The following is a 144,179-nucleotide window of genomic DNA, read 5'->3' as shown; positions in this document are numbered from 1 at the left end:
GTGTTTGTCCTCTAATGGTAGGGTACCAGTGTAATTGATGAGACTGGTCGGGCAGACTGTCACGGTGATGACTTGCTCAGTCGGGGGAGTGGGAGCTGTCAGGTGATAGATGACTCGCACATCTGCTTCATTCACTCCTGGGCCACTAGTTGCTACAACAACTCCAGTGCAGCAGAGAAAATGTGGGGCAGTCTCCAAGAGAGGCCGGCCAACGTGTCAGGGAAATGTTAACGATGCTAAAGCCCACAGTCGTTACAGATTCCACTCTCATTGGCCTGGAAGTGCTGTCGGGAGAGGGTCCCAGAGGTGTTGACGGAAAACCTGCTCCCAATAATCTCCTGGGATTGACAAATGTAGCCTGTAAAGTTTTCACCTGCGCTGTATGTTAGAACATTTCTATGTGGGTATTTTCCTTGTAAAAGCGACTTTTTTTTTTTTTAACTTCCTAGTGAATGAGCTGAAACACATGAGAATTCAGGTTTAATTTACAGTAGATTAGCTGTATCATGTGTCATTGGCAGTGATAATCTGCCCAGAATAAAGAGAAAAGGGCGTGAAATGGATAATAATAGAGGCTTGTCTCTGTCTGACAAAAGCTTTCAGCTTTCATAATATTGATACAAAAGACTCACGCATAAGAAAAAGGCAGCTGCTCCAAAAGCACTGGTTAAACCTAAACTAGAGGTTAGTGTGTGTGACACACATCACATTATCTCATGAACAAAACAAAAGCAGTCCTTTACATGTGTCACCTATTTATTTTCACCTGTAGTAATCGAATATTTGAAAAACAAGGGCAAAAGCACAGGTTTGTGTGGATACTTTGAACAAGGTTTCACTAATGTGGATCAATAACCAATATTTACACCATCAAACCTTTGATGCCATTACCATTAAAACGGTGATGTTTAGCTACTTTTCAGGATAATCCACCTGCAGTGTTTTCCAGTCAGGTGCAAAACACTACCGCACAGAGGCCACAGTCACCTCATCTCCATTGAGTCACAAGCACAAAATACCACCTTCTTTGATATCACAGCCTATAAGTCAGACACCCTGCAGGATCACTGAAATGCTAATTATACTCTTAGCTGTGTTTCTCCATAAACAGGAGCAGGCCCATGCCAAGATGTTCAGGGGTGTAATATCCATGTTGCTCTGAAGTGGGGTTTGCTTTACTCTTTGGAGTTTTGTTTATAAACACATAAATACACACACGCGCGCACACACACACACAGAGAGACAGAAACACACACACACACTCACACTCATCACCTGTGGTGGTTGGAAATTGGTGGTAGCTGCAGATTTATGGTTGGTAGTCTGGCTCACTCCCTGTGTTATTGCTGGAGGCCTGCCACAGCTTCCATATCTTCTCTCATGACCCGTTACATCAGGGCGGCCCAGCAGTGAGCCCCAGCCAGCAATTAGTGTCAAAGCCAACAATGAGTCTTTTAAAACATATTTAAGCAAGACCCATCCTGCTTTTTGTTTTATCATTAGACTGGCTTGTCAGCGACCAAATTTATAACTGAAATTAAAAATTAGCTGATGATGCAGTAGTTAGTGAATAGAATGATAGAATTTAGGATTTATTTCCAGTTCATATTGCGAAGCTAAACCTAACTGTACTGTCCACAGTGGTCCGATTTCTTTATACAGTCGTACCTGTTCATTTCTGATTTGTCAGCATGGCAGCTAATCGCAGAATAAAAGTTACACATGAAACATAGATAGCATCTTGCTTTTGCTTTTCCTCAGAAAACCTGTGGCAACTAAGAATATGCCACCAGTGAATAAGGAAATGACTCATAATTTCACAGTAAAAGACTTGTTAAATCATACATTTTACTGGGCCTTCGTCAACACAAGGCTCTCTGTGTGTGAACTATTCCGTTTCAACAGCTTCCAACATTTCACTCAGACAAGTGGACAGCGCTAAAGACAATAATTTGAAGGAGGAGGAGGAGGAGGAGGAGCGAGAAAATGTGCTCTCCAGTTTTTTCTCTACCCTTCGCTCTCTCTGACCATAAATCTTCTGACACATGATTATGTCAGTCATACTTTTGTTTTTCCTCTGGTTGAGACATGCACAAGCACCTGAGCGCTGCACAGTAAATTGCAGAGCACAAGGTTGTCTTTATGTGATTCCAGAGATACTGTATGGGTGCAGAGCTCATTCATGCACTCTCTTAACCGCGTGCTGTTTGAGTCTGTGTGATGGAAACTAGAGATAGCCGACAATATCCACTCCCCGCAAGAGAGATCCACAAATGGTTGGCCCTCACAGGGTCTATCTGACTTCCCATGGTCTATCTGATTTTACAGGTAAACACAGTGGTCAAATAGCTTCAAGGTATTGTCAGGGGCATTAAGGTAAGAACACAGGCTGGATCAGCTCTCTGGGGGGGATTTTGAAGGAGCCATTTACAATGATTTGAATGAACATACCAGCCCACTTAACCTGCCTTTGAAAGCTCTTGAAATATGTAATCATGGAGCAGTAATGCGTCTGAGAAATGGGGCAATAAGAACTTTGAGTGAGTATGTTAAAAGCTTCCTTTGATGGCGCATAGTGTTGTATCTTCAAATGATCTGAGCACCCCATATGATACTTTTCCTTGTTTTTGGAGTGGTTTGGAACAGAGCTATGGAGGGCCCTCATACCTGCCCCCCTCCACCAACCCCCCTCCACAGAAGACGTCACCTGAGCTAAGCTTACAGTAATCCTCCGAACGTCTCGGGCGTCCTGACACGGGATGTTTTGAACAAAAACACCAAACTCACTACAACCCCATAAGACCCAGAGACGCTTAGCAAATAATCACTGATCTTCATCCAGCGTCATGACAGTCAGCCAGCCAGATTCTTAACCTGACAGCTTTTCCTTGCACTTACAAAGAAGCAGCTGGCATCTTCTCTCGTTGATTTGATTGTTTTGTGTTGGTGTGACAAGGCGGCAGGTTCATTATAAACCACAGTCTCATTTATGAAGCTTCATACTTTCATACACTCCTCTCACTTCACTCCTGTCCTGATTACGAAACCTTTCCCTCACAAGTGCTCACCTTCACATAGACACAACGTTTAAACGAGGAGAAAATACTGAAATGAAACTGGAAACACAGCCAAGCATGATTTTTTTTTTCCACCTGTATATTAGGCAACAGATTTATCAGCCAATGCCGAAGGCGTTTCAATTTTTAATTTCTCAGTCTGTCAACAGGAAAGGTGCACAAACAAGTTGCTGGGAAGTAAACATTCTGCGTGTACTTCACTGATGGTGTCATAGCTTCCAAGCTCATGTCTCTTGGCTGAACAGTTCAGAGGGAGTTGCAATGAATTCTCTCCTCTAGCATCTTGTAACCTGTCCAGACACGCTCCTAAATGTATCATTGCAGAAAGCCATGAAACAATTTGAGCTGATGCTGCCAGTTTAAATAACTAAACCGTGTGGTCAGAGCTATTATATCATTAATCTTCTCCCTTTCTCCACTCATGCTTTGACAAGATATGGAAACACCCTCACCTTCAACCCAAAGAGGTAAAGAGATACCTGAAAGTACTTCTTTTGATATGTATCCCACAATGCTGGTGACAAAAGTGTTTTGAAGTCAGTGCCACGGTCCTTTTCAATCATGTTATCTTCATTTCATTTCCTGCCGCTGAACTGAAATGCATATTCCAGACAAGCCTTTGAAAGAGAACGTTTCTTCTGTGACAACACATAGCAAATGTGTTCTGCACAATTTACACTTTGTGTGTGTGGGTCACAAACGGGCCTTTACCTGTGGTTAACTGCGTACACAGTTCATGATACTGATGTCATGAACTGTAATAACCACTTGTATGAAGTTTTATGTCTGTGGCTCCCTGTAAATAATAGCCAGTGTTGGCTGTAAACAAGGTAAAGGCCTCTGTAGAGATGTCTGACAGGTGGTATCTCAGGTCATTCTGTTCATTCCTCTAAACATATTTCATTTTTTCCATTCCTCACTTTTTCCCTTACAATGCATGCACAATCACTATTACGCTCCTTACCCACTTTAAAAATAAAAAGACTGAATTGAAACGGGTAGGTAATGTGCACCGAATGACCTCAGAGTCATGGAGGTCATTCAGTGACAGTGGTAGATGATCCTGCGGTTCAGTGCAGGGTCAGAGGTTTGTCTGTAGGGCAGGGGAACACAGCTGGATGCTCAGCTTCAGTGATGGTAATGAGATAAAGAATAGGACAAAAGGGAAACGGGATAAAGAGAATGATGAAGGGGAGAGAATCTCACTTTCACTTGCCTTTAATGATTTTAAGGCTTTGAAGGCTTTATACCTACAGTATGTTGATTTATGGTTATTGTTATGTTATATTGCTGTTGTTGTCTTTACAATAGTGAAAACAGGCAATACAAATGACATTTTCTTTTGGCTGGCCATTCATTAGCGAGTGTCTCCTCTTGGCCCAGTTAAATCCAGAAAGAAAGCCTAATGGGCAGTGACTCCTGATACTGTGCCAGACAGTGACAAACACCCTAAAGGGTTTCTGGCAAGACGTCTTTAGATTTTTTTTTTTGCTCTTTTGCAGCCAAATAAATGACCCTGCCTTGCACTGACAGTAATATTAGTAGGGCACGTAACGAGAAAAACACTCTATGAGGATCATACCTATAAAGCAGAGGTGTATCTCCTACAGTTGTCACAAGGGGAAGAGAGTAAACATGATCCAGACTATGATCTGCTGTCACCTGCAACTCCCGAAGAGAGAACAAAAGCAGTTGGAGCATTGTCAGCTGGCACAGATACCACAGTGATCACTTCCATCATAAATCACCGCTCTTCAAAAGGATAGGTGTTTAGTGACAGGACGAGTAGGCTGAACAAAGCGAGTGTGAAACTCGCAAGAAGTTGAAGCAGTTCTTCGCTGTGACGATGGTTTCTGCTTAGAGGACACCTGCAAAGCAGACTGGGAGAATGAGGATGCATTCCAATAAGGGCTTTCTTCGAAAAACTGTCAGACAAGTTTTCCTCATCCAGAGGCAGCCTGATATTATCAGTGTCTGAAGGAGAAATATACACCATGGTGAATATTGAGTGATTTCTTTCCCTTATCATTATGAAATTTTAAGATAAGACTCCGATCTGCATATTTTACACCAATCGCCATCAGCTATAATTTAACTATGATATTTTAGACCACCAAATCCAGTTTTATTATTTTTGCAGGTATGATATTTGAATGTTGATGGAGTTTGCAGGGAGGCCAAATGTAAACAACATGGATACTGATTTTACTACAAGATTATATACATTTTTCCCCATTCTTAATTTCTTCACCGATCCTTTTTTCCCAGCTGTTCAACAATAAGGAACATTGTTGCATGTTTACATGCTCTCTCCCTCCCAATGTTTCCCGTCTGGCTTGACTCAGTTATCAAATAAGGCAAAATGTAAAATAAATTGTCTTCCTAGCAACCCAGCTGATTTTTTTGGCCACTGTAAACTACACCAGCATATTATCACCTTGGCAAACATTTGCCTGTTCACACATCCAGCAGTTACGGGGCAACATTAGCACTCATTTGGAGTCATGTTTCTGGCCTTTTGATGAATGTGTTCAATATTTTGCTCCCTTTTAGTTCTGTTTGTGGGCTCTGTAGTTCCTTACTGTTCCACTATGTTAACCTGCTAGCCGCTAACGGTGTCCACTGTTTGGTGTTCAACAGGTAGCAGGTGGATTTTTAGAGCTGTACTACAGAGTCAGCTACCTGCTTAGCATAAAATGAGAGAGGTATCAGAGCAGTTTGGGTGAAACAAAACTTTAAAGGAGCTATTTATAAGTTTTGCTATTGCTACATAGCTAGCATTAGCATGAACAGTTGTTTACTTTCCAGTCTAGAGGAAACGTTGTGAGTTCAGCATCAAACTTTTTTTTACTTACCAAACGCTGTCTCCAGTGGTGGAAAGAAACACTAATGATAACCTATCTCTATCACATCTTTTTCTTCACCACTTTCCAACAGTGACTGACTGTAGCCTCCAATCTGCCCTGAAGACCTAGCGCTGCTCGGAGGCCGTATTATAACCTCTTGTATTATAAAGACAACGGTGGCTGAAGATCTTAAAGTGACAATAACCACCAATCACTCCCAGCAGGAAACCTCGTTTGGCAGCAGACAAACATACAAATAGCCCCTTTAAAGTAGCATGCTGTAAAACAAAACAAAACAAAAAACAATGAGCTAAAAGACAATGAAAAACTCCTCAGAACAGAGGAACTGCAGCGAGCAACCCCTTTCACATACAAGTAGTCATGGGATCCATTGTTAGTATTAAACATTGATTATAACTTCCTTGACAAACACAATGGCAGGAGAACTTTAACTCTAACATGATGAAGCTTGACAGGTGATACCTGCAGATGCTCACACCACAGCAGCTTGTAACAGGTGGAAGCTTGCTGCAGGTGGCACGTCTTCATTGGCCACAGTGAGAGACACGTTAGGACATCAAACAACTGTTGTGCAGCATAAAGAGAGGCTGCATGCTGCCATATTGTAAAGTCATGAGCAGCAACAAGGTCAGTAAGGTTCAGGCAGATGAACATATTAATGCCTTAGTTTTAATTATATAAATATAAGGAATTTTTTAGTTCTTAAAGATCAACCTGGGGGCATAAACATGCTAAAACAGCTATGACTCAATTATTTAGCAAGGCAGAGAAGAGTGTTTCCTGATGGATTTACACATGAACACAAGATAAAGAGCCTACAGAGACTTATCACTACAAAAGCTACGAAACCCAGGCTCCAGGCTATATGATAGAATCTGAGTGATATTTGTTGAGTTGTAGCAATTAAAAAAGGCCACTTCTGTCTGTTTTTATTTCCCAGTCAACTGATATGACCATTATTAATAATCAGGGAAGAGAAAAATGGTCAAGTGTATTATGAGAGAGAATCCAAAGTAACAGTCGCCCCCTACAGTCAGGTACCAGAATCACTAAAAGTCTCCTCTGCTGCCTTTGAGAAGTGTTACACTGGATCACAACATTCAGTGGTCTCGTAAAGTTCGGCACTATCACTCTGAGAAGAAATAAAAAAGGAAAACAGAGTCAGAATGTGACAAGTTCTTCAGTGCTCTAATGACAGGTTTATCTTGAAGAGAGACAGAGACAAACATTACCTCAGAGCTGCCTCCTCTACTGCTGCTGCAGACTTGCTGTACACCCCAAAGACAGCGTCAGTTCATCGAGTCTGTCCTGGGGGAAATTCCTTTCTACTACTGTCCCTCTCTGAGCAGACTGTAGTTGTCAGTGTTGGGTCATATGATGATATATTTGTGTCTTTCAATAACGGAAAAATTCCACTATTGTGAACACATGCTTGAACTGCAAGGCTGAGAGCTCAAACTGAAGACACGTGCAGGATTGATATGGGGACCAGACAAGGTGTAACTAAGGTGAAGTCTAGAAAGACAAAACAACTTGATGCATTGTTAAAACCGAGTTAAACATAAAACAAAATAAAGAAGCACTAAATTATGCTTTATATGAGAACACAGTATCAGGAGGTGAAGGATATCAGCAATTCAGGTATCACACTTGTGCAGTTCAACCAGTCAATTTACTCTGGCACACCTATAAGAACTCTTAGTGAAACAAATGAAATTACCTTTTGCTAATAGTAACTTGTTAGATGTACTGTACAATGTAAGAAAGACTTGGTCCCTCCTTTCACAAGCTGCCTCAAAGCCAGTCAGGCAGGTTTTCTGTAATTACATGAAAAATGGCTATGGTCCCTCCGGGATCTTGGCCACATGTGAGAAACAGAAGAATTGTCTTTGCTTGCTTGTGTATATATACATATGCACACATACACACACGTATATATATATATATATATATATATATATATGTGTGTGTGTGTGTGTGTGTGTGTGTGTGTGTGTGTGTGTGTGTATGTGTGTGTATGTGTGTTTGTGCATGTAATTGAGAATAGGAGAAACACTGACATACTGAGGAGGGTTAGTATGTGCGAATGGTCAGCTCTAATTTTGTTTCCCGACTGATACCAATGCTGTAAAATTCTTGATAAGTTTAGTCTGACATAGCGATCAAATTGAGTGTCACAACAGTCAGTAAAGTTTACAAACCGACATCAGTCAAATCTCAATTAACAGATCTGTCAACATCATGAATGAGACCAGCTGTACTGTTACTGCGTCAAACTGTGTACAACTCTAATTGCCACTGGCTTTGAGCATCTTTGTGGTTTTTTTTCTCAAAGTCTTTCGTGATTTGTGTTAAATTGTGCGAGATTCCTCTCTAAACCCTGGTGATCAATCAAAACCTTTCGAAAACAAGCCTTGGGCTGCATATTCAGGAAAAACCCTGCTGTTTGAGAGCAGTGGAGAAGATGTTGAAGATGACTGTGTATGCTCCTCTCCTGGGTGAATTTATGATTAATCTAAGTTGTATCAAAAAAGTCAATATTTTCCTCTGCACAAGCAACAAGCCAATTCACAATAACAGCTAACTGGGCTAATCTACGGCCCAAACAGATGTTGTCTGTGGCTTGATAGATTTGGGTGAGTGTGGGTGAGAGCAGAATCCGTCTGGAGCTCAGAAGCCTGCCAGATGCTTCTGTATCAACACCTCTTTTATCACCTGAAGAGAGTCATCCTGCCAACTATGACAGTAATTCCATCTGAGAGGGCCACACTGACAGAGCTATCCCATCATGGGTGAGTGGGATTGACTGAGTGCGCACATTTACATTTTGTAACATGCTTTCTGAGAATTCTCCCAGTTAGTGAGCACTGTCAGCCGATGTTTGGACTTCCTGAATTTATGCATTCAATAAAAAGAAGAGCAGCACATTCCTTCAGAGTTCTGTGCCAACCTGCATAACTGTATTTGCACATGGAAGCCTTGTTTCATGTGTAGGAGAACGGCAATAAATGGGCTGCCGTGATGGCAGGTTAATCCTCCCACATTAACACCCAAGCACACAATGATTTAAAATCAAACCTCCACATGCTTGCTGCTGGTAAAAGCAAAGGAAACAGTCAACACACTGCCTGATGACTTTCTGGGTTAGGCAAACAAAGTGTCGTATTTTAAGAAAAACTCCCGTTGTTTCACACTTGTCAGATTACACAAACAGTCATGACGTGCGTCTCATGCTATAATCAGCTAATCATGTGGCAACACTCAAAAGGCATATAGTGCAAGGAAGGTGCCAAAATGCAGCAGGGTGCTTTTAATAGCCCCGGGTGTTTAGGTAAGTTGACTTGTGCTGTGTTTTGTGGGAAGGATAAATGCCCCTGCACACTGTGGATGGATTTGGCAGCTGTTCATTACATCCACAACTGCAAATTAAAGTGTAGTAAACACCTTTATTTATTTATCATTGTTTATCCCCATCTTGTTCAGGAAAACATCAGTGTTTGCAAGTGTGTTTAAGGCATATCGGTTGTCTTGTGCATGTCATAACTTCACCACATGTGGTGATTTCTGTTGGTTCTTGTTTGCTGGAAAATCTTATCCGATTCTGTTTCCAGAAACAGACCTAGGAAGAAATCTATAATAAATTTAAATAAATCAGACAAAAGCATAAAACCATTGTCTTATTTACAATTTAGTGTCTTGTGCCAGATGATGGCTAGAAAATTGCAATAACTAGAGGTTTCCACCTATACTTTTCATGGCAATTGCAGGGATTATTATTCAATATGTTGGAGGAATTTTTCGAATCAATTGGTCAATCAGAAGCAAATGTCTCAGATCACACCATGTTCCGACTTCATATTCAGTCATACTATTTTTGGATTCTGTTTTTTTTTTTTTTTGTACTGACAGTTTATTTGGGAACACCAAAAACAAATCCCATTCCACGTTTTCTCTTGAGCGCAACATGCCACAGCACAGTCCACAACTGTATGACGATTGCACCTTGAAGAGGAAAAATGTCTTTTGAAATAACAAACACTTGAAGCCAGTTCATTACGTGGGTGACACTGTTTCTTCCAAGGCAAGCCTCAACTCTTCATCATTATACAACTTTGCCCATTGCTCACCCGCAGAATATTTATTACCCTCACTGAAATCCACTTAGAGCAGACACTATGCATTCCATAGTCGGTTGGCTGTGAGAACCAAGCAGTTTGTGAGGAATGCTTTACGCCAGCTGAAGAGATGTCATGTATGAAGCCACACCTCCACTGCTTTCGATCATAAATAGATGACGCGGATTAATTAGTGCAGTCTTTCAGAGTACATTAGCTAAATGCGAATGTCATCAAGCTAACATGGTAACAATGACAACTATAGCATGATGATGTTTAGTGGGTAAAGTATTTACAATGTTCACCACCTTAGTTCAACGTGTTAGCATGCTAACATCAACTCTAAACACAAAGTACAGCGGAGGCTGATGGGAATGGATCTTTGCAGGTATTTGGTTCCAAAATATGAGACAAATAAACATTTTGAGGTGATTCGCACTAGAGCATAAGCCATCTCTAGATACGTTCATGTCTCTGCTGTAACACAGTGTGAACAATCCATCTTTTGCTGATATTTCAATTTTTGCTCTCTCACTCTCATTTTGATTTGCATACTAATTCGGTTATCTCCAGAAGCTTTCGTTGTTTGCATAACCCATCTGATAGGGAGGGAACATGCCAGGGTGTGGACTGGGGAACGCACTTGCCTCAGGACCCCAGGGCTTCTAATCTGCACAAAGTACAGAAGAGAGAAAGACAGCTGCCCCACCATTCTCTGTAGACCTTTGTGTTCCTAACAACATTTAGCTGTCTTTGAAGTTTTGATTGGGGTCTGTAGGATAAATCGCAACAAATCCAGTTGTTTCAGACCACAAAGATCTGCATTCTCATCATGCATCTTTGAAATCATTTTGAGTCATCAGCTCCTGTGGGAACAAGTCTGAAGATAACCCATTCAGGAAGCCCATATTAGAGTCAATGAGGCAGAGTAGAACAAAAACACAGAAAACACAGCCCTGCAGGTAAAAATACTCATGTAAAGAGGAAGCTTGAAACTGGTTGAATAGACTGCCGTGCAAAAAAAAAGGGAAAAGGCAGTGCCGTTAAATGACGATGAAACAGGAAGAAAATGCAGCTTGAACACAACTCAGCCACCAGGTTCAGCCTGAGATTTCTAAGATGAGAGATAGACACACTGTAGATATTTTGTCATTCAGACCAAACACAACCTCCTGTGTCAGGGGTGATATATCTGACCGAGCTGTCGAGGGTGAAAGATCTATTACCTCACACACAACAAGGTCACTTGATTTTAAAAGAGAGGGCTAACATGAAATAATAAACAAAATGTTTCTGGAGCTGAAACTTCAAAGCCTGATGGAGATTGACATACAGTAGATAGTCACAGTTGTGTATCTAGGTTTTGACTCTCAGAAACCTTTTGGGGCCACCCAGAACTGTGTTTCACCAAACAAATGTCATCAAGGTAGATAAGCACCAAGCCAAAGTAAATAAGACTGCGTCACCATTTTTGCTTGTTTCTTTTCGGATGCAAAGTGCTTTACGGAAATGGGCTGTAACTCACTCACAAACACACAAAGCCTCTCAGCCTCTTGTTGTTGTTTGTTTGTATTTTGTTTTTTGTTACCAACACTTACCTTTTATCAACACTATGTTGGGAGCTGCACTATAATTTCATTTTCTTGAATAATGACAATAAATCATATTCATTCATTCATTCATTCATTCATTCATTCATCCTAAGCAGGCTGTTAATTCTTTAGTAAGGGGGGCTCTTCATCATTAGATCGGTCAAACAGATGTCAGTGTGCCACCTGGCTATAGTAAAGTAAAGGTACATCAGCAGTGGTTTAGAACTGGGGCCAGTTTCACAAGATATCTCTGTAGTGTTATACCAGTCTTAATTTGGCTCATAAATCAGTTTAATCCAAGTAAGACTGTTTCATAAAAATAAATACAATTTTAAGCCCCCAAAAATTAGACACCTTACCCCCAGGCTAACTCAGATCTAAGACTAATGTTACCATGGTAACAATCAGTGACACCTGTGCTGGCCAGTAGTACCCAACAACAACAAAAAAGGAAAACATGGCTCATAATTTTTGGTTTACTAACATTGTTATGGAAATAGCAATGCGAGGGGAAATAGTTTTTAGAGATGGCAGTAACTGCCTCTCCTCCACTGCTGTCTCATCCAGACCGTCCAGAGACAGGGTCGCTGAGAAAAATAAACGCCGACAGCACTATTTTATTCTGAAGGCGAAATTGTAGCGCTTGGTGACATGTAACTTGCCGGTAGCTTGCTTGCACATAGGCTGTGTCGTTCAATTGTTAGCATACCGAAACCACCGTCACAAAGTAAACTTTTTGCTTTTGACTGCTGTCATTCAAACAATCGCTTGAGACATTATTGACCTAATGTTACCTGTGTTCTCTTGGCTGTTACTGGCGTCCGTCTGTCCCTCTCGGGAGGCGTCCGGTGGGCTGCTATCAGGGCCAACGCTGGCCGGTGTGTGTGGGGGATCCCCAGTCATTTCTTTCTTTGCCTCTTGTACCATATTTTTCAACGATGGGGTTGACACTGTTTACTGTCGCTGCAATTTTTTTCTAAATTCAATTTTCCTTCTTATTGTTACACTTCGCTGAATTTCCCAAGTAAAACTGGTGAATTGTTTCAGTGGACAAACATTAACTGCTGGGGTAAACGGAGGACAGCAGTTGGATGCGGTGACTCGGTCGGCCATTTTTTTTATTTCGAAAAAATGGCTTAATTTACCCAGAATTCATTTACCACAGTCCAATTTTTAGTCAAGAACTGCATTGTGCAAGGGATGAATTTAGACGTCTATCTGAACTCAGACTACCTGCTATATTTAAGTCATAGTCACAGTCTATCTTTGTGATGGTCCCATACAAATATGAAGAAATTCAAGGAATAGTTCCACATTTTGGGAAATTTGCTTTCTAGCTAAGAGTTACTGCCAACAGCTGGCTATCTTAGCTTGGCTTATTTTAGCATGAAGACTGACCCATCAGCACATATAGAGCTCTCTTATGATCCCTGTTATCTTATGTCTGGTTTAATGTTTAATGTGTACTAAACATCTAGCTAAAAAGTGACATGTGGTTTTACTTAGGGTTATGTCCCTGGCCACCTCCTGTCCAATTCCTTCGGACCACAAAGATCTGCATGTCTGAAGATAACCCATTTAGGACACGTAGATTATTAAGTAGGCTATTTCTTTGCTATTTCTTTCACTGCTGATGTAATTTGAACACCAGCAGCACTGGCAGACAATGAGAGTTACAGCAAAAGCTTTTGCCCTATGTAGCTCTGTTCTATATATGTGTATCTGTGTGATGTTTTACATTTAGCAATTGTCTTCACGTTAACATCCAGCCAGTATTACAGAAAATTCTCACTTAGGAATTTCAGTTCATCTTGAGGATGTCAAACACAAAATGTTTTCTAATCTAATCTAATCTAATCTAATCTAATCTAATCTAATCTAATCTAATCTAATCCAATCTAATCTAATATAATCTAATCCAATTTTATCTAATCTAATATAATTAATATAATATATAATTTTCTTTCAAGCACATGACTGCAAGTGTTAATGATCTGTAGAAATGTCACATTTGCAGCTATTCAGTTAACAATATACATTTTTTTTTAATTGTTTTTTTCAATATTACCAAAGTTTCTAGTTCACATATTCAACACACAATATAGAATTTAGTCAACATATTTCTATTTTGTTTCCTTTTGTTTTGGTTAGGACTCTCCTGTAGATGGTGGACACTGGCACGTCTGCATCTGCAGGTGTAAACTTCCCTTATTGAAGGTGAGCCAGGTTTGAGTGGAACTGCAGGTCCAGGGCTGCAGGTCTGAAACTGCTGGCAGTGCAGCTGTGCAACTGGATGATACTGGCTTACCATGGTTGTTTAAGAGGTTTTGCATCAATGATACAATGTCCTATTTTTAAGCTCTTTTGTAAACAGCACAAATTAACACTACACACTATAATATGTAAGGTGATTGCCAAGGAGTCTGTAACCCTGACCCACCATAACACTGGGTTTTGTCAACAATCTTTTATGTTTCTGTACCCTCATAATGTACCTCATAGAGAGGCCTTCATGCCCATGAAATACATGAATTAGAAAATTTAGGAGGGGCATCTTATTTCATGTCAAACTACTTAACACGAGTAAAAAAAAATTCCTGTGTGTTCCAGCTTGTGCAGGCCATCATCAGTGTTCAGCATTTGAATCTGAGTACAATCAGGTGTTTTCAGGGTTCTGAGTAGATATACATCTGTAGGCTCTGGCCTCTGTGCAGGGCTTCATTTCCACTGAATTGTTGGCTCAGAGCTGCCCTCTGTGTGCATACCTGTGCTTGTGCATGAGTTTCTGCATGTGTGTGTGGTTCTTTGTGTGTGTGTGTGTGTGTGTGTGTGTGTGTGTGTGTGTGTGTGTGTGTGTGTGTGTTTTGCTGGCACCTTGTCTGCACCAAAACTTTTCAATCACTGAAATTGAGAGGAACACGGTGCAAACAGGACAGCAGAGGTAGACGTGTACATTTGGTGGCAGGATCCTTTGTGTTGCTGCACAATGTTCGGCTATATGCGAACATGTCATGCGTAAAACATTAAACAAAGCTTCATTGGGTGCTAATAGAAATGTTCTCGTCTACTACATTGAGCTGTGTCTCTCGACATTTTCCCTTGAGCAACAGAAAAGTGGATGGAATCAGCATTAAAGTAAATTTCCAGAATGGTCACATGACTTCTTACCTTTTTAGAGTCAGGATTTTGATCAAGGAATGCCTCCTGCTCATCTCTGATCAACTAAGTGCATAAAAAAAGATGAGACTTCTCTTTTAAATCAGGCAGAAAGGAATGCACATGTACTCTCAGCTCGCCTTCGGGCCTTTGCTTGCACCAAACATGTTTCTGGAGTGCAGAAAAGAAGACTAATAGCACCTACTGGGGGCTCCCACATGCATACAACTGTATCATAAACTGCCATTATGACTCACCTTCAAGTTCTCTCTTAATAATGAATGAATATTTTTATGGTATCATATACAAATGATTAACAAGCTGCAAATAGTAACACTGGAACTGTGCTAATAAAAGGGTAGACTGAGTAAAATGGGCTGTAATCAGACTCTTCTCGTTTGATTTTAGACTATTTTATTTTAATTTACTTGGCAATCGCTGTAATGTTATTGCCATAAATTACCCCATCATTAGTTATTCTCTATGAAGATTTGATACTAATCTCACAAAATGCTGATTCTTTTTTCCAGAGCTGACTTTATAATCCTATAATGAATCTGTCCTTTAATTTTAAAGTCAAGCGAAGTACTGTCATTCTCTTGTTGTGTGTGTGGGAACACATGCATACAAGTGGAGGCATGAGTGTGTCTGTGCACTTTCACAAACTTTTCGAACATATCTGCCATGCAGCTGCTGCGCTTCGGCTGTTTTTTCTGCGCAAAATCCTGACCCACCAAGAAGATGCCCACAAAATTGTACTTAACACAGGCTTTTTCTGGTGAACTCAGCCCTAACCAAAACATTCACAGTTCAATACATCCTCTTGGAAAAGCTGTAAGTGAGATAGAGAGAGGCACGCAACTTTCCCGGTACTGTCGCAGCTTTAATGAGCCTTCACTCCTTAAGCTTCCCGGAGAGAGAGAAAAAAAATCAAATGAAAGACTACCTTCATGAAACAAAGACTAAGGTTTTCAAATTCTCTCATTAAAGACTCTCAACCATGATCCATTTCCCAAGCCACCTGATTCATCAGCTACTAAATGATGCCAAAACAAAGGGGTGTATCACACACATACACACAGTCAATTAAAAATACCCTGTGTTCATGGGAATAATTGGAATATTGAAAATAACAGGGATACAACTTAGTATTTTGTGTTTTCTTGTGTTCTTAGAGTCAGATCAATAATATTCCCTCTAAATGAGCAAAAGCCCCGATAACAAAGGTTGAAAAGCTCCTCCAGCTTAGCCTTAACCTGAATAGTGGCACTGTGGGGACACCTAACATAGAATTAAATGCAATTATGAAAAAATGTTTCCAACCCAAGAGGTGCCTGTGAGAGGGAAACCAGAGAAGCTGTATTCATTTCACACAGCCCCGGGTGCTGAGAGGATATGGCAGTCTTTTTCATATTGGCAGCTGTTTGATCAGACTAACAGCGCTCTTTAGCCGTACCATAGCTGCAGGTCTGATCTAAACACCTCATCAGATTCAAAGGAGACGCCGCGTCTCCAGTGCACTCCAGGCTCTTTCCATAAACACAGCTGAATTATTCCTTTGAGCACATTTGCTCGGTACTGGCCTCCATTTTTCTTTCAAAAGACAAAAGATATGGAATAATGTTGCCCACTGTGTTTTACACTGCTATATCTTCCAGTAAGGGTGTGAAATTTTACCGTGAGGGCATCTGATAGATTGTAGATGGATTGTAACTGATAGTCTTCTCTGTGCATTGTGGGAAATAACAGGGAATGCAGAAAGCAGCAAAAGAGAAGGGGAGAAAGAATTCACCACAGACACTGACAGTGAAAGGAGGTGTAGCTTGCGTGGTTCTATGCTGTGTGTTGATCATGGCTATCAGAGCCATAGTAGATGACTGATAACTGAGGTGTGGTGTTGTATAAGTATGTGTGTGTGTGTGTGTGTGTGTGTGTGTATGTATGTGCGTGTGCTCCTGTGCGATCTGAATGACTGCACAACAAAGAGTCTGAATGGATTTAGTCAAAGCTCAAACGCTGATGCAGCTGCATTCCGGGAGGTTTATGATGTGAAACACCAAAGGAAAGGAAACAATGATCACATTCATGAGATGTCATTTTCTTCCACGTTTATCTGAGGAATTTTTGAGTTTTTTTTTCTTCTTTTTTCATAACGTAATGTGTCCACCTTATCCAAAGTGGGCCTTTGTTAGAAGGCTTTGTTTGAAAGCTTGACCTCATTCTCACTAATAAGATACAGGCCAGTTACGTCTGCCATCCATCTTTACATACATATGTACTGTAGTCTTGTAAATGTTAAAGCCCCCCCCCCCCCCCCCCACTCGAAGATGTGTTTTGTTTATTGTTACTTCACTTTGATGTTTGACCTTTACTGTGAAAAACGATGTTTGACACTAAAAGGCCGTAATACATTATTCTACTGAAGAGGAAAAGTTTCTCTGTCTCAGTTTAAGATGTTTTTGTATGAGCTGATTTTGCAACATCACAATTTTCGCAAGCCAATCATGGTTCAGTATCAGGAGCCTTAAAAAATTATTAGACCATCATAAGTGGAATATTTTATTTACAATGTGTTAATAACAATTTCTTTCTATTTTCTTGTTTATGGTAAAAAAGGAAAAAAAAAAGGAGGGCCTCTACCCCCCCGCCTGGTGCCTGGCCCATCAGATGCAGCTTCAGGCTCAGCAGCCGTACCAATGAACCACCCCCACTTCTATAAGTAGGTAAGCAGCATTATGACATGTCAGTTGGCATAATTGTAGGTGGTCCATGAAAATTTTTTTATCTTTATTATTATGCACAATTTTCTCAGTGAAGATAGTTGCACATCCAAATGTTGCACAAACGTGCATTGGAAAGTGTCACTTCAGACTTGAAAGCTATTGCTTAGCATCCTAGCATGTTAATGTTAATGCTGCATGCATGTCTGCAGAGTGTTATAGTTTAAGGATTGACGTGGCCTGTGGTGATGAAGCCCAATGTGTTTACCCTTTAAGGGCCAGAAACCCCTGGCAGCACCCCTGGATGTAAAGAAGAGGTAAACAAAGTGTTCTGTGCAAAAACCATATCAGATACAAATTATTATTCTAAACAGAGTATTGCCAATCAGTTTGGAATGTTCTCTCCAGAAAAGAACACGTTGATGAAATGAGCTCTGTTTACATTAAAAGTGTTGCTTCTAACGACCACACTGGAAGGTGGATCGAAAAGCTGGCTGTCAAAGAGAGGGAGTAGCTGTGATATCGTTTAAAAATTAGATTAACAGTGAACATTTTCAGACAGTCTCTCCTGGAAGACATTCATTATGTTGTACTCAGGTGTTCACATTAAACTCTGACCCTAAGGCTGATTACTTCAGTGTAAACCTGGACATGCTTTCAGAAGATGTATTTTCACAGACTTCATTTTTGTGACATTGCCTATTTTGGATGCTTAGGTTTTGTTAAAATTCGGCAAAAGCAGTAGAAGACAGGAGAAAGATTAGAGTATAAAAACTTGTATTTTGTTATTTTTATTTTCATAAATCCTGTTATATGGTACAAAAAGTCATCATTGTTGAACCTGACACTAATCGGGCCTTGACAGTAGCTCTCGTGTTGCCAATTGTAATATCTTACAAAGGAAATAGCAGAAAGCCACTAAAGGTTGTCCTGTGGTACTGGTCATCCCAAACATCTCCAGAAATTTGTACTGACACAACATCTCCCACCTCTAACTGCAACACTACACCATTGGAAATACTGTCCTCAGCATCTGCGGATGTGGTGAGACGGTCCCCTGTGAAAACCATGGCATGTCCGTTCTTGACAATTCTCATCCTTGTACCCCTATCAGTATCTGCTAGATGGCCAGTAAATCTGAAATAATACACTCCTCTAACTGGTGCAGTGAAGTAACCTAAAACACAGACAGAAAAGATTAGTCACAACTTGTAGAAGTGAAGTTATTCAAACAAATAGGCCAATTTCTCAAATATAAGAAGCCTGATCAGATTACCTGTGTTTGAGTTGTAGTGGTTTCCAGTGTTGGTAAATACATTTCTGTAGATGAGTGGAACAAACTCTTCGCTGCTTGTGTTACCTTCTCCAGACGCCAGGAGGGAGGCAGAAAAAGCCAGTTTTCTCACTGTGGTGAAGTTAAAGAACAACACACAATCAATTCTGAATTACTCTCTGAACTCCCTCTACGCCCATACTCTCTCACACACACACACACACACACACGCACAAAACACAAACACAAAGAGGCAGCGTTTCTTTACCTCTGTTGGTGTCTTGAACCTCCTGCACTATCGCCTTTTGTCCTGAAATGACGACACAGACAGTCGTAACCATATGCACACAATTCATTACACAAATCATCAACCTACAGCGGTCAGCCAGATGGGTGTATAATCTTTACCTTCCTGTTGTTTCTCCAGCTCCTCAATGTGGCGTTCACTGTCTGTCAGTCTTTGCTGCAGAGTGCTGAGCATCTGCTGAGCGACTGCAAGTTCAGTACTTTGAGCTAAAGTGACATAAATGCGCAAAAGGTTTACACGTCAGAGAGCCAGCACAAAAATACTGGTCAAAAGCACAGCACAGTTTTTACCGTCACTCTCCATCTGCAGCCCTTCTGCTAAGCTCTCAGCAGCACTCATCCTGACCTCCATGTCTGTAACAAGAGTGCTCATGTAAGCGCAGGCGAATCTGTTTTGTTGTAAAGTGAGTCCTTCGTTACACTGTACCTCTATTCTCCTTCTGCAAGGCTTCCACCAGGCTCTCAGCAGCTGTTACTCTGGCCAGAAGGTGCCTCAGCTCTACTTTTTGCTCCACCGACATGTCTCTCAGCTTCCTCAGCTCTGCCCAGATATCGTGAAATATCCGCTCCTCTTCACCTCCCTCAGTCTCAGCCGTATCCTCCCCGCTCTCAACATATGGAGCTTGAAGCAAGATATCTTTTTTTTGTGTCCTGCAGGGACAGCATGACATAAGTATCAGTGAGAAAACCAAGAGAGTCTTCATCTTCATTTTTACGTGACCAGTGCTCGGTTTCCTCTCCATCTGGGGAAAACAGTTGTGCACTGGATTGGCCATTTATGGATGGCATCAGGGTCAGATTTGTCAGGTGCACAGTGATTGGCAAAGGTTGTGAGAAAGCACACCTGTGGCAGGGGGTGGAGATAGAGGGAGCACAAGGCCACAAACAGATGGGGCAGTAACAGTGACTCATTAGTTTTAAACACAGGTGGTGGTAGCGTGATGGAGTCATGCCATCTTTGCACAGGCCTATCTCCAATTTATATTTAGACAAACTGATATTGTTTGTTTAATTATTATACAGAGTAAATCCTAAAGAAAAAAAAATGTGTTTTTTTAAACAGATGTGAATGCACTCATTCAAATTACAAAGAAACACTTTATTAAACATACGCAATCCAATACAATTCACAGCATCAGACCATTCAGTGATCCCTCGTACCCTATGGATGGAGTCATTTTGATCCTGTTTCTGATTCATTTTTCATCTTTTTTTCTTTAATTTGTCACCCGTCTGTAGCTGAATTAACACCTCTATGACAGTGTCAACAAAAACTCAACATTATAAACGATCTGTTGTGTTCACTGTAACTTATAAAGTGGCCAGGGAGTGTATTTCCTCAATTAAACTAAATTTCTACTCAGCCATGCAAATAAAGTTTTGATATTATTCATCAGTAAGATTTCTGCTGCCTCCACAATACAATGGAAGCAAATGTGGTTTTGTTTGTGGTGCCTGAAACATTAAAAGTTTATAACATCTGTCTCCAGAACAATTTTCTTGTTACTCCGGACCATCCCCAGACCAGACAGACCTAGACAGAACTACCAATATCTCAAAACCTGGCCAAATGAAACCAAAGTTATATGCATTTGTACATGCTACTGCAGGAGCAGGTCAGGATAGTGCTGTGTTGTAATTTGGGTGAACCAAGATCTGAATTTAGTCAACATTAGCCGTGACCTATTTTCCATGGCACACGCACACATAACATTTGATGTTACTGTCCACTCTGCGTCAGAGGGGAAAACAGATCTGACAGGACTCAGACCTCATTCTCTTTCATACCTTTGCAGTGACACTGTTTCAGCCTGATGAGAATTTCCACTGGTTCTCTGTGGCTTCCCCCCCGGTCAGCCAGAAAAATGGCTTCATGTCAGGTGAAGCAGTTTTCCAGTTGTTTGTTACCTGTAAGTTATTGGGCAGAGTTAGGGAAATTTCCCCACTGCAACAAGACCATTATGTGGGCGTGTTGCTTGTGAGTCATAAGCGTGTGCATCAGTGACAAGTTAGACAATTAGACAGAAATAACAACAAATCAACCTGTCGTTAAAAAAAATATTTCTTGAAGCGTATAAAGTGCAGTGAATGACATGATTTATGCTGATTGCTGCTTGTGTTCATGAATAAGAATATTGAGCAGCTGTCAGTCAGAATGAAACTGCGCACTGCCACATACAACAGGATTTACACCAAATAAACACACAGGCATCAATCTCTCTAACAAAACACTGCCAGGGCTCAGGCGGTGGGCAACTGAGTGAGAATGTTGTCTTTACCACCACAGCAGATGTGGTGTTCAGTCTCATATCTAATCGTTCAAGAGAATTGTCTTAATACTATTTTTCAGGATGCTGCACTTTGCTTTCTATAAATGAAAGACCTGTTATAAACAGACTTTGCTGTAGGGGTAAACACAAACAAATGTACATATCCCACAGAAGATTTAAAGAAAGGTTTTTTTTGGAAAGAGAACACAGGGTTTTCTACCTTGGTGCCGGAGGGGGCAGAGATAAAGAGAGTAATAGTTAGACTGCGGTCACATTGGTATGCAGACAGTCATGAAAGCAGTGCAGTACCTGTTGCATCTTGCAAATTCATTTGCTGAATATTGTGAAATATCACTGCTTAAATTGGGGAGGCCCTTTTTTTTCATCACAACTCAAGGCATTGGTGGTATGGTTAGATAAACACAAATGATTTGGATTGCAGATGGTCTACACTGATATACCCCGGTCTGTTGATGCATCATCATCTTCATTATCACTGTCATCATCAATTCAAGGAGCAAAATAGGTATTTAATTAAAATAAGTACGTAGATGTTGACTGATTGGTAAAATAGCAAATAGTGAAATTAGGTGAATATTAGTTTGAACAAAAGTGGAAAAACTGTATAGTGCTTACTTTCTTTTTCTATACTTATCAATACAATATTTTCAGATTTTAAAGCTGAATTAATCAATTAACCTACACAAATGTAAGTCTGGTCTCATATCTGCAATTTAAAAAGCACACACCTGGTTGTTAAAGAGTTCACCAAGTGTCTGCAGCCATGCTAGTGACTCTGTGAGACTGTTCATGGACACAGCGGTGCTTTTAGGTAGACTATAATTGTTAGACTCAGCATGCTAACATGCTAACAGTGACAATGCTAAGATGCTGACATTTAAGATGTCATGCGAATCCATCCAACAGTTCTTGAGACATTTCACTCAAAAGCAAACCTGTCAAGCTCATGGTGGCGCTACAGAAAAAATTCAGGGAATTGTCAAAGTACTTTTATTTTTTCTCTGGGCACCGTGAAAGTCTGTACCAAATTTCATGGAAATCCATCCAATAGTTGTGAATAAATGGTGGAACTAACGACTGGAAGAACAACACTGTTTATCTGTTTACTCAGCTCTTAAATGAGTACTGCTGAATACTCATGGGTCAGAACATCAACATGTCGACGGACATTGTGGCTGGTGTGATCCCATCGCAAAACAATAAGTTTTATTTGTCCAGCTTTTTGAGTAATCGTTTTCTGAGACTTCCACCTCCACATCAATGAAATGGCACAGAATTTAGTTTGTGGTGCTCATGTCATTGAAAGATTACATTAAAAAAGCCAGTCTTTTATTATAAATTATGTCGATTGTGGGGAATAGGGCTGGTGATGGCAGTGGTGGCGAGAGACTGTTGATAGTATGGCAGATGACGGCACAGAAACAAACACAGACACAGAGCAACGGGTTTGCAACACAGTTTGGCCGTAGCGTTTGTGACGGAGCGGTCTGGCGAAGAATGATGAGCTGAACCGCTCCTTTATACTGTAGCAGGTTGTGGAGTTGATTGCATGATGAGAAGCAGGTGAGTATGGAGACTGGAGTCAGCAGGAGGTACCAGCTGACACACACACACACACACAAACACACACACACACACACACACACACACAAATACCGTCACAGATGACAAATTGAGAACAAACAAACACATGAGAGAGGGGAAAACAGCAGAGCACAAGAGGTGGAAAAAAGGTCAAGGTCCTAATCCTAACATGGTCTGACCCATGAATACCCAGAGAACGAGTACAGTATTCATCAGTCGGACCACTCAACTACACACTTGTAGATTTTTGCGACTATTGTCTACGTTTGTGACGCCATTGCATTGACAAAATGTCCACAGACAGATAAATTACCATAGACTGTAAATAAAGATGGACGTAGCCTCCGTGACGTCACCCACAGGTTTCTGAAGAGCGGTTTTGAAGCTCAGAGTGAGCTGCTCCACCGTCGCCATCTTGCAAGTACCTGACTCCGCCGAATACAAAAAGTTGGAAAGAGGAGGGGCTTGTATGGAGCTGAGACTTCGGTGCGTGCCAGCTTGTGGCAGGCGTACGGTCACCCGCATGCCTTCAATTATGCAGATCTTTAAGCCTTAATAAAATTTAAAGTATTTAAGTAGGTGAGTATATAAAAATTAATCAAAACTATTTTCTGTACCAGGCTGTAAACATGTTTATTTCTAAAGTTGAACATTTTAACATGGGAGTCTATTGGGATTGACTCGCTTTTGGAGCCAACCTCAAGCGGCCAGTCAAAGAAGTGCAGTTTTTGGTACTTCCATGTTGGCTTCAATTTTCAGCCTCAGAGGTTACCGCTTGATAAACACCTGCCAGCTGCCTAGGTGTTAGTTCCCATGACAGTAGGTGTCTACACGACCACATCTGGCCATCATCACACACAGAAGGTGAATAGCAGCCATGCTGTCCTGGCTACATACCATGAGCGGTAAGTGAGAAAATATGTTTCCGTAATTTGGATGAACTGACCCTTTAATGACATGTTCCATACTATACAGTCCTACAAATGTAACCCTAATTACGAGCGAGTCAATACAGTAAATCCAGAAAGTAGAAAACATGGTTTGTGGTGTCAAAAGTCACACATGCCAAAGATGTTTAGCATTACATTCTGTCAAAAATGTCAGTTAACAAGGCGATCATCTGTGGCTCCTCTCCCATTGGCCAGAGAAGCTGTTGCCAAGGTGTCGACCTGTGATTAAGACTCCTGTAAATCTTCCCACCCAGCGAGCCTTGGAGAGGAGTTTCCCCTCAGGTCGATCTACTCCTGCAGGGATGAGCCTCGTTTTCTTCTCGATCTGCCCTGAGGGTTAAATCTCATACTCTAACCTGCATCTCTTCCTTCTCACAGGTCGGACTCAAGGTAAAATGTCTTTTCTTTTTTTTTTTAGAGCTTGGTTCAATATTAATGTGCATGCAGTATGATCAAGTCCATTCACAGAGGTGGAATATTAGGGATATGGTGCAATATCTGCTCAAGTGCGATGGGATGACACCTAGGTTGAGCTATCAGGCGCCTCAAAGTGACAGGCAACCTCACATACCTTCCTTCATTCTCCTCTCAGGCAAATTCCTCTCTCTGTCTTCTTTTCAGTGTTTCCCAACTCTTCTTCTCTCTTTTTGCTTGTTTTCCTTTTACATGTGCGTTAAGACAAACATAATATCTCGCTCTGCACTTCTCTATCCTGAGTTGTTTGGTTTTATTTCAACCTGTTGAGGTTTAAGCTTACTGAAATGTTCTTTGTGCTCTCCATGTGTCTTTTCATGCTCAATCCCTCGCCAAAATAATTGTGATCCACCCATGGAAATCATATTTGCTGCAGGGTTGTTTTACCTTTTAATAAACTCTCTTGAAGCGCTTTGGTTTTTCACAGACTGAGCTCTGATAGGCATCTCTATTGTCTCCCAATGTAATTAAGGTGTTCTATAAGTGGTAAATCATCATATCCTATTGTCAATATAATTGCTTATTACACAGTTATGTTGACACATAACATAATCTACAATAATAACACTTCCTGTGATGTAGCTAATCACTCCACAAACTGACCAATCACACTGCAGTGCTTCAAGACTCACATCTGACCCAGCCAATCATACTGAGCAGTGGGAGGCCGGAGGTTGAGCCTGTCCACTCTGCACACGGCTAGCTACTGTGTGGAGTGGACTTGACTGCAGGTAGTTAGCTTGAGCCTAATCTAATGATGCATACTTCCCCCTGTTTATGGCAGCCAGGGAAGAGGGAGCGCTAGCCTGTGCTTGTCTGCTGCTGAGAATGCCCATTAACGCTCTATTCCCCCTCAGGTGATGACCACCTGAGCTATCAAAGGCAAGCGTGTCTGTAACACCACCCTCTCCCTCCTCCCCCTCGTATCACACTCCATCCCCACCCCACCTTCGCACCGACCTCCACCCAGACTCGCTTTTTCCCTCCAAAAGTAGCCTCTTAAGAGTGATTAGACTTTGTAGAAAATCATCATCAACATCATCATCATCATCATCATAAACACCTACATAAATGCTACTCAATACAATCCATGCACTTTATTTTTTAGCAACAAAGCTAATTACTATTAAAGTGTTAATTATTTTTCATTATATTATTGAATTTAAGTCAAGGGGCCTTTATCTTTATTTTCTCCAGGACAGGATTTTTGTCAGTTTGAGATTTCTGTCACCCTCCTAATACTGTGGCAGAGAAAGGGATTAATTATGGAGATTAAAACAAAACAAATATATATTTTAAAAATTCGACAACCAACTCACTTTCCAGAAACAATATGTGAGGATAATATAAAGACCTAAATGTTTATACCTTTCACTGGAACTTCTTTCTTTCTTGATCCTTCCTCTGTTGCTCTTCTTGAGGTCTCTTAAATTTTTTTCTGACATAAAAGGAATTTATCCTGATTCTGAAAAAACTGGGCGTATAAGGATAAAGGGATTAAGGACAAAGGCTTTTTTTTTTTTTTTTTTTACAGATTGTAAAGCACCTTGAGGCCAATTTGTGATACTGGGCTTTATAAATAATTTTTGGGGCATTTTATGTCTTTGTTAAACAGCATAAAGACAAAATAAGACAGGAAACTGATAATGGGGTCAGAGGTCCACAGCTGTGATGTTGCAGTTCATGGTTGGATCCCTGGTGAGCAGCATTTTACACAACATTGATCCAGTTTGGGTCAAAGCTTGACTTCACCTAGTACCAGTGGGTAGTTGTGACCAAGTCAAGTTTTACGATAAAACTCTCACTAACAGTCAGTAACAAATACTAACAGGAAGGTTTATAACTGGCTAAATTGTAACAGTTTGCAAAGTTTGGGGAAATAGCCTAATTGTAATATTAATTGAAATAATGCTAACTATTGGACAAAACAACCCAGGCGGATCTCTGCTGGTGCAACGTGATTTGAGTGCTTTGCTCAAGGGCATGTCATCATTTACTACTGACTGAAGGTAGAGCATTCCCCATTCATTTTCCTAACCCAGATTTTCCCAGACCATCCCTCAGATCCCCTGCAGCCATAGATGAATGATGAATGAATTTAATGCCTAAAATTCTGCAGCATTAGCAATAATGATAATAATAATACTCAACTTTATTTACAAAGTGAGTTACAAAGTCAAAGTACGGAGATTGAAATTGAATAAAAAAAATAAACATACAATAAAACTGCAATAAACTGATCAAACATATTAGAACAGTGACATTAATAAAATGCTTTTAAAAACATTGATATCACTGATTCTTAAAGAGTTTATGTAATTTACTTATGGCTATCAGTGGATATTTTTAAAACAAGTCACCAATCACATTTGGGACAACACTGAGACCATACAGCAGGCCTGATGATCTTTAGTACAGTGACTTTGCAGCACTGTATGTGTCTCTTCTATAACTACAGTCCCTCTTCCTTAGTCCAGGACATTTCAAAACTTCCTGTCAGCGTCCCTAAACCCATAATAGATGTGTGTATCTTCCCCTGTCTGGGATGCGTGATTCACTGTCCCTGAAACACAGCACCACCTAATCTTGAAGAGCAGATAAAGCTAATTAGGGGAAAGAGACATCAATCACAGCTCTAGGGCTCGTTATATATCGTACATACCAAGAGTGGCATCTCAGTCACTGGGTGTGTTCGAAAGCTCGAGTCAGTCACACACACATAGCTATTATTGTGAGTTATGTCAGAAGGAACGCCTCAGATGAGAGCTGTATTGATTGTTTCCTTGATGTTTCTGGGACTAACCAACTATTATCAATGTCACCAAGCGAGGAGTAAGGGACTAAAATTAGTGCAGAAATCATAGAAATCAGTCTCTTTTGTTGAAATGACCTTTGACAGTATAACTCATCCGAGAGAACAGAAAACTGGCGAGCAGCTCTGTTTGGATGTGCAACATGCATTAATACAGCTGTCACAGAGACACTCACACCCTTTCCGATGATTACAGCAGGTCCAGGAGGTTCGCTGAACTCTGAGCAGGGGCAGCGGGTCACATTATAGCTTAAAATGGAGATGATAAAAAAGGAGAATCATCTCATTTGTTTGTCAAATTTGTATACTTTAAATCGGTTTAAATTTCTTCACTATGAATGAGAAATTTGTGCACTTTCCCCTTATGAGATTTAAAGAGTGCTGTGTTGTATAAGACATTTCTGCTGCCCTGGAGGAAAGCCAACATTTTAGAGTGCAGGGTTGCATTCACCCTGTAGGTGGGAGTGTAACTCTTTCTATGTTGCAAACTGCAGTAAATGTTCAACTGTGCAGTCTAAAAGACTTTACACATAAATATAAGAAGACTACAAGAATTTTATTTCGTATCAAACACTACATGATCATTGCTTTTATTATCCATCATAAAATGTGCGAGCATCAAACCGCTGCGTGCTGATGGATGATGCTCATGGTGAGTTCACGAGCAAGGTGTGAAGAGGTATGTAAATAGGCACGGATATTTACCGTGTGACGTGTCCCGACAAGAATGGATTATTGGATTATATACTTTACCAACTTCATTGAGGAATAATGTTCACCATAAGTGAGCAAGTGAGCAAGAACTGGTGCATGACAGGTTTGACAAGTGGAAATTGCTTAGGAATGATTAGAAAACAAAAGCACACACCTCACACTCCTCCTCCACAAACAATATTCCTCTTAATAAATACAATTAGCCAATACTCAAAAACAAAGTGGTGTTTTTATATTTATATATATAAATTTGACTAAAATACTTAGAAGCTTATGAATCTAGCATAAAAAATATGATACATCCATTTATAATGTGTCTGATTACAGGGATATAAAAATACACCACATAGAGTAACATTAAATTAGGTTTTAAAATATCTCAAAGACACAACAAAGACAGCAGTACAGGGCAGGAGAGAAGAGACAAACACGTTCAGGCACTTTGATGGAAACTCTTACGAAACAATTTCCTTTGCTTTCACAATAGTCATCAAACTACACATCATCTGATAACAGGAGAAAACTAAGATAAATATTTTTTTTTAAAAACCCCGGCAGAAACTCTTCAATCTTTTCGTATCTCCATATGTATTATTTTATATGCTAATGTAAATGGATTCTTGAAAATAAGGAATGGGTTTTCACATCCAAGGAAATTAATGACATGATTTGCAATTAAAGTATGAAATGACAAGAAATTACAAGGTATCAGAATCGGACACATAGCAGACAGTTTCATTCTACTACTCTTGCAGCAAAGTTTTAATAGTCAGCCGGACATAAGAAAGATTAACTACTCAAACCAATCACGACAGACAGTGGTATATCTTATGACATAGTGATATGAAAAGTCCTCATGAGCTGTGTTAAGGTCCATGGCGGCCACAGATCAGCTCCAGCTGTTAGAGTGAGTTGACTGTGATGAAGACGTAGATCTTGGCCTGGAAAGTAGTAAACGTCCCCTGTCTCCAGAGCTTCATCTCCACATTAATTAGGAAATCTCTTGGACCCTCAACCTGCCGGTGCAAGTACACAGCACCCGTGTAGGCGTTCAGCTTCCTGGTGCTGAAGTAGTTTTCCTCATTTCCCTGTGTGATGCTGACGATGACGTTGTCCCCGGAGTAGGCGGGGGAGGGCCCGATGCGGAAGATCTGAGCGGGGATGACGATGTTGGACTGGAAGCTGAGGTAGTAGTAGGTGATTCTCAGAGGAGAGTTTTGACACTCCAGGTAGTTGGGACAGCTGATCCGCTCACAGCGTCTAAAAGGGACACAGGGAAGGTCAGAAATCAGATCTTCCTTTTTGTCAAATCAATGAGGTATCACTGGTGTGGGTGTTCGACCGATGTCCGGCTTACGTGTCGGACACTTTGCGGTAGTTGGGGGGACAGCTGAGGGAAAGGCAGCGGTACCCTCCTTGGATGTTATAGCACGTCTCAGCTAGGGAGCAGTTATGGGCCCCTGTGGCACACTCGTCGATATCTAAAACAAACAGTTATACACAAGCGCTGGTTTATTGCCTGGGGAGGAGGAGATGTGTGTGTTAGACACAGGACAGTTGAACTTTGAGGAAAAGCCTCATTGCTGAAACATGTAGGACAAAAAATCGTCCTTGTGGGGAACAGAACTGCTCTAGTAAAAAAAATTCAAATTAGTGAGACAAGATTTTTAGGCCAATAAAGTTTTATAGACTGTGTAATTACTGAGCCACTGTAAAAGTACCAATTATAATTATCTGAGCATAACCACTACTATGCACTCTATGTGGAGTGAAATGTGTGCAGAGCCATTTTAAAAATCTATTTCAGAGCAGAACTCATTGAGGCACATTCCCAATAAAGTAACTGAGTGTGCATGCGTGATTTTCTTGTTTGGTTTCTTTGAAGGGAGGGGTTCACCTTTGCAAGAGCGTCCGTTTGGAGACATGGTGTAGCCATATTCAGGACAAGCACACTGGTAACTGCCAGGAACGTTCACACACTTATAGGTGCAGAGGTGGCCGATGCTCTGGGAACACTCGTCGATGTCTGGGTGACAGGGAGGACGTAAAACATGAGAAACCGATTCATAAACTTGTCCAAACATAAGTGCGGTATAAACGTGGTGCTTCTGATGTGTAAAAGAGCGCACCGCACCTTCACAGGTGTGCCCATCCTCCCTGAGGTAGTAGCCCTGTCTGCAGTAGCACTGGTAGGAACCATAGATGTTGGCACACTCCTGACTGCATGGGCTGGCCAAACACTCATTCACATCTGGAGATTAGAGGTTAGAGCTCATTACTGTCACAATTCACTTGATCAAAGGATCTCCAGTGGTTTTAACCGAACATATAAACAAGATGTTGTTATTAAGCCAATTATGTTTTTACTGGTTCGTGCTTGAAGGCATGGCATGATATACAGTATAATACAGTAATACCTCTAACAACCATCCATCCTCAGCAATATGCTTTACAGTGGCCAGCTTTAATATCAGTTGAGGAACCTGCACTGTTCATGCACACACGCAACCCTGGTTCACCAACAAACACACACACACACACACAGGCATATTTTCACACACAAATTCACAAAAACATACAACGACATGCGTCAACACGCTCACATAGATGTACACACACCCACACAGGCAGACATTAACACACACACACACCTTCACAGTTCTTGCCATCGCCGGATAAGCGGAAGCCAGAGGTACATGAGCATTCATAGGAGCCTGGGGTGTTCTCACAGGTCTGAGCACACAGACGACTTGGGTAGCGCCAACACTCGTTCACATCTGAGAGGAAGAAGCAGAGTCATCATACCTCTGAAAGTGTGTATTGCATTTGTGTGTTTGCAGCCATGTGTGCAAGTGCACGTGTAGCCAAGGATGTGCAGGTTTGCACACGACTGTGTACGTGTGCATGCCTGTGCATGTTCGTGCGCATGTCGACGAAGAGTGTAGTGTGAGGGGACCAGCTGCCTGCTGTTAGTCTAAACACTTGGGCAGAGTCCATTATTATGAGAGTCACAACACAGTGAATCACAAACAGAGGGAGCAGTAGCAGGGGCAGAACAGAGTTCTCTGCAGCAGCAGACGTGATCAGTAGACCAGTGGCAGCAGCAGAGGCTGAGAAACAGCAGCAGATCTCCCACCACAGAATAATAAAGAGGAGCAGCAGAGGAGGCAGACAAAGAAGAGGGTTAGCTTTACAGTAAGAGTGAGAAATGAGATGAAGGGCGAGAGGAAGGGAAGGGGAGCACAGTATGAGCGAGGAAGAGGAAGAACATATAAAGCTCCTTTTTTTCCTTCTTTTAAAACTTAGCACGTGTACTTCTGATGATGATGATGATGATGATGTGTGCGTGATAGCCAACATACCTACACACATCCTCCTGAATGAGTCATACTGATAGCCTGTCTGACATTCACAGCGATAGGAACCAGGCAGATTGTGGCACAGCTGGCCCGCTCCACATCGATGCAGACTGCTCTGACACTCATCCACATCTACAAGACACACGAGAATGGTAAAGAGACGGAAAAATCAATAAAGTGAAAATGATGAGATTCAGGAAACTCAAGCAGCATCAATCATGGATGTAATTTTTGTTATCAGTTCTGAGCTTATAAATCTCCTGTATATTAATATATTATTTAATCATTAAGAAATACAAAAGAAAAGTAATATTATTCTTTGATTATTTAATTTTTTTATTTAAGTGCATGAGCAAAAATCAACTCACACGTCTCTTGCCTGCATCAGATTTGCTGCTGACAATCTCCTACAGTCTGTGTATCAAATCTGATCCCACGCTCCTCATGTGTACCAACTGCAAAACTTACCGATACATCGGGATCCATCAGGGCTGGCGTGATAGCCACGGCTACATATTATCTTCCTCTGGCACATGTAGGATCCTGCTGTGTTGATGCAGTTAAATCCTGGGTTACATGGCTGGGCCAAAGCACCACACTCATCAATGTCTGGTTCAGAGAGAAGGAGAGGTGGTGAGATAAAGGTGAGGAAAGATAGAAGAAGAGGGAAGACCCAAAGGCTCAAAGGCAGGGCACGAGAGACCAGAGGGCAGCTCTTTTGCCACACATATCAAAGCAAACACACATCACACAGATGCATTCCCCTGGATAACTTTGTTGTGTGTGTGTGTGTGTATGTGTGTGTGTGTGTGTGTGTGTGTGTGTGTGTGTGTGTGTGTGTGTGTGTGTGTTTGTGTATCTGACATTTTCCCCATTTTCTCATTTCTCAGAGCATTTCTTTTACACTCCTTTTACAGTGGCGTCGGCTGCCTCGACATGCCCCAGTTCCTGCCCCTGGGGGCTAATTCCACAGCATCAGTTTGTACTGGAGGAGGACGGAGGATTGGCTTTTATCCACCCCTCTGCAGCCCCTAACAGCAACCTCTCTGATCTCCTGTCTGTGTGGCATTTAACCCCTCTGTCACTGCAGCCCTGCTGATTCACCTGCACGCTGTATGACCATGATGTCTACACAGTCTCTGATTCACCTGTGGGGAAATTTTGTTGTTTGTGTGTCTGTCCTGGTTCACTCATCTGTGTTTGGGAACAAGATAGGGAATCTCTAAAACAAGAATCATATTGACTGTAATGCAAAACACATCTGTTTTTATGCTTTTATGCTTTGGCATGGCCTCACTACCACTGTAGGGTTTAAGACTGTTTATACTTGGTCCAATCCTTTTAGACTGTTGTTTATATATTTATATTTTTATTACCAGTTCCACATATAGATTCTTTTAGGTTTATAGCCTTTGAATATTTTTCATTTTGTGATTAACAATATTTGTCTTTCTTTCCTATCTGTTGTGTGTGTAGTTGTTGTACACACACACACACACACACACATCTAGGTGGCAGCGATGAATAGTTGTATTGAAATTAATTTAACTGAATAATACAACCTTGCTTGCTTGTTCTATAATATTTAACTTTTACAAAATGACACACACTAACACTGTGACTTTTTTTTTTAATTCCAAACTATCACCTAATGATTTAATTATTTCCTCTATCAGCACAATTTCAGTGAGAAAACAAGATGTAATCACTGAGTGAAGACATCAATACATCTGGCTCTTGCCCAAGACTGTTAAACATTGCAAACAGTGCTGCAAGGGACAATAATTATATAATCATCTCATTAAGAAAGTGATTTCCCTTACCTACACAGTTGCCCTGTGCATCCTGGTTAAAGCCCACCGGACAGTGAGCTTTGGGGTTGCACCTGAATGAGCCCGCGGTATTCACACACTCAAAGTCAAGCCCACAGTTATGGCGCCCCTCCACACATTCATTGATATCTGAGGGAGAAGATAAATAAATGAGCTGATACGGACCGAAGAAGCAATTAAGTGCAAATAAAGCACAAATCAAACATAATTATTTTCAGTCTAAGAATCTACGACATGTTAACTCAGTGCGTGCTGCAAGACGCAGGCGTGTAATGCCAGGTTTCACCACTGGGTGGCACTGTGGTTCAACGGCAGATTGTACAGGTGCTCACTTTTCCTTGCTGTTCATCTGTGGTGAAGCTCTCCCTCTCAGTACTCTAGAGGTTAATCAAGCGTGAAAGAATTGTATTACAACGTAGGAATCTTATCTATGCTAATCACGCCCGTTACAAAAGAATGGCCTGAATGACAGTCTATTATTTCAGTCAGATTAATGAGTCAAACCAGCAGAAGTCACATGCAGCAGTCTTCCTGTGCAGTGTGCAAGCGAACATTCCAGTATATTCCCCCCCAGAGTCCTTGAACACCTGTCTGCTAAGGGATTTACCTCCCGTCAATCAGCCTTCCACATCTGTTGCCATAGTATGAACCGAAGCTGGAGGGTGGTGCATATGTGTGTGTGTGTGTGTGTGTGTGTGCATAATGCATCAGTATCTTCTGTTTTCAAGCAGGTCTGCAGGATTTCACCACTATAATTATTGTATGGAGGTCTAAACCAGCCCTGGCAGGGAGCCCTGCGGATATGGGGTAGGTCTCTAAACAGCAGATAGTGATTGAGCATCTTGCTCCTGACACAAGCCTGGCAGAGTCCACAAGAGCTGAGTGAGCCTGACACTGAGGGAGACAGAGAGAGAAAAGCCAGGACACAGGATAAATGTGCGAGAGAATAACAGTGACCTCCCAGTGAAGGCAATGAGCTCAAGGAACCTAGAGAGGTCACAGAGTTAACTTACTGTGTGGGAGAATTTAACCCCTTGAATCCTTGGCTGTTTTTTACCCTTTATTTACAGTCATATGGCTTTGAATCTTTGTCCAAAGTTCTCTCACTGATTATAAAAATCATAAAAAAGCTAATTGATATTGATTCTGTCAGTCATGTATTTTTTAGTGGTTTTTTTTTTTTTTTTTTTAGTTGTTGTTTGTTTTTGATTCACATTGTGCTTTGGATGATGTAAACAGGAAGTGTAATGCTGCCATGAGTCACTGAGTAAGCTGTAGGCTTTACCTGAGCCAACTGGCAAATTTGCACGAAAATCATGCTGCATTTACCACTAGCAGTTCTTGTTGGTACTGTGACTTTGCATGTGCAGACAAATAATTGGATTGTATTTAAATAACCTTCTACTACTGGAAAGAGTAGGTTGCACTGATTTTGGTAGTATGACTTCTGTGCATCCTGGTTTGACTGAACTATGACACAAGAAGTGATCAGATTTTTAAAGCTTCTCTAACACACTCAGTTACAGTGAGTACTGATGCACTGATGCAATTGTCTTAATTGAGTCATTCTGTTTAGACAGGGGAGAGGAACACAATTCAGTTTTCCCCTGTGCAGTGACTTTGTTTCATTTGTGAGAGGAGGCAAAAGGAGAGTTTCATTACAGTCTCTTAGTAAGCCATGAATAGAAAATAGGTAGCACGGCACAAAGATGTTTTTTCTCTCACCACTTATGCCGACAGCCTGAAGTGGCAGCTGTTTGGGAGGCCTACCGCTAAACATACTTTCTTGTTAAATGCTCGTTTTGCCTGATTGAACATTCTTTAAGTTCACAAGGAGCTGCAGATTAGCCGAGCCTCCTTGGCCGAGCCCGCAGAAAACCCATCTGCGGCGGCAAACAGCACATTACAGCACATCCAAAACTCATCTTAGGGGGGTGCTTCTTCCTGAACGCCACTGCTGCTGTACGAACAAGACCTCTGCACAGGAACAGCTTATGGTGCATGGAAATAATGAGACATATTGGGAGGTTTACTATTGCATCTGAAAGTCGGGCACCACCCCCTAAGACAAGCCAGGCAGCTCTTCATACTGGGACTAAATGGAAATAGCTCTCTGGAGTCATATTTCCAATTATTCCCTCCTGTCCGTGTACTCACATGTGAAATTACATAATCACTGGATGTAAAAAATGTAAAAAGGTGGTAAAAGTGATTGTTTGCCTGAACAATGTGTCTTTCCTTACATTGTGAACATGCAGTAATACAAATGCTCTCCTGCTGGTATTTACAACATATTCACTGTGGGTGGAAGTGAACATTTTGATGCTGCTTAATGCTGATAAGCTGTGGTGTACCTTCACAAATGTCGTTGTTGATCTGGTACCCCGGGGGACAGGTGATCGGTCTCTGACAGATGTAACTCCCTGCAGTATTCACACAGCGCTCATTCAACTGGCAGGCGTGCGCGGACAAACACTCATTTACGTCTGGATGTTTAAAAAAAAAAGAAAAAGAAAAAAGACAAGAAGTATAAGAAAAGACAAATGTGTCACTGAGAAGAAAGAGAGTTAAATGTGCAGAAGAAGACGCTGGATGAGGAGGTTTAGAAAAAGCAGACAAGGAGAGGTACAAAAGATGCTGTCAGCTGATCCATGGAGTGTGTATAACAGTCAGCAGTGGGAAGCAGATTAAGGAGACTGGTCAGACCCTCCTTTGGGAGAGAGATTAGGGGCAAGGCCGCCGGGTACAACATTCACACTGTGAGAAATTTGTCACCACGCTGAGCTGCTCTCTGTGTCACTGCCACCGTTTGCTACTGTCAAGCAGGAGACAGACCAGCGGTTATGGCTTAACTTTAAGATATAGTATATCCCTAGGCAGACAGCTTAGACACATAGAGCAGTAGTTGATCAGCCTCATGATAAAACACACAGCCCACAGCCATTCTGAGTGCGCATGAAAATAAAGGGTATATATATGGTATGCAGTCAGGGAGATATATATCGTGATAGGGCATGGGTAGTTTGGATAATCCCTCTGGTAGAAAGTCTGTTTAGGAGCAAGATGAAACAAACGTCTCCCATTTATGTTTTTTTTTTTTTTTTTTTTTTTTTGTCTGTGTCACAGTGTGATGCTGAGAGTGAAGGGGATTAGGGCTGTATCTCCCCTGCAAATCTAGAGGCGCTGATGAGACAGAGAGACAAATCAGTAACAGACATTCTTGCCAAGAAACTCTCCTCAACTGGAACCAAACTCCTGTGGCTGAAAAAGAACTGAAACCAGGGCTGAAATGGCAAGCCACACTACTCGCATCGTATGATTGCACAAAATTTCCACATTGTCTGTGTAAGAAATCTTTTTCTGCATTATAACTAGGTTTTAGTTTCCTTACCTTCACAGGAGTGTCCATCAGCCCTGAGGGAGAACCCTGAGAAGCAGGAGCACTGCGGCCTTCCGCCCACTGGGGTGCACTGTTGCTCACAGGGGCTGTTTTCTGAAAATAATAGTGTATAATGAGGTCAAATGAAATATACTGTACTACTACTCCACACAACAGTGTGTCGGGTGAAACAGAGGAGAGCTTTGTGGTTCTGCGTGGGAGACTGAACACTATTTGCTGTAATGCCGTTTGCTCATTTCCTTTTTCCAGGTTGATCCCTGACCTGGTCATATTGTATTTCCTACTTTTGGCCCACAGTGTGGTGGACCTCCACCCTGGTGTCATGGAAACCAAACAAGAGAAACAAAATGTGACCGTGCACACATTATGATATGAGGAGCTCTAGAGAATGAGTGGCTGATGCAGAAAACAATCTAACCTTTGATTCCATCTCACTGCTTGTGTTTGACATTTGCAGCACAATTACATTTCATGGAAAGGGTGAGATTGAAATAATAACATGTCAATCTACAGCAGCCTGTTCTGGCTTCTCCTCTAAACATATTTGACTGCATCAAGATGCATGCTGCCGTCTGATTAAGTTGTGAGGGTGAATGAAAGTGCTCATTGGGAGCTGTCAGCCCTGCAGCTCTCTCTCTCTCTCTCTCTCTCTCTCTCTCTCCCCTCATTAAGATGTATGTTTCAAACCTTCACAGGGGTTGACTGGGGCAGTGGGCTGGGAGGGGGGCGGAAGGGGCGCGGTGGGATCCACCGCCGCTCTGTCATCTTCCTTCAGTCTGTTCTCCTCGTCCACCGTCTCTGCAGAAACATGAATAATCTCATCACAGGAGCGACGAATTACAGTGCTATCAAGAATTCCACCTCTCCACCTACTGCGGTCTTAGTTAGAGACTTAAACCTTGTGCAATTCCTGCATCTTCATCCAATGATAGAAGGTCTCGTAGCTACAGATGAAACTCGGTAATAGCAGTGAAGGTGAGACAGGAAAAAGCACAGCCTGCAGACACACATTTGGTTTTATTAGTGAGCCCCATCCCATCACTGTAATTTGCTGAGTGCTCTGACATTAGTATCCTGTTGAGACAGGCTGGTGTTGGTGAAAGCCACTGTTGATTAAAGTCTGGTACACTGCAGAAAAGTCACACAGCATTACCTGACAACACATCTGAGCAAACCTTCAGGGTTCAGTTTGTACAAAGAACGATTTTCAGTGATTTCTTCTCCAGATGAAACGCTTTTTGACAACAACAGAATTGGTGATTAGTTGAGCATTGCTGCCAGTCCAGGAAAGGGATGTTAGTTTCTGATTAGAATAACTATTATTAGGCAGCATCAGGCCTTGCAGACAGGAAGGAACTAAAAGAGACCAGGAAAATCATACACTGTAAATGTGTAGACAAATTACGACAAATGGGGTCGTCCTGACAGGAATGCAGACTGTAAATCACATTTCAAAGAGCAAATGGCACAGAGAGTCGCTTTCCTGTCTACTGGCATCTCTGGAAATATCTAGCTGGCTCCGTGTGACAAAATAAGATTGGTGTTCTCTACTTTACCTTGCGCACAAGAGAAAGCGTCCTCTTGCAGCACGTATCCAGTGAAGCACTCGCACCGGTAAGAGCCTGGCGTGTTGACACATCTGTGGTGGCAGATCTTGCCCTCGTATATCAGACACTCATCCATGTCCTCCACCTCCATGGGACCCTCCACTGCGTTCTCCCCATCCCTCTCTTCACCAATGGAGAAGGCCTCTTTAGGGTACGGGCTGTCAGATACTACAGCACATGGAGAGAGTGGCTGATGTTCTCACAGGCAATGAAACTGTATAATGATGTGAATAACTGCATAAAAAGCTTAAAATAGTTTTATCAATGTCCCTGAAGGGAAACACATTTTACATGTAATAATTACAAGGAGGACACAATGGCCACAACGATAAGGAGGGTTTCTTTTCTCGTTTGTTTTTATTGTAATGTTTATTTTTACAGAGATAAGTACACAGCATCAACCGCTGCCACATACCACATCATTCATATCCTAAACAAGTGCGCAACTCCCTTCCCTCGACGGCCTCTTGCAAAAATACACAGTATTGTGCAGCATGACAAGATGCACAAAATGCATCAATACAAGTAACAATAAAAGTAAATGTTATGATTGATGCCTTTCTTTTTGCTTTGTATTTGTGTTACCGAAAGATGTCCTTCTGTGTTTCCGATGTTTCATTTGCAGCAGTGTTTAATGAGAAGGGAAGCGTTTGACTGAGCAGCCATAAAAGTAGAAAAAATCCTAATGCAAGGCACCAGATCACCCATGACTACATGGCTGATCAGTTTTTCACCTTATAGCAGCCAGACCGAATCAGAACAAGAGTACTTCTAACTACAGAGTGGCTTACCAAAACAGATGTAAATCCAACTCCAGACAGGCGGGCAGGGATTAGATTTCTTAGAATTGCAGTACAGAGGTGAACTGGGCAATTATACATTTTTCTGTGAGACCCATGAGGTGTGCTATTTTTCAGGGATCTTGCTACAATGCTTCCTTTTAACTAGCTAGTATAAAGAAAATTGATCGCCTTTGGTTTAAATCAGTCCTTTTCCCTGGCAGTGCACCAGTGTGTATTACATTCGCTCACCAAACAACATCCCCTCCCTTGGCATGAAACATGCGTTTGAAGATTGTGTATTTGAGTGTGAGAGTATATGTTGACAATACCTTTTTTTGGTGGTGGACTGGAGTCAAGGGCGGGCCTCTCTCTGACAGAGTGCCAGCCGTCTTGGCTCCCAGCCAACCCCTCCTCCCCCTTGCAGCAGTTTAGAAAGACGTGTCTGCAGTGGTAGCCCAGGTAGTGGTGGGCTTCGCAGTGATGCCCCTCACTGCGGAACTGCAGCCCCATTGAGCAGCAGCCACAGCACTCCTGCAGGTCACACAGTCAGTCTCAACACGTGTAATCATGGATCATATACATCTATACAGTAGATGCTATACTTTAATACATTTCACTTTCAAAAACAATACCCACAGTTTTACTGTATGCAAGTTTTTTTTGTCTGTTTTTCTCTGCTGTACTTGCGACATGGCTCTGGATGGCAAACTTGTCGGTCGGTTCCTCACTTTGGTCCAGACTGAAATATCTCAGCATGGATTGCTATGAAATTTTCGTCTGGAGAGGATGAAACTTGCTGACTTAAGTGATCCCCTTGTTTTCCTCTAGTGCCACCATGAGGTTGACATTGCCTTTTAGTAAAAGACTCACTGTTGGTTGGATTTCTGTGAAACTGAGTTGAACCCACGCAGTGAAATAACATCTACTAGACAGACTGGCAAAAACTTTGCAGAGACATATGGTTCCCAGATGATGAATCCTAACGACTTGGATGATTCGCTCAATTTTCCTCTGGCACCACCATGAGATTGACTTTTGAGGTTTTGAGTGAAATCTCAGCTATTATTGGATGAATTTCCATGAAATTCATGCTCCATTCATGTTTCCCTCAGGAGTAATGTAAAAAATTTAAGTGATCTCATGATTTTTCATCCAATGCCATCGTTAGGTCAAAATTTTTATTTGTCCAATAATCTGGTATCATTCTGAGCTATTTGTTGCATTTACTGCTTATTAGCAAATGTTGGCACGCTAACACGCTAAACTAATATGGAGAATATGGCAAACGTTACTCGCTAAACATCCACATGTCATTGTGAGCATGTTAGCAAACCTAGCTGAAAGCATTGCTGTGTCTAAACAGCCTCACAGAGCCACTAGCATGGCAGCGTGGTGGCAGCTTTGATAGTTACAAATCTTAATGTAGGGCAACTGTCCCCTTGCTCACAGACTCTCACTCTGTTTCCCTGTAACTCTCAGCGAGATCACCCCTGAGAGTGCACAGGGCATGGAGAAACATAAAACTGAAGTAATGGCCGCTGTGATGTAGCGGGGCTGTAGATGGCATAATGTTACTAAATCTACAGGGATTCTACAGAAAGGTGGTGAAAGCCGATATTTAAGAGCTGTACTGCAGCACAGAGTCAATAATGGCCCCCGTGCTGCTCAAGGGCCTCTGAGTAGGTGAGTAAGTATCCTTCAACACACAGGTCAGATGGCAAATGAGTGGATTTGGGAATCAAGACGAACATAATAAGAGTTACACAGTCACCATGACTTGACTTTCACTGACTGCAATAAAAATCTCCCGTCTGCCACTGCTACTGTTTTACAGCATCAATTATCAGTCTGCGTTTCCACAATTTCAGAGCGGCCAAACAACTGACCTCTGACAACTCCAATTGCCGAGGTCTGCTTTGAAGACAGTGAGGATTTAGAACTGAGGGAATCTTTATTTGTAATTGGGCTTAAATCATTTTGTCTAAAATTAAATAATGTAATTAAGTAACAGGGACTTGGCACCACAGCAATAATCCTCAGAGGAGATATCAAAAATAAACTTGCTCAAACACTACAGAGGGGCTCTTACTGGCTACAGACTAATACCATCCACACATGTTTTCAATCGGACAGTGACTAATATAATTTCCAATCGCTAATTCAGACTGTATTAGGCTTAATTAGGAATTTACAATGTCATTAAGTTGGACTGTGAACCCAGTGAACTCTGTTTTGCACTTTGCCGTGGTATCTTGTCACAGATACTTGCCTTGTAGGAATCAATTCCACATTTATCGCTGGCATCCTCTTCACACATACTTCCTGCTCTAGCTGCATTAATTCCGGCCAGGCACCGGCTTTCTCTCAGGAAACCGAGGCAGCACTGTCGTTGGGCAGTCCTGGCAGAGAAAGGGATATGTTAGAAAGGAGTGCAGAAGTGTTTGGACTGCAACTGTGGCCCTCCAACAACGAGCGGGCTGACTATTCTTCCCATGAGTGCTGCTACAGAGCTGACTGCACTGTGTTTTCAAGTTTCTACGAATTTAATTAGGAGGAAAATCTGTATAATAATGTCAATGTACTAATGTTTCTTCACCTTTTTGTTAAGTCCAGGACTATTAAAGCTGATTTACAGTGTGTTGCATTAAATTATAAGAATTAAGATAAATAATATGAATGGGTGTTTCATGATGTCCTTACCAGCAGATGGAGTGCCTATCTCTGGTGGGTGGCTCCATGTTGTTGCAGTGACCATTAACTGAAGCCCATTTCTCCCCTGTCTCACAGCAGGTCTTCACCAGCTCCTTGGCAGATACTGTAATGAAACCCAAACACCGGGATCCAGATTTATCCCACTCAGTGCAGCCAGCGCTTCAGAGGAATCACATGAAAGAAGGGTTACAGTGTGAATTCAGCTGGAGCAGGATGGTGACCACATATGATCTGAGAATCTCATCACTGAGATGCTGTAAAATCTGGTTACAGGATATTTGAAGTGCAACTGAACCTCATCTTTTGCTGAACACTTGTCTCATAGAAATAGACTTAGAGCTGGTTTTGGTGAATACATGCTGAGAATAGCAAGTACAATCTGTGTTTTTCTTTTCAGACTCCTTGACCCTGCTCTCACTTTCATTGGCAGGGAGGAGTATGAAACCCAAGAATCTATAAAAAATTACCTTCAGACCAAAATTGGCCTTTTTTGTTACATTCTGGCTAATCAGAGCTGGAGCAGAGTGAAAGAATCACACATTAGCACTTCATTTCAAAGTGGGTCAGGGAGCAGACAGAGCAAAAACACATTATGCAGTTTACAGGGATAATATATACGTGTATACACGTGTCCTTCAATAACAGGGCAGTGCATTCCAGCTTTGATTTGTGGCTCCTGCGCCACAGTAGAAGACAACTCATGACATCCATGACTTCCCAGTAAGTCACACCACACATAACAAAATATTCTTCAGTCTGGATCCACACAAAAAAACTATTTGTTAACTGTCGGCTGAATGTTTTACCTTCTTATCTTATCTTATCCAATTAGAACCAGATTTTTAGTTGTTTTGTTATTTCTGCAGGTTTATGTGATGACACTGCGCACCACTGGAATTATTCATTTACTTAAAATAATTAGGTCTGCTGTTGACATATGGTGTTTCCAGCTGTAGCACAGATGAAAAGTGACAGAAAAGATAGAAAGCTTGACAGAAAAGAAAACAAATGAGAGCAGGACTAAGAATCTACAACCCTGGCAGTAGCTCTGGACTTTGCTGATGTCAACATGCTCACGATAACAATTTTATCATGCTTCTGTTTAGCAGGTAATGTTGACCTTGTTTACCAACTGAGTTTAGTGTGATCCCATGCTAACATTTGCTAATAAACACAAAGTACAAGTGAGACTTATGGGAAAGTCAGTAGGCTTCATCATGTGGGGATCATGAACGAATGTACTAAATATCATGTGAATTCATCCTATAGGTTAGAGCCACGTCGCCAATGTAAGATGGGATTTATTTTTATTAAGATTTACTTTGTTCATTACCTCAGGTTTAATGAGAGAATTGGAATAATTGAAGTAATAGTAACTACAGTACAGAGACAGCACATATATAATGTATTTTGTTCCTTAATTTAGATTTGAAACTGCATTATCCACTTCGCCTGTATGTAAGCGATGGTTAAGATCAGCAGAGTGATATGAAGTAAGACGGTGGCGTGATATATGACCGTTGTCGGTGTTCAGTTGTCCTACTGTGGAAGCGGACATTAAAGTGTATCAAGTTAGCCAGAAGTATGGGCTGTTCCGGTGTGAGCCTTGAGTGAAGGTGGAAGTCACACAGAGGAAAGACTGAGCAAAAATCTTATTGGACTTCTAAATAGATGAAGCTCAGCATAGAGAGTGTCTGAGAGCGCCAAAGGTCATTCTCGCATTTTTACCTCCACATTCACTATATTTTTGTCGAAATACTTCTCTTTCACTTACCTATACATATCAAGATCAACGCAATTACTCAGAACAGAGCAAGTGACAAGAGCGGTGTGCATAATTTAAAGGCTTAGAAATTAGAAAATCTAAACCTTGAAAGGCACAATGGCTCTTTGATACATAGTTACAGTATCTGTGCCAGCCGCGCAGTTAAACAAGTCTCTTTGAACCTGAGTGAATGTATATTAAAAGACAGAGCATAATTATTCATTCCTTCTTTCGCTTCCTATTCATTTTCTCCAGGTGGAATCAGTTGAAGATTACACAGATTTGCTCCATTTGTCTATCCACAACGTGGGATGTATACAGAGTTAAAATACATACAGCTCATGACCGTGTTTACAAAGGATTTAGCGAATGAAATCCTTGAGAGGGAGACTATGTTTCACCTAAATACTGAGGATGAAAACAATGATAAACCATTTCGGCTAAGTTATAGGCCGTCTGAGTCTAACCAGGTCTTTTCCTGTCTCTCTGATTCACCTTCTAATTAAGCCCATACAGCAACTTGTCCCATTCAGCTGTGCAATAATTAGCCAAGTTGATTTATTGTGCTTGCACAATGTGGGATCTAAAATACGCACTTGAAAGGTGGCTGAGGAGCATCTCTCTCTTCCAGACCTGTCATTATATCTGCCCATTAGACTAGCATTAACACCAGATGCTTAGCTCTTGTCCAAATCCAAAAGTGGTGACATCACACCCTCTGAAAATATGGAGCTAGAACAACAACCAAAAAGGGCAACTCTCGACATGTCTGGAGGTGTCATAAAGCAGCGCGCTGCCACTAATCAAGACTCATGTGCCTTTTCTTTTGCAGACTTGGCAGTGATTTACAATACAGGTGGGCTGGAGAGAACAGGACCAACAATGTTGAATAACACACAAGCTTGTGTGGTTGAACATGTCAGATGATTGATGTTGAAAGCTTAAAAGAATGTTTGCGTTTGTGAATATTTGTGTGTGAGAATGTGTGTGTGTGTGTGTGTGTGTGTGTGTGTGTGTGTTAAGTGTGGGAGGGAGCGACACAGTGTTCTTCTCACCTTCAACATGAGGACTTGCAGAGATATCGTGTCCTCTGAAACACATAATCACTGTCCAAGAACAGCTGGCTGTGACATAACAGGGAGGGCTCTCCTGCTATCACCATGACTTCATATCCAGAACAGCCAATTCAGGTTTCAATTATTGACGACTTTTGTCTTAATCTCCCTGAGTTGTCTTAACCGCCTCGAAGGCTTGCCTCAGTCTTTGATGGTTTTAAATAGTAACCTCCAATCCAATTATACCTCGTTGTGGTTGGATAGCCTGAATGAGAGACTAAAACACACCCTGTTAGGACTTGTCACTAATGCTGCATTGAATTATTGCGAGTTATAGCTTTTGTTTCCTAAAGATGCCGCACACACCCAAACAACCACCTCCTCACCAGGTTTTATAAAGTTGTCTGCAATACAACGTCTGCATTAGAGGCCCTCTTTTTGCATATTAAACTGGTTAATGTATATTCCACTGCATGCCTCTGGCCACTTACTGCACTCTCCACAGTCCTGTAATTTGAACCTGTATCCCTTTGCCTTATTACTCCTTATATATTCCAAGGTTTGCTCACACACCAGAACACAGGAAATTCAGTCATTGCTTGCCAGAGGAAATCCGTCCAAATCCTGACTTTAGACCTGGTGAACTAAAATAACACAGAGGAACAATATTACCTAATTGGCAAGTTTTACAAGTCCCATTAGAAGAAACTTTTTTTTTTTTTTTTGCATTAGAAATCATTATATCAACATCGAATATTTCATAAGAAAGGTTTACTGTATTTCATATTTAGAGGAGAAAACAAGAGTGACTGCTTGTATCGTAAGTATGAAAACATCTGAATACAGCTACACTTTGCCCGTATGCTAATGACAGATGTAGATGAGAGAAAGAAGCAAATCTGTTATTGTGTTACAATTTATCACCAATATGTCTCTACTTACACAGTGGGTCTCTTTTATGACTGGTTTCCTGCATCTGGTGTTGGTGATATTTTTTTTTTATTATTTATAAGCACGAGTGACGTGTGGATCGGGTGGTTTTTCAGTAAGGACAAGTTGCGGATGGGTGATATGCCAAATTTCCTAGAAATGACCTGGAAGGCACCCTAGATTAACCAGAGTGGGCTACGGTCTTCATACTGATCTTCACAGTAGTGGTATAGTAGGAGTGAACTCTCACATGGCCCTAGCTCTGGAATTCACCCTCCTTTTTCATCCTACGGAAAATTATACATCTGGTCAACCCGCTCCCATGTGCAGCATGTTGTGACAGAGCTGTGATGATAATTATGTTTCAGCCATGTGTCATATCAACTCATCCCTATCTAACATTCTTCGAAGTTTAGTTGGACATTATGGTTGGTGTTTGGTAAAGTAGGAAGGGTGGTGGTGGTGGTGGTGGGGGAGGGAGGTTACTGAGAGGAGCATGTGTGGAGGTGTGCTTCAGATGAGGCGATTACTAAGAAGATTTGGAAACCAGTAGCCTCATGGGAGACGGGTAATCACACCGGCTCATGAGGGAGCAGTGAGTAGCGTCTGGCAATCAAGCCACAACAGTGGTCTCATTCATCACATGGGTATTATGCTGCTCACAGGTACAACCCCCAAGAAATCCTATACCAGGTCTAGCCCAGCATCAGAAAGCCTAAACAATCCCATCCCCCTTCTGAGCGTGCACACACACACACACACACACACATGCACGCACACACACACGTCTGGTTTGAAAGAGAGAGGGCAAATGAGAGGGAGTTATTGACTGAAAGAAAAAAAACATTTATCTTGGGCTCTGTTGCACAGCAAAGGGAACCCATTTATATTCAGTGAAAAATAGTTGTGTGCTTGTTATTCATGCTTTCTCTCTTCCTCTCTTTGGCGTACTCAGCTAATGGCATTGATAAAAGGCATTAGTCACGGGTCCTTATCAGCTGGGGCTTTCCTGTCTGTGCTATAACATGTCAGTGCTTTGCAGATCTTCACTTTGTCCAATGACCTTGACCAGTGAACCCTCACAGTGCCATTCCATCCTATAAACTGAGCAGCTGGACCAGTTACTTCAAGCTCCTTATCCCTGGAGAAAAACCCATCCTGCTCAAACTCTCTACCATGAAGCTATAATTTACAATTGAATAGCTAGCTGGACTTCATCCTAATGCATTTATGGCTGGTGTGGAAAACCTTTGAGGACGTCTGTCAAAGCAAATATCTGTTTTTTCCCTGAATAAATAAGAGTTTCTATACTCGCTCACATTTTGCCCAGACCTGACCTGAGTCTGTAGTCTTCCCTAATGAAAAAGTTTCATTGCAAACAGCAACAAATCAGTTTCTAACCTACATCCTCCGACTTTATGCTGGTAAATTAACTTGACAGGTACCTCTGAAACTCACTCCCACGGAGACACCTCACATATGCGTTCTGCATATACTATACATACCTATGGAGGCCAGGTGCTGAAAGGAAAGAAAAGTCCTGACAGGTCTCAACAAAAATCATAGTGTTGTAAAGTACGTTAACCACACACCCCCAGATTGTGGTCTGCTGGACAAAACACCACTAATAAGACAGAGTTCTCAGAATCCCCGTCCTATTTCTTTAGTAATTCAGTCACTGGAGTGGTTACGAGGATGAAATGACAAGGCTAATAAATTTCACCCATTCAATAATTTAGTTCACTTACATCTGAGGAAATAGAGTGAGACTACCCCGCGCCATAGGGCTATAAAGTATGGGGAAATTATGATCTAATCAGGTTTTCCTCGGCAGGAACTTTGTTAATCAGTAGCACTTATGGAACTGAATAAAATTACATTATTTGTTAAAGCTAAAGCAACAGAACTTTGGATTATTATATAGCATTGTATGAGATTAAGAAGATTTTTTTTCATTATTATTTCTTGTATGTACAGTATGTGACTTCACATTTTGGAATAAGACATGGTGTATTTTCTCATATCTTCCTCGGCAGTGTAACTCATCTTCTGGGTACCCTGGTAATCACTTCACTGTCTGCTTTCTATCCCACAGCCTGCAGTACATTGGCCTATACGCCGTGACATGGGATGATCTGTTTGAGAACATGCTTCATGATAATCACATGAAGGACATACACAGGAGGCACAACCCAAGTCCTCTCACCGGAAGAAAGTAGGGAGAGAATTTGCAATTTCAGCTCCTCTTTCCAGATTTATTAGATATATTAGAAGCATAATAATGGAAGAATTGAATCGGGTTTACTATAACTTGCTATTTACAAACCTCTGGAGAAATGAATATAACATTCTCTCAACCTGAATGCATGACAATGAACATACACTAAGTATGGTTCTTTTCTCCTCTGAGTAAGGTAGATAAATGCTATCTAGGGAAAACAGACTTTCCATGGACAATTGTTTTTCCTGGTCCAGAGCCAGCTTGAATGGAGTGATTATGAATTCCTTCTCAAAGGACAGGATGTGAGAGGAGGGAAAGGAAGATGTCCTCTGAAAATGTAACAGGCCAACACAGGCCATCACGAGCCTATAAATCGTCACATTGTGATGTACTTTGATGTAGGCATCGAATGAATCAAAAATTTTTCTTATTTCCTTCAAATTCAACCACTTTCAGTCTTTTTTTATTCAACAAGAAGAGTTCAGATGCTGCTGATCATAAAAGGTCAGGATTATGTAAAACTTTTCAAAAATATGCAAACTCACCTTCTGTGTCTCCCTCCACATCCTGAGCCTGGTAGTTGTTGAGGGTCTGGGGCTGTCTTTGAGGCTGCTCGCCATCCTCTCTCACCCTGACTGGGGCTCTGTTGGTGGGCCTGAGCTGGACTGTGGGATACAAACCCTGCTCCTCTTTACCGAGCGACTGCCTGTGTTGCACTGGGGCTTTTTCTTGTCCCTTATGACTGACAGAGGGGGAGCCGCCATGATTCGCAGTGCGACTGCCTTGGCTGCGTTTGTGGTGGCCAAAGTGCCTGCCTGCCTTGGTGGCATGGGTAGTGTATGCTGTGTCTCTTAAAGAGTCCTGCACCACTCTGATTCTGTCACTGTTACGTGTAATGCTCCTTTCTCCACTTTCCTGTGGTGGTGGCCTGTGGTTCTCTGTGGCCACTTTCTGTGTGGTTGTGGTTGTTAGCAACGCTGATTTTTCACTCTGAGTCCCTGTAGTGGTTGGATCAATGTTATGTGTGACCTCATCCTCGCCGCTCCTCACTGGATTTGGGCTTTTTTGTGTTTCTTTCAGCTCATGTCTCCTCTCATCAAGGGAGCTGAAGGAAGTGGAGCTTGACTCTGGGTAGGCTGGTGGTACTGTAGTAGATTCCAGCGGTTGGGCCAGATCTTGGATTGTTGAAGAGGTCGGCTCTGCCAGCGTATAGTCATAATCCTCTGTGCCAAAACTGGGTGGGTCCTGCTTATACAGTGGTAGAGTGTTTCCCACTGCCAGCTTGGAAAATGGCTCCACGGGACTCATTTGTTGGTTGTCATGACGGCTGGTAATGTCTCTCAAAGGGTTGTTGTTTTCAATGGTCGTTACCCACGTGGGCTTATTAACACTACGAAGGTCACAGCCAGGAATAGGTGAACACATTAACCTTCCACCCTCTTTGGGACAATGGCAAACCTGGCACTGGTCTAGCTGAAAGGAGTGTCCCGCCTCGTATTTCTTGCTGCCATGGGTACAGCCTATTCGCCTACATTGAGTGCATCCATCTGCAGGCTGTAAAATTTCAATGCAGTTGGGGGAAATTTCAGGGCACGGAATAAAATGACAGCTTATTTTCCCTCCTCCCTGGGGACAGGAGCATTCGGTGCTTCCGAAATCCACAAAGTATGACTCCCCCTCTGGGACTTTCCCTTCCCGGAAGCCTGCTTGGATGCAGTCGTAGTACTGGTAACCCTCACAGGTGCAGCCCTTCTGTGTACAGGTGGGACAACAGGCACCGTTCTCTAGAACAGTTTCAAAGCAGTTCTGCAGAACAGGGCAGTCCACGCCTGTGCAGTCTTTCTGGCTTAGACAGATGTCCATGCACAGAAGCATCCAACATAAAAACAATGCTGCCTTCTGAATGTTCATTTTGCATTAAAAAAAAAAAAAAAGAAGTATTCCAAGTAGATGTTCAAAGTAAACTTCTCCTCAGGCTAGATTTTGCCCCAGATGAGAAATAATTTTGTGTCTTTCAGCCTGTGAAGATAAACAGAAGTTAATGATATATTTACAGTATGAAGGTTGTCTGGCATTCAGCTTGATAACAATCGGTGTCTTGTTATTTTGCAGGGTTTTTTCAAAGTTATTATAAAAAACATATGCTTTAACTTAATAACCTGTCTTCTTTAATTTGACCACCTGCCAAATGTATATTTTTCCATGCCTACTGTTTTTGGCACCACAGGGAATGAAAGCTGTGATTTATATTTGATTGCACATGGAAATTTGGCCAAAAGTACGACTGACTGAGGGAAATATGTACAATAATAACCCAACAAAAAGTTGTCAGTTGTTGAAAAAACAATAATGAAATAACAAACCCTCCCCTCTATGACAATGTTATACTTTTCCATACAAAAACAGTGCGTTGATTGTGTTGTGCAGAGAACTCCTTGTATGGGTTATCAATTTTGAGCATGTGCATTTTCATAAAATTGTCTGCTTCCGCAGAATATGGAGGAGATGTTGTGCAAATATTGTACCGTCATCTGAGTGCATTGTTAATGTCTGTCTATAATGACCGGTGGGGCATAAACTGTTTCAGAATACTGTGCTTTAGCAGAGATAACTAATGCTGTATAAACTAGCAGAAGTACTATTATAAGTTAATTTGACATGTTATAATAATATTATAAGGTAAAGCTATGAATATATTTGAAGAGATTTCTGGAACTCTACATGTCTGTACAGAGACAGAGTGGCAGCACAAAGTCAGACTGTGACAGGCTTTATCCTGTGAGCAAGTGATGTGACTTCAAATCAGAGAGCACATTGAAAACCAGATGTTTTCTATTTTACTTGTTCCTGTTTTTCCCTCAATGCTCTCATTTGTGCCAGTCACATGAGACTTATGTGACATTTCATGCTAAAAAAGTCTGCCTCAAAATTAGACATGAACTAAAAATCGTTCTGCATGACACACTTCAGACATTTCCTGCTGATATGTTACTAAACATTTTCAGTGGTGCTCTCTCCACAGCCTCTTCTGTTATCACATTTTCCTCTAAGTACCCTCAACTCCATGTCCTTGGAACAGATTCCCACCAAAAGAGCTGTTTAGATATTACTTTCTCTACAATAGAAACAGCTCATACTTGCATTCTTGTAGGTATGGAGATGCTGTTACAACAGAGAGAATCTACAGGTACTTAGTTATGACTTATTATACTTTTCGATGGTAACAAGGTTACGTAACTAGAAGTGAATCTTCCCAACTGTGCACTGAAATTGAGAAATCCATTTCCAGCCTATTTGCTGAGCTAAAAACAGTGCATGTGTTTAAAAGTAATTTAAAAAAAAAATCACTAAAATGTCTAGAGGTCATCAAAAAAAGTAACATCTGTAGCATTGTCTTCCTTCATCCTTCAGGCAAAGACACCGAACAACACAAAGTGCACTGCAGCTCCATTTAAAGAATCAATGATGTCTTTGTGTGCTGTGGGTACAAAATCATTTTACCAGATCTTGCGGTCTTTCTGCAATAGTGCTTTAAACAGTGTTGAACTCAGTCCTAAAGCACCAAAACCAAAACCAAAAAAGTGTTTGGTCTATCACATTCACAGCAAGTGAGAGGGGGTCCACTAGGTGACAAGGAAATCTGATGGAATGAATGTGAAACTCATGTGGTTGCACCTTTGGAGACCTTGATAGAGGCTGTTTTCTGCGGGGTGGTGGTGGTGGTGGTGGTGGTGGTGGTGGTGGGGGGTGGGGGGGGGTGGGTGTGGGATTGTTTGTTCAGCTATCAGTTCAGGGAATGTCCTACAACATATTCCAAACAGCAACTGTGTGCCTTGCCATTCCACCAGACAAAAATCGACCTTTATGCTTTTGCTTGCTTACACACACACACACTCACACTCACTCACACACACACACACACACACACACACACACACACACACACACACACACACACACACACGTGCAAACATCAAAACCTCAACCCGCGAGCAAACACGCTGAAACTTCGATCCTTCAATATCTCAATGACGGGCAATGAATTAAAGAAAGACACTTCAGCACTTCAATCACTTGTGATGATGAAAACACTGAATTATTCCTCAGCGTGTTGAACAAGAGACTTCAACTTCATAGTCGTATGGACAAATATTAGACTTATATATCTAGGAATTAAGCGCTCATTTAATTCCCGATACGACCACAAACAGACATAAAGTAGCTCGCAAATAAATATTATCTGAGATCAAAAATGTGATCACCCAGATCACAGAGCGCGCAAATATTTGTCTCTCCCGTGGGACCCGTCAAGTGGAAATTAAAATGCTCAGTGTATTACACTGTGCGATGACATCGAGAGGTTTTTATTTATAAAAGTTTTGTTACCTACCTTGCGTCTCTGAGCTCTCAGTGCTGCTGTGCTCCTGCAGTAAACTCGTGCGTAAAGTTTATGCCCTGACTCCGACTTGTGAGGCTGGGAAGCGCCCTCGTTCCCTTATTTTTTGGGGGGGCGGGACAAACCTTCATAGAAATATTGCTAAACCTTTTGAAATATTATCGGTTCCGTTTTCTGCATTATAATAATCCAAACTACGAGAAATGACCTGACGCAGCGACTTCAGAGGAAAACAGCCTAGATGTTGTCAGTTGTCATATCTCTGAGGAATTATTGTGAAACTAGGATAGTGTGTAAAAGTCTCTTTTAGAATATATGATTATACAAAAAATTTGCCCCTTGACATATAATCTTAGGCTACATAGTCTCTATATTGCAATAGCATGAAAATCATAGAATTTTCACTTTTGTCTTCCTTGCATTTGAACATATGTTGTTTACTCACAGGAGCTCATACAGGCATCATTAGTCATCACATGATGTCTGTGATCTTTGTCAACAGAGCTTTTTCGATGGGTTGATTGTATTACAGCTGCTGAAATTTGTGGTGCACATGGTGCACGTGCCTCTTCTGAACAGCCTATAGTGAATTTTATCTTTTCAAAATCTAGTCTGATCCATCTTCATTGAGACGCTAGCGAGAATAAATATGGACAAAAGCTGCTTCAGTGGATGAATAGACTGATCAGACAGGCAACAAGGGGCACCGGGGCCATTGGCCACTTTGTTTCAGGGGTCTCCCTTGACTAATCAATGATAGAGATGAGTCAGTGGCCCCATTATTAGCTTCCTCTCTTCATTATAGTCAGATGCAGGCACAGCTGCACAAGTCACACACTATGAAGTGTCTGTTGTGATTTAATGAAAAGTTTATCTCTCATCTAATTTAATATCCAGGTCAAAAATCATCTCAGTTTTACAGACTTGCTAGAACTATAAAACAAATATCCAAAAAAGGAGCATCTAACTGTCTCATAATGTGCCCTGCATAACTTAACAGAATGCATACTAATGACACCTGCAATGATTCCTCTCTTTCAGTTATGCTGTACCCCATACATGAAGCACATGTATGATGCAAGTCCAATGAACGCAAGTTTAACTGACACACTCATATGATCATTAATAACCTGGACACATGAGCCGAGTGGCTCTGGAGCTGGCTAATCCCCAGGGAAGCTGTTGTCACTCTTCTGTGCAGCCCTGCCTCGCTACAGAGCCTCAAATGCAACCAAGCAACACCCATCAGCTGCTGGTGAGCATGTACAATCACCATCAAAGGAATTAAAATCTGACATGAGCCTTTCTCCCACAGATGTTGTACAAATGACAAAGATTACATAACAGACACGACCCATGGCCACCTGCAGTAACATGTCTGTCGCAACACACTGGACTATTTTGGCAATTACTACTTAAGAAGAATGTTATCCTTTGTGACATGTCAACAACTATGAACGCAGCTTTCAGCTGTGAATTGTTTACTTTCAACAATCTCCAAATAAAAATAAATCATCTCTGTAATAAAACTTAACAGACATGAAGCCCTAAATGCTTCATGTCTTTAGGTTTTAGAACATTTGAGGCCCTCTGACTCCAGAGGGATGTCCTCATGTTGCAGGCAGAGACCAAATGGCCTGTTCCCCCCACAGTAGTTGACCTCTTCGTACTCTTCTGGGGCTAGAAACCCTTAGTGCAGTAATGGCTCTCAGCCTGCAAGATAATGTCATCTGACACGCACTGATTTGGGAGAGGTAATTGCACTCCACACTGTTGTAATTTCTCATTCATGCATGTTTGAATGGTGACTTATGCCACTACTAATTGCCCAAGCCCACTGACTGCAACCCTGCCTCGTAATAATCTACCTAATGGGCACTTTCTCTATTTCACACTAGGAATATTAAATTAAAGTTTAAAGTTTAATAGACTGTTTATTATTTGTTCTCCAAGCAGAGTGAAGTCATTCTTGCCTCAGTTCTTTTGACGATAGCATAGACTTAATGTTCTTGAGAGTTTTCATTAAAAATGATGCCAGTGATTGTGACATCATCGTCTACTTGGGACTCCTAATGCAGCAGGCGTTAATGTTATCTGTCCATTGTGTGATGCATTGTCCTGCTCCTCTGTCTTTGTTTAAACAGGTGGATACAGCCTGGTGGTGTTTGTTGTAACCTTTCTTAGATCACAGAGGTGGTGTGTAAGGTGATCTAAATTGATATATTGCATACCTCAGTCCTGTATCTGTTCACTCCATGAGTAATTTCACATGGACTTGAATGTGGAATCATCCTTAGACATGATCCCATTACACCATTGTGTAATACATCAGCAAGAATCCCAGCAACAAGTACATACAAATACAAAGTGCCAGATGATTCTTTTTAATCCACTAATAATAGTCTGCACTAGTAACAAACCTCACCTATGGCTAATGACCAACAAATGTTGTAAATCTTTTCTTTATGATTTGTTTTTTTCTTGTGTAGTCAAATATGTTTTCTGTCATTGCACTGCTTCAGGTCGATAAGATAAAGGAGAGAGAGGAAGTCTTTAAAGAAAACCAGCAAAGACAAGGCACTGTGACTCTGTGGGGGGGCCACACCATGGGAAATTAAGACCCAAATGTAATGTGGTGAAAGTGACTCCCCACCTGTGCCTTGTAAAGACTTTCCAGGCTGTAGTTAAATGGCATGTCTGGTGAGGGCATGTCAGCTCCATGGAGCAACAGCTTTCAGTTCAGCTCTGGAATAGAAAAAAGTTCAATTCAGCTTCACTTCACTTGTGAACTGAATGTTCAATTTATACTGTATATTTAAATAATGGTGCCATATCAATAAAACAGTGAGGAGGTGGTTAAAATCATTTCATGTCACAGACAAGTCTAAAATACGCTATTATTGACATGATTTTACATGACGTCAATTCAACTGAGAAATAAATGTCTTTAAAGGGTAGTTAGTATACATTAAATGTGGTGCAGATGGAAGCACTTTGGCAAGATTGCACCTCCACTGTTCATGATCATGAATGCATAGAACTGCAAATACAAACCCACTCAGCTCTATCCACCTAATGTCTATGCCCAAGGGAATTTCAAGCATGTAGTAGATTGTATAAAGAGATTTAATACTTACACCACGGCTCTGTAGACTTCCCCTGTTCCATTTTACTTCATGCAGACCAAGTTAATCTGTAAGTGAAAGGGTTTATTACTTCTCAAGGGAAAAGCAGATATTTAAGGAGATTCATTTTTCCTTTCAATATACTGCAATTATTAATAATAATAATAACAATAATAATAATAATAATAATAATAATAATAATGAAAAAACATCATCCACCATGAAGTTCACCAGATTATAGAGAAAATGTGAGAGTCAAGACCCTGTGGACATCTGTCATCTTATCACAGAGTTGAACCATGCTAATCATTTGAAGTGGTCCCACCTCCTGCTACTCTTTTACATTTCTTGGAACAAATAAGGCAGCTCCCTGAGGCAAATGCTGATTTCACTGGATGGTAACACCTTTTTATTATGCCTACCTACAGCAGTTTTTACTGTGCCTCGCACCTAGGGGAACTTTAAGCTTCACAAACTATTTGAAGCAGTGATCCTGCTGAAAGCCTATTACATTTCTGGTGAAAGCAGACCCACCAGTTGAGAACATTGCCATTGAGTAAGAACTTAAGTAAGTGCTATGGTCTTCTGCACCCACTTGTTTGGACCGAGCCAAGCATGGTGGCTAAGAAAAGTTCCCGACTTCACACCAGGAAGGATGCGACTGCTGATGCATGCCAGATGAGGAGACACTGGAAGGAACTGCAAAGCAGCTGCAGGCATTTGTGATATAGGAAAATGATTTATGGGTAACGTATGTGGTGTTGTTGCATGTTTGCAGAGATGAAATGCTCTGATGGTTTCTGGTGCATGCATAATATAGTCGCATAGTATTTATAAGTCAACATTTATAGGACAACATTTAAGAACTAATGGCTGACTGAATGTACTGCAATCAGTAACTTTTAAGGGTTATGATCATTTAACTGCCTGAAAACACAGGCACAAAGTCTGACCCTATTTTTCCTATCGTTTTTGGCTGCTGAGCTCCACCACTGCCTGATTTGGACTGAGGAAATCACATAAAGATCTATCCACGGCCCAGAAACAACTCTATATTACAAGCACTTTTCCCCTTTGAACGAGTTCAGTCTGGTGCCGCACTTTGTGTTGTCTAGACCTGAGCCTCCGTGTGAGGTGCAACAGACACAGAGTGACATTCAGGTATTGTTTTCCTATGTTCTCAGACATTACATCATTCACTCCTAACATCAATTGTACGTGCACTGCCCATGGATAGAGTAGAATGATTTAAATAAATGTAGAACTGAGGCCCACCAGAGCAGCCCAGTCAAAATAATAAAGTTGTACTGTCTTCTCTTCTTTCATTCTCAACTGCCATCATTGTACCGAAGGAAGATGTGTTTTTTTTTTTTCAACTCAAAATAGCTTGAAAACATCAGAACAGATTTTTGTGGTGTGAATATACAGTATATCACATGTGTACATTGCTGTTGTTGCAATGGTTGCGAGCCTGTTGGAACACAGCACCAGTCAGTGATGGGCCTTTGTCGCTAATGCACTCTGACTCAAACAATATCTCATCTTTGGCACACAGCAGCATTATGCAAAACATTTCAAAACCACAATGTAGCCTATATTTGTTAATCAAGCTGTGAATCTCTCTGTGTCTGGAAAACCAGAGGCTCAATCCAGGAGGAGTATTGCTGTAATAACTTCAAAGCGGATGAGAGGATGGATCAGAAATAATGTAGCCAATTGAACTCAGACTGCATAATTAACCGTCTGTTCACAATTCATGTTTTATCTCAGGACCAATTTTAACGCCAGAAAATGATCTCATGCACAAACAAACAAAGGGGAAATTAGATTTTAGCTGTTTTTAGAGTGATTTAACTCTGCATTGCACCTTCGCACATGTTGCCATTTCGCTCATTTTCAGCTCTGTTCTTTTCAGCCACTGTTCTTTTGTTAAACACTGCATTGTGTGAGGGCACTGATGACATTTACCTTCTTCACCCAGTCATAAAATAAACATGTACCCTACTCATTGCTGCCATCAATGGCTGGATGAGAATGATGTATAGGTAGCTATCAGTGACACCTAGGGGTGAAAAGTTATGTATTGCAAGTTCCTGACTGAACGCTGAAGAGCCAGACAGCCAAGCTACAAAATGCATGTAAGAGATGCAGTTCAAGAAAGACTGGCAGCCAGGTGTTAGTGATGGTCTCTCTTGTCTGGTTATTTAGGTTAGTTTTATAGTTTAATGTGAAACAAATTCAAAATCTATTATATTGTACATATTTTCTTCAGTTACTTATTTCAGCCAGATTCTATTCTATTTTCTATATGCTCTGTGTATTATATTCAGTCACTTGTCTTAAGTAGCAGGGAGGGCTAATACTTGCTTTCATCAAGAGCAGTTGCCCAAAAAAAAAACTTACATAAAAATTATGCTATAGAATTCAATCTGTATGCCTATATATTATTATCATTATTATTATTATTATTATTATTATTATTATTATTATTATTATTATTATTATTGTTATCATTTGCATCACAACATACAAATTCTTTTGTTCAGCATATTACAAGAACTCATTAGAGATGGCTTTAAAATACTTACTTTTAACTCATAGTACTTTTTTAAAATGCCAAATCAAAAATTGCTATAGTTGCTTTTGTCATTGGTTCACCATTTTTTAAAGCTGACAAATCAATTACTAAAATGTCTTTGCTGTGGGAACAACAGCTGTATATATATATATATATATATATATATATATATAAAATAAGGCAGATTGAGCCTGCAATGGAACATTTAAACATTACAAATGAGCATACAAACCAATATCCAAATCGACAAATTCAACTGGAAATGGTTTGTGGAACACACTTAGTTATACATGAGAACATTCTGTGTATGAAAGAGAGAGACTTGTGTGTATAAGTGTGTGTATATGTGTTCTGCCTTCTACTCTCTCCATTCAAAGTCTGTAATGTTTGTGATCAACGAACGAACCATGGGATTGATGGACTGCTGTTTTTCTACTTTGGTCCCCTTGTTTGGATTTATTTTGAAAAGGCACCAGATAGAAGTACACTTGAATGTAGTGCTACAAACATTTTGATTGAATCACTAATTCTGTGAATGGTCCAACCATTAATTGACTTTACATGTGAAATACAGCTTGAAGTCAAAAGGAAATAGTCTTGAAATCTTGAATTGACTTTTCATCAACTGTTATGATCATATCTCTACATTAAAAGTGTCAAAACCATGAGTCACTGGACTGCTACACATTTTTGTTCTGCAGGCTCTGAGCTTCAGCACATTCAGATTGAAACACAGTAATTGATACTACATTTAAGTTCCAAGTCTCATCTTTAATTTGAGTAGGTTTACATCAATATAGAAAGAACTATGTGGGAGTTCACTCTTTGGTTTAAGATAAGACTGACTTTGAACGATTACACTTCAAGTCTTACCTCTTACAAGACTTCCAGAGTCGCTCCCAGTTCTGGTGGACTGACGATGTTGAGGCAGTAGTATGTTGCAAACATACTACTGCCTCAGTAGAAGGGCATTGCCAAAATTGGGACACTGCCATTCACAATGGTCTGGTCCCCTGCAATCATGAAATGATCCTCTGTCAGGGTAGAACAAAACAGAAGGAAAAGTAACATTTAAAGTTAAGACAGCAGTCTAACATCATGTCAAAAACCACAATAAGGAACTACTGTAAAAAATATTTTGGCATTATTTGGCATACATGTTCATATCCTTGTATTAACCTGACATTCAAATCCAAGTTTGACCGTTACTTAATTTTCCACTCAATATGTTAAACATATACTTGTGTGTTCCTTGTTCTTGAAAGAACTATGTTCTTTTTTCAATACTGTAGTAAATGAAATTACGAGATGCTAAAATATTTGGTGCAATTTAGACTTCAGATGGCAGACACCTTTCATCAAACCTCAGGAACACCTCGCCGTGGTCTTCATTGATGAAATGGTTCAAAAGCAGCAAAAGACACCTGTGAAGATGAGCATCTAGATGCTCCCCTTTGTGATTTCAATACCTGCTAGGATGTCCCCTATTTTGCTCTTCTCATGAGGTATGAAAGGACTCTTCCACATTCACTCGACACAGATCCTCTGTCAACATCCATACCCTTGAGTTATTTGAAGTGAGCCATCATACCGCATATCTCAAACAGATACCAGAACAGGGGTTTCCATTCCACTTATCATGTTGCCTCTCTAAGTGTAGAAAGTTTCCATCATATGTTTGGTGTCCTTACTTCTGTTTTTGTGCATGTTCTTTAATTTTCCATGTGTACATTTCTGAGCCTCCGCAGTTTCACCTGGTGGCAGCCTCTTTGGTCGCCAATGTAAACAGTCGTATCTGCCCAGTCTCACCATCTTTGAAGGCAGGTCTTCTCCCTCACTTGTGCTGGATGCCTGTCTTTTCAGGTAAAAGGAGGTTTCCCCCTCTTCAACTTGTCAACTCTGCTCTGCAGCTGCTTGGTAAGAGAGGCATAACCACTACCTACAACTTGAGAGGAGGAGGATAAGTTGAAACAATCTTCCTGGCAATTTCACTAAGATGTTTCTTCCCTGGTGTAGGGAAGATGGTTAGGATCTCCCCTACAATCAGGTGAATCAGTTCCCACCTTTCATATCTTGTTAGCTGCTCTTTTTTCGTGCTTTCCTAGTCATCTCTGATGGCATTTTGCTCCAGGGGATCTCAAAACTGAAGTGCCAGTTGTTGTCCACTGGAGTGTGTCTATGATGAGCAATGGGTGCACTTGAGCTTGAGGTAGACAGCGGAGAGTTGGACTTGTTTGTATAGTATCACCTGGAGAGGGTACACAGAAGTATATGCTGATTCAGTACTTGTTGCATTCGCTATTGGCCCTCAACATAATTAAAACATAATATGTTTACAATACAAACAACAACCTTGTTGATAGAGATTGGCCTGCTTTTGTTTTAGCATCATTTATATCAAATGTAGCTCTCACCATGCAACTCCTTACCAGTTAGTATAATTTACTAAATGTACTATAATGCAAAATCATGTTTGTTGATTTTGCATTTTAGTGGTGCTTTTTCACAAACATGTTTACAATTCATTGAACTGCTTCACACAAAACACAGTCAGGGGCAGCTGCTCACTTTGGTTTGTATTTATGTCTTGTGGAGAGGGGATTCAATTAATCCATCAGCTGTAATGCTTTACCTTTTTGAGGGGTGCACTGCAGGGTAGGGTAAACCCTGGACAGGTCGTCAGTCTATCAGAGGGCTGACATATAGAAACAATACAAACAACCATTCACGCTCATATTCACACCTACAAGTTAATTAGAGTAACCGCTTCACGGAACCTGCATGTCTGTGGACTGTGGGAGGAAGCCAGAGGAAATGGCCGAGCTCAGTTACTGCTTGCTGTGAGGAACCACTCCTAACCACTGTACCACCAAGTCGCTCAGTGCAATTGAGACTTAATTTTCGACAGTTGTAAAAAAACAAATTGTGCCTTTAAGAAAGAGCGTCATACCTCCCCGATGCACCCGCGTCTATGACGTTTCCTCACTCCCGGCATGCACACTGGAAGTCCAATTATCGTTAATGGCGGGTATTTGCGCAAAACATGCTTATTTTAAGCTGTCGCTTGCCAACCTTATGTGATAATTTAAAACTGGAGATTTCAAACTAATTGTCGTTGTGCGTTTGAAAGCATCTTCGAGGACAAACAAAGCGAAGGACCTGAATAAGAGGACCAGAGGACATTGTAACTGTTGTCATGTGGCTGCTCTCCGTCAACTACTGACACAGGAAGACAACGTGCTTGAGTCGAGAAATAGCTTCAGTAAAGATGTTAGCTCACCTAAACGCCCCTCCCAGAGCTGCAACTTCAAAACTAATGCACAAGTAGCTAACTTAATGGGACGGAGGAAGTTTAGCTAGCACAGCAACTCAGCGTTCATTCATTTGGCCGTTAGTTTCGCTGCCATTAAATCTCTGCAATTTCATGAAGCGAATATGATTTCGTTTAAATTATCAGTGTTGCTATTATTGATAACTATTACTCAGGTTTACACTAGCTCGAAACTAAATATCCCTAAAGTGTTGCTACCACTTGCCAGAAGTACAAGAATCAACTTCACATTGGAAACTACTGAAGGCTGCTATAGATGGTGAGTGGAAAACACATGAAGCCCGAGGTCCGCTCATAAAACTGCATGCTGTGTGTAGGAGTGTCATATTGCATGGGGCTTGTCAGGCCACATGTCTTCACGGCACTGTACTGTCTGCAAGTCAGCTCATGGTCAATGTGCGGAGCAAACAAAACCGCTAGGTTACACATTGATAATATTTGCTGTTAGAAGGCATTATACTGCATTTCCACCAAAGTAAAATAAACCCCTTTCTCAATGTTTATAGCTGTAAAGAAACGTATTATCTGTTCTTTAGCTGTGATAAAACCTTGGATGATCTGCGTACATAGGGATTTCTTTGTTTTAATGGTAAAATTGTTTCTACATAAGAGTACTGAAAGGTCATGCTTAATATCCCTCCTTTCTCAGCAGGAATAGATTCCTTACTCACCTGTTAATTTGCTTAAAGATAATCCATCCATAGAACTGCTTGACTCATATAGCTTCTTTTTCCACAATGCTTTATTTGATTTTTGCTTCATATGTATGTGCCTCTGTCCTTTCTGTTGAGTTTAACAGTTATTTATTTGTTACTCCAATCTATTTTTTATTTTTGTATGTTTATATTGTGTATTTAAAGTTTGCAGTAAAGTTGCAGCTCAACCCCAAATATGAAAATGTTATTTCACCTGAAATCTTTCAATGATGAAAATGAGGGCAAACTGCTTTGTTTTTGAGTCAAATGGAGAACTTTATGGCTTCCCCACTGTACATTACTGTATGTTCATGATATGTTTATTCTGGTCATGTTCTTCCAGGTCTTCCACTAGACCAGAGGTAGCAAGCATCCAGACTGTAGATGAAGTGAGCGGCAAAGGCTGCTCCAGGAAAGCTGTTCTCCAGGCCCTCTCCACCCAGCCCTCCAGGCTGACCAGCATCATTCTGGCCGAAGATGTTGGTAAGTACAGTGATGCTATATGAATCAACAGTTAATAAACACAAGTAGCTTATTCAACAACTGTTCCTATTTGTGAATTAGGAAATGAAACCTGAAATATTGTGGACTAGTTTTTTAAATGGTGAAAAAAGCAAAACAAAGAAAGTTAATTGACCTTGAAACAGTTTTGTTCTTGGAAATTATTTTTATGTTTTTGTTTTTCTGTTGCTGAGGATCAACTTCAACTGAACATAATAGGGTTGTGTTCAGCAGCAGATAAGGTCCAAAAAGTATAGGAGAATATTTATACAACTAACTTTGTTAGGTTATGATGCAAAATGATTTATGAATTTCTTAATTCCATTGAGCCCCCTGGTCACATACATGCATACATTATATAATTAGATAAGGGAACTTGCTTAAGTTGTTCAGCGGCTGTTGGCAGGTTTAAAATGCTGCTGCTGGCTTGGTTTTCACTTCAGCCTTTGTGCGCATGTTTGATATCATAATTTTACAGGATGACGGTGTGATTTATTTTTTCCAACTGCAAGTTCATCTTACAGTTGCCAGTGCCTCCACTGGCACATTTTATATGTAATGTCAGATTCACTGAACTTTTTTAAGGTCACATTTTTAATGTTCTATAATATGGAAAAATCTGAATATATTTAATAGTAAACTATATAATACTATAATACTGTTGTTCTGCCATAGCATTCTCGGCAGTAATACATAGGCCTGGCTCGTTAAGTGTATTTTTTTTTTATTCCTCAGCTTTCTGATTTTACATTAAAAGAAAACATAAATAACGTGCTCTAAAAGTCAGTAGTAGTTGCAGCCACACAACAAAATATAAGTATATATGGTGTACAGTAGTATCCTGTGTGAAATGTCAGTTTTATATGTCATCAAAATCGCCTGGAAAATATTCTCCTGAAAGAATGGAAACCCTCAAATGTGCACTTTTAGCTATTCACATGGTCTTGATTCAAAATGCAGGTGACATAGACATATGTTCAGAATGTAAAGATATGCTCCGTTCCCGTCAGAGTAGCTAATAAAATGGCCAGGACCATGCAAATTGTCATTCTCTTGCACAGATGTGTTGCTCTATGGTCCATGTCATCTGCTGCCTGTGACACTGGTGGCCTGTCATGGTTGACTGAGCATTTGCTTTGTAATCAGGAAAATAAGACACATTGGCCCTTCCACCTACATCTCAAATGTCTCTTTCAAATAGAAAAAAATGGTTCTGTTCACACCTCAGTCACTGATTTAGAATGAGGCATAACTTGCTCCAGCTGTTTTAGGTTTACCAAACCATAATCTGATATAATCTGTAACAACACCCCACTTAGCAGACAAGGAAAGCCACAACATTTGACTCAGTTGATAACAGTACACTCTGCCAGGCGCAGAGGAAACTTTAGAGCTTTCAGTCTCCATTGCCCTTTCCATGCACTCATGATAAAGTGCTTCAGGAGATAGATTTCTATGCTTTGTGCCTCAGCAAGGATGACTGCCCTGTCTTTTTATAGTTTCTGTTATTACAATATCAGACTTTGTTTTGTGAGCTTTTACATATTTGGTGAAATGCAGTATTGTAGTCCAGTATTTATTGTTTATATGATGTTTTGTCCTCTCTTCCATTTGCAGTTACGGGACAGGTACTGCGCTGTGATGCTATTGTCGACATCATTAGTGAGATCCAGATAGTGTCGACTACCAGAGAGCTACATCTTGAGGACTCACCACTGGCACTCAAAATTCATGCGCTGGACTCTGAAGGTGTCATATACTCTCTTATCACAGGATAAAATGATTCTTCTTATAGTCTGCTGGTGTTAAACATTCCCTTAAGACTTTTAGGAGTAATTTACATCAGCAATTTCAATATTACTCCATTCTCCTATGGCAAGGAGTCCACATTTTATTGTTTATTTGCTGCTTTAAAGACTTCTCAGTGTAATGACTGAGCTGGCTCTAGGCAGCATTTTCTTCCCCCTCAGGCTGCAACTGTGAGGTGGCTGTGTTTGTTCTGTTCGACTGGTTCCATTTAGGGCAGACACACTTAGTTTAATGAGCTGTAGCTACACCCTGATTCTTTCTGATGAAGGCTCCAGGGCCGGGTGCTTTGTTTTTGTTTGCTTTGGCCTAAAAGTGCATTTTAGATTCCTTAGATGGAGTAGATTGCAAAAGGACAGCATGCATCCTGTAATGAAATGCCTATTGGTTTTGTTTTAGCTAATTCGATTGCCAGGAGCTTTCAGAAATTGTTCTCACCATCCATTATACACTCAAGCATACCATAGTGACCTCAGCCTCGTAGCAAGTTGAAAGGTGTATGCAAATATGCTCTGTTCCTCATTATGTCTCACATAATCATTTTTATTCTTATATTTAAGGTTCCTTGCTTAAGGTAAAAGCAATTCTCATTCTGGTCTTTTTATATTGCAGGAAACACCTTCAGCACCCTTGCAGGTCTAGTGTTTGATTGGACCTTAATGAAAGACGTAGATGTGAATGGATTCTCTGACTCTTACAATTCATTACGGTAAGATTCCCTGTGTTACTACAGCATTCAAACTCTACTGCACAGTCCGGTTTATTAGAAAATCTTACAGCAAATCAAAGGTTAACTATAAATTTGTCAACTGACACTGATATGCTAACCTAACCATAACACTTGTTTTACCAAAGTAGTGTGCTGACTGTATTTAACTTCTTCTTTCCTCTTCCTCTGAAAATGAATCATTCTTAAGGGCAGATGCAAGTGGCCATACCGAGTTGAGTTTCTAACGTATTTTCTAATCTGTCTCTTTTCTCTCCTCAAGGGTACTTAAATTCTCTGAGTCCACATACACGCCCCCTGGGTACATATCTGAAATGGAGCGTGTTGGGAAACAGGGCGATATTATTTTGGTGTCAGGACTGAAAACGGGGCATGCTAAGCTGAAGGCCAAAATACAAGAGTCATTATATAAGGTAAGCTGTAAGGTTGTACAAAACGTGTTTCTTGGCTGTTCACACAACCCCAAAATTAAACTATTACAAGGGTTGTCTGGTCAATTTATAATAGAAAAAAAAGAAATCAGAAGATCAGAATAAGTTCTGGTTAACTGTGCCCTCATTGTGATCACTCATCTGCTCAGATTCAGACTAAAAATAGCTAAAGACTGCATAATAGTAATGACTCCTTCCTGCCATAGCAGCAGTGGCAGTTGAGTTGTATTTCTTTCTTTTTTTTTTCAAGGAATTTGTAGCTCACATTTCTTTTCATCAGGCAAACCTTATATCTTTGTAATCATCCAGACAAGCTAGTATCAAACTAAGAAGAAAGAAAAGTTATTTTAAGTAATTATATAAAATACTCCGAAAATAACCAACGGCCATATGCAGTTTAAATTTGTTGGTTTGATTTATATCATTTATTTCAAAATACTCCAACCAGTTTATTCTGGTTTGTTAAGGTTGGTAGCTGAAGCTGTGTTGTTCTGTAACTATGGTATCCATACCACAGGATGTGGGTGCTGCGGAGGTGAGACTGCTGATTTTAGAGAACATCCTGCTGAGTCCTGCACATGATGTCTACTTGTTGGCAGGAACTTCCATCAAATACAAAGTCCTGAAGATAAGACAGGGCACGATCACAGGTCTGACTCTGCAGATCATTTCACATTTACTTTAGCTATTGTACTATTTATGAAGCGGTATTTAGCAAGCTCACGGCCTAAGAATCAGTTGACTACATCGAAGTATGAAGCAAAAATGTTGGTTGAGTCACTGATGCCACTCACTTTGACAAGCGGAGTGGAGCAGCTGCTCTGTTTCAGTTTCAAAGCTCTGTGTAGTGCAGAAATGCCACCTCTTAAGTTAATTTGTGTTTGTGTTGTGTTTGTCCAGAGCTGTCTATGCCTTGTGATCAGTATGAGCTGCACCTTCAGAACAGTGTGGTTGGCCCTAATGCAAACCCAGATGTTGCTGTGGCCAGTCTGGATCAAAGCATCTCAACAGTTACAGGAGTTCAGCTTGGACATATCAACGTGGTGCTGGATCATAAGAGTATCCTTCTGATAAATCACACTTGTTATTATAATGGCAGTGTAATGCAGTTTGCTGTGATATCTTAAGATGATAATATATATCTGCTAATTTGTGTTTATTAACTGCAGTGATTTAACACTAACTCTGTGAGCAGAGACTCTGACTAAAATACTAGTTGTATTGTGAATTTGGTTAAAAAAAAAAAAAAATTGGTCTTTATCCATGAATGTGCCTGATTTAATTTTCCTTAGTAGCTTCCCTTTAGGCCTTCGAATGCAAGGAGTGTCTCGCCTACCCAACAGCACTCTGTATGTGGTTGAACCAGGCTACCTAGGTGTGTTTCTTGCTCTACCATTGAAAACTTAATGAGAAGTATTTCATAGTGTCAGTAGATAAGAGTTGGCTAACTTCTCTCTCTTTTAATTTGTTTAGGTTTTAAAATTCATCCAGGAGACAGCTGGGTTCTCGAAACAGGCAGAGTATATGATGTCTTCATCGAAGTATTTGATAAATCCGGCAACAAAATTTACCTCTCTGATGTAAGTGCACTTCAGTGAAATCACTAAGTTAAAGGTGGAGTAAGGGATGCTAGAGAAAGCTGTTGGTATTTGAACTCAAGAGGAAAACAAATACACCCCTCACGTTAGTGCTCCTTCAGAGGCTCTGCCCCCCAAATTCATGGATGCACATTGAGTTGGTGGACTGTCAAAACATCCATAAAGTTTTTACCAGCCCCGTTAGTCTCTGTACTTGCCCTCAGTGTGTGCATGTCATTCGCGGTGCGGGCCAGTCCCAGCAGACAAGTCCAGGGCTGAATTTTTTTCCTGGTCCTAGACTGTGCAGCTCCTCGCCCTTGCTTGATCATACCGCTTATTTTTCAATTTTTGTTCTTCTGTTCCTCAGCTATCTCTCCTTGACAAAGCAATTATGTTGTGGAGAACACGCCACTGTCACACAGTGGCCAGTAGATGTTCCTGCATCACCAAAAAAGTACATTCGACTAGAATCACTTACTCCATCTTTAATTTACAAAAAAGAAGTTAATTGTGTATCTGTGTGAATATCTATGTCTATCGCTAGAGAATTTCACTGGATACACCCTGTGACCAACAGTGGGTTGTTCTAGCTATCAATAAAATCAAATTTCACATTTCATAAGAACAGGAAACAGCCTCTGCTGAAGTTATAGAAGCTGTCTAATTTGTTTTCCTTGCTTGGTTTTCTCACAAACACTTTTTTCATTTGCTCTGCTTATTTGTTCAGTGTTATTAGCGGCATTGCGTAGACAATGGGTCTCATTCCAGTAATTTGAATAGGATTTTCCTGCACTGCCCTAAGAGTTTTATTAACCAACATTTCAAACCACTGATTTGTCACCAGTTTGAAAATATGAAATCAAAATCTTGATGCATAAAAAAGAAATCTACTGGCTGTGAAAGTTTTAAACTCCGTATGTGGGTTAATTTGATTTTGCAGAATGTTCGTATCAGCACTGATTTTCCGGCGGAGTACTTTGAACTCCTGGAGTCTTCTCTGAATGGATCATATCATCGTGTCAAAACGCTCCAAGAAGGCCTAACTCTCATTGATGCTACCCTAAAGGCTGTTGTGGATGAAGTGAGTTTAATTGGAACTTTAATCCATCAGTCTGTATTTCATTTGGAGCATAATTATTGTATTAACCTTCTGCCCATTTCTTCCACTTCAGTAGAGAGAGCTTGATCATTTCCTGTGGCCTCTGTTCTGTTTCAGAGTGGAAGGGTCCATGCACTCGCCAACCCAGTCCACAATGAACAGGATGTGGAAATCTACAACCCCATAGTTCTTAGTCCTAGTATTCTCACATTTCCATGGCAGCCCAAAGTTGGAGCTTATCAGTACACAATAAAGGTAATTATTCCTTTTCAGCACATGTGAGAAACTCTGTGCTTGAATGGCTTTTAATCTTTCATATGACAGAAGTGTTGAGCATGAGTCCTTCTGTATGAGACAGTGTTTTTAGCAACTAGTCTTCTTTTTATGAGTCTAAATTAAGCTTTTTGTCATTTTACCACTCAAAAATCAAAAATGAAAGACAACTCTTCTCTGGTGTTTGTGACAGGCGATGGGAGGGAGTGGAAATTTTAGCTGGTCTTCCTCCAATACAGCTGTTGCCACAGTGACAGTGAAAGGAGTGATGACAACTGTCAGTGACATTGGTGTCAGTGTAGTTTATGCTCACGATCTACGCAACCCACTACACTTTGGCCAAATGAAGGTAAGTTGACATGGAAGACACCAACACACCTGTTAAATATTAATATGGAAGTAGTTTTAAGATAATAATTTACAAAACAAAGGCATACTAGTAGATTAAGACTTTAGTTTATTGTATAGGCTAAAACACAATATACTACTAGTATATATGTTAACAGAGTGATGGGGTCCCACTTGAATACATAGATTTGGTTATTTTGCACAAGATATTTCTGTCTCTGCTGTTTAACAGACAGAACGGTTGTAATAACAGTTGTGAGGTTGCCAGGCCGCTATCAATCAAATCTGATAAAACTACACCCACACAATTCCAAAGAAGCAGAATGGCTGAGTTTAAGCTCAGTATTTAGTGGTATAGAGAATTACTTTAGATTTGAAACAAAATGTTCATGCATTTTCATTAAGTCTGGTGTGCCTGTCACCAAACATTGGTGGGGAAGATTACTTGGGACCCTTGAGAGGTGCTCATCATTTTTGTTCCCAAAGTAGCCACTACTTATATATCAAAACTAGATTACATTATTATAGCTCAAATCTTCCCATTTTACTGTCATTCCCAGTCCTGAATCTTACACTCCTTAAAGCTGTTATGAACCTCTTTTCCCTCAGGTGTATGTTGTTGAGCCCGTGGCCATGGACTTTGCTCCTTGCCCAGTAGAGGCTAAGGTGGGTCTGGTTCTGGATCTGCCTCTCAGGATTTTCGGCCTGCTGGAGGAAGCGGAGAAAGAGCGGGTTATGTTGAGCGACTGCTCCCACTTTGACCTGCAGGTTGAGGAGGAGAGCCACGGTGTATTCCAACTGCTAGACGGTGAGCCTGGGTGATCTGACCAGGTCAGATGTAATGCAACAAATTTTCAAGGAAATAATAACACAATGTTCTCGTATGTAGCAGCTGGTCAGCTATCATCACATACTGTGTTTGTTTAGTGACAGTTGGTCGGTCAGAGTTATCACTGATAACGACTCCTGGCCATCGTTGGTTGAACCTGAGACTGGCATGAAAATATTGTGTGTCTATGGTTTATTTAGCAATGCTGGAGTGATGCTGTTTTATATGAGGAGGCCAGTAATGATGCTCATTATAATGTGTGTAGTCTTATTGTGTATTCAGTCCTGTGTGGGAGGGGCACATCTTGTGTTCAGTGTTGATTGTTGCTGTAGTAACTGTAATAAAAACCTAATTTATTACAGTCATTACTCAAAGATGTGCACTCTCTAAAGCAGTTTCACATTAAGGAGGAAGAATTAAAGAAATAGTAGTGTGTGAGTTCTGCTTGACAAACAGTTTGGGCACAATCCTCTAACACTGAAGCATTTTTAATTATTTATGGCTTTGGATTTGGATGGATTGTCTTTACAAAGTGTATCTCTTTGAAAGTTCCTCTGTTAGCAAGATCCACAGTTTTTCATTTTGGAATCTTGTATTATTAATCATTAGAGTGAGCTGGGACAAATAGTAAGACCTCTCTGTACTCCAATGTGGTTTGAGACGGGAAGAGACATTAGTATGTCTCTGTGGTTATTTGTACATTGTCATTTCACTTTCTCTCTTACTCTTTGGCTTCCTCTATTCCTCCTCCTGATGCAGGGAGGTTGGCTCCAGGCCAGGACCACTGCAGTGGGGTGAGAGCCAAGGCCCTCGCGCCCGGTTATACCACGCTTATTGTCAGCTACACCCACGGCAACGTTCACCTCAGTGCCAAGATCACCATTGCTGCCTATCTTCCTCTTCGTGTGAGTCCAAAGGTCTCGTCCTTCCAGAATCTTGTTGATTAGCATGAACTTTGAGGCTTATCATTTTTGACCTCTTTTGCACATAATGGATACTTTCTCAGGGCCTCAAAAATTAAAGTCCAACTGCTCATTTCCTTTTGTGGATTTAATAATCTACCTAATCTCTATCTATTTTTAATGCTATGGGGCAACTGCAAGGTGTAATAATGTTGAACTTTACATGAAGTCTTTGTTGTCATTTCTTTTATTCTTTCATCTCATTTCAAAGCACCAGTTAGCTTTTGTCTTCTAAGGAAGCAAACTCACTCATGCACACACATGCACACAATCTCACAATTCACCCACACAGTTTCTCCTTAGAGTCAAAGCAGAAATGCGATGATCAGCGAGTGTTGAAATTTTCTCCTCCTGGGTTTCCTCTGCGCTCTATGCATTTTAATAATGCATTATACACTTGCTCCACTGATTTGTTTTCTATGCCTGGGTGATGGTATTGCACATGACTGAAATTGACTTCAACTGTTGTGGATCTGAATTTGACAGAATGATATGTATGATGTTGAGGTGACCCAATCTATCATGAAACATTTAGTCTTTCCTGATCCACAGATAAAAGTAGCTGTGGTTTTCCTACATATTACATTCAGATTATCACAGAGAAACAAGCTGTTTGATGCCACTTTTTAGGCTTTGTGTTTTTTTTGTTTTTTTTTTATCATGGGATTGAGAAGTATTCTTCAAAATGTTAGACATTTTTGTGATGTTTCTTCACATGTTGTGCCCTGGCAGCTAAAGGTTGACCCAGTTTTGTTTCTTTGCTGTGTAATACCGGTATTTCAGCATATTTCCCCAGTTAAGTTCCTCTTTACACTAGAATAACCAAGCATATATAAATTAATATGTGCTTTCATTTTTTTAAGTGAAATATCTGTTTTGCTTTTGCATATTTACTGTTATTACATTTTGGTTTTTAAAAGCATTTATTCCTGAAATGTCCTGTTATAACATATATAAAAATGCTGTTACTTGACAGGCTATTGATCCTGTCTCTGTGGCTGTGGTGACTCTGGGATCATCTAAAGACATGTTGTTTGAGGGCGGGCCACGGCCATGGGTTTTAGAGCCCTCAAGGTTCTTCTGCAACTTGAGCGCTGAGGATGAGGCCAGTGTGACACTAACTCTGACTAGTCCCTCATCTCACAACTATAACCAGCACTGGGTCAGAGCAACCTGCAGGGCCCTGGGAGAGCAGGTGAGATCTACTGAAATCATATTGTTTCTATTTACCATTCATGCACCAAATAAAGAATTGTATGTTTAGATTTCGTAACCTTTTTTTTTTTTTCTTGTACTTTGAGAATGAATACAATAACTCAAAATTCTAGCCTTATAATCTACCTATAGTTATTCAAATACCCACTGTGTACGGGATTGTCCTTGCTGTATTAGTGTAATGCTTTTGCCATCAGCTTTCAACTGAGTTGTCATTATGTTATTCAGGTGCTGGAGGTGATGGTGGGGAACAAGGCCAGTGTAACCAATCCTTTTCCTGTTGTGGAGCCTGCAGTGGTCAAGTTTGTATGTGCTCCTCCGTCTCGCCTCACCTTAGTCCCAGTATATACGAGCCCACAACTGGACCTGACCTGCCCACTGCTGCAGCAGAACAAACAAGTGGTGTGTATGTGATGTAACAAGTCAACAAGCTGTGTTTAGCTGTGTTTGTTGTTTTGGGAGAAAAGCAACACCTACACCCTACAAGGGAAAATATAAACAGATTATGGTTATTAAAAAGTAGATTTATCTAAATGATATTAATGATTAATGATATTTTTCCATAATAGAAGTAAAACGTTTTCAAAATGAATCCATCCTATAAACAATCTGTTTCTCTAGGTACCTGTTTCAAATTACCGCAACCCCATTTTGGACTTGGCTGCTTTTGATCAACAAGGAAGAAAGTTTGACAACTTCAGCTCTCTGAGCATGTTGTGGGAATCGACGAAGGTGTCACTGGCCAGTATTGAACCCACTATGGCTATGGAGCTGCAACTGTTCGAGGACGGCAACAAACAGATGAAACTTCACGGTAAAACATACCCAATTGGCTTAAACCTATTCGGATTGCATTTTGTTTTGCTTTAAAGAGAGAGTGGGTTGTCGGCTTAACGTCACTCTTTTGTTCAGAAAGTAATGGGTAAACAGGCTTTAATTCTGAGACAGTGGTGGCAGATGGGGAATTATATTATTATTATTATTATTATTATTATTATTATTATTATTATTATGATTATATTATCATTATCATTCACCTATCATTGGGAATACATTTTTATTTCTATAGATAAGTGATGACAAAAAGTTTGGATTGGTGTTGATGTAATCATTGATTGTTTGTTTTTGTTTCTGTGGCAGGACGTCAGACAGTTCTTGTGCACCATCAGACAGGCATTGCTGCCATTACAGTGACTGCTCTCAGTTACCAGGTTTCACATCTAGCAGCAGCCAAGGTTCCCAGTCCAGTAAGTGAAAACCAATAGCTCAACCATGAAGGGATGTCAAAAGGTTTTTCACTTCCTCTTAAAAAGCAGAAGCAGCTGAATAAAACATTTTTCAAAATATCAGTGTTGTTCTTGCAATAAGGGCTCCCTTACAAAGAGATGGTGGGCTCATGAGATTACATGATTAAATAAAAATTAAATATGCCCTCACTCCCTGTCAAATATTTGTCAGGTCAGATTATTTTTGACCAGACAAAGATCCAACATTGGAAGATTTCCACTAGACTTTTAACTTGTAATTACATGTATTGCATTTCTGTTGTTCTTTTGATCTGTCCCAGCTTCAAATTCCCTCCCATTCTTATTCATACTCTGTTTGCCCTTCATAGTTGAGCATTACCAGCACACTGTATTGTCTGTTTGTATAATATTTACATACGTAACCATAGCAATAATCCTGTTTCAACTCTTCTTCCACTTTTGGACAGTATGACCCCTTGACCCCTGTCTCAGCTACTCTGGAGCTCCTGTTGGTTGAAGATGTGAAAATCTCTCCTGACACAGTGACCATATACAACCACCCAGATGTGCGGGTAAGAGACAGATTTATCAGTGTTGGGGCCTCACACACATGTCATGCGTTGTGAGCACTGACTCTTGGCTTCCCATGGCTTGTTTTACTAAATAATATTATTGCCTTTGATAATTAATCATAAATGAAATTATTTAATCTTCTCTGCTGCAGATCAAACAGTGGAGATTAATTTCATCACATTGGCAACAACTGAATGAATTTAAATGTTAATAACTATTGCACTAGACAAAGTGGAAACTTTGCTCAGTGGGCCTCCCTCTCCTAATCCTATGTGATACAGGGGCAATGTTTGGCAGGTGTTGGGGTTAAATAACAGCTAGTGACCTGTGTAAGAGGATTTAAAAGAGTGTGGGCAGAGGTCTCCTTTGATATCAGGTGCAAGGCCACAAAAACACAGGCAATATGGAATTACTTTAGACACGTAATCATTTTCAGCACTCTCACAATGCATTGATGTATGTTGTGTCGTAGGTGAACCTGGCCCTGCGAGAGGGTTCAGGACACTATTTTGTCAATACCAGTGTGAAAGGGATAGCAGACGTGGTTTTCCAAGAGGCCCAAGGAACAACTCAGGTAAGAAAGAACATCTAGACTGTGATTTGTGAAGAATTAGTTCTGGAGAATAAACAGTTGTGATGCTGAGCAATATTGTGTATTGTGTAATATTGTGTATTGTGTTCCAAAAAACCTAATGATTGTTTATTTTGGCTGGTTAATGGATTCAAGTACACCAATGCTCAAAATTGCTTCAGTGAATGGAGAGAATTGGGTTTTTTTTTTTTTTATTAAAAAAATATCACTTTGATTCTCTGTGTGTGCCCAGGTCTCTCCCGTCCACCCAGGGCTGGTGAAGGTGATGGTTCATGACCTGTGTCTGGCGTTTCCAGCCCCTGCCGAAGCCACAGTACATGTTTCTGACATCCTGGAGGTTTATGTGAGAGTGGTTGACAAGGTCAGTTTTCATCCCTTATCTTGGAGGGTCCAGGCGTTGCTTGACTAGGCGATCCCCATTGTCAGTACCACACATTCTTGAAATGTCTCAATGATGTCTAAACACTAAATACGGTTGTTCTCTTTTCTCACTTTCCTTCCCAAGTTTCATGAAGGCTAGCCTGTCTGGAATTAGTGTCATTAGGTTTGAACTGTCTGTGAACCAAAATAATTATTTTTCTAATGATGGATGTCATTCATCTCGATTACAGGTGGAGATTGGCAAATCTGTGAGAGCTTATGTCAGAGTCTTGGATGATAACAAGAAGCCCTTCCCAGCCAGCTATTTCCAATTCATGAATCTAAAACTCAAGGCAGCTTCTGCAATAGTCTCTCTAAAGTAAGTAAGAGATTAAAAAAAGAAGCTAGATTTAAGAACTTGCAAGGATTCATGTAAGTGTCTTTTTTTTTTTTTGCAGACCAATAGCAGAGTCCACAGAAAATGACACAGCTGTTTTCCTGGTGAAAGGTGTTTCAATTGGTCAGACCACTCTGTCCGCTGTTGTTGTGGATAAAAATGGGAGAAAAATTTCATCCCCACCTCAGCAAATTGAGGTATAATTTTGTTTGAATTTTTGTAACGTCAGTTCAAAGTTTGACTGCGTAGGTGCACATATTGTAACTTTTTTTTTTTTTTTTTTTACTTCTAGGTATTTCCTCCATTCAAACTCATCCCAAGAAAAATGACTCTTTTAATTGGAGCAATGATGCAGGTATGTCTAATCCTGATGCCTGGGCTCTGTCTGGAAACAGCTGGCCTCAGTTCATCTTGCCAGACAAGTTCATCTGGGCGTCAGTTTATCTTCCAAAAGAGCACTGTGCCAGGACTTTTCTGGAAGATGTCGTTTGCCTAATTGCTCCTGGTTTAAACATCCAGCTTGCCTTTCGTTTGGTTCTACTCGTGCTCTGATTAGAAAACATTTACCATCTATCCAAGAAGAATCCTAATTGCTGAACATTAAAGTACACTGCACTGCATGTTATTTGTGTTGGATCTCCATTTTCCTAATCTTGAGTAGTTTAATACATAAAGCATACTAGCTTTCAGCGATTTATCAGACTCCTGCATTGATGAATGCAATTGACTAAACTGTCACTGTTTCTAATGTGAGAGTGATTCTCATTTTTTCCTGTTTCTCTCTTTTTGAAACCATCCCTCCCCTTCTCATTCCTCCTGTCATTTATAGATCACATCTGAGGGAGGCCCTCAGCCGCAGTCCAATATCCTTTTCTCTATTTCCGATGAGGAGATAGCTTCTGTTAACGGCATGGGCCACGTCAGGGGTATTGCCATTGGTAATGTTACTGTGACTGGACTGGTCCAAGCAGTTGATGCTGAAACTGGGAAGCTAGTTGTTGTTTCTCAGGTAAGTGTTTGTGTATCGGTGATGTGGACAAGTGTGTGGCTCACTTATATTTTACAGATGAGAAGCTTATTCTCTTGTTTTCTCAGGATCAAGTAGAAGTTGAGGTTGTGTTTTTGACAGCCATTCGAATCAGAGCACCTATTACAAGAATGAAGACAGGAGCACAGGTATGATTTATTTATTTTTTGTGGAAGAGTTACAGGAGAAAATAATTCAGTACTCTCTATGGGTAGTATTGTACTCGCTGATTGCCTTGATATTAAGCTTGTTTCCTTTTTTAGATGCCTGTATATGTGATGGGTCTGACTAATAGTCAAACACCCTTCTCCTTTGGCAATGCTTTACCTGGGCTAACCTTCCACTGGTCAACCACCAAGAGAGACATCGTGGATATCCAGTCAAGACACACAGAGGTACCCTGCACTCGGGGTTTTTGCTCTTGTATTCGACATCACATGCCGTTTCTGTCACTGAACCATTCCTATTTTTGGCCCCTGTTGTCCCTTCGATCCTTTTATCAGATTGACTTAAGATGTGCTGTCTCTGCATTACAGTATGATTAAAAACCAGCATCTGCCTTGTCTCTGGTTCCTTGTCAGCCTCTGCCTTGTCCCTGCTTCCTCATCACTCTTGCCTTTTTATTTGATTTGCTGCTGCTATTTTTGCCGTTCTCATAATGGTGCCTGTCTCCTTCAGGCGAACGTGGAGCTCCAGTCAGAGCACAACTTTGGCATGATGGTGACTGGAAGAACAAGAGGGCGGACAGGGCTGAAGGTGGTGTTGAGAGTTACTAGCCCTGAGACTGGACAGCTATTGGGGAACCTTCAGGAGCTCAAAGATGAGATCCAGATCCAGGTACAGCACTGAAACTCCCTGTAGATATGCCTGAAAAACACTGAAGTAAACACTGTATCTTTGTGTCCTGAGCACCAGTATTATAAACACTCTATATGCACATATTTTATAAAGACCAATTTTATGGACTTCTGTGCTTATAATGACCATGCTCCCCTGCTGCTTCTTCATACTAGTGAAATCTGGCATTTAAGGCAGCAGAGTGCTGAAGTTGCTGAGCTTTGGAATATCTGGAGTTGTTAACTTTATGAAGTGATAAGACTGCAGATTAGTTGGAGCTGAATGCATCCAGCCTCAAACTGCATTAAACTATGACATGTCACTAGTGCCTAAACATCAAAGAATGATTAAAGTCCTCTCGTAATTGGAGTTTCAACATTTCGCTTTGATCAAGGTCTATGACAAGCTGCACATGCTTAACCCTGAAGTAGAGGCGGGGGAGTTACTGATGGCTCCAAACTCAGCCCTCAAACTCCAAACTAACAGGTGAGTTAAGTGCCTGCACGGTGGTTTCTGTCTCTTCTAACAGCATGTGCACAGCATATGTGGATTCCTTTAGCAACTTTTGTTGCACAATGCAAAATGACGGGGACATGTACATCAGTCAGAGACACCTGATGTGATTGTGTTCTTCTTTGTCTAATAGGGATGGTGTGGGCGCACTCTCTTATCGGATGCTGGATTTTCCCGACCAGGTTGTTATCGCTCAAGTGGATGATAAGGGCTTTCTCTTCTCTGGCTCTCTCACTGGCATCTCCTCTCTGCTGATCACCTCACAAGAGACCTTTGGTGTCAATCAAACTCTCATCCTTGCTGTGAAGGTCAGTTTGAGAGCGGCTGCATGAAACGTGTTTTAGATTTTTTTTCTTTTTTTTTTTCCTTTTTAAAAGCAGTATCTGATGGATATTGACAGTGAAATCCATCTCAATCCATCTCAGGTAGGTCATTCGGTTTAACACTAAATTATGATAGAGCAGTTTGTCATTACAATATGCACTGCAGAGCTAAAAGAAAAAAAAACGGTGCTTCCCAAAGGGGAGCTGTTCAGAGAATGGTAGTTCAAGCAACTTCTTTAAATATAGAGAGCATTCTTGTGTACTGTACATCTAGCATTTTTTATTTTTGTATAGAAAAGGCATGGTTTTTATAAAAAATTGTTAATCTACAGAAAGCACTGTTTTATCCATCTGTTTGGCCCGAGCAAGAATACATTAGGAATATTCTGCTGTCCTAGATTTTTATGTAACATCTTTGTAAAATAGTAATATATCAGACAGTAACCATCTGTCAGCTGAGCTGTTTGGTTGTTATATCTGCTCCAGGCTTATTCTTAGTGGATTAGTATTGACCCTGGAAATGGCAGCTGACCTTGTCCCTGCAGTTACAGAGTGTGACCCTGACTGCTCCTTTCATTTCTCAGGTGGTGCCTGTGTCCTATGTGCGCTACAGTACCAGTCCAGTTCTCCACACACACACCAGAGAGAGTCTGAAAGCCTTCCCCTTGGGCATAGTCCTCACCTTCACTGTCCACTTTCATGCCAGCACTGGAGAGGTCCTGCACAGCTCCAACTCTCACCTAACGTTTTCCACAAACAGGTCAGCTACACAACCTATAGGTTCTTTAACACTTCTCATTATGTTTTACGAGTTGCATTCATTGATATAATTCATGCATTCATTCGCACATTCTGTGTGACACCATGAGTGAAGTATGATGTCTAGATAGACAAAGGTGGGAAGAGGATATGTTTTGCGTCTTGCATAGTACCCCAAGGTTGAAAAGCTGTTATCCTGCTGTTCTGGGCTATATATAGAGAGTGAGTACCGCGGCCTTTCTTTTGAGTGGTCCATTCGTGCAACCTCATTCAGTCTAGCGTGACCTAATGTCTCCCACTATTTCAGATTCTGCCAGACAAGTCGTGTCAACCCACAAACTACTCACCCTCTCCCAGCTGAACAGAAAATGTGTTTCAGTCGGAATCTAACACTGTTCTCGGCGTAAAAATGCCAAACATTGATTCTTGACACAATATCCATTTTTATAATTTAATTTGCATGTATTTCTCATGTTGTATTTTTATGATATTGATCCATGCAAGGTATACCAATAACACTGAAAAAAAAATATTTTCCATTCTTGTATACAGCCAGTGCTGTGATACATCAAACAACTTTTTGTTCAGACTGTGTGCATTATTATTTGCACAGTGTAGCCAGAGTACTTGAGGTCATGGCAGGATTTAGTGGCGGGCTCTACGTGGAGTTCACAACATTAATTTACTGGGCTGTTCCTCATTTCAGATGTAGTAGTTTCCACGTGAGTGAGTGAGCTAAATTAATGGGAGTGTCGGGCAGGGAGGAGCTGCACTCCCGATGAGGGACTCCCTCATCTGTCTGCACAATAAATTGATTCTATTACCTTGTTCTCCAGGAGCTGACAGACAATTTTAGGGCAAAAGTATCAAAATCAGAGCAGTAAAAGGCCAATAGTCTTGGGACTAAGAGGGTTGGACTGCAATTAGATCCTATGTCTCCAAGGAGGCAGTTGGATTTTACTGATATCTGTGGTGGGAGCACTTTGTTCAGAACCATTTGTAGGAGATGAAGGTGAAAACCATTTTTTCAGGGGGAAAAGATGAATACAGTTGGACATTGGACTGTTGCAGTGGGAAATAAAACATTAGAGTATATGAAGTGTTGTTTTTTAAAAATGTGTGGTTAATTTAAGCACATCTAGTATTGGCCCAATTCAGTTTACCAAGGTCTTCAGTAACAAAGATGGTGGCATTTATGATAACAAACGAGTTCATTAGAATGACAGGTAAGATGAGCGGGGTGAATAAGGAGCACAAGGGGACGAACAGACGGTCAAATGGGGATTAATGATGGGATGTGGGGTGTTGCAGTGAAGAGTGAGAAATTTGATTAAAGCAGGACGTGGTCTTTCCTCCTTAAACTTAGTTACAATAACTTCATATTGCAAATGTTTGACCTTTTGTTAATGAATAATTGTATTAATGAATAACCTGCTAATCCCAAAATGATCCAGAGCTACCAGGTGTTTTTGATGTGTTTATTCTTACCAAGCCATTTATTAGGAACACCTATACGCCTATATAATGCATGCATAAAATCAGGCAGATACAGGACCTTCAGTTAATGTTCCTCATCAAACATCAGAGTGGGGAAAACAATGTGAATAGTGTGAAAAACAAAAAAACATTCAGTAAGCAGCAGAGAGGTCAGAGGAGAATAAGAAGACTGGTTGGAGCTGATGGAAAGGCTACGGTAACTCAGGTCACCACTCTTTTCAACTGTGGCAAGCAGAAAAGCATCTCAGAATGCACAACATGTTGAACTTTGAGGCAGATGAGCTACAACATCAGGAGACCACGTTAGGTTCCACTCCAATCAGCCAAGAACAGAAATCTGAGGCTGCACTGGGAACAGGCTCACCAAAACTGGACAGTAGAAGGCTGGAAAAACGTAGCTTGGTCTGTTGAATCTGGACTTCAACTGAGGCAGCAGGTCAGGTAGGGTCAGAATTTGGTGTCAGCAGTATGAATCCATGGACCCAACCTTCCAGGCCAGTCCAGGCTGGCGGTTGTGGTGTAATGATGTGGAGAATGTTTTCTTGGCACTTTGGGCCCCTTGATACTAATCAATCACGATTTTAATGCCACAGTCTGAGCATTGTTGCTGGTCATCTTCATCCCTTTATAGCCACAATTTATCATCTTCTAATGGCATCTTCCAGCATGCTAACGCACCTTGTCACAAAGCAAAAGTCTCAAACTGGTTTCAGTTCAGTGTGCTTCAGTGGCCTCCTCAGTCACCAGATCTGAGGTCGGAGGTTGGCAGCGCGAGTGTGCAGCTCAAAAATCTGCAGAAATGATGTGATGCAGTCGTGTCAACATGGAGCAAAATCTCCACAAAGAACTGAGGCTGTTTTGAGAGCAAAGGGAGGAACTATCTAATATTAGTTTGGTGTTTCTGATAAAGTCTGTGATGAGTGCATGTTGTTTGTGGTTTAGTTTAATTAATTTAGGTTAAAAGAGCTTGTTTTGTTAGAATTTAGATTTTTTTTTTTTTTTTTTTTGAATCTTTGCTTGTATTTGACAGTCAGTGTAGAGGTAGACAGGCAACAAGTGGAGAGAGTTTTACAAAATGCACCAAACATAATTTATAATGTATCTTTTGTGAGAGTTTCATGGGTTATTATTAAGATTAACAAATAGTCTTAGAACACCAATTTCTCACTATACGTAATCCCTTTTTTATTTATTGCGTATACTCTCTTTCCAATTCACAAAATAAAAGGAATTGCTAAAAGAAATGATGAATAAAATAACAATCTGGTACATTGATATCAGAGGTTTAGAGTCAAGAGTTCTGTTTGGTGGTAGCACTTACAAATCAATTATGATCTGTTATATTAATGATAGAAAATATATCCATAACATAAAACCTGTACCTCTGTTCTGTCCTGCAGAGATGACCTGGTGCAGGTGGGGGCTGGTCCTGGTAACCACACTCTGACGGTGCGGACGGTCAATGTAGGCCTCACCCTTATTGCAGTGTGGGACAGTGAAAACATGGGAGTCGCAGACTACGTCCCAGTGCCTGTTGAGCATGCTATCTATCCACATGAGGCCCACAGACTGGTGGTGGGAGATGTAGTTTGCTTCGCTGCCCATTTAAATAGCCCAGACGGTGAGAGGTCCACATGTTATTTAAGCAAAATCAAGCAAAAAAATCTTGAATTTAATAAAATGTTGGCTTTTGATTTGGCTCTCTAATGATGACAGTCTAGTTATGTATTAGCTGCCTTTGTGTACCTCTACATCACCAACTTTCTTGCTCTCCTTTTTATTCAATTTCCTTTAAGAATAGAGTGACATTCATCTCAAGTCCATTGGAATACTTCATCAATACTATTTCATTTTACAAGCGGTTTTTAAAGCTGGACATTATCCTGCCTTCTCTGCAGGTGCTCATGGTACTTGGAGTTCCTCAGCTAATGGTGTTCTTCAGGTGGATCCTAAAAGTGGTGCAGCTGTAGCCAGAGACTCTGGGACAGTTACTGTGTACTACGAAATACCTGGTGTTTTGAAAACGTACAGAGAGGTATGTCATCTTTAGGTAGAAAATACAATCTTAATTATCTGACAGACTGTGATAAAGCATAATGTGTACCCTGGTATATATGTTTTTTTCTTTTAGTCATTGCTGTGATGAATGAGCTTCAAGAAGCAAGTTCTGAGTGCTGTAATTATGCAAGCAGCTCACGTCTCTTCTCTCTTTTATTTCTACTCTCAACATCTCTATTCTCCAGAGCTTTTAATCTTCTACTGCCAGTGCATCGCACTGTATCAATCCTTCAGCAATATATCATAGCGAGAGTGAGAGTACAACAGGTGTATATTGTATCCATCATGGCCTTTCAGTACCATTTTTATGCTTAATGTATACGTGACATTACCGCTGTGGAGAGTCTCATACATGATGGTGCGTGGAGTGGAGTGTCACCGTACTCTATCCAGTCATGTGCCTTTTCCTGCTTGTGAGCTTGATGATTGATGAGATATACTGCAGGGTATTTTATCTTAAACAGAAAGCTCATAAGCATTATAACAAGATGAACTGAAAGAAGATGTGTTTTTTTTCTTCTTTATCAGTGTGAGAGGAGACAGTGATAGAGGTAGCAGTAATGTTATATTGAAACACTCAACTGTGTTTTAATTAGTTTGTTTAACTGACAGCCTGACATGATTGATGTTAACAATTAGTTGTGGATGTAAATAATAACATGATTATTCCAAGCACACAACTGAATCTTCTTTGGATTTATTGGCTGCTCCCTGTCTCTCTCTGGTTCTGTAGGTAATAGTGGAAGCAGCTACAAGAACGGCAGCTATGGCACAAGCTGCACCAGTCAGGAACGGCAAGGAGACAAAGGTCCTACTCACAACCAGAGATAGAGGAACAAACCTCATAGGTATGGAACTGACTCAGTTATAGTTAAGCAGCAATTAAGGGATTAGTTCAACATTTTTTGGAAACACTGTTATTCACTTCCCATTGAGAATTGGATAATGAGATTAATACCTGTCATGTCTGTAGAGTAAATATGAAGCTGGAGCCAGCAGCCTGTTAGCTTCTCTTAGCCGACCACACCTCCAAAGATCACTAATTAACACATTATATCTTCTTTTATTTAATCTGTAAAAAAACAAAAAAACAAAGTGTGAAATCAATATTTTGCTGTCTTAAATATGGTTAATATATGCACAATTATTTCTTCACTGAGACTTGTAACTTCTGGAGTGTCTTTTGGCTTCCTAGCACCTACACAGAACTAGAAAATAGTCTGGCATGTAATCTGGAAATTGTCTTTTTTTTATACTGTGCTTTTTGCACTAATTTAACTAAGTACATATAAGGTATTGATTAACTTTTGTGGGAGGTGCTGTGGGAGGATTTTGTTACCTTAGGATAAAGCAGACTAGTTGTCCCCCCAGTTTCCAGTCTTTGTGCTAAGCTAAGCTATCCATCAGCTGGCTGTGGGAGTATATTTTACTCAGATATAAGGCGGTATCTTCTTATCTATCTAAACCAGCATATTTCCAAAAAATTTACTTTTGTTGTAACTATTCTTTCAAAACTCTATATAAACAAAAATCAGAGTGATTAATATTGACATCAATTTTTCTCTTTTTAATGACTGTGTGTGATGGAGCACAAAGGTTTTGTATGTCTTATTCCAATGTGCTTTACCCTGCAGGAACCTGCTCCTCCGCCCAGACTGAAGCTATTCCTCAACTGCAGCCAGAAACCTCGGTCAGCTGCCATCTCAGCTTCACCAGTGATGCTATTGACTTCCCTGCTACTGATGTCTTCAAAACACACATCAGCTTCGACCCCAGCATTGGTAAGCCTGAGATGACTTGAGACGAGAGATCACACCCGTGGTGATGAACCATGGTTGTGGCGTTGGTGCTCTCCTCTTTACCTTTTGACCATGGATTGTATTGAACCTAGTGGTTTAACATCAACTGAATGCTCCTTTTCTCTTTCCTCTCTTATCTGTTCATACTTTGACACTCGTACCATTTTCTACCTTTTTCAGAAGCATTTTGTTTTCCAAAATAAAATTATGTTTTAACCTAACGTAGACACAGTGTTTATGTGTATTCTCTGCACGAGGGGCAGGAAAATGCTGTTTACAAGGGCATAATCAATACCTGCATTGCCCATGGAATGAATTTAGCAGTGACTATAAAAGGTGTCCAGTTGACATATTGAACTGGGGAGGTTGAAAGCACTGGTCTAATTGTGTTTGGAGTTTGGGACTTCACCTCAGTTGTTTGCTTATCTCTGAGGGGATCCACTGTGTATGTACAAGGCTATAACCACTCAGCTGAGTCGCACTGAGGTCCTAATGGGAGCATGTGATTGTAAAATGCCCCTCCCTAACAAATGGGAGTGGGAATACTATGTGTGTGTGTGTGTATATATATTCCTTGTATGCATCTTGCACCTTTTTTGAGACACTGTGACATCCAGCGTCATTTCTTGACCCAAATGCACACATCAATAATTTATGTTGTACTACATTTCTGCCTCTTTCGATCCTCGCTCCAGGCCTCTACACATGTTCCATGACCTTGCAGCCAATGTCTGACCAACAGACCCGTGTGCTCAGCATGTCCATGACCAACCTGCTTGTGAAAGCAGGCCTGGAGGGCAGTACATTCTCTGGGGATCAGGTCAGTGCCAGGCTGCCCATAGAGCCAGGCCTCTACTCCGACAAGACTGAACTGCTGCTCTCAAACCTGCATCCATCAGCTGAGCTCACAATCTACGGCCCCACTACCGCCCTGACCAACATGGAGGTCAGACAACAACTTTGTTTCTCTTGTAAACTATGGCATTGTTAAATGTTTACAGTTTATGACCCTTGTAAACGAAAGGGGGGGGGAAGAAAAAAGTTAGCATTTAATTTTCTGTGTCTTTAGGTGGTGTCTACTTCTCCCAACATTGCTGTTCAAGAGAAGGAGGTACATCATGGCTTTCCCAGTTTCTCAAAGTATACCGTCGGTGCCATGGACCCTCAGGCAGCAGTTTCTGCTTCTATTTCTATAAGCAGCACTTCCTCCGGCCAGAGTCTCCTCATCCCAGTCACTTTGATTCATGTAGCTGATGTCAGTGCTGCAATGCAAGGTCAGATATCCTCTCAGTGCAAATGACAAGTCACTGTGCCTCAAGCCACAGTCATTTTGCATTAAGAGTTTTTTTTTTTTTTTTTTATGTCAGGAAAGTTAATAGGGCTGTCACCATTTCAAAAATCAAGTTTGAACAAATTACAACTAATATGTAATTCGTTGTAATTAATTTGCAACCCATGCAGCCTACTCCAAAAATAAGTTGTAGATTTTTACAGTGTTCCATTCATTTGCTGTGCCTCCACCGCCTTACTGCATGATAAGCTAACATTACTGTAAGGCAGGTGCATTGTACGGTGTCAGCACAACAGCCTTACCTTTATCCACAGTTTTTCCACTCATTACTTACCAGATGGTTTATTGTAATGGTTATCATAGTCATAATTTTGCATTAGGAAAGATAATCATAGCCAAATTTACTGAGGACAGCAGGATATGCACTGGGCATCTGCTGAAGTACAAGTCACAGCCTGTTGAGTTTACACTGAGATTTTTCAATTGGAAAGAATGACTGCAGATTAAATATTTAAATGTTGTGTAGTTTTGTTCAATCATCTGTATTCGTCATCTGTAGGAAATAAGCAAACTGACAAGGCAGGTTTTCAATAACCATCCTTCCATTCAGATTTCAGTACCATTGTAACAAGCATCATTATCCCTCTGTGCCATAGTTAATATTTGTTAGTGTGTTGTATGTTCTCAGTACTTTGGAGAGGTTTTGACAGCCTGTTATCTCCGCCGCTCTGTCTCAGCAGCTGCTGCTCCAGTTGTTAACATGGAGGGGGACCACTCCCTGCAGAGCTTCGCAAACAGCTACCAGATGATGTTCTTCACCCTGTTTGCCCTGCTGGCCGGTACAGCCATCATCATCATCGGTGGGTCACCTCATTTCTCTTGGAAATGCTATATACCAGGATTATTTTGTATGATAATGAGTAACATATATTCACTGGTAAATGTTTGGATTCCCAGTAATTGTTTTCAACCTCATAATTTCATTCCTTATTTGATAGACTTAGTTTTGTGTGGCATTTGTGAACAAAGCTGTTGGGGTTTTATTTTTGTCCATTATTTTTGTATTTTTTCTTTTAATGGTTTTCTCTCTAAATGTAATAAGGGTAGCTTAAACAAATGCTGTAATTTCTTTTCTATTAATTTGAAAATGTCTCCAACATTGCAAGTGCTGGCTCAGCTTGTCTATATAGGATAACTAAAGGAATCTGACAAGTTCATTAAAAAAATTAAGCACTATCACAACTTGGCAAAATCTGTTTGTGTCCCATCAGTGGTGGTAATGATTTGAAGCACTTAAAGTTGTGAGGATATTTTTAGACATAATGTATTTTTTATTCTCTGCAGTCCTCCACACAGTGTTCTCTCCAAGGGAGCAAACTTATCACCCTGCTTTCATCCAGAGGACGCCACCGCACATCACAGGTAGGACACTGTCACTGTGACACTTTCCTGCCACCGCTATTAAGCAAATAAAGACATACATGAAGCATACATCCAAGCAGATTAACTACTATATGTCAGTGCATTTTTTTTATATATTTGAGCTCTATAGTTCACTGACCTTTTAATGAATAAAGAGAAGTTTGTGTAATCCCTAAATCTGTGATGCTACTAGGCTGTAAAGCTCCACTGAGAATTAATTAGCAACGAAAAGAAGAGGTGTCTTGATAGAATCCAAGACAATTATATTGCAGACAGAATAGTTTTTTTTTTTTTTTTAATGCTTCCTCACCCATTGTAAATTAAAGGTCATTTGGATGTAAAACCAAGAAAAAAGCCTTGTATCCGTCCCCAAATCTCACAAATGAAGCTGCTGCAATGCCTGGGCTCTGTCTGCTACAGCATGTGTGGCAGACATTAATATGTGTTATCAATACAGATTAGGCTGTTTGATTGTGACTTTTGAACCAAGTTGTATTCCCTTTTTAAATTTGGCCACATTTGTCATAAGCTGATTTGCTCTACTTATCTTTTGTTTATACTTATTTTCTTTCCATAAAGTAAGCATTATTCTGCTGTAGATTCTTTATTTACTCAGTGCTGTATTTTTGTCTTTTTTTTTTTTCAGGTTTAGACTCTCCAGTGGGGAATTCCTTCAACCGCACAATACACAGAACCGACCCAAACGGCAGCCCCAGGTTGCGTCTCTATTCTCCAGACTACAGGTCAGACTGAAGCCCTCTGTCTGGTCTCTGTTCTCGTAAAGTAGAACACCACAGGCCCTTAACACATACTGAATGTGCCTCTGTCCCTCCAGATGAATGCTGTGGGATGTGACTGCAAAATCTCAGTTCCATTGTCTTCGTGTTGATACAGAAACTTCATTTTCAGAACAGCATAGCAATTAAGAGCTGCAAGACAATAACAGAGCTATTTTCTTTGTGTGTACATTTTTGCGTGTGGAAACAGGTTTATATATACAGTATATATGTCTTTTGTGGTTTGCCATGGAAATAGTTTTTATACAAGACCACTCTGTTATTAACAGATCTTTTGAAGAAGAGTGCTTGAAAACCAAAATCACTAGTTTTTGTTTAAAAAAAAAAATGTTGCTTTGTGTGTTTACCGTGTATTTGTGTGCTACTCATCATATTGGATGTGAAATTTAATAACTCAGGATGAACCAGTCTTGTATTTTTTTGAGCAGAAACTGTCTTTCATTATGTTGTAGCTTATACATTTTGTGAAAAAGTTGTCCACTGAACCCGTCCTCCTCAAAGGTGATGAACCCTTCAAATGTGCAAAATCCAAACGAGAAAAAGGTTGGTTTATTTCTGTTTTGGGCATTTCTGGGATAATTTAAATTCCCGATTATTTAACATTACATTGAGCCACAGCACATGCAGCTCCTGTCTAATTCATTAATGTGAAAGACTTAAGAAATGTGAACCATCATTCAGTTTTTATGCCTCTGTTGCTTCATTGCAAAATCAATCAAATGTGACCTGGTCTTGTTTCTGAAAATGTAACGATTCTCTGTTTGTTCTTACCTTCCCACATTTCCAGAAACATGTTACTGTAGCACTGTTGAGTTGCTGGGGACATAGGAGTGTGACTTAATTTTAAATAACATATTTTTGTATTCGAAGAAAAATGTTGACGAGGAATAGTATTTATGTTAGCTAGTGACAGTGAGTTTTACTGAGACGGGAATGTGCGTGATGATAAATGGATTCAGTGTTTTTGTGTTTAAGATTCTTAGTCATGCCTTACAATCATATCTGAACAGCTTTCTGCACTTAATACAGACACGAGTTTGTTCGCTTGTGTGAATATGCTCCTGCCTTTGCTAATTAAAGTTTTCACTTTTTACGTCCATTTTTCTTGCATTGAAAAGTTTATTTTTTTATTATTTTATTTTTTTAAAATCACAACAGTTAACAGACTGTCCGTTTAACAGAGAATTTTGACAGATGAGCAGTTGCACAGAAAGCTTCTTTTCTTTGAATAATTAGAAATGCACATATAGATGCAGTCTGAAATAAAAACTGGAGGTTTTCCTCCACAAGCAACACTGATCTGTCACTCACCCACTCAACCTGCAATTTTCTACACTAACATCCTGGTGAATTAATTTTCTGCATCAGTGCTGTTTCATTTATCTAATTTTTTTTTTCCTTTTTTTATACATTTTGTGTTCCTCCTTGTTACATGTTGTTGACATCTAATCATTTTTCTTATATTCAATATTGTTAATGTTAGTCTGCAGTTTTGGGACACAGTTTAATTATTTCATTGTCTTATCTGCACTATTTCTTCATACTTTATTTCCCTCATTAATTGTCTATATGTGGAAAACCCCTCAAGTAGCTGCTCAGTATAGGGTGAGGTTTAACAGGATTTTTTCAGCAAACACATTGATCACAGCGCAATAAACAAAACTAGTAATGCAAGGGAAGTAGTGTGTAAATGTACAGCTCATATTTACTTTTAGAAATTGGTGAATCTATGTATTAGCACTGACTGAACTCCCATGTTTCCAAAAGCCACCACACTCTTATGCATTACAAACAAACAGAGGGGATCAGGGAGGGTGTCTTATTCTCCGGCTCCCCGAGGATGTGTAAAGGTCTGCGACCACTGATCAAATATCGCCCATCTGTCTGTGACACTGCTCTGGGCTGCTGTGGTGGGTCTCAGTCACCTAGCTCATTTGTATGCCCTCAGCAGCTGCCAGCATGTCAGCAACTGCTACACAAGCTCGAGTAGGTGAGCAGACTAGACTCTGCACGACGGAATGATTTGCAAAACATCACTTGCGGTACACTTCAGGGCAGCACCCGTCTGACTTGCTTATACGGATGTTGCATGCGTTTTTATTTATTTTATTGTTCAAACATTAACATTTTTTTAGTAATTCTAGTATCTGTCTCAATTATGGCTGCAACTGACAATTATCTTCATTATCGATTCATCTGCAGATGCATTTTTTTTTTTCTTCAATAAATGCTGAGTCTGAAATGTCAAAACGGCGTATTACAAGTATTACATTCAGTTGACAATGTTGTATTGTAAAGGAAAGCAGCAGATTCTTACATTTAAGAAGCAGAAACTAAGGAATATTTTCCATTTTTGTCTGAAAAATTACAATTACTTGATTTTCCTGTCGAACTACTACTTGATTTATTGCCAAATCATTTCAGCTCTAGTGTTATTACTCACAGGGGTCTGTGGAAATTATGCATACAGACACATAAAACCTACAAACATGCACTGCTGCATATAAAAAAAAAATAAATAAAAAAAAAAGAAAGATCCTGAGTGGGACATATACAACACCAGCCACAATCTTTACATTATTTCCCATAAGCTTCTTATTTCTCAGAGGGGGTGTGCTGCAGACAGAGCTTCAACTCATGCCTGAGAGGTGTTTTATGAGGGAGCACACGAAGACCAGCTGTGTGGCTCAGGCCATGGCCACAACAGGAGCTCGAGGGTATTCTTAAGATGTTGGCTGGCCAAGGAGAAGAAAACACGTTAACTGTTGTGTAAGGAAACACCAGCTGACTGGCTCTCCACTTCAGCAGCTGCCTCTATGAGACAGTGGCACACTATGATTTACCGCCTGCTTTAGTTGAAATGTGTAGAAATGACTGTTTTTTAAATAACTCCCATCAAACGATTGTGGCATGTTGGTTTTAAACGTGACTGAACAGTATATCTATAGCTCATTAAGGCACTCATTCATGTTAAACTAAAATGACACTCAATTTATTCTCCCCATTAAAACACACTGGTTGTATAAACCCCACCTGTCAGCCTGTCAAGCTGAGAGCCATCGTGCCATGTCCTGGGTGAAGGGAAACCGCCACTGTTCCAGATGGCTTACTGTGCTGTCAGTGGAGGGGATCAATGAGGTGGGGCATTGAATGAGACCTGACAAGAATGGTAAGGCAGCTCCCACAGGGCCTACAGGATGGTGGGAGAAGATCTGCCTGGAAAAGCAGTCTCTGTGAGGGAAGTCACAGGTTGCTGTTTTTGAGCCTAATGAAAGCTTTATCTAATTTCCAAGTTTGGTTCATTTGTATCACAGCTGTAATGAATTCAAATACAGTAGATCCAGAGGGGTTTTCCTTGGTTATGAAAGGTTGAGTGGTTCCTCAGGAAAGAAAAGTGTGCTATGTTATGTTGCAGTATTCATAAAAAATATATATATTTTTTTTTTTAAAAAGACAAGTCAACACAAGCCTAATCAAGCACCCTCTGTGTTACTGTTTTGATTTGTTGCAGGGGCACCACTGAGGAAACTCCCTAACCTATTTGGTTTTGATATTTATGACTTTAATTATGTATTATATGAACATCAGAAAATGGATTAAATTACTTTATTACCTACAGTGTTCCCTCTAGTGTGTCGGCTCAGATCCATCACACAAATGCACGTCCATATGAGGTGGTTGTTGGGCTCAGCAGAGACTATTTGGCATTCTCGTGGGGGGTGGGGTGGGGGGACTTTTCCACTCTGCTGGTTAAATGATTGGGGACCCTCTTCAATCACAGCTGGCAAATATTTTGTAGGTGCTTCCGAGTGGTTTTGCCTCAGTGCAAATATATGAGCAAATATATGCGCGATTTCACAAAATAAATCTCTCTGGCTGGCACCCGCACTGGCACCAGCGTATGACTGGTCAGCCACAGAATGAAAGGGAGGAGAGAGGGAGAGAGCCGCCCAGGAGCATAATAAGGACAAGTCGTATGTTTTGAAGTGGTTAATATCCTGTGGTTGCTGGCATCCCTGATCCACAGGTCATGAGTTCCGGTAAACTCCCCAAGAGTTTGAAGCTATGTATGACTGATGGAGCTGCATGGTTTGCTAGTGTAATTGTGGACTAGAAAATATTAGATTTAGATTTTGAGCTATATGAGTTTATGTTGTGATTTTTTTTTTTTTTTCCATTGGTATTCTTTTTATCTTTTATTGTCCAACACAGGGTCACTTGAGGAACAACAGCATCCAAGCTGGAAGGCATTCAACAGCTCACTGAAGGACACCTTCACTGGTGTGATATGTGCTGAATGTGGGCCCTTCCAGCTGAAGGATGGTCTCCTTTCCTTCTCACACTGAAGGTAGAACGTGGCAGGTTTTGCTGTCGAATGGCCCACAGTAGGGATGATGATGGTATGTGCTGTTTCTAGGGGTGGGGTTGGGGTGCATCAGAAGACGATGGCCTTTGGCAGTGTGGACATGCAACACCTCCCTGGGACTGTTGGCTGTTAATGGCTGTGTACTGTAAATCCTTCTGGGTGGCATGTCGAGCCTCTAGCAGCCCTCCTTGGCCTACTGCCATATGGATTAGGGAGCCACAGAGAAAAACCTAATGTACTCCATCTGTACTCTATGTCCTTAAACCAGCTCTGCCTCCACGTTAAAACAAGTTATCTCAGATCACCTGAGTGCAGGTGGGTATACCATGAAGGTATAGCCCTCTATTTCATGGACAAAGCATTCATCCTCTGTCTATTTGCACTGTAAATGCATCCAATAATGCAGAATCTCAACTGAACTTGAAAAAAAGAGTCTTATGAGAGAAGTGAACATTGCAATGCTGTGGGGCAATTACAAGATACAGTAGGGCAAATAAGGCCAACTGCAGTTGAAGAGGGTATTTGTGCATTGGCTATAGCTTTAAAACTTTCCATATTTTTTAGCTCCACTAAAATCACATACAACAATATCAGTTGTCAAACATTTTAAAGCCTCATCCTCAGGGCAGGCCAGATGGAAATGAGATGGGTCACCCGTGAAACTTAAACACCGGCCTCGTTAAACCACAGAGAAGTGCTGCAGTTTGCTCACATACACCCATGGGACACTGGCTGTGCAAATCTGCAGCCTCTCGCCACACATACAGATTTGAGTCGTTTTTGGATTCAAACGCGGACTCATACTGCTCCTCCTATCTATCATGATCATTTCAGCCGGCTGGTGAAATGGCTATACACAGACAGCATAGTAAACAAGTCTGCAGGCAAAAAAAAAAAAAAAAATGCAGCACCGCTCTGTGTCTAGCAGACTGTGCAACAGCATCCAACACAGACGGACTATTAATGCAACAAAGTTGTTTTAAAAAATATATATATAATGTTTGCCATATGCGCGCGTGCACGAGTGAGAGATAAGAGGATGCCTTCTGATGTATGAATATAGTTGCAGACTACAACATGCACTAAAAATGAATGAAGATATTATGAACAAAAAAAAATAGTGCTGTCTAACTCCAAACCCTCTCTTCTTCTCCCTCCCTACAGCGGCTGCAGAGCCACCACATCATCACAGCGCTCAATGCGACCTGCAGATTCATAAAACTTGAAAACCCCGCCCACATGACAGCCAGCGTCTGTTTACGAAAAGTCACGGGAGCAGCATGGAGCGAAAGGTACCTAACAGTAAATGTCATACCGTGCTGCCAACAGGGGGAACAAGCAGACTTCACAGGGAAGCGGCTACGATCCCCTCTCAGTGTTTGTCTGTCACATTTGGTTGATTGATATTTAGACGCCCGCTGACATTTGCAGCTTGATACGTGATTAGGAGCGTGTGGTGTTGTGCTGTGGGACTTCTTCTACACGCGTGTACCGGCTGTGTTTTTTTTTTCTGACTGAATTATCACCCACACCGACTTAAAACAATGGCGAGGCGTAAAAGGCGCAACCCACTGAAGTGTTGCGCTTAAACCCAGTCTGGACTGTGGACTACATACAGACCCATCTCCCCGGCTTCTGCGAGACAACAGGGAACCACACAGCACAAGAAAAAAAAAGAAAAAAAAAAAGAGAAACGGGCCGTCGGAGCGACATGGAAAGCCCGACCGAGAACCCTACCAGGGCTGCGGAATATCTGAAGGAGCTTAACAAGATCATCGAGACCCAGCAGGAGTTGCTGGAGAGGCAGAGGGGAAGGATAGAGGAGCTGGAGCAGCAAGTGTCCGACTTGTGCACGGAGAACGTGTGTCTGAAGGAGAAGTACCAGCGGCACCTGGCAACCTGCAGGCTGCTGCAGGGCAGCAACAGCCTGGTCACACTGGGAGCCATAAAGGAACATATCACACAGGAAAAGTAAGCCATAACAACACCTAACATTGTTTTATCACACTGACACATTCTCTGTTTAACTATATTTCCGTCACGAGTCGTTAGCAAAGTTGAAATTTGTACTTATTTAAAGTATAATTGCGAAATCAGACCCCAACTAGTGCAAGTCCAACACTGCCTCACAGTGATCCGCAGCTGCAACTAGACCGCTTTTGCATCTTTTCTTTTTACTGATGTTTGCTGATGGAAAATGGGTCGATTACAGAAAATGGGTACTGTTGAATATCACAGAGCTTTCCTGACCACATATCTGGAAACGTGCAGCTGGGAGTTTGACCATAGCTCCCAGCATCAACGTGCCTGATGATGACAAACCAGCAGTTTCTCCAGATACATTTTCAGCCCAGTTTTTTTTCATTTAGCCTTTAAGTGACTGTAACTGTCAGTGTGTAAGATTGAAATATCATGAGATCCAGTGCAGTTTGAGATATGCTGCAAGTTACACACTGGGACAAATTTGTCCACAGCTGCAAGGACTAAATCTGATATAATGTGGTCTTATAAATTGTCTCTGATGATTTCTGCTTTGTCATCTTCGTTTGTATTAGTTTGATATTTGTGGGTTCTGTAACTTGAGCAGGTTGAAGTCTGAACTATGCCTTTTCCTATATAACCCCCAGTGGTCTCAAAAGAGGATTTCATGTGCATGGACTGGCACATTAATCCATGATATATGGAATGCAATAACTACAACCTCTGGGGAAAAGGTGCATAAAGACGATAGATCCATTATGCAATTATATTTCAGGGCTGGCCCTTTCTACAGGGAGTGGGTTAAGCCCCCGAGCAGAGCTGGTAGGGCAGATGTAGTAGAGCATTATATCAGTAGTGCTGGTAAGGACCTTGATAGTCAGATGTCAGGATTACCCACCCTGGACCAGCTCTGTGTTGAAGTTCACACTCTGTCAGCTGTATCTCCAAAATGCCTCAGCATGCAGACATTTAACTCAGGATCATGTGATTGTGCTTGACCTTTGTCTCTGGGGGGCGTGTCAGTGTCATGAAGATCAGTGGCAGCAAATCCATACTGATGACTCATGGACTGTATGTCTCTGCTGTCTGATCCAGACCAGACTCATGAGATTAGGACATACTGTAACACTGACCTTTAGTGCGCTCTCTTTATAAAGCTCACTCGGGCACTTTGGAGTCTTCTGTCTGATTTCCCTGGAAAATCACTTTGTCACCATCTCTCATTTTGTATGGTCACAGTGTCTGAGCACTATTTCAGTCCAGCTCTGGTAGACTGACACAGAGGCTACTGTGGAGCCTGTAATTACCCCAGTGAACCTGATGATATATGACAGCTGTTAATAATGTAAAGGGGGGTTTATGGAGGATACAGAATTTAAAATGTCATTTAAGTGTGGTGAGTAATTTAAAGAATGCAGTGGTCTTAAGCAAGACTGATTCGAAGATCTGCAAAGGTTCATTTTAGCATATCAAAAAAGGAATTTAAAGTCTGTACTTGGATATTAAACTTGGTCATCAATTTTTTGCCATTTACAGAGGTCAGGGACACAGTGGCAACTGAGCAGCCCAGACATCTTTTCCCAAGTAACTTTACTTCTGGTTTTCCTTAGGAATTCCCATGAATTCCCAGGTTGGAGGTCGTCTCCTAATCTTCCTTTCTCTGCATACTTCCAAAGGGAGGTCTTAGCAGCTGCTGGGAGGTTTATTATGTTTAGCCACGCTCGTCCAATACTTTGATTTAAGGACTATAAATTTCTATCAGTCCCAACTGTACCTTGTGTTTATCGCTAATTAGCAAATGGCAGCTTGCTTAAAATACTAAACTGTGATAATGAACACTGTAAATATTAGCCTACCTTTTAAGCAGCAGCATGTTAGCATGCAATTTAGCTCAAAGCACCGCTGTGCTTAAGTACACACAGCCTCAAATAGCAGCTACCATGACTGTGGATTCTTAGTCTTGTTGATATTTGATAACAAAATTATTTATCAAAAAGATTGTAATTAAGTTGATAATTGTTACAGAGAAGCAGTAGCTCATGTAGTCTCAGTTTAAGCCTCTCATGTGTCAGCATACGTTCAAGTCACAGAGCTAACCATCAGATTCTCTAAAAGATTATTCAGTGGTGATGTTCGACAAACACAGAGGGTGGTTTTAAAACACTTACTGTTGTTCTGAAGGTGCTCTCTGAATCCTAAAAAAAAAAAAACTCCTCCTCATCTGGATGAAAATAATGTTCTGTCTTCTAAATAATAATGAAAGATTGTTGACACGTTTCCAAAATTGTGCCTCTGTTTCCAAATCAAACCAGTGGTCTGTTGGCCTTCTGGAAAGAGTCGCAGCTTTTTTACTGAGCAGTGGATGAAATGTTTTCTCATCCAGATGGTTAGAGGAGTCTTTAAAGATTCAGAGAAAACCCTCAGAACAATGAAAAACTGAGAAGGTCATTTAGAGACACAAACATCGCCATTTATTTATCTTTTAGCGAAACCGATAGTTACCTTTGTGACCTGCATGTGTGCTAATGCATGCGAGGCACAGAGTAGGGCTATGCTCATTGCAGCTTTCAGAACAAGATCCTCCTGTGTTGAGCAGAGAAACCTCAGTTTTGGTGCTTGTTTTGAGATGAGTCCCTAACATGTCCACCTGCTCACACCTTACCTGAACAGGGCTGTCTGTTTTTTCCTTTAGTGCTTTAGACATGGAAATGTTGGCAATCAATCTGACCACAAAACAAAACTGCTGAAGAGCACCCTAATGCAAATCAGAGAGCAGGTGCCTGAATATCAACATTATCTACAGACAGCAAACAGCGACCTTGAGTTTTGTTGACATGCCAAGAATGTGGACACAGCTCTGTTTGTGCTGTCAAGCCGGTCCTTTTTCCGTCTTACCATGGCGGTTGACTTTCTATGTAACCAGGAACTGATAGCACCCACGGTAAGGAAGCAGGTGAATGCAGTGCCACTTGCATAAAGTGATATGACAATATGACAAATTCCTTAAAGACAGGGAGGTATTGTTTTTAGAATAAGATGTTAGCATCTGCTACCTCGGCTCTCCATGGGGGGGCTAAGGTTTTTTGCTCAGACTGTCATCACCACCTCTGTAGGATTCCACACAAAACTGAGGAGACATGTTGCATATTTCCGTATGAGTGCAGGGATATATGTTTTACTTTATTGACCTTTGTTGGGAAATTTACCAAATGTAAGCTAGCTCCGAGCTCAAAATGAGGTTTGAACTTCAGACCATGCTGCTGTGAGACGAGAAATGGGAACTGCTGAGTAAAGATTTTAATCTCATTATTATTACGAGATCATTTCTTGTAATTATGAGATCGTAAGTGATATTCATGAGATACGGAATCCATAATTACAAGATAAGGTCTCCAAAATATTTTCCTTTTTATGATTGCAATGTGCATCTGTAGCTGAGCTCCTTCTGAGTGTTACACTTTTTATTAGGAGTGAAAATAAACTTGGGTTGGGATTGTGGGAAGAGGACCATTTTTATAAAGTCAAATTATGTTTTCCTTTTCCTTTTCTTTTTCTTTCTTGGCCTATTTATCGTCAGCTCCAAGTGACCTCACTACAGCTTTATAGAATTTCTTTTGCTTTTTTCTTGTCAGTGCATGCAGGCTCTCGTTTAGTATGTATCGGATTTATAGACGTATTGTGTTTTACTTTCAATAGGGATCTTAATAAAGTTCCAATATCCATTTCAGTTTGAATAGAAGCTTTTATCGTTCTTTGCTTCCCCTTTCTTCTCAGTGCTTGATTGTCAGCTGATGGTAAGTGCCTGCATGCAGGAACAGCATGATTTATTTATATTAGATTTCAGTTGGCACTTGTTTAATATGTCATCATTAAGTGACATGTTGATGGAAAGAAAGGAAAAGAAAAACAGTGTAAAACTGTCATACTCTGTTCCAGAACAAGCGACAGCAGATGCATTTTTTTTTCTGTTGAAGGATATAGCAAGATAGCAGCGAACAATCATTAGATTGTTTGCTGCTATCTTGGGCTGGCCGCAAAGAAGGCTTTTCCCTGTGTATAGTTTGTATGGCTTTTTTCCTCTCCTCTGTTTTAGAAACAAAGTGCAGCAGAGAGCAGGAAATGTGATGCACCACTTTACAGTGGGACCTGTAGTGCCAAGTCAACAGATTCCTCTGTGAATTCTGCAGAACAGGCTCCTGGGTTACATCATTGGTCATTGGAAAACTACTCGGTGTGCACTGACCCTGATGTGGATCCATAAACGCATCCACCCAGGTGATTGTAACCCCCCCAGGAGCTGGTTGAGCAGGAAAAGCAGCGAGGGCGTCACTCTGCGTCTTACTGGATCGGTTTCTGTAAATGTAAAGCTAAAACGTCCATTCCTGTTTTCCCTGTTTCTCAAGTTTAAGTCTGTGTAAAAAGATGGTTGATGTAGCACCCAGGCAAGAATTAGCAATCACACACATATCAGGTTTCTTCTGCTCATGGCTCCTGAGTTGCCTGCCTTGTCAGCCCTTTAGTCCAGCAAGGTTTATGCTGACCACATGCAGTTTTCTCTCCTAATGGTGTTTGTTTTTAACAGCGCTCTACAGTCACTTGCATCCCTTGTGCTCACTTTGGAATTAAATGACAGGTAATACAAGTTGGGGGTTGCACATTTTGGCAGCACACAGTTGTGATAAATGACTTTTCATCAGCGCTCAAGTCGAGACCGACTTGATATGTTTTAGCAGATTTTCGGGACAAATGTCTGGTTTATCTGGTTAGTGAATATAATCTGTCGTAAAGTGAAAACAAAAAGTCACGAATGAATCTTTGAAGAAAACTAGAATTTTTAGTCAAGATGAATGTTTTTTCTCGCATGATGCAGTGGAGGCTGGTGGTTTAATCAGACTGGATCCACCGTGATCTGAAATTGTCCTCTGGGGTTTGGTGTGAGTGTGAGTGTCTGCAAGTGCTTTGCTTTCTTATCTCGGTGCTGGTGGAAGCTGCAGCTGCAGATGACGGAGCTGATGTGTCATTTTCTCCTGTTTCAAGTTTTCAGAAATGCACCAAAGGTGTATTTAAAATAAGAAAACAGGAGTGTTATATGTGGTGTTAGATTTGAGTGTGATGGTTGTGCCAGTGTTCGTGTAGGTTGATTTTTTTTATTATTTATTTATTTATTTATTTTTTATGCCTTCGTGCCAGCGACAGCCGTGGCCAGAGGCATTATGTTTTGGGTTATCCGTCTGTCCGTCCCATTTCTTGTGAACCCCATATCTCAGGAACACCGTAAAGGAACGGTCAGTTGGACTCAAGGATGAACTGATGAAAATTTGGTGGTCAATGGTCAAAGGTCCAGATCACTATGAACTCAGCAATTCATACCCTAATGATGAGGGAATACACTAAATACTTTCTTCTTCTTTTATTAAATTCCTTCCTTAATTAGTTTTCAGTACATATATTGTATGAGTTTGGACAGACATGTATGTAAACTGTTGGCGGAGGCAGACTATCGTCAGGTGGTAATTCTAATCATTTAAATTCAGTATGAATCCCAGTCAGTAAAGAAGCAATATTGAATGATCAAATATTGATGGTGACAAATCATTGCTAACTCCAGCGTTCTCCCTGTTAATGCTCTAATGGGGCTATTATGAATGTTTCACTGCTTATGAATGAGCAGCAAAACTTTTCCCATCCTTACTTGTTTTCACCAGTGCGTGTTTGTTTATTTGTTTGTCAGCAAGATTACGCAAAAGGTGCTCAACCGATTTGCACCAAACTTGGTGAAAAGGTGAAGCATGGGCCAGCGAAGAACTGATTAAATTTTGGTGCTGATCTGGTTAAAGGGGCAGATCCAAGAGTTATTTATTTCTTTATCACTTTCTTAAAAATTGCGTTTTAACATTTTTACCATCAGTTTCTCAAATAATAATATATGAGTCTTGATTTAGAAAAAAAAACATATATTAATGGTATTGGGATCTGTGACTGTGTACAGTTTGGTGCCAATCCAGATAATAATCTTGATCTCACAGTCACATATCCGATTGTTTGACCTTGGCGGAGCTATGCGCTCTACTGAGTGCTGTTCTAGTTGATTCTGTGCCAGATCTCAGCCAGGATGTGTGCCACAACAAGGTCTGATTACCATTCCTGAGAATAAAAAAAAAAGTTGAATATTTTTGACGAGTTAAAACATCTGAAGGATTATGCAAATAAGAGTTTTTGATGGAAGATGAATGTTAGAAAAATGTGTTTACTTGTATTTCGAACGGTGAGCTGGTCATGTTTTTTACTGCTCTTTCTGCCTGTTCAGATGCTGTTTTGCAGCTTTTTCATTTTCATCTTTAGAAAAATCAGAATAAATTGTGTTGGGGTGACACTGACTTGATTTAAAAATTTCATACCTAGGTCTAAAAACATCCTGAGTGAATTGCAGTGTTGGATTTCACTGTGTAAACTTTGCTTTACAAGATATCTGAAATGATTTGCCGACAGAAATCTAATCGATTTTAAGATATTTTTTACAAAACAAATGCCAAACAGTTGATGGTTTCAGTTTCTCAAAAGTAAGGATTTGCTGCTTTTCTCTGTCTTACATTGTAGTAAGACTGAATATCTTTGGGTCTTGGACTGTCCGACTACCTGACTGAGCAAGAAATTCAAGGACGTGCACTTGGGCTATAGGTAATCGTGCTGGATCTGTTGTTGCTATTTGATAGACCAAGCAAATTGGCAGATTATTTTATAATGAAAATAATTGTTAGTTGTAGCCTTACATTATAATTTCTACAGATGCAGTTAAATGTAAACACATGGAGAAAGTTGGACAACAAACAAATATGGTACAAATCAGATGCTAAACCCAACTGGTCGAACAAAGAGATAAAACATAATAAACATAAATCTAAAAAACGGAATTCATTCTTTGAAATTTTTGCATTAACTATATAGGTTCATGTGTTTGGAGGGCTACAACTGAAAATGTGATTTTACAAGGGGTTGTACTTGTGTCAATATGATATTTTCTGTATTTACACAGTACATCTCTGATGAGTGTGGAACCAAGCTAGTGGAGTTAATAGTCAGAGGGTTTAATCAATAGATATTGAGGTATTTGATAAAGGTTCTTTTAGGTTGTCGATTTTTGGCCTATGGTGAATTATCTCTGTAAAGTCGCTGGTGGTTTTAAATTGGATTCTGTATTGGTTATAGTGAGTGAGTCTTGGCTTCTCTTCTGCTTTTTGCTGCCTAAGAAAACCTCAGCTGCCCTCACTGAGTCCCCTGGATGGAGCCTGTAGACTGGAGATTGGCAAGTTCATAAATAGTTCACCCGAAGCCAGTGTAACAGCTTTAGCATGTGTTTTGGGACCCCTTGGCAGGAAATAATAGCATGATGGAGAAAGCTGCCTCTTGTGGCTGGCAGCGTCCACTCATTTACCCAGCGATCTGCTGAACAATCAGTGTGCCAAACCAAATTTATGAGCACATGAACTCCCTCTCTCCAGCAAAGCCCCCCTCTAATGAAATACCTTGGCTAGATTAATGTCTACACAGGGATGATTTGCATTCAGACCTACCTATAAATCTCAAGCAATGGCCAAAGACAGTTTGCAACTCGCACTCAAAATCAACTGCGGGCTGCCTTCGTCTGTAATGGACCGTCCATCCTTGCATCTCAGTGTGGCTGCAGTCTCTCTGGAAAGAAGCCAGGCACTGCTGACCTCAATCAGGCCTATTAAGACAGAGTTAAGGTTGTTTTTTTTCTTTTGTCCTTTGATGTAGCTGGTTGTCCCACGAGAAAAATATGATGGCTTAAATGAGCACTGTTACTTCTATCTGATGGTGATACTGGTAAAGGCCACACCAAGGGGGGTCAGATGGTACATCTTACTATGAGTCAGACAGCCATATTATGTTTAAATCACAGAACTAAAACTCTGATTTAACTTTTAATGAGCAAGAGAGCAAGTTAAAGTCCTGATAATAATTCCTGTGACATTTGATGATACTGTTTTCAAGTTACATAACATTTGCAGGATAATGCGGCTTCATTTTAGGCATGTATTTCACAAAACACTGATCTTTAGATCTTTAGATTATGATCACTCTCAGATTCCTAGTTCTCAGCTAGAAAAAAATCAAGATGGTGTGAAAGCAGAGCCCTGTGCCTCATTGCTATTCTGCCTGTATTATCTGCAAACAGGAACTTGATGGATAAACGGCCGCTTACGTGTGTAACTAAGGTGCATTGATAGACATGTATAGCTTTAACTAAAGCCTCAATCCTTAAATCCTTATCGTTGCTAAGCCATTCAGTCTAATCTACAGGGTTTCATTTCAGTGTCACTGTAAACCAATATAGTTGAGTCTGATTTACATCAAAAAGGGACTTAAATGCACCCTGTGGAGTTTGTGACTGTAGTAGTGCTAGTAGCCATGTTTTTATGGTTCGTTTGTCTTCATGAGGACTCGAAAGCATTTACACACACATGTGAGTGACATGATGGCTAAGGCAGAGAAAAGAGGACTGCCAGCTAATAAACATGGACGAAAAACAAGCAGAGTTCAAATATAAAAAAAAAAAAAAAATGGCTTTACAAATGTTTTCTTAGGAAGACGATTAAATTCAACATGTTTGTTAGACCTAAAGAAACACATAGTGCATTGTTGGGGTGCTGTACACTGATAATGGATCAGTGGTTGAATCTTACCAAAGTTGGGTTGACAAACAAACCTTAAAGGAACAGTACAACACTTTAGGCTGTCTGGCTGAGACTTAGATCGATACCACTCTTCATGTCTGTACACTAAATATGAAGCTACAGTCAGCAGCCGGTTAGCTTAGCTCAGCAGACAAAAACACAACTTGTCATTCATTTCTCATTAAGTAAATAATATGTTATAATATGTTATAATATATTAAATAGTGAGCTTTAGAGGTGCTGTCAGATTGTGTTACCTCTGGACAGACCTAGTTTTGCCATTTCCCTCTGCATTCAGACTATATGTTAAGATTAGTTTTTTTCCACGGGATAGAGAAATACATGAAAGCTTTTATTTCTCAGTTTGTTTACACAGTAAATGGGTCATGGAAACAGGGAACTTTCTGTGATAGGCATGTATAACATTACCTAAACAGTTCTCAGTTTTTCTACTTTATCAGTTTGCGAGGGAAAATCCAACAGAGAACAACTCTTACATGTATTCTATGAAGTTGAAGCACACCTTATATTTAATTTTCCCCCTTTTTTACTTCAAGTCTTAAAATTTCTTTCAACCTTCTTTTTATCAGTACAAATTGCGATCAACACTAAATCAACGCATTTGGTGGGTCCACGAGGCCGAAGTACAGTCGCCTGTTCATTCTTTCTTTCTCCACAGTTGAACCAATTATCCGCCTCGCAGCTGTCAAAACCAGCTGATGCAGCAGCTGAATCGAAGGCAATTTGTAGCATAGTACCTGTGGAGAACTCTTTGAAAGACTGCCACTAGTTTTCTGCCAAATAGGAGTGCGATGTGCATGTGTGTGTGTGTGTGTGTGTGTGTGTGTGTGTGTGTGTGTGTGTGTGTGTGTGTGGGGATCGCTGATGAGGTGGAGGCTGAGTCAACAGCTAAACACAGATGAGGAGCTACTGCTCACACATCTTCTTAGTCATCACGGTTAGATATCAAACACAGACTTCCTCACAGTTGGCTGGGCCTTTGACAACCAGTGTTTGGGTTGAAATTTCTGTGGGAAGTGGTGTGGAGTCCCAAACATTACGCTTTAGTGGTTCACAACATCTCCTCTGCAGTTGCTGCGCTGATGCTTTTGTCTCGTTTGTGTGGGTTTCAACATAGTTGGCATATCTGACTTCATTGGACAGAGAATGACTCGCTGGTTCGACTTCATTGCCTCCTCTCGTAGTTGTTGAGCAGTGTTTCCACAGTGGCTGCCCGTTTGCACTGCTATTTGTGCTCCGTGTAACCCTGACTTTACCAGAGATTCCTAGAGCCGCTCTAAATCCAAGCAATATGTTCAGGAATGCAGCCAGAGTGAAAGTGAGATTTCTCTGTATCCAGCCTTCGGTGTTAGGTCAGGTGCTTGCTGCAGCAAAGGCTGGAGCGGTTTACCTGTTCGGCATGAACAAGAGCTTTAAGGATCTGAGATATAGAAGTCAGATCTTATTAAAATTGGACTATTCCATTTCTGATTGTGTTTTGAAAAACAGAGACAGAGGAGACGTTGGTTATTCACTTTCGGCATCTTGGTCAGAAATAACAGATTAATGTAACTTTAGATGTTGGATTTCACCTTGGCGTGCATAACCTATATGTGGCCAAGACGGATGAAATGTCTTTCAAATGCTCATCAATAAAGGCACCGCTCCCAGCTTGACAACATCACTGATGAGTGACACAGCCAGTGTATCAATTCTTAACGGTCCAGTTCCTCTGCTGGTGCATTGCATGCTACTTGGCATTTGTTTAAACAATGTACTATATTAACTTGTAGGGCAACGTTAGCTGAGGTGGGGCGATGAGAAATGAAAATGGATGAAGGAAGCAGGTGGACTGTTTTGAGCAGTTGTGCGTGTGTGTGTGTGTGTGTGTCTGTGTGTGTGTCTGTGTCTGTGTCTGAAGGACTGCCACCCTCTCTTTGTGCAGGGGCAGACAGCAAAGTGAGGTCACGCACCAGTAACTCCTTAGAGATACACAATTTGACAGCAGCATGAGAAGCAAACCACCACAGAGGACTGGACTGACTCATTAGATCTGCTTTGCCAGACACGTTTCTGCCTGTAATTAGTTGCTGATTAATACAGATCATTTAGGTCTCAGTACTATGGACACCAGAAGAATGTAGTGCACTGAGGAGCCTAACACATGATGAATGCCCTTCATTTATTCACCGGCCTGAGAAAAAGCCTTAAACCAAGGGAAGGAGGCATAAAGGCACGCGTGCATGTCATCGGAGAAGCAAGAACAAAATCTACATCATGAAAAGCTGCGTGCTTTATCTCGACTGCTGTGTTCTTTTTTAGAAAAATGTATCTTATAAAATACTGACAGTAAATATGAAATACTGTACAAGAGCGTCAAGCTTCACAGTGTTCCTCTGAGGAACCTGTCAGTGTGAGTGAGCTGTTATAGCAGACCGCAAGTTCAAGTCATTGATCATTTGGTGACACTGTTGTGAATGGAGGCAAGAGCCACAAAATTGCAAGATGTGCTGTCCTTTTTTTCTCTTTTTTTTTCTTTTTCTTTTTTCGATAGAAAGTTTTGTAAATGCAGCGTTACTTCGGATGTGATTTATTCTTTTTCATCACAGCTTGAAGGCGTTTGTTCGCTAAAGCTTGAAGCGTTTCATGGCTGTCACGGTTGCCGCCGCATGACAAAGTATATTCAGTAAACCCAATAACTGTTTGGGTAACTTTGGAAATAACTCTGGTCTAAGCAGTTCAGTTAAGGACTCTATGTAGTTCATAATTAGTGATGATCTTCAAGCATAGTCAGAGATGAAGTTGTGTGTCCTGATTTTTAACTTGAAGGATGGTAAGAAAAAAATATTATGAAAAAGGTATCATTGTTTTGTGTGCACTATAATCTCCAATACACACACATACTTAAAAAAAAAAACCCTGTTACTTTGAAAACGTGTCATCGGTCACAAACTGTAATTATCTGATTTCCTTCTGAATTAGGAAAAGGAAATAGCCACACATGTATTTCCTTTATTGCCTTAGCACTCTGCTTTTTTTTTTCTTATTGCCTTAATAAGGGCGGTAATGTGATGAAGTGCTAGAAGCCATTTCTTTATACTCAATATTTTACAGAGAAAAACAAATAATGGGTTTATAATTACACTGATGCAGGTCTTTCCTGGGGGAGGCGAGGAAAGTAAAACAGCTTTAAGGGAAAGTGTCCAAGCTTTTATGATACACGGCACTGTGTTTGAAAATTACATAAATTGTTATTCTAAAAATAGGCTGAAAAACACGTTCAGAACAGGGGAGCATGGGGCAGAGGGAATCACTGCAGCTGTGTGACCTACAGTATATATGATGTTCCAGTTCATTTGAAGCAAGGCATGAGCTATGATTAAATGAGCAGACTCGTGCATTTCTGCCGTCGTGTCCAGTTGCACTTACTCTTGCAGAAAGGCAGACTGATAAACTCTGAGTCAGCATTTTTTTTTCTTTTTTTTCTTTTTTTTTTTTTTTGCACTGGGTGTGTGCCCTCTGTCCGGTTTCTCTCTCACAACAGGAAACAGACTGTCCTCATTGCAGCAGACTATATCCGAGCCACAGGGGGGAAAAAAGGGCACAAATGTATACCACACGTACACATGCACACACTAAGGTAAAGGGCAGACTGAAGACGCAGACATGACAGTAAAGACAGACGTGTAAGATTTGGTTTGAAGAAGTTTGAGTCTTAATTCTGCCATCGGAGATCTGAGTTCTCTGTTTGCCACTATGGGAGAAACCAATCTCACGGCTTGTGGAGGCCTTCCTGTGGAATGATACCACCAATGGGATTTGACATTTCATGCATTATTTAAAAGGCTTGCACCTGAGTGAACCTTCAGTAGCCAGTTGTGTTTCTGTGCAGTGCAGAAGATAAACACTTTAACTTGCATTCTAACTTTCAATTGCATATCCGTCATCATAAGGATGATAGATTCTTCTTGGATAAGGCAATAAAATGTGGAACTCATTCATTTCATGACTAGACAAATGAGCTTTGTCTAGCCAGCAAGCCAAATTAATTAATACTTCATCAATATGCCTGTCTCATATATTCATACATTGTGAAAGACCTGTTTCCCTTTGTTATACCAAATATATAGCAGTTTACCTCAAATCCAAAAAAGCCCAACTCCCAGAGGTCTCTTGATTCTGTTTCACTCAAAGAAGCAACTCATGCAAATTGCGGCACTGCAGGTGTCACAAATTTCAAGAATAAAAGAAGATAAGTGAAAGTAAAGTGAGTCTTTGTTGTCCCCTGCAGCTTTAACTTAACAAGCCAGTGGCTCAGAGATGGAGGGAAGAATGTGATGAAGTTCTGCTTGAATACCAATGACTGAAGACACCTCACACTGAGTAAGATATAGCAGACTGTCCAGCTGTCTTCTGTGCAGGTGTGACATTCTGTTTGCAGAATGGACCAAAAATAATCTAGGCATGACCCAGATAGTAGTAGTGTAGTAGTAGTAGTAGTAAGATTTTTGCCTTTCTTCAGGACAGAGGAGCTGTCCAGGGTTCTGACCACTTCCTCTCGGCTGTGGTTTTTGCCCTGAGGACGTTCGGCCTGCATGGCTGGGTGGGAAGCAGCTCAAAATACACACATATCATTTGTGATATTTGTGATTTGTGAAATATGGCTTTCGGTGTGATCATTTTTTTTTTTTTTTTTCAGTGATGCATTGTATACACAGCAATCGATAGCTTCGGTAATTGCCATCAGATCTGGACTGCAGCATGTGTGTCAATGAATCTCATCCCACCGCTGCATTATATTGACCCAGCTCTAGTTTTCAGCTGAATTCCACAGTCGTAATGGGGGTTTGCTCTAATGAAAACACCAGTGGTGTGAAGTTTGTTCTGTGCTTTATGGAGTAATTAAAGGATGCTTGGAAATCTTTTGCTGATACGCCAGACAATGGGAAGCAGATGTTTAAGTGATGCAAGAGATTCTGGAGTGAAGAGAAAACAGAAAAGAAAACAAACAAGTAAAGTACCTGAGAGGAGGGGGAGAAAAATCACCCAGCCAACTGAGAATTAGCCAAAGCATTATGCAATAGAGAGGATCATTATTTCCTCATGCCAGCTCAACATGAAGCTGAACAGTACACCCCTTCTCTGAGAAGAACCTTTGCAGCTACAGCACCTACTGGTATAGTCAGTCACTGTATAGTTTTCTCACCCTGAATACCTCATTGTTTTCTTCATGTGAAAAGAGGCAACAAGGGGGCTCATAAATTTGCCCTGATGCAGCCATGCAGTCGCTTTACTGCTCCCCAGTGCTATGGTTCACAGAACAGGCTACATTTTATTTCTCTGGTGTAAAGAGTACTTCCTGTGCTGTTAGAAAGCCATTTACTGCAGGCCGTCTCTAAAAAGGGCCTGCGAAATTTCATGACAGAAATGGAGAGCGCAGAGTGTATAACAGCAAACACACACAGTCAAAGATGCATCAGACTGATGGGTTGATGTGTTTTACTAGCGCTGCATGATGTGTTTAAAAAAAAAATAAAAAATAAAAAAAAGTTTGTTGTAAAGTATGTCCCCAAAAATATCCATATATATCCAAGTAAAGTGAGCTCTGCCATTGAAACACTCAGCACTGTTGGATCGACACTTTATTGCACCGATGTAACGTAATAGGAAGGGCACAGGGGTACTAGTAACCTTAAATACATAAACCGTGATAGCGTGACAGTGAGACGGCATGGAAAAGTTGTGACGTGGATGGAGCCACTGGTGTTTCCCCGGTCTGAATCTCCATTTCAAACGTTTCCTTTTAATGAAATGTTACTTAACACAAAAACACAGGAGTCTCTAATATAATGTTGGTAATTTTGTCATGGCGGACATATGCATATACACATACAGTATATACAATAACTATGAGTTTCGGTTGTCTTTGCTATGGAGAAGAAGCCAGTAAGAGGTGTGAGTGAGAGCGGTAGCAAATTCAAAATGCTTCATCATTGCAGCTAGGAATAAAACACAGCCCCAGCCTGTAGTAGTTTCTTAATCCACCCAAAATTATCTCAGAATCCGAAAAAAAAAAAAAAACAATTTTTTTAAGATTGTGTTTTGTGTTTTGTTTTTTCATTTTTCTCAACAATATAATCTTTGGCTTCCCTCTTCATTTAGAAGTGAATATAACATAACAACCTTGGTGACAACCATGAACCTTGGTGATTAGTTAGTCATCCCTTTTTATGTTTTTATGTTTTTAAGACTGTCATGGCCATCGAAGCCATGGAAGTGCTCCAGCTCTGATGTGTCTAAAATTGTCTATGGGGAAAATTAATAAGACTTCCAGAACCAAGGGCACCTAGAATAGCACTCACCTTGCAACTCCACGACCCTGAAATGGAGGCAGTTAAATGGAATTCAGCCATCATTAATTGTATTATTTAGACTTGTTCTTTTCCTACGGTGAGATGTCAAAATATTTTTCATGAAAAGGAGCTGTTTAGTTGTGATGCATGAGACCATCGTTACAGGTGATGTTTTATTGGTGTAGCGGACATCCCTGGCCTGGCATGAGTCACAAGCCATTAAAGAAGTTCATAGTAAGGACATGTAGAGTCATGGACCCAGAAATGTCACCTTCCTTACTCTTCCCACCATCAAACTATCAAATGGCTGAAATTCACAATATACAGTTGAGGACGATATCCTCCATGTGACCATACTGCCAGCATCCTACACACAAGGAATCAGACATTAAAACATTCACAATGTTGTCTTTATTATTATTCTTATAATCAAAGGGCTGCTGTGTAATCCACATTCATCTTTTATTAGTTTACATTTAGTTTATTAGTAACATTTATTGTGTATGTGGGTCTAAGATTTTGAATGATTCTAATATGATATCCACGTTGGTATTGTTTCTTTCTTTCATTATTAGCTTTATTAGGACGCAAATGTGTAATTTTTGTTAGTAAACTCCAGATTAAACTATTTAAATATTCTATAGAAAATTTCTCCTTTCTCCACTCTAGACAAAGCGAGAAAAGGGATACCGCCCCTGAAATGTGCCCCAGCCCCCGGGGAAATAAAACTACTGGAATCACTTTACATTTTGCATATTTTCCCTTATTTCCTTGTTTTTGTCCATGTGTTCCTTGTTCTTTCTTTTGCCATGTGCTCCAGGTTAATTTTCCTTTGCCTACACATGAAATCTTTTACCTTTACAAGCCGAGTCAATAGCAACTGCATCAGAAGACAAAAGTGCACCAGCACATTTTTGTAACTTTTAATCATTATTATCACACTTTTGTTTTGCAGATATTTGACAGTTTTTCAGTCATCTGGTCAATGCCTTTCTCCTCTAAAGTTATCTAGTGGTGGACCCAGTTGCCGATAGCTACACATTGTCTCCATGGAAACCACCCTAGAGTAAAGAAGTTCCCAGCTTCCAACACCAACTACTGCAGGTTCCGACCATGATATTAACCAATACATTTCTTAATTATTAATTTAAAAAAATGTGTAAATTTATTATTATTAATTTATTGATTAATTAAGTTCTTCCCTTGAAGTGGGAGGTGGGAGGATTTTTGGCCTTTGAAACATTACATTGGACTGCAAGATACTGAGAGGAGTTTTCAATGTTTTGTCCTCCCTTGTTTTCTTATGTATCGGTCACAGTAATTTCTCTTTATCCACCGCTGCTAACTGTGGCTTCAAAGATGGCCATAGAGTTTAATCAGCACCAAACCAATAAAGAAAGCTGTTTGTGTCTGTAAGGATGAGATGCTTTGTATTTCTAATAAGCACCGCGTTGGCAGAGGAGACATTTTTGACACGCTCAGAATATCAATGTAGATATATCTGAATGTCACATTTAAGTTGTTGCGGGAATTTCAAGTGCAGCCCTTTTTCTTTTTACGAGAGCAGTTTGATCTGCTTCAATGTGCCAAACAGCTAAATTTGGCTGCTGTAATGTAGTTGCTGAATCAAGTGATGGTGGTCAGCGAGTTGTTTTATATTACTGTACATGTCATTAGCTTCGTTACGGCCGTACTGCAGCATCCTTGTTTCTATCTGCTCAACAAAATCTTTGAACCAGTGTTTTTCTGTCTTCCAGGTCTGAATGTGACACATCCAGAATGGTCAGGTATGTCCAGCTTGAATAATATACTCCCTCCTTGTACTGCCTTCATCTACTCCGGATTGTACATCTGCCTGTTATTATTCTCCCTTAAAAGTGAAACTGCTTGAGAAAATACTTTGGTGAAGACATGGTGTTATGTAACGCTTTTGATTTGAGTGCATAAAGCTGAATAACCAAGGATCCTAGTGCTATTCAGAGTGAGCTTTTCCTCTCTGTCAAGGATTGAGGAAGGCCTGATGTGGTGCCTGTTGTTGGAGTTCGTGGAGGAAATGATGAGATTTTATGTCAAGTGGAGTCCAAGGTCACATTCCACCGTTGTTAACTTGTTGGCTGCGTGAACTTTTGTGGCTGGAGATTTGTAGGGGTGTGTCTGCTGACAGAGTTAAGATGTGGGCTGGTTTGAAACTGTAAAGTGAATCTATCATGGCTGAGTTGAGGAATACGGCTTGCATGTAGAGAGAGTCGATGTGCTTCTCTCAACTGGTAAACACACCCCTTATCTGCAGCTTCTCTCTTTAGGGATGCCTTGCCGTGGGATCCAAACAGCCTCTTCCTCTGCCTCTGTCGCACTGTGTATTAAGGACCCGACAGTGTCTAGACAAGTTGAAGAGAGTGCAGCAAAGCCTGTCCCGTGTTTTAGTGAAAGTTTTCCAGGCCATGCTTGTTCTTTCCTTAGGTGCTCCGCTGTCTGTGCTGCTCCCCAAGCCGCTTTCTCTTCTGCTCTAAATGTCCCATTACAAATTTGAAGCAAATCTACAGGGTCACAGCCTGGAGATGTGTGTCAGTCTTTGTCTTTGTACCATCCCAGTAAATGTGTGTGTGAGTGAGTGTGTGTGCATACAAGAGTGAGAGATGTAAAGTGAACTCAGTAGCATTACCACCAACAGTAGTGTGCCGAGAAAAGGAAAAAAAAAAACTGCCACAGAAAATAGGTTATATCAAAATTTAATATGTACTGTATGAAATCAGTTGAATAAAAAGATCTAATCAGTTTTTAACACTCAGTTACGGTGTTATGGGACTGCCAAATATAAACTCACTCAAAACAGCTGAATGATGTAATGAATGTTATTTGAAGATTTTAAAAGTTGGAGAGTGTTTTCAGTTACAAAACTTTGCCTCCGGTGAAATTGCTTGTGGACAATAGAGGGATTTTCTGAAATACTAAACAATTCAGCTTTCAGTAATGTAAGTCCTGAAGTGTTCTTTCACACTGGCAAATCTTAAACATGAGGCTTGCACAATCAGTTTCACTGCTATCACTGGCGTTCAGTCTTACTCTGCAGCTCCCAGTGTTGATAACTGAAAACAGTCAAAAAGTATATATTGGAAAACATGATCAACAAGAAAAAACTGCTCTTTTCCTGTCCTTTTTTTTTTTGACTCAGTTTGTGCATCATGATGTGACTGACACCCATGGAGGTCACTTAATGATTGTTAGGATTTTTGTTAAGTTTTGACCATTATCATCAATGGGTTCTTTATTTAATAAAACAAATAAATTCCAAGATTCAAGTCTCCAGGACAAGTCGGATTTCTAAGATAGAAATATCTATTATCATTTATTCTAATGCACAGAACATTATTTGGGGGTATTTTCTTTTCCCTGCATGAACAGATGTGATATAGAGTATGTAGACATCATCAGAAGATCTTCGGATCATCATATGTATTTTTTTCTGTATCTCTCAGCCCTAGTGCTGCTGCTGATGGTAGAATCTAAAAGCATAGAAACAGAAATGGAGGGCAAAGCTTCAGAGGCAAACAATCCCATCTCTCCAAATTGATGCTTTGATGTGGTCGGAAACCTCCCAAACGGCTGCAGCGTTCTGTGTGCCGTCCTTGGTTGTGAATTTGGCCACCGCTCCTAGAGCCTTCCCTTCATTAATATGAAGCTGGCGTGCCAGGACTGTTACTGTGCTAACTGTATGGGCTGAGGTTCAGTCTTCAAGTGTCACAGTTTGGATCATATGACTCGATGGCAGCTTCATACGTGGGTTGGATGCAAAAGCGGTGACATCTTTGACTTGAACTGCTGATTGCTGACAGACGGTGATGGCACTGATCCTGCACATCAGTGGAAAGACAAGGTGGTGACACTGTAGAAAAGTTGGGCTGCTCAATATTTGACCCACCACCACAAGGACAAGAAGCACAGCAGTGAGAGCTCGCTGCAAATCAGCAAAGTGGCTCCTCAACAATAGTCCATACTATACTATTCATACTATAAATAAACAGGCCCATATATTCAAGAAATACACTAATAACCTGACAAGTGCTCCAACACTGTGTTTTGCAGCTTTAGAAAGGTCGTGAGGATTTAAATCTTATGAGGAACTGAATACCTAATTGTGAAATACAGGCACAGCTGAACACTTCATACTTCATTCAAAATCATTGAATTTATAGCATTGAAATATTCCACTTAATTTGTGTGGTTTGAATTTCCCTCTTTGAAATTTCAGAAAGCTGATATTAAGCATTATTTATTTATTTATTTACTATTCTATACTGTTAAACTGTTCACTGTAGTATAATCCAGTAAGATTTAGTTAGTAATTTTCAGATCTAAAATTCAAGTCAAGTTTAAAAAAAAAAAAAATTTGCTCAAATTGGATTTGTGAAATTCAGACACAAAACCCCGAAAATGATAAAAAATTCCAACTTGAATAGCCGGGCTATCAACAATAAGCAAATAAGCAATCAAGCCTGAATGGAGTCAGTCAGATTTCTGTCCGATCAGGTTACGTTCTGTCAATCATGCGCTCCAATGGAAAGAAATTCAGATTAGCGCGTGAAAATCCTGGACACTTGAATTTTGAAATGGCAAAACTTGAAATGACCTGGGAATTTCAAATTCAGATAGATGAGTTTCAAAGTGAAATAATTCAATGCTACGGTTTTAAATTTCAATGTTAATGTATTTAGTAGTGAATTTCACAATTAGGTATTCAGTTGCTTATAAAATTCAAATTATTATGGCCTCTCTATACTATGCTTCACTACACTGAATGGAGCAGTTAGCCTCAGTGAAAACTTACTGCCTCTAATGCTTTCCCTATGATGTGGATACAGGCTAGCATATCTCTGTGTAAATATTCAGCAGCATCTCTTTAGCATGAAGCAGCAGCCAGTTTGAAATTACTGTGACTGTTACTGTGAATTTCTGTCACATGGTTTATCTTGGCACCGAGTTCCCTTTTGTATCGGAGCTGAGAGCTGTTTAAAATCGCTACAACTGCCAGCACAGCACTCAGCTGACAACACACGGCAGACTTACAGTCACTTACATCTCTCACCCTGTTAATATGCCACACCATGACACAACTGAGCCCGGCTGTTCTAAAATTTTGTGTGTTACATGGCTTGGTAGGTTTCATTATCATTAATAATGGAAAAGCCACTGAACTTGGCACAGGCGCTATAAATAAATAAGCCCTGCTCCCGAAGGATTTCTTTGCACTGGTTTGATAGAAGTGTGTGTGTGTCTGTGTCTGTGTGTTGAGAGAGAGAGAGATAGAGATTGGCCCTGTCGGTGATTGGGGGGGTTATTCTCATACACACTCCATGGCTAATGAGAGAGGAATAACAACATGGCGGTGTTTAATTGGTCTGCTCTTCTGTTATCAGAATGGATGGCTTCATTCAGATGTGATTAGAACCTGGGTGAGATAGGCAGGAAAGCAGGCACTCAACAGCCTCACTGACCTGCTTTTATTGGATTGTTCTTCAGTGAATGTCTGATGATAAGATGTTCTCCCACTCCCTGATGCACTCTGTATAGCACTCATTCATAAAGCCAGACTAGCACATGACAAAAAGCCTACAGCTAAGGAGTTGTCTGACACTTTATTACACCAATTGCTATGCGAGTGGAGGATGAGAGTGCTCTTGTCTGCTGCTGAACAGTTTTTGAAAGTCCATTTGTGTTATTTACACCTGTTTACTTGTTCCTGGTGAACTTATGTATTGTGATGGATGGGAGTCGTTTCTTTTGGAGTGGCTGGCTGCAGAGAAGCTAATTGAAAATTCATGTGGTTTGCAATGGTATATCCATGACTGCACACTGCGCACACTTTTTTTTTTTTTTTTTTAAATTGAAGATGTTTGGTCCGACGCATACGAAGGCCAGAGCAGCTTGTCAAAGAACTGCAGTATAGTGACTGACTGAAGGTATTCTGGAGAGCTTCTGCAGCTTTTATTTCCTAATAAAAATCCACAGAGAGTTGGGGAAACAGAGAGGCAGGGATTATAAAGCCCCCTGCAGTATTGTTGAGGTGACAATGAAGAGGGTAAAGCTGGGCTGTTGTTGTGGAGGTTAAAACCTCTCTCAGAATGTGTCTCTAAAGAACTCTAATAAGCAAAGTGTTTCCAATCAATTTAAACATTAATTCAGGCCAACTTGTCATCATATTTACAGCAAAAGGATTGTGGGATCATTTATAAAGCACAATGACACGCTACAGGAATTACCATACGCTTTTAAATGGAAGCAAAGAGACTGTACTCATGCGACATCTTTGCTTCTAACAGATGAGGTATTTGCTGAAATAGCTATGGAGCTGCACTTTTCTACCTGTAGGCAGGACATTTCTCTAAAACCGCACAATGTGTGGACTGAACTGTGTTTAATTCACACAGAAATCTAACTTAGAAAGAGCCGGCCGGTCCTCTGGTGCAGCGACAGTACGTGTCAGGGCAGCTGAGCTGATATTTGTCTGCAGGGATGCGCAGTGACAGTGCTGTGTTCCAGGACCGTCCTAGTGCTGTCTTTCACCCTCAGCCTGCGCTCTCCGGAGGGATCACACAAACCTATCATCTTCTCTTGTGTCCTTCACCATCTCTTGTTGCTATGGAGAGCGATGCTAAACTTCAATGAGTGGGACCGATGCCTGCCATCTTTGTGCTTATGCGAGTCCCTTTTGACTGAGCAGACTGGATTTCAGGTGTTCTTTCAATCGGGGCATTGTACAGAAAACAACTTTCCCTCCACAGGAATTGAGCAAAACGCAGCATGACTGTGCGGTGTTTGGCGAAACAAAGCAAAGACAATGAGTGACATGGTTTTAAAGTCGTAGAACATCTATCCCTGGTGAAAAAGAACTGACATTTTTTTAATAAACTGTGGGTGTTTGTGCATGAGTCATTGCACTGACAGGTCTTGAACAAGGCCTGACACTCTGCAGCACTGTCACAGTAACTAATGGCAGAAAATTCTGACTAATTCAAGGTTCACAGTTCCCAACTCAGCCAGAGCAGAGACATTAGCATTTTTGAAATTAATAATTCATTATGCCGAAACAGCAGTAAATAGCAGCAGCCATGACACAATTAGCCACTCATATTACACAGGGCCTCAGTGCAGGGTTTTCACACAGGGGGAGTACATTGTGTCAAAGAATGAAATATAATTATATTTTTTGGTACAAATGCTTTTATAAAGTGTACAACTGTAATTTAAAGGATGAAGTCAAGTCTTATGTATATTTGCAATATGGTTTTATTTGGCTGGACAATTAGTTATTCCTTTTAACATAAATACATGCATAGTTTGACTGTAGGACTATCATCACACGCTTGATGGCGCTCTGTATTGAGCCAGATGTAGCATTATGTTTTTGATGAAGACCTCATTCCCTGAGAGTAATGGGTAGGTTGTTGGTGTTTGACTGCAAGTTGACAGCCTGAGAAATGTGCCTGGCCTGTCGTGGGACAGCTGGCCCAAAGGTGGCATGGCTCAGTGAAAACCTTAACAAACAACAGATGAGAAAGAAATGTCTCTGCTGAAATGGTATCCAGTGGAAGGAGATGAGAAATTTCTGAACAATCAGGAGGATCAGAGCAGGACAAAACAGCTTTAACTGCAGTACACTGACCACAAAGTATGAAGTCGCACAGGCACTACAAATAAACCAACTGCATATGTAACCTTTTCTTTTCTCTGGTCATTTCTTTGTAGCATATTTACATTTATCAAGCTACTTTTTCAAGTGGCCTTTTTCTTTCTATGTGTTTCTTTGTACCTGCAACTGGTTACAGAATCAAAAAACATAAACGGTTATGTTTGGAAACAAAATTGTGTATGGTAACATATTAAATGTATATTTATTGGGATATATGATAGGCCCATATGCAAAATACATTGTAAAAAAGTCCACTTAGCACAAAAAGTGTACTTAAATACACTTAATTGCAACTTAATAGTTTCTCAAGATAGCACATGCATGCACTTAATTGTAATTAAATGAAAAGTTGTTGCTAGCACATAAAAAATATATGCTTACAGTACGTTAATTATGAATGAACATACAATTAAGTACAATTTAGGTTACACATGAGCTTTGTAAAAAAGATCACTCAAACCATTTATCTTATAAAAAAGGAATGAAATTTTAAAGGAGCTATTTGTAAGTTTTGCTATTGCTACGTAGCCAATGTTAGCATTAACAGCTGTTTACTTACCAGTGTAGGCAAGAACTTAAGCCACTGTTGTGTTAACAAGACAAGAAGTTATAATATGCCCTCTGAGCAGTGTTACTTCTTCAGGTCAGACTGAGCACTACAGTGACTCGGTATTGGAATTTGACAAGACGGGCTGACTGGGCTGGAGCTAGCTGGTTAGCATGCTAATTTCAGGAGAAGAAAAGAAGTGGTAGAAAAAGAAGCAAAACAAGAGGATTGCGTAGCAAAAAAGTTAAGTTTGATGCTGAACTCGAACATTTTTTCTAGACTGGTAAGTAATTAGCGGTTAATGCTAACGTTGGCTACATAGCAATAGGAAAACAACTAACAAATAACACATCTAAATACATCTGAAATGTATTAAAACCAACAGGAAATACACATTAAAATCACACAACCACTGATCTGGTCTTTTAAGTATATTTTACTACTTTAAAAGCTCAGCTCAGCTTTACTTTCATGTATCATTAGTAATATTGTGTGTTGTTTAAGACCCTTTGATACAGTTTTTCTCTCTTGTAAAGACTGCTGTGGTACTAAAAGGAAGTTACAACTCTGAATTTTATATCAATTTGATATAAGATGATTTGCCACATGTATCATATAACAGAATTATGATACAGCACTGTTGTAAAATGGTGAAAAAAATAAGTAACTGAGGTAAAAACACCAAAGTCACAAACACCCAGTGGGAACCCTCTGAGGGAAAATAGATGATTTTCATTCAGATCAGTCGCTTCACATTGAAAGGTTTTTTCAATATCTGCCCTTGTATGTCAACAGTCTGAGAAGTTTGCCTTGGTGTAATACATTTTGTCCTTCTGTAGGAGACATGCCTCCCTGCCTGTCGAAGTCACAGAGAATCCTGGGAGGTTGGTGTCTGCAGGCTGCAGAAGAGTCGTCCCCTGCCGCAAGTGGAAGTCGGCTTCCTTTGGGTACAGTAAGATGTTATCTTTACGATTATGTCCGTAATGTTTACTTTGTCCCATGAGCACCTCAGCATTTCCCGCACTAGGTCAGAGGAATGTTTTCCTTGTCTTGCTCTGGCCTTGTTAATGTTTAAAAGTCAGCTCTTGTCAGTCCCCTGCTAATTAGCCTTTCTGTGGCAGATGTATTGGTCGTAACAGCTCGACAGTTGCAAACTTTGCTGCGTCCTAATGTTCTGAGTCTTAAGCAGCTGTTCTACAATCAGCAGCTTTTTTATGACACAGCAGTTTTGGCTGCGGCAATGTTGTTTTCCTGACGTGTACAATGAACTCCAGCAGCCAAATGCACTGCAAGAAGAGATCATTTAGCCTTGCCTTAATGAAACATAATGAAATATGATCCCTGCAAATATGAGCCTTCATTGCTGCTCACCCATTACCCTGTGCTGAGCTTGGAGCTTGAGACATCCTCTCTACAAACGAGGAGAGATGAGCGCTCAGTCGCATCGCTGGGACAGACTTAGGGGGCTTCAAAAGGCTGGAGAGAGTTTCAAAGACGCCTCCTACTGCTGTGTGCTTCATCATCAAAAAGCAAAGTGTGCCTAATCCATAGCCCACTTTTGGCTCATGTGCAGCCCAAAAATAAATCCCGGTGCATAGTGGGAACATGTTCTATTTTTAAAGAGCAGTGTTCCGAAGTTTTTGAAGAGTAGAAACATCTGTGGGTTGTTTTTGGACTTTGGTAATGTTGCAGAATTGAGGAATTTGCCATTTCTCGCTGATTAATGCCTCACTCATTTGTGCTCTCTCTATTTGTCTCAGAGTGATTGTTGCTCTGTAAGTAATTTTCAAGCACAGCTGAAAGCTAATAGGTTAAATGGATCATGACTGTAAACAAGATGATGGCTGTGATCAGAGGTTGATTGCTTTCCTCTCCAGTTCAGCAGCATTGTTTGCTCCTGTTTAGTCTCACACAGGCACACTGTTGCAATCCGCTAATTGCCAAATGATGACAGTGCAAGTGAACATGCCCCCCTCCCCTATCAAATACCTGATCATTTTGACTTTCAGAATTAATTTGTTATTACTGAGCTCCAGAGGTAATCATTAAATTAGAATAGTTCATTTCTGTTGATCTTTCCCTTTATTTGGAGAATATTCTGTGTCAAACACTAGTGGCAATTTAATCTTTATCTTTGTCTTGCTTATACTGTACGTTTCTGTAGAAATAGAAGGATGACAGTACCCTCAACGCAAGGATCACACACACATGGAAACACACACTCGCACTCATAAGAATGATTAAATGATTGGGCTGAAAGAAAATGTTTTGCATCACTACATAACTCAAACTGAAAGCAAATATTTATGATAAAGGCCTTGGTTACAGCTGTTTTTTGTCATGTTTGACTCATTATTGTGCATCATTTCCTTTGGCAGGACAGGAAGCTCACTTGACATAACATTACAAAGGTCCTGGGCCATATTTCAACCCAGGATGTTGTAGTTATGTGCTGTGCACTGTAGACCACTGAGTCGCGAAAAAACAACATTTTTCACATCATATCTGAGGACAAATGCCAAAAAGTGTTGGATAATTATTCTCCACTGAAGCAGTGTGGCTGTGTGAGACTCTCTGTGAGTGATTGATCTCTGTGGTTGTATTTTTGTTTTTGTGGCACTAAAAGGAAGGGAGGAAGTGAAATATTAATTATTATGCCATTTGCGAGGTGCTGCGCCATGCCCTGCAGTAGTCTGAATCACTCCACTTGTTTTTAGATGTTTTGAATGAGCATATTGGAAAAATTTGAAACTTTAATTATAGGATGTGTTCGCGGTTGTAGAGTTATTCAGTAGAAATGTCTATCGTAAAAAAGAAAGTGTGACTTGCATTTTAGTCATTGCAGCCCAGTTATTCTTAAGCCTGCATTATTTTCAGACATTGGTGAGATGCTGTCATTGTCTAAAAGGTTCAGTAATTCCTGCAGACTTTTGGAAACTGAGTTAAAGAAGGAATTGGGAATTAATGGAGTAACTTTTGGTGTTGAAGCAGGGTTGTTCACAGAGACTGGCTCACTCAATGTGCTTAATGCCAGAGCTAGGGCGATCTCGGGGGACAACCAGTCACACTCGAAGCAAGTACAGCGGCTGCTAGATGTAATAGCAAAAGCATACCCCAGGGATTGACTTCAATAGTTGCTTCTATTATATATTTTTCTTCACCTTTCTTTCCTTGTGTCGGCCCTTGTGCCTCAAGACCAATTTCCTGTTTATTTGGTTGCTGGGATCTGGACAGTGGCTCATTAAGAGTGGTAGCTGATGTGACCGCTCACCTACACACTGTGTAATACTGTAGGTGCCCGAGCAGTCACTCTCTCTCCTCTCTGGGTTACTAAGTTTGGTTCGACTTTGGATGATTTTTGTACCTGTCCACACACTATACACATTACTGATGTGCTGACTACACACTTAAAGTACTTAATGGAGTCATGTGTGGTCTCCACATATTGTCCTTCCTTTGAGCCGAGACATGACATCCTTGGTTGTGTTCATCTTGTATTACTCTGTACCTGCTCTTTCTTACAGTCCACCTCTTTTCTCTGCCTCCTGCCCCAGCAACAAAACAGTTCCTTGCAGGGGCAGGATTTAATCAGCTATAGTGCTACACAGACACTGTAATAGCTTTAGATTTTATAGCTTATTTCCCAGGCCTGAACATGCATATTTGAGTCAATGTAGTTAACTAATGATGCAGTTGTTGGACCGCTGGTTATGATGTTCCTGCCACTGAGCCTGCTAAGCAGAGGGAGCGTAGAGTAAATGAGCTCAGAACAACAAAAACAATAAGCCGACAAACCATTCACTTCACTACCACTAGAGTTGAAGAGCCAGCTCATCCAAAGGTCTGGAGCACAAAAAGAAACTTTATTTTCATGTTATAGTTCTGTACAAAACCCCTCCAAACACATATACAGTAATCGCAGAAAAAAGATGATTAAAATCAAAGGGAAGTCTCTTTTTTTCTTTTTTGGTTTAGCAAGCTTTAATGCAAAAATGTGCTTGTCATGTTATAGATTTGTATCTCTCTTACTTGCAAATGTACTGGACCTAATGATTATCTGCTATTCTGTTTAATTTCTCCATTTATTGCTTAGTCCATGAAATATCAAAAAGGTGATGCCTTCAGATGTCTTGTTTTTGATCAACCAACGGTCCAAAATGTTATCTGAATTAAAATATGGCAAACAGCAGCAAATGTAATAATCTCTATTTTTCCTCATATAAACAACAACAAATTTTTAACAACAATTAGGCAATTATCAGAACAGACTAACTGTTTTAGCTAGCTTCATTTAATTGACAGAATTGCATATGTTTTATTTAAAAAAGAAAAAAAAAAAAGAAAAAAAGGTTTGCCTAAACTGTGATTCTTACCCTGGTCCAGATGGTAGTGGAAAAAAAAATTTAGGGATGAAATTCCATTGGCTGTGGGATTCAGCACCTTGGACAGCGAAATGTTTCTGTTAATGTGACTCCAAGGTTTCACACATGAGTTAAAACTGTTACCATTAGCCAGTTAAATTACTGAGATGTAACAGGTTAGATGCTGCCTCCGGTGCAATAGAATATCTGAACCAGAACAGAGGTGGGAGATTATCTGACCTCTGTCAGAATAACCCACATCAAATCAGCAAATGCGTGCCTCAAGGTGTTTAATGTCTTTCCATTCTCGACTCGCTCACACAGTCAATCAGCAGCTGGCAATAAAGCTGAGCCTTTAGAGCCCAGAGCAGAGAGGTGAAAATCCCTGCAAAATAAAATGTGAAGCATAAAAGAGGTAAATGTTAAGAAGGTGAATAAAGTGAAAGAATGTGAATTACTTTAAGATATGAATTAAAAAGCAGATACTTTAATACTTTAGTTGCTAGTAGGTACCAAAATGGCTCAACTGGCAGTATATGTAAAAGAAATGAAAATGGCTTCTTGATCTGCTCTACTCCATCTGTAGTGCACACAATCAGAATAAAACAGTTACATATACACGAGCACATGTAAAAGAACGAATAGAAATAGTTTAATTAGAGTCAGAAATGTATAACTATATGCATATGACCTTAATGTAAACAAATCTGTCATTTGTTATGTTAGTATGGCAAACAATTAGCTCATTCAAGGACATATTCAGTGTGAGTTTTTGATCACACATTCTGAAACACATTAAGGGGAGGAAAGTGATTGGTCGGTTTAGACTGCGTATAAATCCAGAAGAAACTCTCGCCAAGAACCTGTAGTTCCATCAAACCAGGTGCATGTGTCACCGTTGTACACCACAGGAATCTTGTCTGTGGGGTTTTGTTTTTGAGTTTGTTTATGTCCATGTGCAGCTTGCTTATCTACTCTGGTTATGTCCTTGCATGTTAGTGTGTGTGAATACTATAGGACTGCTACTAACAATTTTTCTCATTATCGATTCATCAGCCAACCATTGGGAAATGTCCATCACATTTTCCCGCACTGCTTGCTGTCCAACTTACAGTCCAGAATACATTTTGGCCAATATAAGGTTACTGCAAATATATCAGTATCAGCATTTATGTCAGCCGATAAGTAACAAGAAATTACATTCAATACATACATTACATAGTTTGTTCACCAATGAGAACTAACATGTTGTTTTTTCACCTGTAAAATGTCCCACTCAGCACAAGTCTTAAAAAAACAAAAACAAAAAAAAAAATCAACACAAATCTGATAGAATCATCAAGATTGTTGTTTATGTTAAGAACAGTTACTATTGGCTAATGTAAATATCAATATCAGTTTCAGTCACAAACAGTATTGCTCGGTGTGACGACCCTCTCTAAGCAGGCCTCTCGCTGAAGGAGCCTGATGGGTGGAGTCCGGTCGTCAGGGAGATTCAACGCACCTGGTCTAGCTGGTGGCAGTCAGCCAGCCTCTCCCTCTCCCTCCCTCCCTCCCTCTCTCTCTCTCTCTCTCTCTCTCTCTCTCCCCTCAGGCTTTCATCCTCTTTGGTTTTGTAGTTTGTTTGTTTGTCTTTAGATTAGTTTCCATTTCATTTAGATAAAAATGTACTTATTTTTAGTTAGTACTCATGTGTGGTCTTCCCTCCTTTGTCCAGCCTTGTGCCGGGTTGTGACAAATCTGGGGCTAATCACACTCGGGCTTTTAAATAGATTAACTCAGCTTTAAAACATTGCTAAACTCAACAAATGGGGCAGAATGATATTCCCAAATTAGGTTGCAGAGGCTCCAGCTGGGTTTTCTCTCACTGGCAAATATATAAATATATACAGAGCTTTACATAGCTACCCAACCCAGCTCTCTTCTTTTGGAGGCTGTATGCTATAACTACTGAAGATAACATCAACATTACAACTGATAATGAAGTCATTTTTTTGTTCTTTGTCCTTTTATATTCCACCCTTCTCTTTCAGTGCCGATTATTTTCCATTGCCTTTCTCTTCCATCGTCCCCCATACCGCTGCGTAGGAGTCCATTATAAAAGGAAACCCTCTGTGAAAAATATCCCTTGTTTTTTGTGGCTGTTGTATTGCAAGTGGTTTTGTGGTTCTTTGGTTTCAACTGCTGTCCTGCTCTTATTATCCTCACATGACTGTTGTGTGTAGAGCGCTCTGCAGCAGCGAGAGGTGAGAGCAGGAAGGGTGTTTATGTCCGGTTGAGATAGTAAAAGTGGAGCAGTCAGCCAGGCCAATAGAGATGCAGAATTGCAGCTTATTGTGAGAGAGGGGTAATTGCTCTGTACGGTTTACAGAGGGGTAAAGAATCCCAATTTATCTGAGGGCATGTGGCTGCAACTCGAAAGAAAATGGCACAAAAGCAGTTTTATATGACCAGCTCTGACGTAGGAATTTAGATCTTAATCAATAGAGGAAAAACAAGTTACTTTATCTTTGGCAGTTCCTCAGTAATAACAACCGCATGAACAAAAAGCATGTTTTAACTGACTGGGGTACTGCCTGTGCAGTAGCTGCTGTGTTCATTGCCTGCAGCTGTCTTCTAGTTCAGTCCTGTCCAGAGTTAAGACCTCTCTGCGCTGATCAAGCCCAGCTCAAGGCTGAATGAGTGCTTTTAAATACCCAAGATGCTCTCCCTCTCCTTTTTTCCTCTCTTCACGCCTGTCTTTTGATTCCTTTTTTTTTTTTTTTCTCCAGATATTCTCTTTCTTCTTCCACTCAATAAAAAAACCATCTGCTGCTCTGTATTCTCTGTTAATTGTACTTCTGCCTGTCTTGGCCAGGACACTCTCACGAAAGAGATTTTTAATTTCAATGTCATTTTTTCTGGTTAAACCAAGGTTTCACCTTTTCTCGCTTTGTTTGTCTCCGTAATTAAAAATATTAATTAATAGACACAGGAAGGGGCTTTAGGGAAGGTAAAGGTAAGGCTGGGCGGTCATAGTGTAGCGTAAATCTTTCTCCAAGTGTTAAACACCGACCCCCCCAACCCCCTTTAAAGCCCCCATGGTATTACCAAAAGGTCGTTAAGCTCCAAATATTGCGCTGGTGTATTTATTAGTGTTCTGGGTTCTGATGTGACCATTAGAACAGATCTGGACCAGGAGCCCCATTTCATGTATAAATAATTCAGATGCTTTATGATCTTCATTATGGTGAATGACTGTTTCAGAACGGAACCTGTGATTATCTCCGGGCCCTCTAATAATACCGCTGCAGAGCCTGTATTGATTCATGGCAATGGCCTGCCTCCCCAGGATCACAGACCCCCACCCTGCCTGCTACAAACAGCCTGCGTGTTATCGGCTGACGGTTGGAGGCAGGAAGGCAGCTCGTGAGGCTGTGATCTCGCCGCAGGGGTGAAGAGGCTGGACAAGTGACACACGCAGCAGAAATGGAGAAGTATTACCGTATGTAGGTTCTTAGACCTGAATGGTGGCTGTCGTGTGTATTCCACTGCAGCATTCCCTCTCTATACGGCCTCGACAATATCCGAGGTCATTTAGAAGAGGGCTTAACGACACAGTTAACATTTATTGTATGTGGCAGCCACCAGTCCTTGGTAAATGAAGGAGCAGTTGTTGTGTGGAAGAGTTAGTGTTAGTTTAAAAAAAAAAAACCTGCAATAAAAGTGCCTTCCGCCTCCCATAAAATTCAGCCAGTTGTATGAATTCTTTCTTTATTGGCCCTTTTTATTTACTGCTGTTATTATTGTAAAGTTTTGATTTCACCAGATGGGAAATTGCAACTGCACAATGATTTTTAATAGGCCTATGAAACACAGGGCCCACTTCCATAATGTGTTTGAACTCTTGGGAAAGCTCTCGGTTGTCTTTGAAGTTCCCAGCTTCTGTTTCGTCATCACATTCTCTAAGAGTTAATTACAGGCTCCTTGCTGCGCTATGAAGCTGGATCACTGGAAACACACCGTTTTGAATCTGGCGTGCACGCAGGCCATGTGGCTTATGATAAGTTGCTTTGACTCTAAGTAACGGAGAAGAATGTGAGGCTCTTTGTACTGTGTGCCTTTCACTTCGCTCAGTTGTGCTGTTGATCCTTTTTTTGGCCGAGAGAGAAAAATGCATGAATGTGTGTATTTGCATGCGTAGCTGTTCCTGTGTTTGTGTGTGAGACTTCATTGTTTTGCACATAAACAGTTTCAAGGGATCATGACACACTACAATAAAGACTGGCCAGCATTCAGTTGTTAGAGTGTTGGCTGTGTTTCATATGTATTTTGACTCCCAGTGCCGTTTAAGGATTCTAGATACATTTAAATTCATGCTGGACCAAAATGTATCACTGATAATATGATACCCAGTCACATTTAAGGGTTTCAGACTGTTGCTCAAAACTGTGCTTTTGGCATTTTCTACTTTATAAACTTAATTGATTATTTGAGGAAAAAAAAGGAATAATTATATGTTGCAGGCTCACACGCACAAGAGGACATCATGTAATAAACCTGAGTAAAGAAGAGTGTACTGTTCACATTTATGTGGAAGAAAACATCTGATGATAAATTCTGATGATGTTACAATCCTCAAGGTCTGCTGCCGTTTCGACTTGTGAAGACCTTACCAAACGTATTGTTTTCGTCAGATAATATTCTCTTCGGTTTATTCAGTGCTTATTGAAAGGCAAGAGCTGTGAATCAGAGAGGAAGCACAAGATTACCTTGACTCTGTATGAAGCCATAATAACCAACATGTCCTTTGACGCACTGTTATCACTGGGACGAACGCACATCACACTAGCAGCTGCAAACTTAAACCCTTGAATCACACATCTCCCAGTAATTGGCCATGACATTATCTATGATGCAGTCACGGCTGAAGACTGTGCACACTTGTGAAGTATTTGTCAATCTTGAATCTTAAGGTGTTGAACAGCGGCTTGATTATTAGAAAGTGTGTATGTTTGTGCTCCTCTTCGGAAAGGCAGCGTTTTATGTTTCAGTCAAGGTTGAGTAAGTGCAATGTGCCTGTGGTCAATGTATCCCTTCAGCAGTAATGAAAAGATACCCAGGTGTCTAGCGACAGAGCACAGGTGTTACATTTCACGACAAAATCATGTGTGACATGAGTGTGATTTTGAAAGCCTTTATGTGATACAAGCGCAACCGAAGCCCCTCCACTGTTTGCACCTCCAGCAAACAGTGCTTTCCTTTCACTCTCTTACCCATTGCCACGTTCCCTGCTAAATTAGATATAGTGAGAGATTAGTGATACTCTCTCACATAGCTTATCCTTTCATCAGCTCCATGCCACAGTAATATCAGGCAAAAGGGCCTCCGAGCGCTTCAGATCTCTCCCATCGGTCTGAGAGGAGGCATTTGCAATTCCACAGCTGCATCGCCGGTCAGATCGAGCAGAGGGAGAGCCCACAGCGATGAGGTGTGGAAGCAGGGAGTCACACACTTTTCCCCAGGAAATAACACTGGAGAGCATGATCGCTTGTTCTCAGCTGCTTTTTCAGCTCTAGCACTCAAGAGGAGGGATTTGTCTGTGTATATGTGAGGATATAATGATATACAAGATGCTGCTGCTGCTGCTGCTGAATGTGTGATCTATTTGCGTGTGGAGGATGTAATCTTCTGAGAGCGAGGAGCAGAAAGTGCAGATGACATAGGGATTAGATTGTGAGAATAGAAATGTCTTTTTTTTTTTTTTCTTCATGGGCCATAATGAGAATAAATGAGACATGCACGAGCGGCGCAACCTGCTCAAGGAGCTCTGGACTTGCTTTTCATTATGCCTTTGTATGTGTGACATTGCATATTGATGGCATAATAAATACTAAATCACCATCTCATTGGCATTGACTTAAAATTCACAAACAATACACTGGAAAATACACATTTACTTTTTTCTTGCTTCTCCATACTGTATGAGCCAAGAGGATGCGTTAAGGGAATAAAGATAAATTACTTATCATTACAGCACAGAACAGTGGGGTAGAAACCCAGGCATTGATAAGGCAAGTTGATGGAAACAAGACGATATACCTGACAATAATCTGAGACCCCTGACGGTCGGGCATGCTGGCTAGAATTATCTTTATCACTGACAGAGCGATAATAAACATATAGGGTGACAGTGTTATGGTTGGTTTAGGAGTGGATGTACATATATAAGAAATATCCAATGGTTTACTCAAGTATTTTACTTAAATAGGACTTTGGGGTTTTCGTTCTTTACTTGAGATTTTCCATCTTATGCTACGTTATACTCGAATACATTTCACAGGGAGGTATTGCACTTTTTACTAAATACGTAACTATGCAGGTTAAGATTTTACATACAAAAATAAAATGAATTGCAGGGTAAAATACATTGGTAAGATTAAACCGGTGGCTCCCAACCTTTTTGGCTTGTTACCCCTGACAAAACATTTTGTGTTTTAGGCCCAAAGAGATAAAATGATCCAATATTGCCATCAAAAGAAAATAAATTTTAGTGTAGTTCCCACTTGATTATTTCTTCTTTCCAACCACATTTATCATCTCACAGCTCTTCAGATTCATTTTGCTATTTCATTTTGCAGTTTTTTTTTTTTTTTGTTGTTGTTTTTGTTTTTGAAGGGAGCCTGATCCCATTGTTGGGAACTTCACATCAGTATTACTGACATCAGCTTATCAAGAAGTCTAAACTTGTGCGATGGCAGAGGAGAGCATCAGCGGAGGCCTGAGGGGTCAAGAACCCGCTCTGTCTGTACTTCACAGTTCGAGGCAGAGAGAGAAAGCTCTTTGTTTGGCCTGCTATGAAAAGCTCGTCTGTCTTCTGCCTCTGATGTTCTCAGGCTTGAGGCCAAGTCAGTGACAGAAGGAGCCTTTTGCACAGCGCCGTGCCCTCTGCCAGAGAGCTACAGAGAGGCTGTGCTGCGTTGGTACATGGAAAACCAGCAGGGAAAGTAAACCTCTCACCTCTCATCTCCAGAGTAGAGCGTATAGAGGTCACTAATCGCTGGGGAGATCAGTTTTTCCAGCTGCTGACACCAAGAGGAGCGCTTAGAAAAATGTTTTTGCGGAACAAAAACTTTATATGTGTATTTTTAAACAGAGCGAGTTACTGAAAAGTGAGCACAACAAAGCTGAAATAACTGTGGCTGACATGGGGTGTGATGTTTTTCATTTGAGCTATAATCCGTTGTGATACGGCACATACACAGCACACGTTAAGGTTAGTTCACCGGAACTTAGTGCAGTGTCTTAAATCTGCATATGTATTGCATGACGTATGATTAATGTTGCTGAAGTGAGTGTGGAACATGCGCTTTTCCTCACTTGCTCTGTCACATGTGGCCTAACAATAACCCTCCTGAGGGAGATGTTTTCCCATCGTCTTTAATGGTATCGATCACCTCAGCGCGGCGTGTGCTCATTCAGAAGAGGTGATGCACTGCCATCTTGTGGCGTGCAGCTTCTAGTGCTGTAGTGAATACAACACTCTCTCTCTCTCGCTCTCTCTCTCTCTCTCTCTCTCTCTCTCTCTCTCTCACTCTCTGTCTCTCTGTCTCTCTCTCTTTTTTTGATGTGTTTGAAATGGGAGGAAGTCTCATGAGAGGAGACGGGACCCCTGCAGAGCGGCTCAGCTGAGGACAAAATAATGCTTCCTGCTGTCGGGCGCAGACACTTCCACCACTGCTGTTGTTCCTACATATTGTGCAGACGCATGCAAAACGCTGCACCCTGAACATACGGCTTCTTATCGGGTTCGAGCTTGATAAGATCCAAGAGGGCTAGCCAGTAAGAATGCACTTTCATGGAAATAAAGTGCTGCATCAGTTACCAGAATGTCAAGTGTAAAGAATGTGGTGTTTTGTGACCTCTAACAGCTGCACATTTCTTTATCTGTCCGAATATCAGCCAAGGCAACTCAGCACAGACTGAAAGACTTTCTTTTTATCTTTATTTTTTCTTTTTGGTTTAGGCTCTTCCACTTGTCTCCTCTTTATACAGAAGCAGCCAAACCAGTGTTTAGTCTAAGATGGTGCTGTAGTGCAGTAGAGCTGCAACAAGTAGTCAGTAATTGATTTGTTGATCAACAGAAAATGAATGCAGTTATTTTGATAATGGATTAGTCATTTCACTCATTTTTCAAGCAAGATTGCCAAACATCCTCTGGTTCCAGCTTCGCAAATGTGATCATTTGTTTTTTGTTTTTTTTTCAGTAAATTTAGTTTAAAAGTGTAAAGGTTTTACACTGTCCATCAGACAAAACAAAATGGAGATGCCATTTTTTTTCCCCACAAATTTTGAAATTTAAAAAAAGAAAAATGTCATTATTTAAGCTACTGATACATTTTTCTGTGACTCGAATCTATAAATGCCTGGAAATACAAAAAAAAAAAAAAAATTACTCACATTGCAAGGGGACATGTTTTTTCTTGTCCCACCAACAATCCAAAATCCAAAGCTAATCAATTTACTATCATAGAAGACTTGGAAAACCATTTAAGAATCTGGAATCAGTTCATTTTTAATTTTCTGTCATTCGACTAATTGATGAATTGTTTCAGCTCTAATGTAAGAACATCAGTAAATCTTAGTTCCAGCTCTGCCCTTTCGATTTCTTTTCTCAGCTGGTTAAGATCCTTCTCCACTGACTGTTGGCACTCTGCTGCCATCTCCACTAAGCTTATTAGACTGCTTTCCTTATGTTCAGAAAATGGGGGCTCGCTATTTAAGTTCTGCAGTTGGCTCCTTCTTCAAGGAGACAGGCATGAGGCAATTAGGTTGTAACTCATCATTTACTCTGACAGAGACGGCCTTCTATACTGTACTGTATGTACGTGTGTCTGCGCTGCCGGGCCGGAAAGCCTTCTGCACGCAGTCCTGCACCAAATCCTACTGCTATAGTCCAACAGCCCCCATCATACACCAGGGCCAGCAGGATTAAAAGGGGCCATATGGTGACAGAGGAGAGCGTGGAGGTTGGCACAAGAAGGCCAACGTATGCAATATTTGTACATCTAAAAGGCCACATAGCAGCATGCACTGATGTGTGCAGGGCCACACTAGGCCACAAAATAAAATGGCATCTTAACCATTAACTTCAGTGTAATTGTGTGTATGCTTGTGTTTCTTCTGTGTGTGTGTGTGTGTGTGTGTGTGTGTGTGTGTGTGTGTGTGTGTGTGTGTGTGTACGCATGTTTAGGCATCAAAGCCTGTGCTTTTCTGTTGAAAAACGTATTGCTGAAACCATGAATTTAAGGTTATTTGTCAATTTGAAAGCGTATCTTGCTCACTGCTCTGCTGCTCCATCCCTGTGTGTGCCCTGATTGCTAACACTCTACTGCTTGGGGTTTTGCCAATACACACTCGGCATATGTGGACAGAATGGAGCTCACCGTTGGCCCAGTCAGAGCCCCCCCACCCCCACCCCCCCACAACCTTTCGCCGTGCATGAACACACAAACACACATGGTGAACATTTCCAGAAGAAGGACGCAGATTAGTCAACAGACAACCTGCAGGTTAAATTACATACCAGGCTTTGGTAGAATTGTCCTTGAGTTTAACTGGAACATCTCACTCATTAATTGTCTTTGCCGCCCTGTTAAGGAATGAGGAGTTAACGGGTCTTATTGTGTGAAGGTCCGCTAGTTAGTGTCTGCAAGCTTTAGTCCAGCCATTGAAAATGTTGAGTAGATATGTCTAACCTGAAGTTTGTCCTTGCAGTCATTAAAATGAGGGCGTATCTTCCTGCAAATGTGAACGGTCTTTGTACATTTTGAGATATTTTGTGTAAAAAGTGGATTTCATGGCCTGAGGGGTGGTGCAGAGAGGGAAAGCTCACGGAGTCCCCAAATTGGTAAGGGGTTGTCTCAGAAAACACAAAACTGGCCAGTCAATATGAGTTGATGGATGGTGACGGAGTATATGCAGGCTTTCCGTACACGTACAAACATGCACACGCTGCACAATTAAAGTTGATGGGAAGAAGCGCTCGTGCTCAAAGGCCACATAGCCAGTGTAATTGCAATGAGATGACACACCGACACAATTAGCCACTACCTAAGTTCATTAACAAAAAGACAAAGGTCTGACAGTCACCTTGGCGTTAACACTCGATACATCGACAGCGCTGTGTGCCATCAAGTCTGCCTGCGATGAAACGCATCCTCCCCTAGAGACTGTAAGATGTCAGCCCAGGGTTTCTGCCTCTAGCCTTGTGTGTGTGTGTGTGTGTGTGTGTGTGTGTGTGTGTGTGTGTGTGTGTGTGTGTGTGTGTGGCTTTATAAACTCTTGATGAGAGCTCTCCTGCCTGTTTACCGTCCTGCTTTGGATGCTATTACCTGGTGAAAGTGTCAACAATAGTAGCATCCATTGTAACTGTAAGGAGCCATAACATACTGTACAGCATCTACAGTTTCATTTTGACCCATTTGAATTAAGATGAAATCTCCAATAATGCTGCTTTTTTTCTACTTAAAATTTCACTCTTTTTGGTTTTGGAACCACTAGTGTGATGCAATGTGTGTGCAAGCCACATAGTTACTATTTTACTTACTTTGTGTGTCTGAGGATATAAAGAGCAGAACTAACTCCTTTACCATACGACTTCCAGCTGATTACTTGTGACATATTTATTTGCACCCATTATCTCACCTGTGTCTTAGTTCTGTAGTGTTTCTTTTTTCTGCAGACATAAATAACCCGAGCCATGCAACATCTTTAGCTGTTTGCATTTGTCGTTTGAGTGGGAAAGCCTTGTGTGTTTTTGAGAGACACTACAGAGAAAAGTGCATTGATTCCAGAAGAGAGGAAGATGGAGAGGGTGTGTGTGTGTGTGTGTGTGTGTGTGTGTGTGTGTGTGTGTGTGTGTGTGTTTGTGTGTGTGGGGGGGGTTGAATATGTGAGAAGAAGAGAAATGGGAAAGGAGTGAGAGAGAGAGAAGGAGAGGAGAGAGGGAGTGAAAACAAAATGGGAGGGAGGTTAGAGAGAAGGCATGATAATGAGCCCTACCTCTGACACATCCTCCTGTTTCTATGGAGACCAAGGAGCCAATCGTGTGGCCCTGCTGAGGACTGTACTACTGAGAGCAGATAAGAGGGTGGAGAGAGGCATACGCAGATGCTTCTGTGTTTATGAGAGGCAACTAAAATCTCCCAGCAGCTCTCCTGCCAGTTGTGTCCTCTTGCTTTTATTTTGAAGTGGCAGCTCGCCCCCCTGGCACTGACACTAGTAAAGAATTACCCACCATCAACCAGGCTTTAAAACAGAGGCTTCTCACCAGTGACAGCTCCTATATCTTCTGGGCTCTATGACACTCCCTACCCCACCACCCCCTTCCTCCGCTTCCTCCGCTTCCTCCATCACCATCACCAGCTTCCCTCAACCCCCCCACCCCCACCAGCCGCCAGCCTCTTGGACGCTCCTCGTTACATCACACGCACTGCTCTGTGGCAGCCCGTGTTTGTGACTGGGAGGGAGAGGGAGAGTGAATGCGAGGGAGCCTGTGTGCGCACGCCGTCCCATCGTCGAGTCCCATTGACCAGAATACAGGATGGACAAACCAAGCGTGTGGCGCGCCGTGGTGAGCAGCACGGACCCCAGGCGAACACGAGACCCCGGGTCCCACTCGAGCAGACCGGGCTCTGCCATGGGTTACCGGCTGTACGACATGTGAGTAGCATGTTCAGTGTGAGCGGTGTTGGGCAGGCAGGCAGACAGGCGGGCTCGCCACCCTGGGCGGCACTGGTGGAGCTCCCATTCATGGAGACAGCAGTCGAGTGGGAGGAAGTGGTGGTGGAAAACACGGTGTCTACCTCTCCAGTGTCTATGCTGAGTCACCTATGGCATCCAGACCTTGTTCTGTGCTCTCTTGTTCCCTTCCTGTGCTCCTAGTAAACAACGTTTCTCTCCCGGGGAGGGGTGGCGAGATTTGTTTGTGTGAATGAGATGCTCCGATTTCTACAAGATCAATTAATACAATGTGTCTTCATTCAAAGTGATGGAACCAGAGTGTTTTTTTGTTTTTTTTATTCATTTATTTGAGAGCGTTGCATTATGACTGAAATCACAACAGAGTCATGTGAGCGATGGTTTTAGAGCCTCGGGCGGCTGAGGGGAAAATGACTCATTTCTGGATGATGCTGTGACAGTTTCTTACAGGGCACATGAGTTCCTCGCAGCTTCTGCCATACATTTGTGGGTGTAAGTGTGTTCTTGTGTGTGATTGGTACAATGTGTATGTGTGTGTGTGTAAAATGCGGCTGGTTCTGAGCTGTTATTTTTGGGATGGCGATGAGTCCTACAGTTTGTGTGTGGAAACCTTGCATCTCCTCTCCTTCAGTAAATCATGAGTCAGTTCTGCTGGGAGGAAAGGAAAGACTAAATTATGTCTTGTTTTTTCTTTTGTTTTTTGTTTTTTGGAGTCAGGGTGTTAGGGTTTGTATTTTTGGTACAGTGTTGTACATGAATTTTCTGCACAGATTCTGTCCTTCCCCAGTACACAGCACCATCAGCATTTGGCTGAATAAGCATTCTGCTGCTTTATTTCTCCGCAGAGGCACATTTAAGTTTGTCCCCCTTGTTGTAGTGTGTGTTGTCTGCATCACACTGGATCCCCTGATTCCTTTACATCTCTATAAGTGTAACCGTGTACGTGAACACTTGCATTTTTTCACACATTTACTTACCAGCTGGTGCATAACGTTGAAGCTGAATTACCCTGTCATGTCATGATCTAATACCATACATGGGGATCAGTCATCTTAATGAATATGAGACCTTCACGGGTCTCCACTGAGTCCTTCACAGGCAATCTCCCGCTGCCATTCACTGGTTTAAATCTCTGCCTTGTTTCTGTGTGTGCGACACACAGTAATGCAATGAATACAGTCCTCGGATTCTCAAGTTGCTTTAGTGTACCACTAATTATAATTTTGTTACATGATTGATTCTGTTTTTGTTGTTGCATAATAGGCAGCTGAACATTTCCATCTGTCTGTGGTTCTGGAGATAGTGGCTGATTTATTTCCACCCTGTTTCCTCACAGCCTCAGTCCAAGGAAAGCTTCAACCACAGAAAGTCACGTGACCGGGCCGAGGGCCAGGGTTCAGGAAGGTGAAAGCTTAGTGCAAATCAATGACTTTGTGAAACATTCATTTGTTAGTTTGTTGTTAAAGGACAGAGGAGATGTGCTGCAGACTGACACTAGTATGTTGCTTTTTTTTTTTGTCGGTTTGTCAAACGGACCGAAGCTCCCAGTGTCTGGTCAGTACTCCTTTTGATTAGGATCTGGAGCTGAGATGAGTCTTTTCTCTTGTAAATGTCATTTCATCATCACTGGCAGCCCCCGGTCCCTCTGGAATCCTAATGCTGTGCCTACAACTCTGGAAGGCCAAGAGCAGGACGTCCTGAGTGTGGCCTTTAAAGATACTACACATCACTGCTCTGGCCTCAAGGGATGCAGAGGTTGCCTTGGGTTGAATACTCTAAAGTAAAGTCAGGTGTATTGTGTTCAGTTTAGCACTGCAGAATTTGTTGTATATTTTGCATGCAAGTAAAGCTGACGATGAAGCAACGGAGGCATTTACTGTAAGTAATCAAACCGTGTCTGTTAATGTGCCGTCATGTGTGTTAAGCCATCTGACAGAGAGTTTAGGGAACTGGTTGTCATACAGTTTACTGGTGCAGAGAGACTGTACAGCTGGGCCTCACAGCAGGAGGGAGCGCACTGTATGTTAACACTGCATAAAACAAAATAATCACATTTGGTGCAAAAACAAGATTTTTAACCGCAATATATTTTGTGAAATAGAACAATTGCAAAATCCACATTCCATGAGCTGGTTTTGCCTGACTGTGTTTCTCCTTGTGTCTTGGATGCGTAGACACTTCACTGCACTTCACTTCACTGCATCAGTGTTTCTGCCCAGCCTTGTTGTTCAGTAGTTGTTAACCTGGCTTGGCTCATGAAAAAGTAATACCTGCTTTCTAATAATATGCTAATTTTTGTTATTCCAGATCATGAAAGATGTGTATTGGAGTTTAGATGTGTACATTTTTTTGAAACCAGATACTTGGTAGTCCTGTTGTCCATGACATTGCTGTCCAGGAGGTTTGATCTTTGTGCATGGATTATTTTTATGGGATTTATGATCAAGTTTCTGTTTTCACTGCACACTGAATACATACTGTAACACTACACAGACAAGGTGGCTAATAAACATCCATGGGTTTTACCCTTCATTTAGATAATGTCACGCATTCTCAGAGGGCGTTCATGCCATAAAGCCGTTACAAATTTCCTATTATTGGCTGAGAGGTTCTTAATGCGATGGCCCTGTTTAAGTGACGCCAGCTCTGATGAAAAAAAGTGAGTGCGTCACCAGAGCTGTAAGGCACCGACAGCACATTCCTACACTTTGAGCCCGAGCCTTTGACAGCAGAGTGTGTGAGGACAAAGACAACTGCTAGCTCCGAATGTGCCTCCATTTGAGAGAGCAACTGCAGGATGCATCGGCGCTATTACATAAGACAACAACTGCATACAGTGCATGGCATTGCCAGCAACATGGGTTGGCATAGAACATGCTGTCAGTTCATATAGCATCAGTGGATGGGGGCGTAATGCTACAGAGCAGGAAGTGAGTCACTTAAAGCAGGGATACATGCTGGATCTATGTAAAGGCCTGTCATCATAATAACCCTTTGATTTTTCATTTGTCTAGTTACAGTAACTGTCCGCTGCCGTAAATGACGACAGGCATTCTGTAAAATGGACATAATTACGGGAATTACAATACCATGGTTTTAGTTCAGTTATTATGCCAAGGACTGTGTAGCGTATTTATCGATCAACTGCTTGATCCCTTCTTAATGACTTTGACAGATCCAGGACATTCACACCCCGAGATTCCCTCTCCTGCTCCTCCATCACTGACGTTCACAGACGAACAGAACTCACAGATTTCAGAATCATAGATCATGAATGGATAAGTAAGGATTACACGAGGGTCACGAATCACCTCGCTGAGGTGTTTTGACATTGCAAGTGTAAAACGCGCTCTGGTAGTAAAGCAGCTTACTGTACCATTTTCCCCCACCCGAGGCTACAGTGGCATTTTGGCTTTTGCCAAAATAGCACAAACTTGGCGAAGGCTGAGCTCGGTCAGCTCTGAAGGCTGTCATTTGCACACTAAAAACGTCAGCAGCTGGACATCTGTAGGTTGGCACCGAGTTGGCTGAGTTTGCAGCTGGAGCCGTGTCGGCCATGTGTAAGGATTATCAAACCAATGGGATCTATTGGGCTCTCGAGGGCACATCTCAGTGAGTTCAAGTTTCTTCAGGGGAGAAACTAGTGCTGATGCATCCGTGGTTTGAAACAGCCCATAATAAGCCCCTGCCTTTGCCAATAGCAGCATCAGAAGCGACAGCACGGAGGAGAGTTGGTTGCATCAGAGAAGGATGCATCTCCAGAACATTTTGTTCCTCTGGCAAAAATAAAAACAGATATGAGGATATGTTTATATGCAACAATGTTATATAATAACAAGCAAACCAAGATATCACTGAGCGTGTTATCTGGCGTATTTATTCTTATTTCCACGGATTTAGATTCACTGTTTCATATATGAAATAAGCTGTCTCTGCAGAGTGCATGTGGAATGACTCATGCTTATACAGTATATTCTTTCTATGCATGTTTTTTTTGTTTTGCTGTCATGACTCTGGCCTTTCTGCATGTGCTGTGTTTGCTTACTTCGTACGAGACGTGCTGATCCTGTCAGGGATTTAAATGATGAATCATAGCAATGTGACTTAGTTAGAAGCCTGTACACATCATTCGACAAGCCATATCATTCTTTTGATTATTAAACGAGATACGATCTTCCTCTGTATTTCACAGGGCACTTGAGCCGTGTACTTTTTGGCAAATACTTCCTGCTCTTTTAGACCTGGGACCACCGTGCTGGTGGTCCCAGGTCTAAGGGTACCCTCTTTGACAGGGGAGACAGTGTTCCTCATCAGTTCTGCCTTCAGGTTTGAAAGGCCTTAAAGTAGCTGTCAGAGACTGAAGACTGTGGGATCCACCTCCAACCAGTCAAGGAGGATGTTTTGCCCCCCCCCCCCGTTTTGTTCTCTTTTTCTTTCCCTTGCTGTTTGTCTGTGCTTGTGCTTTCTCCTCTAATACAAAGCCAAAGCTGGAGGAGTGAGTCTGCTGTTATTATGAATCTCTGCCCTCCTTGTCCTCCCTGTCTCTTTCTTTCTTTCTCTCTTCTTGGTTTTGTCTCCTCACCCTCCTTCTCTTGTGTTTCATCCTTCTTTCCCCCTCCCCTCCACCTATCTTCTGCATGATTGCTTTCAGGCTGGCGGCTACACAGCTGTACTGTACAGTCTGTGTGATACAAGAGCTTGTGCTCATTCGAACTGTGCAAACTTTCATGTAAGATGATCTCCCCAGAACTCCTCTGTAAAATGATATTATCTGCCCTGTAGCTTAAACTAACATGCGACTGAGATGCTCTTGAGCGTCTGTGCCTCCCTCTTTGCCAATATTGGTATCTCCCTGCTCACTGCAGGAATTTGGTTTTTATCCCAAACAGAAGAGGAGGCGTAACCGTGTGTCACATCAGATCGGCACATATGCAAAGAGTTGAAATCTGACAGTAAGAATCAGTCTCAGAAGCCACACATTCAACTGCATTTTCCATTTAGCAGCTATAAACTGTGTTTAATGATCTACAATCTTTTTGTGTAAACATGTCCAAGTGAGCCAGTAGAGGTCTGAGGTCTGCCATTTATTGAATGCCTCTCTGATGCAGCATGAATAAGAAATAAATGAATTTCCATTATGTGGTGTGTTGATGTGCTCTGAGTGAATCAGCATGCCTGTCAGACTCCTCATTCCCCTCAATCACATCATCTCATTGGCCGATGAGCTCTGAAAGCAATGGAAGCTACTCCAATCTACCACCAGGGGGTGAACTTTTCTAACACATCCTCTCAGAAAGGCTGTCCTTCACACAGACATTATTATGAGCTCATGTTCTTTCGTGTACTTAGTGAAATCCTAGTTATCATGATGTCTTGATGGATTTTTAGTGCAGCGTATGTTTTAGTTTTTCCTCTATAATCTATGAAGGTTATTATTATATCCTCTGCTGTCTTCACATATCTTCTTAAGTCCCCTTTTTGAATGGATCAGTTCTCATGCAGGATAAACCAACGGTTAATGTCCTTGTGGGCAGGATGGAAACCCTGCAAACAAGTCAGTCTTAAGGTCCACCCATCACAGGCATCTTCTTGCATGTCTGTACAATGTTTTGCATCCTTGCTGCATTATGCAGAGTGTTTTACAACCTGAATGGGACTCCCTCTCCACTCCTCTCCATTCAGCTCCATCATACAGTTGACCAGAAGATTTTCCGCAGCAGGCCACTTTTAGTGTTTATTGACTGCACATCTCCCACTCAGAGCAGGCCATGATGAAATCCTTAGGGCAGCTTATCAGTGATTGACTGGGTCAGTCGTAGGGAGAAGTGGACTCCCTGCTCTGTGATGCTCAATATCTGTCCGTGTCAGTGCACCACAGTACGATGCAGCAGCAACAGGGAGACAATAAGTGCTTGTCCCGAGGCTTTTCACATGAGGTCATTTATTCAGATTGATGGCTGAGCAGATACGATTTTCTGTGTTTTATAGCCTTTTGATCTCTGAGGGAGTGTAGATTCATATTGATCCACCTGCAGTGCAGCGGGGGATTTTTAGTCGGGAAGACAGGAAATATTTGTCATATTTTTTTTATATCCTTACTCTGCCTTTTTGTAATAATTTTTGCCTTACAAACACATCCTTGGTAGCTTTATGCAACCCATTTGATAACTGACCTTGACTCTGACCTCTACAGAAATGCACTGACATTGGTTTTCAGGGTTTGTACTGACATCACAAAGGCCTGGGAAGAGCATCTGAAATAAGGGGAGTCCTAGTGGGAGGCACTTAACCATGTAATCATGTCGCTGTAATGTCTCAGATATGAATCCGTCAACTATCTTTTACACTCATCTCTTCCTCCCATGTTTTCTTTTGCTTCCCACTCTTACATATTTCCAAAAATAAAAGAACTGATCGTGAGTAATCTGTCGCTGCAAACACAGCACCTCTGTCAAACACTGAAAAACGCTGCAGGTAATTAATCACACCAAGCAAAACTTAGGTGTAGGGTGGAAGACCTCTTGTGATAAGTGGAGAGAAAGTTCATTAAGCAGGCAATTCTGCGCTCGCACACACACACACACACACACACACACACACACACACCAGTTCACCACACGTATGGACATGCCAGTTGCATGCCATGTAGAAACAATCTATCTACTCATTAAATCCGATCCTGTTGTGCTTGTATACGCAGTCTCTCTCAGCTCTTTATCCTATAAAAACAAATAAGGGCCTGTCATGTGCGCTTGAATCAGAGACATCTGCATTTAATGCCAGTTAGCGCTGCAGTAATTGCTCTTCTTTGCCTTTGACAGACTCTAATTCTGCTCACAGAACCAGTGGGGTTTTCACCCACACTCACCACTAAAGGCAACTTCACGTGAATTAGAAAAGAGGGAACTAAAAGGGTTCTCCATCTGGCGTGACCCACATGAGGAACAACAAGCATAATTTGCGTTTGAAATGTGTTTTTTTTTGTTGTTTTTTTTAAGTGTAGTTGCTTATCTTTCAACTGTGGCCTTAATTGTGGTTGGTGGATATTATCTCCAGTGTTAGCCCCTATCTCTAAATATTATCTGATATAATCTGTGCGAACTTCTCTGAAATTCTGAGCGCAGAAAGTTAAACAAAGATAATCACACTTGTTATATAGGGAGAATTTGTCTCGGAAAAGCTATTTTTCATCAAGGCAAATTGAGATGAAGAGCACAGATAAAAGACTCCGTCAGTGTGTGGTCATTTTCTGTGAGATGCGTTTAAATCAGGAGGCCCGTGTTGTGACAAAAGGCAGATGAATGGTGTGTAGATTAATTAATTCCTCGGTGTCCCTGCTGTTCACACAGTATAGCCTTTGTGCTGCTCTGGCCTTTCTATATCTTGGCTTGGGAAAACAGAGGAAGCCCATATTGTGCCAGGAGGTGTGTGTGAAAAGAGTCATGCGGAGATGACTTGTCAGACGAAACAGATCTAACCATACCAATTAGTGTGTTAATGTGTAAATATGCACACACATTAATGCATGTTTGTGTATTTGTGTCATTGTGTATGCATAGCCGAGTCTGCTTGTTTGTGTAAATATGCAGCATTTTCAGTGTTTGTGTGTTTGGACACTGACAGAGGCTGAATATTGATGAGAGGCCCCTCCACACCCCTTTCCCATGACTGCTGGGACTGGGTGGCACTGCAGTGTGGCACTGCATCTCAGCCAGAGAAAGAGCAGCACTGTGCTTGTGTTCAAATGCAAAACCCCCCTTTACCAAGAAAAGACAGCAACAGCTTGTGTTTAAGTCTTATAGCCTTGCTAAGCACTGCAGCTCATTCCGACATGTTTCTAATGAGGACACACACTTCTTTGATTCAGGTTGAACACACTTGCCTTCTTATGCACGGGAACAGAAATGTATCCCAGTACCATTCCTGTCTCGGCCTAACTATTTAATTCAGTTCATGAATCACGCTATTGACCGTAAATGAGCATTTGCTCAAGCAATCTGCAGTTGTAAGCTATTTTCTTTAATGCTTCCATGACCTTGATGAGTCAAACAAAGCAGCGTTTACTCTCCTTTACTAGACATTGACAAAACATGAGAGCACTTCAAGCCCATATTTATTTGAACAAAGCATGTGAATAAACTCATGTGGTCATACAACATTGCAGCAGCCCCTCCCCGCTGAAAGACCGACCAATCACAGGCGGCCCTGCTAGGCTTCCATTTGAAGCTTCAGTAGTATGGTAGTGTTGCCCAGCAACCAGAATCGGCACATTTCTGGGAGGTCCTGTGTGGATGGCAGCAGCTGTAAGAGGGAAGCAGAGAGAGTAAGAGGGAGAGGATCAGGAGAAGGGGACAGAGATAGGAGGAGAGAAGGTTCAGGATTTCACGGGAGGAAGGAGAGAAGGAGGGAGGAGGAGGGATGGGGTTAGGCTGAAGCAGAACCACGCTAAGAGTGAGAGAAAAGACCCAGGCTCTCCTCCACTCATGAGAAAGTTTGTGCTTACAGTAAGAGGAGGAGACAGAAGAGGAGGCCTTTAATGATCCCTGTTGCGTCTGCGCCTGTTCAAACAGAGATGAGCGAGTTTTGGAGGATTCCTCCTCGTCTCGGCGCTCCCACACATTCCACTACCTGTGCCTGCTGGAGCGGTGCAGAGCCTTCGGATGTAGCCATGATGTCTCAGAGGATCCTGGGCTGACGCACTGTGTGGAGGGACCGGCACAGAGGACAGACTGACTGACCTGGATAGGAGCTAAAACGGAGCCGAAGCAGCCAATATAGAGCTTATTTTTGGGAGGTGGATCCCGAGCATTAATACTGGGTCCAGATCAATCCTATAGAGGGTTCCTGCCAGGCCTGGCTTTCTGGGTTGGTGATGACTGAGACAGGTCCAGGAGTGATGTGGTTGTTCTGGGCGGGTTAAAACCACTCAGGGTGTCGTCCAGCAGCAGTGGCAAGGCTGGAGCTCCAGAGGAGGACAGATCCGACATCCATGCAAAGGGATTCACTGGCTGAAGAAATGAGCAGGGTCCTGTGCTTCTGGTGCCATGGTGCCTTTTAATGTCGTTGGATTCCTCTGCTTTTCTGCCCTGTTGATTGTCTGAGCTGAGGATGTGGAAGTTTAAAGCATTTTGCCTAGATTACTGGCATGTGCTGTGTTTGCACCCACACAACAACTTTTACAAGAGGTACGTCTTTAAAACTGGTGGCACTGTGCCGCCACGTTTGGCTTCGATAATTTCTCGTACTTCTTTTGCTGCTAATTATCACAGAGCTCTGTCGGTTTGTTGATGCTGCTTCCTGTGTTGGAGTGCTCCTAACGTTAAGCAATCAGTTTGTTTTAAAACAGACTGTGGAATGACTTCATCAAGCATGGCTGATTGATGGAGGAGCTGTTGTGGTGCTCAGCTCTGCACGCTGACATACTGGCTGACAGAGAGAGAGAGAAAGAGAGAGAGAGAGAGAGAGAGAGAGAGAGACATTACTCAGGAGTGCGTGAGCTGGCTGAGCCATTATCGATTTACTTAGAGAGAACCGGGTTACGGCTGTTATTTTGCAGAAGCACTTGGTTAAGTAACTTGGCGCTCCGAATGATCTTGTTTGTGTCGGTTGTCTGTTTAGCGTTGGCACCGCTGAAAACAACAAGATGAGCTGGCTCTGACTGAATTCATTCATCTCTGTCCCACTGGGACTTTTCCTCGTTCACCTTTCACCCACTGCATAATCTATGCCTGATCACCGAGTCTAGCTCCACAGCTCACATCAAGTTTGGCATCTGGAATTGATAGTTTATGAATCTATAATGTGTTTTGGGATTTAGTCTTCTTTCACCGCAACAAGCCGATCATGTAATCAGATTTGATTTAATGGCTTTTGGTGATACTTCAAAACTGTAAACCACAGCATTAAATCAGGAGGATGCAAAATCTACTGTTCAACAGCTGGAAGACCGTTGGTTCCCTTTTTTGTTTGAACGCAACTTATTAGAGGTTTCAACACTGGCTTCTAGGTATGTTAAAAAAGGTGCGCACTCCTCTCTCACACTCTCACTCTCTCACACTGTGTAAATTACTCACCTCACCCCCCTGCTGCTGTGTTGAGACCATAAAAAACTCATGTGTTTTACTGCCTATCACGACACAGAGATCTGATGCTCCACATTCCATACACTCGTCAAACTGAGATGCACATTGAGCTGGTTAGCACAAAACAACTTATCTATTCAACATCTAAAGAAAAGCACAGAGGTGAATGATAAAGGTGCTTTAATGTTTGGGTGGTCTTCAGTGTTGGCTTAATTTACCCTCTGTCTGATGCTCTGTAATCTCACATCTGTATTTCAAGCTGCAATTTCAGCTTCAGAGGACTGTAGTTCTTCAGAATTGCTACTTTCCTCTTATACAACATAATTTAGATACCAGGTTTTGGAGTTGTACAGACAAGAGCTGCAGTATTCTTGGTTCCATTATCTTCCTGCTACATCGGAGAGATTTAAACCGGTTGTGTTTGCAGAGGTTTCCTCCGTGCACATGCCGCCAGGATGTGTGACACCTGCCTTCTGTCACAGCTCTATATGCTAATGCATGCACACATATATAAACATAGTTTGTCATAAGCATTAGCATTCTGAAGGTGAGGATACAGTATGTCCGTGATTCATTAATAATGCATCACAGATTTAGCTGGCAACTCTTCTTTGAACGTAGGCTTGAGGGAATCCCCCCAGCTGTAGGTGCTATACCTCATGACCAAACGACTGTGGTATTATAACCATCCTTTCAGTCAGATTTTATTTTTTTTTATTTTTGAGCATTGCAAATCCCAGACTTAAAAAGTGTGTGGTTTACATATTTCTAAATAATTAACTCAATCTTTTTCTAACTGCTGCTAACAGCTGATGTCAGTCTATGACTCACTGGCCTTTCGACATATTTAGGACTATTGTTGATTTTTTTTTTCCACACACTGCGAGCGACTCATTGCGTGTCTAATCTAACCAAGTTACTGGAATATCCTGGTCATTGGGCGTAACTCATTACATTGCTCTGGCTTCAATGTAACATATTCAGATTGTGTCCCAGGACTGGGACTGTGTTGTTAAAGCGAGGTCAGTGTAGTAACTCGAAACAGCCTCTCCCAGCTGCTGAACTGGGGTTCACCCTCCCTCCTGCGTGGCCTTCCCACTGTGAACAGTGTGATTGTTGGACATGGGTCCAAGTATTACCATACACACAGGGAGTGAGAACTCTCTTATGCTCTCTCTATCTATCTCTATCTCTCCCTCTCCCTCTTTCTCTCTCTCTTTTAAAGTGACTTTTACATAAATAAGCACACATCAAACGCACAACATAGGCCCTGCCCATCAGCACTGGGAGCATGCATCATGGGAGCACCAGATGAGTGAAAGATTGCATTGGACGGCACAAAAAGGAACAAAAGGGAAGGGGTGTCTGCAGAGAGGAGAAAGAGGA

At 41.0% G+C, this 144,179-nt stretch overlaps 4 protein-coding genes across 9 annotated transcripts in view; 2 read left to right on the top strand and 2 right to left on the bottom strand.

The window, feature by feature from the left end:
• Positions 1 to 18,302: 18,302 nt before the first annotated feature.
• On the bottom strand, positions 18,303 to 19,854 carry LOC111217352 (heavy metal-binding protein HIP-like). 2 transcript variants are annotated; one of them, XM_022739176.1, is made up of 6 exons: positions 19,534 to 19,854; positions 19,398 to 19,460; positions 19,209 to 19,313; positions 19,069 to 19,110; positions 18,804 to 18,932; positions 18,303 to 18,704 (listed from the first exon to the last, which is right to left on the bottom strand). In XM_022739176.1, exons 1-6 carry the CDS (start codon positions 19,847 to 19,849, stop codon positions 18,421 to 18,423), a joined length of 939 nt encoding a protein of 312 aa, XP_022594897.1. In that variant the 5' UTR covers positions 19,850 to 19,854; the 3' UTR covers positions 18,303 to 18,420. The 2 variants fall into 2 exon arrangements, with proteins under 2 accessions (XP_022594897.1, XP_022594898.1); XM_022739177.1 differs by lacking the exon at positions 19,398 to 19,460.
• Positions 19,855 to 27,766: 7,912 nt separating this feature from the next.
• LOC111217354 (fibulin-2-like) lies at positions 27,767 to 52,047 on the bottom strand. The gene is made up of 17 exons (XM_022739180.1): positions 51,985 to 52,047; positions 48,140 to 49,613; positions 41,612 to 41,726; positions 41,181 to 41,310; positions 39,241 to 39,442; positions 38,079 to 38,297; positions 37,210 to 37,320; positions 36,514 to 36,615; positions 35,477 to 35,608; positions 33,114 to 33,251; positions 31,759 to 31,899; positions 31,294 to 31,422; positions 30,583 to 30,708; positions 30,066 to 30,182; positions 29,829 to 29,957; positions 29,289 to 29,412; positions 27,767 to 29,191 (listed from the first exon to the last, which is right to left on the bottom strand). Exons 2-17 carry the CDS (start codon positions 49,503 to 49,505, stop codon positions 28,834 to 28,836), a joined length of 3,639 nt encoding a protein of 1,212 aa, XP_022594901.1. The 5' UTR covers positions 49,506 to 49,613; positions 51,985 to 52,047; the 3' UTR covers positions 27,767 to 28,833.
• An 8,661-nt stretch (positions 52,048 to 60,708) lies between these two features.
• Positions 60,709 to 88,078, top strand: nup210 (nucleoporin 210). Of its 5 annotated transcripts, XM_022739124.1 has the most exons (41): positions 60,709 to 61,283; positions 62,063 to 62,202; positions 63,838 to 63,969; positions 64,639 to 64,735; positions 65,016 to 65,166; positions 65,702 to 65,834; positions 66,085 to 66,243; positions 66,491 to 66,559; positions 66,658 to 66,764; positions 67,702 to 67,842; positions 67,978 to 68,115; positions 68,327 to 68,482; positions 69,091 to 69,289; positions 70,070 to 70,227; positions 71,249 to 71,467; positions 71,716 to 71,889; positions 72,109 to 72,301; positions 72,628 to 72,734; positions 73,202 to 73,306; positions 73,780 to 73,881; positions 74,132 to 74,260; positions 74,511 to 74,638; positions 74,718 to 74,853; positions 74,949 to 75,011; positions 75,486 to 75,665; positions 75,752 to 75,832; positions 75,947 to 76,078; positions 76,362 to 76,520; positions 76,915 to 77,006; positions 77,167 to 77,341; positions 77,941 to 78,116; positions 81,013 to 81,233; positions 81,511 to 81,647; positions 82,404 to 82,518; positions 83,305 to 83,451; positions 84,165 to 84,415; positions 84,539 to 84,743; positions 85,498 to 85,620; positions 86,105 to 86,182; positions 86,829 to 86,925; positions 87,018 to 88,078. In XM_022739124.1, exons 1-41 carry the CDS (start codon positions 61,129 to 61,131, stop codon positions 87,019 to 87,021), a joined length of 5,664 nt encoding a protein of 1,887 aa, XP_022594845.1. In that variant the 5' UTR covers positions 60,709 to 61,128; the 3' UTR covers positions 87,022 to 88,078. The 5 variants fall into 5 exon arrangements, with proteins under 5 accessions (XP_022594845.1, XP_022594847.1, XP_022594846.1 ...); XM_022739126.1 differs by having other exon boundaries at positions 70,070 to 70,215; positions 85,501 to 85,620; positions 86,829 to 88,078; XM_022739125.1 differs by having other exon boundaries at positions 70,070 to 70,215; positions 86,829 to 88,078.
• A 53,755-nt stretch (positions 88,079 to 141,833) lies between these two features.
• LOC111217310 (IQ motif and SEC7 domain-containing protein 1-like) overlaps positions 141,834 to 144,179 on the top strand; it is a 39,415-nt gene continuing 37,069 nt past the window's right edge. The window contains exon 1 of the mRNA XM_022739112.1: positions 141,834 to 141,896. The gene's annotated coding sequence lies outside the window, so the exon portion shown is untranslated. The remainder of the gene's footprint in view (positions 141,897 to 144,179) is intronic.

Source organism: Seriola dumerili, unplaced genomic scaffold (genome assembly GCF_002260705.1).
Source record: "Seriola dumerili isolate Sdu_G_001 unplaced genomic scaffold, Sdu_1.0 BDQW01000043.1, whole genome shotgun sequence".
Lineage (NCBI taxonomy): Eukaryota > Metazoa > Chordata > Actinopteri > Carangiformes > Carangidae > Seriola > Seriola dumerili.
The sequence above is the reverse complement of the archived record's forward strand: the minus strand, read 5'-3'. Positions and strand labels throughout refer to the sequence as shown.

Excerpts from the sequence above, each read along its gene's own strand:
- LOC111217352 (XM_022739176.1), bottom strand. The coding sequence starts at position 19,849 with ATGGAGAGGAAACCGAGCACTGGTCACGTAAAAATGAAGATGAAGACT. Across the intron at positions 19,314-19,397 it reads GCTGCAGATGGAGAGTGACG|CTCAAAGTACTGAACTTGCA; the intron begins GTAAAAACTGTG and ends ATGTCACTTTAG. Across the intron at positions 19,111-19,208 it reads GCTGGAGAAACAACAGGAAG|GACAAAAGGCGATAGTGCAG; the intron begins GTAAAGATTATA and ends TCGTCATTTCAG.
- LOC111217354 (XM_022739180.1), bottom strand. The coding sequence starts at position 49,505 with ATGAACATTCAGAAGGCAGCATTGTTTTTATGTTGGATGCTTCTGTGC. Across the intron at positions 38,298-39,240 it reads CAGTCCACCACCAAAAAAAG|TATCTGACAGCCCGTACCCT; the intron begins GTATTGTCAACA and ends CATGTGCTGTAG. Across the intron at positions 30,709-31,293 it reads ATTCAGGAGGATGTGTGTAG|ATGTGAACGAGTGTTGGCGC; the intron begins GTATGTTGGCTA and ends TCTTCCTCTCAG.
- nup210 (XM_022739122.1), top strand. The coding sequence starts at position 61,129 with ATGATTTCGTTTAAATTATCAGTGTTGCTATTATTGATAACTATTACT. Across the intron at positions 68,483-69,090 it reads TACACTTTGGCCAAATGAAG|GTGTATGTTGTTGAGCCCGT; the intron begins GTAAGTTGACAT and ends CTTTTCCCTCAG. Across the intron at positions 77,342-77,940 it reads CTCTCATCCTTGCTGTGAAG|GTGGTGCCTGTGTCCTATGT; the intron begins GTCAGTTTGAGA and ends TTCATTTCTCAG.